The 144179-nt window shown below is 47.1% G+C and overlaps 4 protein-coding genes and 1 long non-coding RNA gene across 9 annotated transcripts; 2 read left to right on the top strand and 3 right to left on the bottom strand.

The window, feature by feature from the left end:
• Positions 1-20336: 20336 nt before the first annotated feature.
• LOC133114508 (ADP-ribosylation factor-like protein 4D) lies at positions 20337-23038 on the bottom strand. The gene is made up of 2 exons (XM_061223977.1): positions 22898-23038; positions 20337-21658 (listed from the first exon to the last, which is right to left on the bottom strand). The coding sequence occupies exon 2, from the start codon at positions 21545-21547 to the stop codon at positions 20945-20947; it is 603 nt and encodes a 200-aa protein (XP_061079961.1). The 5' UTR covers positions 21548-21658; positions 22898-23038; the 3' UTR covers positions 20337-20944.
• Positions 23039-30688: 7650 nt separating this feature from the next.
• On the bottom strand, positions 30689-45603 carry LOC133114642 (transmembrane protein 106B-like). Of its 2 annotated transcripts, none has more exons than XM_061224191.1 (8): positions 45417-45603; positions 43097-43244; positions 41741-41804; positions 41004-41157; positions 40565-40705; positions 39843-39886; positions 32941-32994; positions 30689-32410 (listed from the first exon to the last, which is right to left on the bottom strand). In XM_061224191.1, the coding sequence occupies exons 2-8, from the start codon at positions 43227-43229 to the stop codon at positions 32305-32307; spliced, it is 696 nt and encodes a 231-aa protein (XP_061080175.1). In that variant the 5' UTR covers positions 43230-43244; positions 45417-45603; the 3' UTR covers positions 30689-32304. The 2 variants fall into 2 exon arrangements, with proteins under 2 accessions (XP_061080175.1, XP_061080174.1); XM_061224190.1 differs by having other exon boundaries at positions 43097-43241; positions 45417-45601.
• Positions 45604-46683: 1080 nt separating this feature from the next.
• Positions 46684-71056, bottom strand: LOC133114688 (next to BRCA1 gene 1 protein-like). Of its 3 annotated transcripts, none has more exons than XM_061224255.1 (21): positions 70815-71056; positions 67714-67776; positions 67294-67312; positions 67143-67165; positions 66510-66698; positions 64812-64889; positions 64377-64576; positions 63392-63517; positions 61815-62018; positions 60921-61080; positions 59481-59747; positions 58846-58989; positions 58303-58378; positions 57783-57893; positions 57447-57629; positions 56650-56793; positions 55087-55447; positions 53154-53239; positions 50932-51004; positions 49806-49905; positions 46684-49438 (listed from the first exon to the last, which is right to left on the bottom strand). In XM_061224255.1, exons 1-21 carry the CDS (start codon positions 70911-70913, stop codon positions 49265-49267), a joined length of 2880 nt encoding a protein of 959 aa, XP_061080239.1. In that variant the 5' UTR covers positions 70914-71056; the 3' UTR covers positions 46684-49264. The 3 variants fall into 3 exon arrangements, with proteins under 3 accessions (XP_061080239.1, XP_061080240.1, XP_061080241.1); XM_061224256.1 differs by having other exon boundaries at positions 53154-53236; XM_061224257.1 differs by lacking the exons at positions 67714-67776; positions 70815-71056 and having other exon boundaries at positions 66510-66789.
• A 968-nt stretch (positions 71057-72024) lies between these two features.
• On the top strand, positions 72025-104521 carry top2a (DNA topoisomerase II alpha). The gene is made up of 35 exons (XM_061224635.1): positions 72025-72251; positions 73938-74078; positions 74383-74473; positions 75299-75362; positions 75951-76096; positions 76656-76753; positions 77941-78153; positions 78466-78639; positions 79203-79304; positions 80306-80443; positions 80565-80703; positions 80842-80999; positions 81165-81290; positions 81377-81487; positions 83320-83425; positions 83992-84101; positions 84479-84571; positions 85871-85985; positions 87132-87253; positions 88223-88371; positions 89339-89570; positions 89940-90074; positions 91231-91431; positions 91748-91943; positions 92319-92410; positions 92706-92855; positions 95740-95823; positions 96418-96642; positions 97430-97556; positions 97908-98054; positions 98310-98442; positions 98961-99028; positions 101145-101264; positions 102508-102791; positions 104223-104521. Exons 1-35 carry the CDS (start codon positions 72222-72224, stop codon positions 104355-104357), a joined length of 4755 nt encoding a protein of 1584 aa, XP_061080619.1. The 5' UTR covers positions 72025-72221; the 3' UTR covers positions 104358-104521.
• Positions 104522-106577: 2056 nt separating this feature from the next.
• LOC133115306 (uncharacterized) lies at positions 106578-111151 on the top strand. 2 transcript variants are annotated; one of them, XR_009705623.1, is made up of 5 exons: positions 106578-106692; positions 109945-110107; positions 110210-110351; positions 110679-110867; positions 110996-111151. It is a non-coding gene; the product is annotated as an uncharacterized LOC133115306 (long non-coding RNA). The 2 variants fall into 2 exon arrangements; XR_009705622.1 differs by having other exon boundaries at positions 110679-111151.
• The last annotated feature ends 33028 nt before the right edge of the window (positions 111152-144179 follow it).

Below are 144179 nucleotides of genomic sequence, written 5' to 3'. Positions count from 1 at the left end.
CTGGCTTAAACGCACCACACACCACACGGTCTACACGCACCAAACACCACGCGGTCTACACACACCACACACCACACGGTCTACACGCAACACACACCACACGGTCTACACGCAACACACACCACACGGTCTACTCGCACGGTCTACACGCACCACACACCACGCGGTCTACACACACCACACACCACACGGTCTACACGCAACACACACCACACGGTCTACACGCAACACACACCACACGGTCTACTCGCACGGTCTACACGCACCACACACCACACGGTCTACACGCACCACACACCACGCGGTCTACACACACCAAACACCACGCGGTCTACACACACCACACACCACACGGTCTACACGCACCACACACCACACGGTCTACACACACCACACACCACGCGGTCTACACACACCAAACACCACGCGGTCTACACACACCACACACCACACGGTCTACACGCACCACACACCACACGGTCTACACACACCACACACCACACGGTCTACACGCACCGCACACCACACACCACACCCCGCCCGGTCTACACAGCGTTGCCCTGCAGAGGATCATGGGATCAGAAGTGACTGTAAAGCAGCTTGGGGGGGGTGTTAATCACAGAAACGAGAGCCTGTCTCTACAGGCCTACACTGGGCTCTTTGAAGGGAAGGATTATACACGCAGCTACAATGGCTGGTGCTGCCTTTTAATTACTTGTGTTTGAAGGAGACAACTGTACCTTTTATGGCCACTCCAGGCTGAAATCACCACTCCTGGCCTTGTTGCAGTCAGGATGGTCTATTTTTGAAGGGGGGGTATCAGCATGACCCAGGAGGGGTATCAGCATGACCCAGTTCACGTCCACATCTGATGTGCCTGATAGAGGCCTGTCCTGGAGCCTCTGCCCACATGTGATCACAACATGCTCTTGGGATGGCCTCTCCATTTGTGCCTACAGTAGTAGGTATTTAGATGGCCTCTCCATTTGTGCCTACAGTGGTAGGTATTTAGATGGCTTTTTTAGGTAAATGATAAAATATTATTTTTTTTATTTTATGCATTCTATAATTATGATTATAACTATGAACCCAGTGATATGTAGATTAAAACATATGGATCACTATATTGAAACGTGCAAAAAGGGGGTGCCAGGGGCAGTAGCACTATGGTGCATTAATGGACATACTCCTGTACATCCTGGCTCTGAGGGGGAGAGCGGACAGAAGCACAGACACACACACACACACACACACAGACACACACACACACACACACACTCACATACACACACACACACACACACACACACACTCACATACACAGACACACACACACACACACACACACACACACACACACGTATCAGTGCATCACCTTGTTCACTTGGTATCACTGGGCTTCACTGAGCAGACATGCCTGTTAAGCACTGCCACACGTATTGCAGCTCTCTCCTCGTCAGGATGAATATAGAATGCTGAGGTAACAGAACTCTGCTAAAGTAACATAACTGAGTACCACACCTACAAAACTACTCTCCCTCTTCTTGTGTAAGAGTGTGTGGGGCAATCTTTCACACTCTTACCTTCTTTGCCAAAGGTTGTGCTGGGAACGCTGCCAGACTCGCTCTGAATGTACTGTGAGCATTTTACAAACCTGCAGAAAACAATGATTTTGCAATGCTGAGAATTCCCTGAATGTCAGCCATCCGAGACATGGTTCAGCTGTGCAGAGCAGCCATTTTACCACAAGTTCTGCCTTCTCTGAGGCTGTTGGTCTGATGATAGAAAGGATTTTTATTTTAGCTATGACAGGCACCGTCAGAGGAAGCGGCTGAGTCCTATTTGGTATTCCTGGAAGTTTCACCGCTCTGCTTTCTCTCCAGGCTCACCTAGCAGACGCTCTACAGTTTTACTGTGAAAAACCAGCTGAATTCAATTTCACCCTTCCTGCAAATCACTGCAAATCTAATTTATTTCGGGGACTGTTGTTTTTCAGCTGTTTTTCTTTTTCTTTGCTTCAAATTTTGTCGTGGTAAAAAACAAACAAACATGTTAGACAATACAAGATTAATAGTCTAGTATTGTTAGCATTGCTTTACTACCACTGTTGGCATGATTGCTACACTAATGTAATTCAAATTTTGTAATGACGGGTTTTCTTCTTGGCCAGCATGATTGATGAGTATTTAATTATTTCATGTTCCTAGATTTTAAAGAGGCACGTGTCTGATTAATCTCTTGAAGTGGTGACTCTGGAAGTGACCAGCCCAGATGGAATCCTGGGTCTTAGATAACAGGCTTGAAGGAAGGGGACTAATTAAATTGATTTAATATCATTGTAAAATCCACACCCCCAACCCAAAAACACCAGCTGGTGTCCAAATATCTCTCATCCATGTATTTATTTTTTTCTGGCCTGGGAAGAGGATAATGAATTCTACAGTCTGCACACATTACACTTGAGCCTGTTCTGATTGAAGCATTATTCAGACCTAAATACGTCCTAAAAATGGCCTAAATACAATTATATTTAATTACAACAACTGATTAGCGCAAATGTTGGCTAAATCCATGTCATTGTCTACCCTATCACATTATCACTTCATGCTTTGCTCTTTCTCTTGGTGAGGCTCTAAGCATGTGGTGATGTAGTAACCTAACCCTTACCCTAACTGTCTACCCAGAATCCACTTGGAGCAATCCCTGGTACCACTGCACATGTCACCAATCTGTTTAGACAGCTATAGAAATTACATGGAAGGGTTGTGGCAGAGCCAAAACCCATTCTGGCAAACTTTATTAATCTGGTAAAGACATCATTATTCCCAGTGTTCAGTGTCTAACCCATACCAAAGCAATTGTCAGACTTGCTAATTATTTATAGTCTATATAAAATGTAATAAGGTCTAAATTAAAACAGAAAAATAACTCTGAACACGATATCTTTGCAGCTGCACTTTATGCACAAGGTTGAGATTTTGCTCTTGCGAAGCAAGCTCTCTCAAGGGTATGAGCACGCTTTTGTGTTTATTTATAGCCATGTCAGCTGCAGGTTTCAGACCCGGCATCCAAAGAGAATATGAAATGCAGTTAATGTATTCTCCTAACTGATTGAATTTAATTGAATTTATATAAAAATACCACTTCATATTTATTTTTATTCTTTCAATTTTCACAGAAAATCTGCTGACATTATTTTTTACTGCCTACCCCATGCCGAAGTGTTGCAGCATTCCGTTCTGCTGTGAAAATGTGTCGGAGAATGAAATGCTGTAAGACAATAATCAACATGCCCCTCTCTTTCAGTGGACCCCCCAGACCTGCCTGCCCATAACCCCTAACCCCATACCTCCCAAAGCCAGCAACGTCTGCCGATTATCTCAGCGCCTTATGGGATTTATCCACCCTCTGACTCTAGAGGGGATGGCTGAATTTCCTAATTCCAGAACCCCCCCCCCCCCCAGGGCTTCAAATTAAACCTTTCTCAGCAATGAGAGGTACATTGATTGAGATCCCACTCCATGAAAAGAACATGATTACCTGCCTTAAATATTGTACAAGTGGAAGGAAAAATGGATTTCCCCCAATATCAAATTCTAGAGGCTAATGTACAAAGGTCAGTCCAGACATTGAAGTTGAAGAGAAGTTGGGTATTCCAGGAAGACAATGATGCAAAACATTCTTAAAAATCAACCATGAAGTACCTCCCGGAAAGGTGGATGAAGGTTTTGGAAAGGCCATCACAGTCCCCAGACTTGAATATTATTGAAAATCTGTGGAGAAATCTCAAACATGCCGACATGCAAGGAGACTGAAGAATATTCCTGAGCTAGAGATGTTCTGCCAAGAAGAATGGAAATGTTTGCAGCTGTTCTACTTCCCTGAGGGGTTACAAAGTGATCCCAAACTTTTATACAGAGCCTTTTTTTATTATTTTGAAAATTAAAATAAAAAGTTATCTTGCTTTAAAATGTAAAGAAATATGTCATGTTTAACGTTATACCATTTAGAGGTCAGGTTCGCTTCTGTTCACTTAGATATTATATAAAACGCTTACTTTCTTTTACCAGAGGTGCCCAAATTTTTGCACACTACTGTAGACAGGTTGATTGACTGATGACCTGACTGTTGCTTAGGACAGTGTGGTTGAATATGTATGACCACGTTTCGATGGGACAGGAATGCATTGTGATATTAGAGGGAGCCATGAAAGGCTGGAGGCATTTATATCCCAGCAAGTACCACTGCAGAGTGACTGGTCAGTGCTGACCAGGTCAAAGGTCAACAGCAATGAGGCCGAAAGCACAATGCAGTCTTGGGGACCAAGGTCTGTGACCACTACAGTCACACCCCTTACCTGTCACCCCACAGCCCACAGTGAAATATGGCCCCAGACACAAAGGCGGCCATTTTAATTTATCTTTATTGTAGCTACTAGAGGTCACCCGTGGGAATTGGCCACAGCTGTTGTCATAGTGATGTAACATGGCTATTTCTTGCCATTCACAGTGGGTCTTCCTCAATTGTATTTGAGTCCTTAAATGAAATGAGAATAAAGACCAATGCATTCCACAGGAGCAGTCACCCCTGACTGCCCCTAACTGCCCCTAACTGCCCCTCTCTTTCAGTGGACCCCCCAGACCTGCCCATACCTCCCAAAGCCAGGGACGTGTTTCCTGTGCTGAGAGCGGGTCTGCTGCAGATACGGTAGTTGTGCTTTACATTCTCATCAGTACACCACAAAGATAAATGTGTGTGCATACACTCATTTGTCAAAATGCATAAAATGTTTTCATTAATAAAATGATTGGAGATGTAGTCAGTTGGGGGAGGGGGACATCCCAGTTTGAACATGTTAAATATGCCAAAGTAGATTTCAAACAACGCAACATAACATAATGATGAGAGCAGGTAATTCAGCCCAGCAATGCTCGCCTTTTCCTGCCACTAAACTGCTACCTAAAAGCTAGATAGTATCTAACACTGTATCAAACCAGGGGATTTCGCATTTGCATTGTAGCGTAGTGGTTAAGTTACATGCAAGGTCACAAGGGGACCTGCAAGGTCGGTGGTTCGATCCCCAGTGTAGCCACAGCAAGATCCGCACAGCCGTTGGGCCCTTGAGCAAGGCCCTTAACCATGCATTGCTCCAGGGGAGGATTGTCTCCTGCTTTGTCTAATGAACTGTACATCGCTCTGGATAAGAGCGTCTGCCAAATGCCATTAATGTAATGGAATGAGTGGCAGGACAATTGGCTTGACTAGCATCAGAATACATTTCACTGAATTTGACTTCATGCACAGCAAAGATTGTACTGGCAAGCCAAGATTGGTGGAATAGCATTTTTTATCATTCATATACATTCACCGAGCACTTTATTTGGAACATTTTTACTTTAGATAATCGCACGAATAAGAACAGGTAATAATCAGCCAATCATGTGGCAGCAGTGCATTGCATACAATCATGTAAATACGCATCAAGGGCTTCAGGTAATGTTCACATAAACCATCAGGTGATGTTCACATAAACCATCAGGTGATGTTCACATAAACCATCAGGTGATGTTTACATAAACCATCAGGTGATGTTCACTTAAACCATCAGGTGATGTTCACTTAAACCATCAGAATGGGGAAACAATGTGAGGTAAGTGACAACAACCCCACACGCACAGCGATACAACAGCCCTGCAGAGCTGATGGCTCCAATGGGTCTAACCTGAGGTAGCACAAACACACCAGCTCCTTAAACCAGGGGTAGCACTAACACACCAGCTCCTTAAACCAGGGGTAGCACTAACATACCAGCTCCTTAAACCAGGGGTAGCACTAACACACCAGCTCCTTAAACCAGGGGTAGCACAAACACACCAGCTCCTTAAACCAGGGGTAGCACTAACACACCAGCTCCTTAAACCAGGGGTAGCACTAACACACCAGCTCCTTAAACCAGGGGTAGCACAAACACACCAGCTCCTTAAACCAGGGGTAGCACTAACACACCAGCTCCTTAAACCAGGGGTAGCACTAACACACCAGCTCCTTAAACCAGGGGTAGCACTAATACACCAGCTCCTTAAACCAGGGGTAGCACAAACACACCAGCTCCTTAAACCAGGGGTAGCATTAACATGCCAGCTCCTTAAACCAGGGGTAGCACTAACACACCAGCTCCTTAAACCAGGGGTAGCACTAACACACCAGCTCCTTAAACCAGGGGTAGCACAAACACACCAGCTCCTTAAACCAGGGGTAGCACAAACACACCAGCTCCTTAAACCAGGGGTAGCACAAACACACCAGCTCCTTAAACGGATTCTACTGATCAAGGTTCTTAGAAAAGACTAGTGGGTGATTAGTAGAGTCAGGTGTGGGTGATTAGTACAGTCAGGTGTAGCTGATTGGTCGGAACAAAAGCCTGCACCCACGCCAGCCCTTTCTGGGTAAGATGGAGGACCCCTGCCTAAAACCATGAAACCCCCTGAATGGGTCAGTCCATTCTGACTCTGCGTAGGACTGGCCTGTCACTGAATTATCAGACTGTTTATTGGATTTTTCTGCTTTCTCATAAAGTCTTCTGTGTTGCCTCTATTAAAGGGGTTCTGGCTCTGGTTCTGGCTCTGGTTCTGGTTTGATTGATCGGCCCGGCAGTGCTGGAGTACGGTAAGCCCGGCTGACCCACTAAATTGCCTGGATTCGGATCAGAAGAGAAAGCTAGGCTCTACATGGCCAATCAGAGCGCTGCTCACTGTGAAAGCAGGGGCTTTACATGGCCAATCACAGCGCTGCTCACTGTGAAAGCAGGGGCTTTACATGGCCAATCAGAGCGCTGCTCACTGTGAAAGCAGGGGCTTTACATGGCCAATCAGAGCGCTGCTCACTGTGAAAGCAGGGGCTCTACATGGCCAATCAGAGCGCTGCTCACTGTGAAAGCAGGGGCTCTACATGGCCAATCAGAGCGCTGCTCACTGTGAAAGCAGGGGCTCTACATGGCCAATCAGAGCGCTGCTCACTGTGAAAGCAGGGGCTCTACATGGCCAATCAGAGCGCTGCTCACTGTGAAAGCAGGGGCTCTACATGGCCAATCAGAGCGCTGCTCACTGTGAAAGCAGGGGCTTTACATGGCCAATCACAGCGCTGCTCACTGTGAAAGCAGGGGCTTATATCTCACAAACACGGAGGAGGTGGAGGCTGGAGACCTTCTCTTAATCCCCACTGCGTATCCCAGCATGCACGTCTCTGGCTGCCTGTCAGATATATGTCTGACCACCCTGCTGAGAATGCAGGCTGAGACCAGATGGGAGCATAAGGTGGTTTTTAATGATTTAGCCTGCTTTTCACACTTATGACTGGTCACAGCTGGTTCATAGCTGGTCATGGCTGGTCATAGCTGGTTCATAGCTGGTCATGGCTGGTCATAGCTGGTTCATAGCTGGTTATGGCTGGTCATAGCTGGTTCATAGCTGGTCATGGCTGGTCATAGCTGATTCATAGCTGGTTCATGGCAGGTGAAGATGGAGGAGTAAGCTGGTGGTGAAACTGGTGGACTAGCTGACTATTTGCACCCTGAGACACCAACAGCCGCACACCCACCGCGATACAACAGCCCTGCAGAACTGAAAGCTCAGTAATTGTGAAAGTAATTCATTGTGAAAGCAGAAAGGCCTCGTGTTTAACTTGGTTAATGGTTTGCTTTCAATCACATACGGATTTATTGTAACGGACATTTCATTTAAATCTGATTCAAATCTTCGCACCCCACTGCAGGCTGGTCAGCTGATTGACGCGTTAACCCTAACTCTAACTCTAACCCTAACCCTAACCCTAAACATGTTACATTACATTATTGGCATTTAGCAGACGCTCTTATCCAGAGCGACGTACAGTTGATTAGACTAAGCAGGAGACAATCCTCCCCTGGAGCAATGCAGGGTTAAGGGCCTTGCTCAAGGGCCCAACAGCTGTGCGGATCTTATTGTGGCTACAACCAGGGATTAAACCCAGTCATTTACCTTAACCACTACGCTACAGGCCGCTACTGTGTTGAAAGCACAGCTTTAACCAGTTCATCAGCAGGGCAGTAATGTAGTTCAGTCATTTACTGCCTGAAGCCACATACAGTATTAGCTGGTAAACAGAAATACAATTATTTGTGTTGAGTAGAATGTGTTCTTTTTAATGTTTATTGTTGGAGATACTGAACCTGGAAATTACTTTGCTGTTGGTCTGATATCAGACTCCTAACCAAAAGATTATATAATAATCATAATGATGATGATAATGGGTGTGGGTTTGTGCTTCAGCCACAACAGAACAGCCTGTTCAACCATGAAGACAAAACATTCAGACAGCTTTCCTGCGGCCAGGGGAAGCAGATTATTCCAAGGTTGTGAGGCGCAGGGAGAGGGGAGAGGGGCAGGGAGAGGGACAGGGAGAGGGAAGAAGGGCAGGGAGAGGGGAGAGGGGAGAGGGGCAGGGAGAGGGGCAGGGAGAAGGGAGAGGGGAGCGGGGCAGGGAGAGGGGAGAGGGGAGAGGGGAGAGGGGCAGGGAGAGGGGAGAGGGGAGAAGGGCAGGGAGAGGGGAGAGGGGCAGGGAGAGGGGCAGGGAGAAGGGAGAGGGGAGAGGGGCAGGGAGAGGGGAGAGGGGCAGGGAGAGGGGCAGGGAGAGGGGAGAGGGGCAGGGAGAGGGGCAGGGAGAGGGGAGAGGGGAGAGGCAAATTACTGATAGCTGCATCCTCTGGCACAATCTAGGGCAGTGGAGCAGACTTTAATGAGTAACAGGTCATCTGAGCAGCAGCTGTAAAATATGGCAGAAGTTCACAGGTATGGGTCTGTCTGTAACCTGCTGGAAAATAACAATGACCTTGAAAAAAGTAGAATCACAAACTAAAATATAATTCAAGGACAGCCAGTTGATTGGCTGCCATGCAAGGTCAGGAGAATGGAGAATTTGGGCGTTAGGTGTCTTGCTCAGGGATACTTTGACGCACCCAGGGCACCCAGGGCTGGATCAAACCCTCTGGATCAAACCCTAACCCTAACCCGACCCGACCCTAACGACCCCTCTTTCCTCTTCAGCAAATGTTGCCCCCACAGTCACCCCCACAGTCACCCCCATAGTCACCCCCATAGTCACCCTCATAGTCACCCTCACAGTCACCCCCATAGTCACCCCCATAGTCACCCCCATAGTCACCCCCATAGTCACCCTCATAGTCACCCCCATAGTCACCCTCATAGTCACCCTCACAGTCACCCTCACAGTCACCCCCATAGTCACCCCCATAGTCACCCTCACAGTCACCCTCATAGTCACCCCCATAGTCACCCCCATAGTCACCCCCATAGTCACCCCCATAGTCACCCTCACAGTCACCCCCACAGTCACCCCCATAGTCACCCTCACAGTCACCCCCATAGTCACCCTCACAGTCACCCCCATAGTCACCCTCACAGTCACCCCCATAGTCACCCTCACAGTCACCCCCATAGTCACCCCCATAGTCACCCTCATAGTCACCCTCATAGTCACCCTCACAGTCACCCCCATAGTCACCCCCATAGTCACCCTCATAGTCACCCCCATAGTCACCCTCACAGTCACCCTCACAGTCACCGCCATAGTCACCCTCATAGTCACCCCCATAGTCACCCTCATAGTCACCCTCATAGTCACCCTCATAGTCACCCTCACAGTCACCCCCATAGTCACCCTCATAGTCACCCTCATAGTCACCCTCATAGTCACCCCCATAGTCACCCTCATAGTCACCCTCATAGTCACCCCCATAGTCACCCTCATAGTCACCCTCATAGTCACCCCCATAGTCACCCTCATAGTCACCCTCACAGTCACCCTCATAGTCACCCTCATAGTCACCCTCATAGTCACCCCCATAGTCACCCTCATAGTCACCCTCACTAGTACTGGAGACATGTTTTTAAAGTAGGTCACAGATCACAGTCATGAGTTGCGATTCATTTGCTCGTTTGCTATTTTATCAGGTAGCATTCTTTTGGAGAGGTGACATTCCGCTGAGAGAATTTTTTTTTTGGGAAGCCTTTATGTAACTTATGAACACAGTGAAATGTGAACCATTTCCTGCCTGAATGTGTTTGCTACATGTTTTCCAAACCACCTCTCAGAAAGAGGGTGAGAATTTGAATGGCACCATCGCTGGAAACGGTGATGCTGCTGGTGGAGGGGAACACCCTGTATTCTATATGCAAAACCCAAAAACATATTGTCCCAGAATGTTCTGACCCTGATGGGAGATATAATATCAGGCACAGCTGAATAATTCTTCAATGAGACCCACTTGCAAAAACAAAAGTAAAGCAGGGCCTTCTGACTGTTTAAAGTCAATGAGAGTGGCCTTTTGTGAGAAAGAAAGAGAGTATGAGCTTTTTTGTATTCTATGGTCTACACGGAATTCCTCAGAATCCAAAACGCTTTCTGTGCTTCAAGAATAGCAGGAACCAGCGTGAATTAAACCGATATTGGCACATGACTTTCACTTAAATGTAATGAACATTTTAATTTTAAGTTTTAGGTCACAGTTCAGGATAAAGGTCAGGCGGCAGACAGTGAACCCATACACCACCTTCTCTTCACAGGCTGGCATCAGAATACTGTCTGTTCATGAGCAACTTTACTTTTACGGTTTCATTATTTTCTAAAGTAATAATGTCTTTATTTGTCCGGTGCCTCTGCATTGACAATGGAGCTACAGTAACCCAGGCCCTGGGTAACCATGACCCTATGTCTCCTACAGTAACCCTATGTCTCCTACAGTAACCCTATGCCTCCTACAGTAACCCTATGCCTTCCACAGTAACCCTATGTCTCCTACAGTAACCCCTCCTACAGTAACCCTATGTCTCCTACAGTAACCCCTCCTACAGTAACCCTATGTCTCCTACAGTAACCCTATGTCTCCTACAGTAACCCCATGCCTCCTACAGTAACCCCATGCCTCCTACAGTAACCCTGTCTCCTATAGTAACCCTATGCCTCCTACAGTATCCCTATGTCTCCTACAGTAACCCTATGCCTCCTAGAGTATCCCTATGTCTCCTACATTAACCCTATGCCTCCTACAGTAACCCTATGTCTCCTACAGTAACCCCATGCCTCCTACAGTAACCCTATGTCTCCTACAGTAACCCTATGCCTCCTACAGTATCCCTATGTCTCCTACAGTAACCCTATGTCTCCTACAGTAACCCTATGTCTCCTACAGTAACCCTATGCCTCCTACAGTATCCCTATGTCTCCTACAGTAATCCTATGTCTCCTACAGTAACCCTATGTCTCCTACAGTAACCTTATGATTTCAGATTTCAGAACAAGGAGCCTGAGCTTCTTAAGGCATCTGTGTCCTGGGTGTCCTGAATGGTGGCAATTAAGACAATTAGCAACTGCTGTGCCGAATTATCCATTGGAATGGGCCTGAAAGTGTACAAAGCCTGGGATTTTAATGATCACATTCCTGAAGATAATGGTTTACGGAAAAGCCTGGGAACTCGCAGCCTGCCTGGTATCAGCCAAGCTAGATTACCCAGAAGACATTTCACCCGCAAAGACAGAGTTAAGGGTTGTGTTCCAGCAGCGCAGCCAGTGGGTTATAAGCTTGGTCTCTTAATGAGTCAGTTTGCTCACTTCCTCAGCTGTTAAAGCCAATGAGACATAAACACATGCAGTTCTACGTGCTCAGGTTTCACCTGCTCCCACAGAGAGAGCCTGGGGAGGACACCCCCCCCTCCACACCCCATGTGATGTTCTTTCTCTCCCTTCACAAGCACTATTCAGTATCTGCTTTTGTTTGTTTGTCCAGGGCTTTGTGACTACCAATCCCGTGGCCTGATGTGTTCATGTGCATGTCTGTCTCACTCAGGGCTTGAACTCCAGAGGAAGCGACTGTGTGCAGAACAGGGGCTGTGTGCAGAACAGAGACTGTGTGCAGAACAGGGGCTGTGTGCAGAACAGAGACTGTGTGCAGAACAGAGGCTGTGTGCAGAACAGAGACTGTGTGCAGAACAGAGACTGTGTGCAGAACAGAGACTGTGTGCAGAACAGAGACTGTGTGCAGAACAGAGGCTGTGTGCAGAACAGAGACTGTGTGCAGAACAGAGGCTGTGTGCAGAACAGAGGCTGTGTGCAGAACAGAGACTGTGTGCAGAACAGAGACTGTGTGCAGAACAGAGACTGTGTGCAGAACAGGGGCTGTGTGCAGAACAGAGACTGTGTGCAGAACAGAGACTGTGTGCAGAACAGAGGCTGTGTGCAGAACAGAGACTGTGTGCAGAACAGAGACTGTGTGCAGAACAGGGGCTGTGTGCAGAACAGAGGCTGTGTGCAGAACAGAGGCTGTGTGCAGAACAGAGACTGTGTGCAGAACAGAGACTGTGTGCAGAACAGGGGCTGTGTGCAGAACAGAGACTGTGTGCAGAACAGAGACTGTGTGCAGAACAGGGGCTGTGTGCAGAACAGAGGCTGTGTGCAGAACAGAGGCTGTGTGCAGAACAGAGGCTGTGTGCAGAACAGAGGCTGTGTGCAGAACAGAGACTGTGTGCAGAACAGAGACTGTGTGCAGAACAGAGACTGTGTGCAGAACAGGGGCTGTGTGTTCCTGGAATAGCAAAGTATGCAAATCACCACGTCTCCTTGTATAAGGGGGGGGGGGGGGGCTGTAGTTATCCACAGGCCTTTCATAATTTCCCTTGATTTACTCTAATTTGTTTGTGCTCTTCATAATTTAATTGGTCACAAATAAGCAGTAATTTTGAGATTTTCACAAGCTTTCAGAAATGGATCATTCACCCTGAAATTAATCCCATCCAAGCAGAAAATGTAATTACCTTTTTTGCCAATAATTACAAGCTACAATACAAGCAAAGAGTAATGCATGTAAAGCCCTCCATGCGTGAAGTCTGAAGTCTGCCCTGTCCGTTTACCACAGAGCAGAACTAGGATCTTAAGTAACCCATCGCTGGGAATGCACTCCTGTTTCACATTTTGAATGGGGATAATTCCTTCAGAGCTGAATCTGGCTGAAATTCAACTCTGACTGTGGCAGATTCAGCTCAATGGCTGTGGAAAGCATGACTATAGAACCTACCCATGATCATATGCATCCTGTGTCCCATAATGACAAACTTGACCTGGACAAAACCTGTATGACATTAGAATCCATGGGGTCCACACATACAGACTTCTGTACTCTGACACTAATTTACTTTAGTGGATGTATTCCAGAAATATAATTATATAGTCAATGCAATCCAGTCACTGCCTGTGTGAAAGGTATCTGAAGGTTGTGTCTGTGATAATCAGCGTTCTCTCAGATTCCAAGGCTGATATTGGATAGGACAGGAGCCTGCAGTAGGCAGCTCAGCCAAAGTCAGTTATGGGAGCACAACCTTGATTCCCTCTCAGGTGTCTACACTCCATTTGAGTCCCGATACAGGCTGCTGTATCAGTTCACCCGGCCAGCATTGAATGCAGCCATAAAAGTTGAGTTACTTGGCCGATGACACAGATTGGTGTAAAAGACAGATTGGTGTAAAAGACTCAAATATCACCTCAGATTCTGCTGATGGGTGTAAACTGCATATCAGCACACCTCACATGACAAAATGTATTCTCCTGAAGTGCCATTCCATCACCACCTCCTAGTATAGTGCTTAGTTATATAATGTCGTAGTGTCTTATGTCACTTTTCTGACCTGTTCTAACCTGTCTCCCTTTTCATTGTCACTGAAGTAATATGTTTGTTTTATCTTCTTGCGCCATGTAAATTTGTTTGGCTTGTGTTTACTAATTCATGGTAGCCTTATTGAATTTGCTGTGCTGCAAAGAGCTTTGAATTTAACCTTTAAGCATTATTTTTTGTATGTTATACCTAATAGTTTCATCACCTGTCAACACGGGTGCATTGGAACCAGGGGACCAGGGGAAATGTGCTGTCTTACAGCTGAACTAAAACAGGTCTAATGCTACAAGATGGAGTAGAAGTGGTGACTTGGAAACATCACTGCAGTCATTATACTTCCCCATATCTTCAGCTGGGGCGGGGCGGGCTGTCAGAATAGCAGTGAGGAAGCAGGAGGTTCAAACACGTGAATGGACTGTGATAGGCCAGCTGAGCCATCTGTTAGCCTCAGCCAGCCTGCCTGAACTGCGCCATGCTCCATTTAGTATATGGCATCTAAATAACTAACCATGGCACAGTATTATTCCTTAATGGCTACCTTGTTGCTCGGGTGGTAATCCAAATTGCTGACTACTCCCTACAGCTTAAATAGCAGTTATTAAATTGATTATAACACACCAACTGTCACTGGCAAATATGTGTTTCTAATTGCAGTTCCACATTACTAGCTAGCTATTACAGAGGGACCATGGAGCTTAAAGTATTTAGTACCTAACGCAATGAGAGTAGGCATGCTGAAGCGCTTACATTTAAAGAAAACAATTAATTATGGTGCCAGAACCTTTTACATCAGAATATTTACATCTCCCTTACACATAATCACCAATGCAGGTCATTGGAGTCACACAAACACAGTGAATATGATTGAGCTATGAGTGGCTGTAAAGTGGGTCTGGGTCCAGCTGTTTTCACATAAACAACATGGATGCCACCCCTCCTATGCTCTGAGCACTGAGCACTGAGTACTGAGCATCACTCTGAGCACAGAGCATCACTCTAAGCACTGAGCACTGAACATCACTCTAAGCACTGAGTACTGAACATCACTCTAAGCACTGAGTACTGAACATCACTCTGAGCACAGAGTATCACTCTAAACACTGAGTACTGAGCATCACTCTAAACACTGAGTACTGAACATCACTCTGAGCACAGAGCATCACTCTAAACACTGAGTTCTGAGCATCACTCTAAACACTGAGTACTGAGCATCACTCTAAACACTGAGTACTGAGCATCACTCTGAGCACTGAGTACTGAGCATCACTCTAAACACTGAGCACTGAACATCACTCTGAGCACAGAGCATCACTCTAAACACTGAGTACTGAGCATCACTCTAAGCACTGAGTACTGAGCATCACTCTAAACACTGAGTACTGAGCATCACTCTAAACACTGAGTACTGAACATCACTCTAAGCACTGAGCATCACTCTAAACACTGAGTACTGAGCATCACTCTAAACACTGAGTACTGAGCATCACTCTAAACACTGAGTACTGAGCATCACTCTAAACACTGAGTACTGAGCATCACTCTGAGCACTGAGTACTGAGCATCACTCTAAACACTGAGTACTGAGCATCACTCTAAGCACTGAGCATGCTCACACCGCTCTGAGCATGGCTTTGATTGGACACTGCAGTTGTTATAAAAGAGCAACACATGCAAGACTGATGTTTTATCTTTTACATCAGTTACACCATTATAAATCAGTACTTGCTAATTTATTGAATAATTCATCTGCTATTGATGCAACTTTAAACAGCTTCCCCAGGTCACTTGATGCAAGTTGTCATAAAATGTTTAGTTATGTTAAAAATCTAAAAGCTGTTTTAAGAGCTGTTTTAAAAACAGATCAGTCTCAATGGCTGTTTATAAAGTAAAAAACATTTACAAGTGAAAGCAACATTTGTCATGCTCCAAGTAACTGAGCTGCTACATTCCAATGAAACATTCTAATGAAAATGTAGCAGCTGTTCAATGGACCGAGGCTCATTTAGCAAAACAAAGCCTCAAAAATAAGAAGGTATAGCACTCTACTGTGCTGCATTATCCCGCATTGCTGAAGGTAATCTGCAACATGCTTAGGTTTGTTTGTAGATGATACAGTGAGCTGAAAGCCTTCATACTTAAAGTCTGAAAATACATGAAAAAAGTCCTTAACAGAGAGTCACTTCTGTCCCAGAATGTCACTCCCAGCTCCTCACACAGAGGTATCTTCCCATGCCAGCGAGCTGCTCCTCCAAGGCTAGGCGTGGATCCTAACAGTTGAGTCCTGAGTAGGAGATTTACGTCATTGAGTCTCTCTGCGTATGCTCTTCAGCTGCTGGCGACAGTTTAGTGGGAGTGGCAGAACATTCTTTTCAGTTACACCTTGTTTACATTTACATTCATACATGCATAATAACTTTGCATGCAAAATGGGCCCCTCACATTCTGCTGAAACACTCCTGGGGCCTGTTCAGGCCCTTACCCCACACACACCTCACTGTGACAGACCTTACCCCACACACACCTCACTGTGAGAGCCCTTACCCCACACACACCTCACTATGAGAGAGCCCTTACCCCACACACCTCACTGTGAGAGAGCCCTTACCCCACACACCTCACTGTGAGAGCCCTTACCCCACACACACCTCACTGTGAGAGCCCTTACCCCACACACACCTCACTGTGAGAGCCCTTACCCCACACACACCTCACTGTGAGAGAGCCCTTACCCCACACACACCTCACTGTGACAGACCTTACCCCACACACACCTCACTGTGACAGACCTTACCCCACACACACCTCACTGTGAGAGAGCCCTTACCCCACACACACCTCACTGTGACAGACCTTACCCCACACACCTCACTGTGAGAGAGCCCTTACCCCACACACACCTCACTGTGAGAGAGCCCTTACCCCACACACACCTCACTGTGAGAGCCCTTACCCCACACACACCTCACTGTGACAGACCTTACCCCACACACACCTCACTGTGACAGACCTTACCCCACACACACCTCACTGTGAGAGAGCCCTTACCCCACACACACCTCACTGTGACAGACCTTACCCCACACACACCTCACTGTGAGAGAGCCCTTACCCCACACACACCTCACTGTGACAGACCTTACCCCACACACACCTCACTGTGAGAGAGCCCTTACCCCACACACACCTCACTGTGACAGACCTTACCCCACACACCTCACTGTGACAGAGCCCTTACCCCACACACCTCACTGTGAGAGCCCTTACCCCACACACACCTCACTGTGACAGACCTTACCCCACACACACCTCACTGTGAGAGAGCCCTTACCCCACACACCTCACTGTGAGAGAGCCCTTACCCCACACACACCTCACTGTGACAGACCTTACCCCACACACCTCACTGTGAGAGAGCCCTTACCCCACACACACCTCACTGTGACAGACCTTACCCCACACACACCTCACTGTGACAGACCTTACCCCACACACACCTCACTGTGAGAGAGCCCTTACCCCACACACACCTCACTGTGAGAGAGCCCTTACCCCACACACACCTCACTGTGACAGACCTTACCCCACACACCTCACTGTGAGAGAGCCCTTACCCCACACACCTCACTGTGAGAGAGCCCTTACCCCACACACCTCACTGTGACAGACCTTACCCCACACACCTCACTGTGAGAGAGCCCTTGCCCCACACACACCTCACTGTGACAGACCTTACCCCACACACACCTCACTGTGACAGACCTTACCCCACACACACCTCACTGTGAGAGAGCCCTTACCCCACACACACCAATAAGTGGATGGCAGTGGCTTTATTTATTTTATTTTATTTTTTAGCTCAAGGACATATTGGCTCCTTGTTGATATTAGCGATATTAGCAATATTAGCAATATTAGTGATACTAGCCTTTCAGGGGCACTCCATAATCTCCCTGATAACATATATAGAAAAGCAAGTTTCCACATCCTTGATGCTGCAAATACTCTAGCACACTCAGGGGTAGGTTTTCACATTGCTTTAACATATTTTTGGAAATAAATTATTTTCACATTGTTTCTGTATATATGCTAAGCATACATGCAATTCATTTAGCATAGAACCTACTAAAATATCCCTCAATCTATCCATAATCTAACCCACTTATTCCTGGTCAGGATCGTGAGTAGTGTTGAAGCCTATCCCAGCATGCACTGGGAGGCAGGAATATACCCTGTACAGGTTCCTATTAAGTAACGGAGAAATACCCTATGAACGAGTCAGTTATGAGGAAATAATTGCCCGACTGGGTGGTGCTATGTACAAGTTAACTTGCCAAAGTAATGTATCTATTGCCATTTATTTTTAGTTTAGAAATGTATTCTTTGAAACGCAATGGGAACGGGATAAAAGAGTCCCTGTTGTTAAGAAAAAATATTCAAGCAACATAAAATTGCCTGCTGCAACTAAAAACCAACAGCATCATTGCCAAAGAAAAGTTCGCTATCTCACCATAAAACGTTAGGCTCTTAACTAATGTTAGTTAGTAATAATAGCAATTTATAGAAATTTGACGCTGTATTCCAGACATGTGATAATTATCTCCTCGTGTGTTGTAAGCAAGGCTCATCACTGTCGGTTTTAACCGAAAATTATCATTTGGATTAAATCGCTACAAAGTCATAGTGATACAGGCACTAATTCCCTACAAAATGTAACAGGAAAGGGGTTTATGTTAGGCTTATTTATTGTGGCCTATATGTCACTGCGAACGTCATTAAATGTGCAGTTGAAATTGTTTATCCAATCTCCCGGAGTGCGCACTATCAATGTTCCATGAACAAAGCCTACGGTTAAACGAAAGGACAATGTTTTAAATTAAAGATTTATCCTGGAAATTTTCATTATTATAATCAGATTTTCAGCCGTTATTTGAATTTCATATTTTTCATCCGATATTTTTTATTTTTATGAAAAATAAAACCTGAAAAATTCTCAGATTTTTTAATGAAAAATAAACTCCAAAAACGATGAGCCTTAGTTGTAAGTTGTGTTATTCAGGTAAACTCGCCATGTTCTCAACGCAAAGAAACTCACTATGTTCCGAACGCAAAGTCAGCTCACTATGTTCCGAACGCAAAGTCAGCTCACTATGTTCCGAACGCAAACACACTGCGGAGCTCAGCTGGGTCTTGTGACACAGAGACTGCGCAGCTGTGGGCAGGCTGTAGGTATCCTGCAGCAGTGTGAGAGGAGGCTGAATGTTTTATCGGCTTGCTGTAATGAGAGAGTACAGGCCTACTGCACGTGACCAGTCCAAATAAACAGCTGAAAGAAAATTACACATAAAATGACTTACAAAAACTCATTACCCATTTCTTGAAAAAATCTGTGATATCATATTTAACATCCCAGTACCTTTTTGGTTTTATAATAATATCTATAATAGTATATCATTGTATTATCATCTCAAAATAAAAGATCAATTTATCCTGATTTGAAATCCAGGCTAACTGAATAATTTCAAACCAACTGTATCTATTACTATAGCAAAGACATTTTAGAAAACCCATAAAAGGCCAGTTGAGTGCATTTATACTGTGAACGGGGCACTCCTGGTCCAGATGTAAAAGTAAACAGCTGCACTCTGTCAGCCACAGCCAGAGCCCACTACAGAGCCTGCAGGTCCAGAGTTATGATGCTGTCTCAGGACACAGCCCTATACTGAAGACAGCACAGGGTTATGATGCTGTCTCAGGACACAGCCCTATACTGAAGACAGCACAGGGTTATCATGCTGTCTCAGGACACAGCCCTATACTGAAGACAGCACAGGGTTATGATGCTGTCTCAGGACACAGCCCTATACTGAAGACAGCACAGGGTTATGATGCTGTCCCAGGACACAGCCCCATACTGAAGACAGCACAGGGTTATCATGCTGTCTCAGGACACTATACTGAAGACAGCAGTCTACAGATTTTTGTGGAATTTATAATTTATATATCAGTGTAAGTGTTTCATGTGTGGGGGGAAGCAGGTAAACAGCACCTTGTTTAGTCCACTGAGACTTGTCAGTTTGTTCTAAGCTGTTTACCTTAGGAAGGTATTTGGAAGAACCTGTTTCAGGTGTATGAACCTGTTCAGATGGCTTTGGAGGCAAAAGCCATGCTAAACACTGCTCGAGGGTTGTCTCCAGAATTCCACATTTCAATGGCACATCTAGTCAAATTTTGGACAAGTTACACAGTGCCATTCACAGTGACCATATTTTAACAATTGTTATGCTGAACCTGGACACACTAACTTTAGAAAAGTGTCATTTTTACTACATGGAGTGAGCCCATCCATTCCTATCTCTCACAGGCGTGCCAGTGAATAGGTGTAAATGTTTGGCCTTCTTTTAAGCTATTCCTTTATCACACTTTCTTATCAGACTATTGTGATGTAAGCAAATTAGCCCGCCCTCTGACTCATGTGACAGCTGTGGTTGTTCTCCTGCATTGAATGTCATTTGCTAATTTGATTGTAAGTTGTTCAACCACATTTTCATCACCCTTGCAATGTATAGAACTTGCCTGAGGGGTGACCAGGGAAGAAAAGAACACGCCTTCCGTACGATACTCGTATCAGTCGCCAATAATTTATTCATTTATAAGCATTACAAAAAAGAATTATGTACAATTATTATGTATTTAAAAACGGTTCTATTATTATGGCTACAACTTTAACTCTGCAGTGTGACAAGTTTTGACCGCAGAAATTAAGGAAACGACTAAACTACGGTGGTTCGCATAGCAAGTGTGGCCTCAGTCTTAGAACAATAGGACAGTCTTGTGCCATCCGCACTATAGCAAACCTGGACAGATTTTCTGTGTAATTCGGCAAAAAATCCTCAACTTTGCCAAATTACGAACTTCAATTAGGCCGTTTGTAAAAAAAACAACATGGAATAGAATCCTTCAGATTTCCTGGGCAATGCTGCCAGCGCTGCAGCTTGCGTGCAGTCACACGTTCCCGGGCCGACAGGGGACCGCTGCTCGGCAACTGTGTGCCTGGAGATCTCCCAGTCCTGCCCCTGCAACCTCAGTAAGTGTCCTTTTGGGGAATCCTTCCTTCCAAAGGAACGTGGGCCGCAGCAGAAAAGCGTCTCTTCGGCGGTCCGTTCCCGGCGGGAATGGAGCTGCGCGGCTCATCTCCTCCTCTCCTCCTCTCCTCCACTCCTCGTCTCCTCATCTCCGCTTCTTGCTGTGTCGGAGCATCTTCTTGCGCTTGAGGATCATCTCGTGGAGCTTCTCCAGGCCGGGCTGGAGGCCCTGCCCGTCCAGCGCGCTGCAGCCCTGGGCATGGTGCAGGGTGGAGGGGCAGAGTTCGTGCAGCGCCAGGGCCTTCTCCACCTCCGGCACCGACAGGGCCGAGGGCAGGTCCTGCTTGTTGGCCAGCACCAGCACCGGCACGCCCTGGTTCTCGGAGGTGCGGGTGATCCTGTGGAGCTCCACCTTGGCCTCCTCCATCCGCTCCGTCTCGGAGGAGTCCACCACGAACACCATGCCATCCGTCCGGCGCGTGTAAGACTTCCACAGCGGGCGCAGCTTGTCCTGCCCTCCCACGTCCCACACCTGGAAGGATGTGGCCCGTGAGCTGCCCACCGCCACCTTGATCTTCTCCATGTTGAAGCCCTTGGTGGGGATGGTGTGGACAAACTCCCGCAGCTGCAGTCTGTAGAGCAGGGAGGTCTTCCCCGCGCAGTCCAGCCCGATGACCACCACATGCAGGGATTGAAAGTTGGGCAGGAAGGGAGTGTTGGGGGCCATCTCTGTCAGCTGGTTCCCCATGGCTGGAGGACTCTCTGGAGAGTTTGACCAGGCAAATTCCACAGAGGTCAGAGCTCTTTATATGTGTCCCCCTTGCAACTGCTCAAAATGGAGGCCGGGGAGTCTGTGCACCTAAGCAAAACAAAAACACAAGCACAACTGGTCACTATCTGTCACAGGCATCTAACACGAGGGAGAGAGAGTCTGTCACTAACTTGGGTAAGGTGTTAACCGTAAATAACCACTTTATCGGAACAATGGGTTACACAACAGATAATGCAATTAAGAGCTAAAAGAACAGAGCAAACATTATTAAGGCCTGTGGTTTTAGGCAGGGGGTAATTCACTTTGGCAGTTATCTATGCATTAGAAATTAAAGTGTGATTGCTGTTCAATGTGCCTTTTGTTTAAGCCAAGGTCCTTCCACAATTCCATTGTTTTAGTTAAACCGGCTCTCTGTGCATTGACTCTCCTTGAATGCTACCAGCTCTGCGAGTGTTTACTGCAACGTCTATATTGTTCACCCATCCAGAAAGCCCGCAGCAAAAGTCTGACAGACTGCGCTGGAATAACAATAGCCCGGGTTAGAAATCAGAGATAATTAGACTTTCAACCTCCACCCGCCCCCAATAAAAACTTCACATGGATTTATGTTTCACGATTAACCCTACACTCCACGAGAATAACAGGCTTTTTTTAAAGCCAATTCGCTGTAGCCTTCTATAATAGGCTATATCGCACCCCCTTCTTTTTAATCAAAGAATTGAAGCGTCCAAAATAAACGCACAGGGACTGAAATACTCCTTTACTCTCGTACTGCGAACTCAGACAGTAACAACAACCTCACAGCTTCTGGATTTCGCAAAGCAGAGATCCTAAACGTAATCAACCCCGAACTGTAAACACATTTCACTGAAATCAGGCTAATTCTGGAAGAGCAGACTGCAGTCTTTAGTCCCATCCGGTATGATAAAAGCACGCATAGCTGTAACACAGTGAATCCGTCAATTGCACATAATTTATTCGTATTACTCAGCCTCCACATAATTACTACACAAGCTACATAAATACTGTTTAGCGAGTGGCCGCTGTTCCGAGATGCATTACCTGTTCGCTCTGTATCTAGGAAACGTAAACAAAAAATACTTTCCTCAAGACGACACACTGCGAGGCATAAATCTGTCGATAGCATCACAATCACAACTGTACTATTTGTACGAAACGAATCAGCCTTCAGTAAATACTCCTGGTTGTAATAATACTGCCCTTGTAGTCATGTTTTGTGCCCCGATTTAGGGACCAGCCTAATGTGAACCTAATTTAAGTTGCAAAAAGGTAAAAATGAATATTTCTCATATCAATTAAATTTACCTTTTATTGTTGCGCTTCTGTTGACGAATACTGTGGTCTTTGTGCAACGATGATACAATTCCACAAATGTATCCTTGACACCGGTAATCCACAAATCCGAAAAAGGCAGCGCACGTATATTCCGTCCCTCGCACCAGCAACTCCTAGTAAAGACTGAACTGGCTGCGGTGCGCACCAGCGATAGAAAGCGACCCCCCTGTGACGTCACCAAAACACCCTGCGGCACGCATTCTGCTCTTTAGTTCCCCCTGGCGGAGTTCTGAAGGAATGACTCAACTACGCCTCTGGGGAAAAAGAACTGTTTCAAACATTCTGCCAAACATTACATGACCAAAGATTACGGCCATTTAGCAACCATATGTTTTGAACAGAGTCGTCGTGTTTATAGAATTCATTTCACTTTGGATAAAGGTATATAAATGCCAACCACGTGGTGATTCTAATCATATAACCGTTAATATGATTGTTCAGACATGGAGAAGTTAGGTTCAACATTTTCTTCCAAATGTTATGGCCTACATCTTAGAATGCAAATGTTTAGGCTATATTTAATCATGTTAAAGCACTTAGTCTTGCAGGTTTTAATTAAGCGCAGTAGGCCCCTGAACGTGTTTTAATGTAGATGTGTGAAATTACTACATGAAACTTAACACCCCTATCCCATACAAACTCAGATCCAACGCTGAATACTGCATTTATACAGGGAAAAAAACTGTTCAACGCTTCAAGAGATCTGAGGGGAAAGACCTTTAATAAACCCCCAAATTACACCGAGCAATACCATAGCCTACAAAATCATAGCACACGACGTCGAAAGAGTTGCTGCGCCCCCATGGGGTTTTCCTGTGCCAATGCAACTACTCACTTCTGCTAACTCGCAGCGTTACCATTGTGGCGATTTTCTCACCAAATTTTGGTTATGTTAAAGATGTTAAGCTGGCATTGAGTGCGTTCTGACCCTCTCCCATTTATTGATCTCCAGTGGGATGTACGTGTCCTGTTACATGTAGCCTACGTGAAAGGACAATAACATATATATGCCAACCATTTGGCACATGATTGCCATTCGTCTAGATTGCAGGCTAATATTCAAATTCTAGACCTTCCCGTTCCAATAATACCAAATGACCAGTATAAATAGCAATAAACACGTTTTCCCGTCATGCACATTTATGGCTAACATACAGCCACTATTCTAATTCGCGCATACTCCCGCCAGTCTTCGGAAACACACACCGTGCGTGAGGTATCGGGCTTGGTGACTTTCACACGCTTCACACGACTTCAGTGACCCCACCGGTCCAATTGGCTGGTGTTGCTTGGTAACCTTCAGCCGGGTACTTGTCGGAAATGTATGGGTCCCTAATACCGCTGGTCTTAAGCTTAGCTTTTGACCTCGGTGAAGTTCAGTCATCAAGCGTCCAATTATTTGTGGCAGTGAATCATCGATTTTGAGTTCTCCAGGATTTGTAGTGAGTAGCAATCAATTGTTTATATTCGGTTTTCCCCTCTTATTTCCTTTGTTGTTGTTGTTGTTTTTTACGTTTATTAATTCGACCGAAGCTGTAGGCTAGGCTTCATCTATTTGTCGCGAGTTCTATAATTCATCAAGAAAGAAACTATAAAACCGTTATAGCGGCATTGTATATTTACAAACAGGTGTGCTAATTATCGTAGCTTAGTGCTCTAAATAATATAACTAACGGGAATTAATTGTCAAGGCAAGACTAGTATTACTATTACTGTCAAATTAACTGAACCTCAATTATGTTCGCTTAAAGGTTATTTAGGCTACATATTCATAGTTTTACGTGGTTTAGTAATTTTATATGATGGTCAGCATCAACAGCGTAATCAATGTAATAACATTTATGATAATAACATCAAATGACTTCAAAACATTCGGACAGTGTGACATTGAATCGTCTATGTATGTTAAGTACCTAATAGACTATCATGAACGATTCTGACACGTGATTTCTGACAGATATTAGATTGTCAAGCTGCAAAGAAGAGGCAGATTCCGATATAGTGTAGTGTATACTATAGTGTAGTTTCCAGAAACATAACTCGTACCAAAAGCAAATGTTGCATTAGTCTGTCAGTGCAACACAGTCACAGCAAACACACACACACACAAATCACTGCTTAAATCCATAGCCTACTATTTATTTATGTACTACAACAAAGAGGATGTTATTAATCTGATATGGTGAATACAGCGAACAGAAGCCTGTCGACTCTCCGGTTACTTGGAGAGAATCTGATGTAGTGTGTTGATGATGAGCGCTACTCTGTCCGGTAGACGGTGGTGTAGGATGTCGGCTATGCACTGGGAAGCGCGACGGCGACAGGCCTTTTTGGACCGCAGATCCAGGACGAAACAGGTAGGCCTTATGTGGTTGGTCTAAGCCCAGTTTGCATAATTTATCATCATCCGTAAGTAACCTGAGCCGGATAGGCGATACCATCACGTGATCTCAGGGCTTCTTGCTTAATTCATATGCCTGTCTGTCACACCTCCTTATATTTACATTTTAGTCATTTGGCAGAGGCTTTTAATCCAAAATGACTTACAACTGCATAGGTTCTTCCACAAGTTAAAGCATCAAGTTAAAGCTCCTCTGCATAGTTTGTTTCACACACGTTTCCATCATATTAAAAATCCCACCAGTCACAGATAATGAGCCCAGTGATACATGTACAATGTGCATAAACTTGACAAAACTTTTGTAATTAATGTTTTGTTATTCAGCAAACACAACCCCATTGAGGCCTAAGATTACATTATTGCCATTTGTCAGACACTCTTATCCAGAGCGATGTACAGTTGATTAGACTAAGCAGGAGACAATCCTCCCCCGGAGCAATGCAGGGTTGAGGGCCTTGCCCACAGGCCTGGCGGCTGTGCGGATCTTATTGCAGCTACACCGGGGATCAAACTACTTGCGGGTCCCAGTCATGTACCTTAACCACAACCACAACCACTACAGGCCACCCCACGAGATCAGAGAGGGCAGCCATTTCTTTGTACACTTTGATAGCCTGTGTTCTGTCACTGTGAGGGTTTGTGAGAAACCGCAGCTGAGCACCGGGATTAGAACCACCGACCTTGCGTGTCTTTTTACCTTAACCACTATGCTACAGGCCACCCTATGGACGGATGGGGTCCTTAGATTGGCAAAGCTGATTTTTTGTTTACCTTGCTATCTCCATTCTCAATTCCAATGCCTCAGCATGATTGTGCTTAGTAAACACTGACTTTCACAGACCCGGCATGCTAATGCCTCCAATGCTTAGCACAATGTCGTCCACCATTAGCATGGGAAAAGAAGCCAATGTTTGGTGCCTGTTGTCAGTCTGAAAGGGGGGGGCTTTGTGCCAGTAATTGTTCTGGTGACCCCTCCCTCGAAGGCCACACTGTGGAATTTCACACAGAGGTCAGGAATGTGGGGAATGCGCCAGCGAGCATTCGGCCAATGCACACAAACAAAAACCAGGCTGTGAAATGGCCCTCAGTGCTGCGAGTTCTCACCTCTGAGGTGTGAACGTCGCTGTTCACGAGTCTTGGAGGGGCCGTGCCCAGCACATCTCCAGCACCGTGAACACCACCTCTTCCTCCTGCCACATCTCCAACACCGTGAACACCACCTCTTCCTCCTGCCACATCTCCAACACCGTGAACACCACCTCTTCCTCCTGCCACATCTCCAACACCGTGAACACCACCTCTTCCTCCTGCCACATCTCCAACACCGTGAACACCACCTCTTCCTCCTGCCTGTCCTGCTCAGCGTGTCCTCACTGTGGACTATAACAGTCTATAACAGTCATATTATGTTCCACTTTGAGTCTAATTTAATATTTTGTGTATTTAATGAGGTCACCAGCATAAGTTCCTGTACCACTGGGGACACAATACCCCACTGCAAGCTTAAACATGCAGGGGAACCATCCTCTCCCTTAAATCTGCCCCTGTTACGGCTCTTTCCACTGCAGGTCAAGGAGGACCCACCGCAGCCCCTCCCAAAAGAACAGAGTGGCCCAGACAAGCCCACTCAGCCAGGAGGTGGGTAATCTCCTGTAACCAGCAGGGGGCAGCACTGCTCACTCATCCATAGCTAATCCTCACAGCTCCCAAGGTCACATTTGTGATGAAGAAATGAAACCCAAAATAAACGACTAAAGTACATAAAATAACGAAAAATATTATATTACATTTAACATGGCATGCGGCAGCAGCAGAGAAGGGTTCCCAGGTAAACACAGTGCTGTCGGTTTTATTTCTGGAGACTCAGATCTGACTTTCACTGCCTTCTATCTGATACAGTGGGTTTGTGGTGGACACAAGGCTTAGCTTAGTTTAGTTAGTTTATTAGTCCGGGAGTCAATTGGCCTTGTGCCATTTGTCATTAACTCCTCATTTCCCACACTCCCAGCTTCTGCTCTGATTCACCTGGTAGGCTGTAACACGCTCAATGAGCTCTTTCTACAGTAAAGTGCCCCATAGCATTATATGTGCCATGGAGTGCACTAACTAAAGCACGGTTAACTAAGAACTGATGAGACGGCTGTGGTTTTAAGAAGGCATAACATCCTAGAATGCACATTTAAAGTGCCTAATTAAGAACAGCTCATTATAAATCCGGAGTTAGTATTTTGGAATGAAAAGCACCATATGTGAGAAAGTGTTCTGGTTTATTTTCTCAAGTCCATCTTGCAGTCTAGTTATGTGATTCCACACACAGGTGAATCTACAGTCCTTAAATTCACATTCAAATACTTTTCTGCGCTTTACTGAGCTTGTCTGTATGCACCTTGTCTTCTGGTCCTTTTGGATGGCTTAACTGCACCAGGCCACGTCAATTTGAACACAGAAAAGTATTAGAATCTAAAACATAATTGACCCAGGTCTGCACTGCACTTATCTGAGCTCCTCCTTTCTTCTCTCCTCCAGAGGAGAGAGACTGTGCCCACTGCAACAGCGCCCCCCACGGGAGCAGCAGGGCGGGCAGCAGATACAGTGTGAGTGTGAGCCCCTGGAGGGTATATTCAGGCCCCAGGCCCACCCGTCCTGTCCTGTAACCACTGCACTGATCTGGGGTCAGCCACAGAACTGATCTTGGGTCGGCAGCAACATGTGGCTAATGGAGGGGTTAAAGAGGATTGTGCCCAGGCCACCTGAGTCAATATGGTCCTCAGATCAGTACCCCTCTAGACCACAGACACTCAGATATGGTCCTGAGATCTGTAGCCCTCTAGACCACAGACACTCAGATATGGTCCTCAGATCAGTAGCCCTCAAGACCACAGACACTCAGATATGGTCCTCAGATCTGTAGCCCTCTAGACCACAGACACTCAGATATGGTCCTCAGATCTGTAGCCCTCTAGACCACAGAAATTCAGATATGGTCCTCAAGGACAGTAGCACTGTTGGTTTTCTTTTCCACCTGATGGTTCATTTATGCCTCTGGTTGGCCAGTGGTGTAATTCACCTCCTGTCCCAGGTTTAAAGCAGCCCTGGTTAGAGGGGAAGAGGGAAGAGATACTGGCCTCCTTGTCTCAGTATCTGGTAAATTCAGTTTTAGAAATAACAGATTTAACTAAATGTTCCATGGAAGTGTTGATCAGTCTGACATTAACCCTAAACCAGGAGGCACTCTGAGGCACTGAAGCTTACAGAATTATTTAAAGACTTTCTTTGATACAGAGCTGTCCTTTCCATCCATCTCAGCAGTCTTTTAACAATAAGAGCTTGAGCTCCAGTCTGCTCTTGTACAGTGTGCTTTCCACACAGCCTGAACTCAAGAGAGAGATGTGCATGATCCACAGCACTGCTAAAGTAGCCCTCGGCAGCATGAAACTCAGCGGCAGGACAGTCATCATTTTGGCTGTTTTGATGATTCAGGACCGCACATTGAGTCAGTCAGTGAATGATGCAGCTGATCGGTAACACTGGCCCATCTGTCAGTCTTTACAGTACACCCAGCAGTGGTGAGGCTTGCCCCAGAGACTGAACAGCGCCACCATCAGGATACGAGGCCTAGAGACTCCCATCATGCATCAGTGGAGTGATATCATCAGCCATGCTCCTGGCCGCTGTAAGCACGGAGGCAGAAATGAAGAGATCCTGAGGACCAGCCACGTCCACTGAATCCTCTAAAGTTTCAGACATTTCAGTTCCTCTTTCCAGCCATATGTATGCTGCACCAAAATAAACTATTTTAAACTGGAAACCTTTTATAAAGTCTGCAGTGGAAAAAGAGCATGATCATTTCAGTGTTGTTGGCTTCAGGTCCTGGATTGAGTTGTGTGTTTGAATCCATGTAAATTAAAGTACAGGACCACTTGAAATTGGTTCATATATGCAGATGATTTGCAGTTGATACAAAACTAGGAGGTTTAGCTAACTAAATCTACTAATCTACTCAAGTAATCCAGGAAGATTTAAACAGAATCCAGAAGTGGGTGGAAACCTGGCAAATTAAATTCAATATAACTAAATAATGTAATGTTCTGCATGTTGGAAATAAAAATATAAGGCAGGATTTACTTGGGGGGTACAAAATTGGATAGTGCTTAAGTTGAAAAAGACTTGGGGGTAACGGTTGACCAAAGCCTTTCAGGTTCTAGTCAATGTGCGGTAGCAATAAAAAAGGCCAACTGGATGCTAGGATACATAGACAAGGTTATTGAGTATAAGTCTAAGGTAGTTATACTCACCTTATACTGTACTCTTTTTAAACCACACTTGGGAGTACTTTGTGCAGTTTTGGGGACCACACAATAAGAAAGATATAGAGGTGCTTGAAAAGGGTCAGAGAAGAACAACGAGATTGATTCCATGTATAAGAGATAATGAGGATAGACTTAAGAGGCTTCAAGTTCAGTAAAAGGAGACTTAAGGGGGATTTGATTGAAGTTTTTTAATTCATTGAAGGTATTAACAAAGTGAACTACAGGCCTGTGGTTCAGTCCTGGAGTACCCCTGTGTATGCTAGTTTTTGTTCCCCAACTGCCATTAAATCATTTGAACAAGCTTTTCATCTTAAGATGTATTTACCTTCAACCATATTATGCCAGAAATAGCTTTGCAATGGCATGTAGAATAAAATGACCATGTTTATGTTGTGCTTATTGCACCCTCTTGCAAACAATTACATAAGAGGTAACAAGTAAAAGACTTGAGGTTAACTAATAGGTTCATAATTAGGTAGTTAAACATGCATTTCATTTTTTCCTTAAAAGTATCAACACAATGCAGGGTTGTCTTGCTCTCATTGCTTTGCCTTTGAATTCTTCATTATCTTCTAAATGGCCAGGTGCCACCACACGCACCAGGTAGACGCCTACTGATTCACATCAGTCTGCAAACTGTGCATGTTTGCAATATAGCAAGATAAGCACAGTATGAACAGTGGGATTTCATTCTTTATGGTATGCATAGCTATCTGACAAAAAGTGGTTTTAGGGGGCAGTCCCCCTAAACATAAAAAGCACCTATTAAAATTAAAATGAACAGCTTGTTAAAATTTCTGTATTGCAATTGTGGTTGGAACAAAAACCAGGACTGCAGGACGGAGTCTGGGAACAACTGCGGTAATTCTTCAGAGTGAGTTGTTAGCACAACGAGAGGGCAGAAATGGAAATTGGCAAAGGATGAATTCCGCACAGATATTAGGGAGTATTTTTTCACACAGAGGGGTCACTGTGTGGAATAGCTTGCCAGGACATGTAGTGGAGGCAGAAACACTGGGGGTTTTAGAGACCAGGCTTTGTGGAACTGGGTGAAAATCTCTGATGAAGGGATTTATTTTACCAAAGACACAACACACAATACACAAATATGACAGTATCCATTAATAAAATTCTTACATTCTCATTCTTACCACTATTTATGATGTACCTTTTCATTAATTATTTTAAATATTATATTTTATCTAGCGCTTTGATTGTTCGATTGTTCATTCAATGAAAAGTGCATGATAAATGTGATATTGTTGAAAACATGAAACCGCTCCTCATTTTGAAGGAAAAGCCTCAAATGTATCAGCTTAACAGGAAACACTTCTCATCAATTAACTGAGGGCAGCCACTGCTCTCAACAGCGTTTAAGGAATTCTGGACTCAGACACCACAAATAAAAAAGACACACACTGGGCTTAAAACACACAGTACATTATATGATTACAGCCATTTCAAAACAATTCGATTGTGGCAATTTGGCATAAATGAGAAAACACGAAGAGTACCATACAAAACAAATGAAGGATTAAATAATCGTACTTGATCACAGTATTTAGATTTGCGAATGAAAGGATCATAAGTTGAAAGAAAGGTTGTAAAAAAAAACAGAAAGAATACAACACATTATTTCCCAACAGCATTACTGCAAACTGAAAACAGCCCTTCACATTCACCCAATCACAAACTGTTTTTCATCCATATTTCAGACACAACAATGAGCTCTGTCTCCACCTAGTGGCTGAAAAAGGTCCTTCAGCAAACTGCCAGCAGGAAGCAGAGAACAATCAGTGAAACTGGTTCTTCAACCACTGTTCTCTGCCAAAAACGCCTGCGCCAAATGTTTTACTGCACGGAAGTGAGCAATATAATGCATCCTCATACCAAACTATAAACGATTAAGATCAGGAAACACAAGGAAATTAACCCAACAGATCAAAAACAGAATTTCCGTTTCTTATCACGACTCAGTGGTAAAAAGGTGCATGGGCAAAGCACTTAAAATGCACAGTGCTTTCTATGGAAAGGTGGTTTAATGCAACAAACATAGGGATACCAGTGCTCGGAACTGAGAAGTGTTTGTGGATTATAATGACAAATGATCCTTCTGTTACCACTGAAGTTAGTTTGTACAAGTTAAAAGTTTAGTTTGTGGAATGCAGTTGTGTTGATGTAAATCAATACCAATTGGTACAACAGGGTAAAATGAACTTCTCCTTTAATCATGGCCACGTTTTCAGAATTAGTCACTAATGACACCATAGACTATTGGCACTATGGACTAGTGGTTTAATATATTGAATATTGAATTTCCTAAAAACATGCTGTAATAAATGAGAGATGTTATTTGGCAGCAAAAAGAAGCAGTTAGCAGACACTTCATATGCTGGAGTTCTTGGTCTCAGTAGGGTAGTTCCACATCGCTTTAGAAAGCGACACCGAGATCAGATGTGGTTTCAGTCTAATCTGTGACCTTGGATTCAGCCCAGGGTTAGACCTCAACCGCCGTACTACTATAAACCCCCCAGCAGTGAGGGGAGGAGTGAGGCTCACTGGCCCACTGCATTCTGGGAGCAAGGGAAGGAGGGGGGGGGCTATAGGGCACCATTCAGGTCTATTTTCCAGGGCCACAGCTGGACCCCCTCCAGACCCCCGGAGGCTCAGAAGAAGTGAGGCACGGTGGTGTTGGTGCCGCAGTCGATGTACTCAAACGTGTCCAGAGACAGCTGCTCCGAGTGGGACAGGTAGAATACCTTCATCGTCATCCTGCGGAGGACAGACAGGCAGAGACACAGACAGGCAGACAGACAGAGAGAGACAGACAGAGAGACACAAACAAACAGAAATAGAGAAACAGATAGAGAGAAAGAGAGAGACTGAATCAAAACCTTCAAAGACCATGCCAGAATACCTGTGCTTCTCTACCAAAGTGTTACTGCTAAATGATTCTGCTCATAGCCCTTCAGATACTACATGCCATAAAGTTTTTTTTAATCTGATGGCAATACCCATGATACCAAATTCACACTTTGGGGAGAATCAGAGCTGAGCGAAAGTGTTTCAGGTTACCTGGGCAGGTCTAAGACACCTAGGGAACCAATCATGTGACACACAAGGGGCCAAGGGCAGTGTTAAAGGAGCAGTACTGTAACTACGGTTCCCATGGTTACAATGTGGCTTTTATAACTATAAGGCCACAGGGCCACATATTCGTCACTAGTAATTTAATCAGCCAATAACGACGATCCAACCGCTTGAAAGAGGAGGGGTCACCGTGGTCCAAGGATAGAACTCACTGTAGATGCAGGAACAGGGTGTGGATCCGTATAGCGGTGGACTTGCAGTAAGAGCTGAAAGACAGGCAAATGCTCTCAGAAATGACAAATGTATAGCAAGGGTTACTTGCTGTGGTCACATAAACTTCTCTCATTTTCCATCCTTCCCTGGTCCAGTGTCACAGTTGCCTGACAGAAATAAATACAATAAAATATTCCATCCATCCATCCATTATCTGAACCCGCTTATCCTGAACAGGGTCGCAGGGGGGCTGGAGCCTATCCCAGCATACATTGGGCGAAAGGCAGGAATACACCCTGGACAGGTCGCCAGTCCATCGCAGGGCACACACACCATTCATTCACACACTCATACCTACCTGCATGTCTTTGGACTGTGGGAGGAAACCGGAGTACCCGGAGGAAACCCACGCAGACACGGGGAGAACATGCAAACTCCGCACAGAGAGGCCCCGGCCGACGGGGATCCGAACCCAGGACCTCCTTGCTGTGAGGCGGCAGTGCTACCCACTGCACCATCCGTGCTGCCATCAATAAAATATTGCCAGACAGAAATAAAAAGAGCCCAGTCCAGCTGCCCTGCTAAACTGCACAGAACCCAGTCCAGCAGGGGCGACTGGTAGGATTGCAGGGCATCTTAGATCCTGTGATAGCTTCATGGAGACAGAAGTGTGTGTGCCTTACTGCAGCCAGTCATGCGATTCTGCAATACAACAATTTCCTTTTAGAAATTTTCTTTAGAAGAATTTTCCTTCCTTTTTTTCCCCTGTGTGTTCAGAGATGCTCTTCTGCATACCACTGTTGTAATGTGGGTTATTTGCGTTACTGTCACCTTCCTGTCAACTTTGACTAGTCTGGCCCTTCTCCTCTGACCTCTTTCATTGACAACGCGTTTCTGCCCGCAGAACTGCTTCTGACTGGATGCTTTTTTTCACACCATTCTCTGCAAACTCTAGAGACTGTTGTACATGAATATCCCAGGACATCAGCAGTTTCTGAGATACTCAAACCACCCTGTCTGGCACCAACAATCATTCCAAGATTCTGGATCTTTTAATAAAGCAATATATGGAGGCAAAATGTAATGTAAATGAGCCATAGCAACGAAGCCCAACCTATCACTTCTATGCCCTATTTATAGCAAACATCAGCTACCTGTTTTATGGAATTTAAATTCAACTCCAAAAAGCATTAATGAATGAGGATTACACCATGAAGCAACACCCGTTTTAATGTTTAATCCAGCTGTGATGTTTTATACAACAATATGAACAATAATAATAGTTCAATTGGCTTAGTAATTAAAATTTTGCCGCTCTTTTTAAAATTAAAATAAAATATGAATGAGTGCAATAATAAAGCACAAAAGAAGCTTTACAACATTTACACCCAGGATACACACAGATTTACACACAGATTTACACACAGGATACGCACAGATTTACACACAGGACACACACAGATTTATGCACAGATTTACGCACAGGATATCAGATCAGATCATGATATGAGCAGATCAGAGCATGATGCGCACAGATTTACACACGATACAAACAGATGAGAGCACGATATGGGCAGATGAGAGCACGATATGGGCAGATGAGAGCACGATACGGGCAGATCAGAGCACGATATGGGCAGATCAGAGCACGATACGGGCAGATCAGAGCACGATACGGGCAGATGAGAGCACGATATGGGCAGATCAGAGCACGATACGGGCAGATGAGAGCACGATATGGGCAGATGAGAGCACGATACGGGCAGATCAGAGCACGATACGGGCAGATGAGAGCACGATATGGGCAGATGAGAGCACGATATGGGCAGATGAGAGCACGATACGGGCAGATGAGAGCACGATATGGGCAGATCAGAGCACGATATGGGCAGATGAGAGCACGATACGGGCAGATGAGAGCACGATACGGGCAGATGAGAGCACGATACGGGCAGATGAGAGCACGATATGGGCAGATCAGAGCACGATATGGGCAGATCAGAGCACGATACGGGCAGATGAGAGCACGATACGGGCAGATGAGAGCACGATATGGGCAGATCAGAGCACGATACGGGCAGATGAGAGCACGATATGGGCAGATGAGAGCACGATACGGGCAGATCAGAGCACGATACGGGCAGATGAGAGCACGATATGGGCAGATGAGAGCACGATATGGGCAGATGAGAGCACGATATGGGCAGATGAGAGCACGATACGGGCAGATGAGAGCACGATACGGGCAGATGAGAGCACGATATGGGCAGATCAGAGCACGATATGGGCAGATGAGAGCACGATACGGGCAGATGAGAGCACGATACGGGCAGATGAGAGCACGATACGGGCAGATCAGAGCACGATATGGGCAGATGAGAGCACGATACGGGCAGATCAGAGCACGATACGGGCAGATCAGAGCACGATATGGGCAGATGAGAGCACGATACGGGCAGATCAGAGCACGATACGGGCAGATCAGAGCACTCGTGCAATTTGTTCGGGTCCCACTAACAAATGAACATACAAAAGTTTGATGAATCCCACATTGTTTGTGTAAATGCGTTTCTGAATGATATACAGTCTATATACAGTACTATATACAGTACAGTCTATATACAGTACTATATACGCTAGATATACAGTCAGATTCATCGGCTCACTATTGATAAATGAGGGCCAGTGAGTGCACACGTCTGAAATCTGACCAACAAACCTAATTCTGCCTTTTGTTAGAGATATTAGTGAGGTTCCTAACAGTTACATACCCACACTGCATAGTGAAGATTACCCAAGACTTTAAATTAATTAAAAATTGTAAGTTGGGGGAGAACCAGATATGAACTAAAGTTTTCAAAACAGGCAGATGGAAGAAATGTTTTACTTTCACATCATATAGAACACAATCGCAAGAAAAACAGAGCTCTATGTACAGTTGCGTTCAAATAAATGCAAATATTTTTTAATAGCTTTTAGTTCAATATTTCAAATGCAGTGGAAACCTTTCACACATTCAATTCCAAATGAAAGCATTAGCAAATTCTATCAAGTCTGCGTTATTCTTTTACAGGAAGCACAGAAAAGGAATATTAATCTGTTAAAAAAAATGGCACTGGTCGACATGGTCGACATTTTTCTCTTCAAAAATATAAACTGGAGAATTTTTACAAGATTTAACTTCACTATTAAATTACTGAAATAATATTTAGTTGTATAGCCATTGTTTAACTGTATAGCCATCTGTGTTGCATCGAGTCAACCAACTTCTGGCACCTAGAAACAGGTACTTCAGGATGAACAAACTACATTCCACAGTTCCTGTGAATTTTTGGGTTTTGCTTCAGAAATTTTTAATGTCAAGTTTTCAATGAGGTTGAGGTCGGGAGATTGAGCTGGCCACTCCATTACCTCAATCCTTTTTGTATGTAACCAAGATGTTGCTCGCTTACTTGTGTGTTTGCGGTCGTTGTCTTGTTGAAACACCCATTTCAGGGGCATTTCCTCTTTGGGATATATGGCAACATAATCTCAAACTGATCCATGATCCCTGGTATACAAACCCAACACCGTAGTATGAAAAACATCCCCATACCATGACTTTTGCGCCACCATGCTTCACTGTCTTCACAGTGTACTGTGGCTTGAATTCAGTACCCGGGGGTCGTCTGACGTACTGTTGACAATCACTAGACCCGAAAAGAACAATTTTACTCTCATCAGTCCACAGAATGTTACACCATTTCTCTACACATGCCATTTTTTCAACAATGGTGCTTCTTGCTGATAGCTTAGCATTGGTCAAACATCTTCTGACAGTAACAGCACTTACAGGTAATTGTAGATCATCTTTGATCTTTCTGGAGCTGATGAATGGCTGAATCTTTGCAATTCTGACTATTCTTCAATCCGTTTAACGGTAGTTGCCCATTTTCTTCTGCTTGTTTCGGGTTTTTGTTGCCATTTTAAAGCATTTGAGATCATTTTAGCTGAGCATCCTATAATTTGCTGCCCTTCTTTATACTTTTTTTTTGTTTTTCTATTACACTACTAGATCTACAAGTAAATTATTTGCCATGCAGAAATATCAGTACTACTAATCACTGGTTCATCAGGTTACTGATGTTGTACAGCTATTTTCTTGAACACAACTGTACATGGTTACCAGCAATAATTCCCAACACATTCATATGACACAATGTGACATTAACTTTGAAACACTCATCACCAGCATGAGAAGCATAGTGTCTGATTGGCTCACTGCTCAGCATAGTGTCTGATTGGCTCACTGCTCAGAGCCACAGTCTGGGAAAGGGATTTGTCCCCTAGTCTTTTTGGATCTAGACATCACATGATCACACCCATGGAATGTGCTCACAAATGTTATTCCCAGTGACTTGTGAGTCACATCTTTACCCAAACACAAATCCGGTCTCATGACTCACAAAGACACTGCAGCAACATTATCCAAATCTATCTTTTCAAAGGGCTCCACTGCGTTTTATCCCGCGTTGTAGCCCAATGCTACATTGCTTGACTGGTAACTGTTGTAGGAACTACAACTTCCACATTCCCACAGGACAATTCCGCGACGTCCACCCCGCATGACATCGAGCTTGGTTCAGCCAATCCCGTAATGGCGGGAGCAAAAAACTTTCCCGTATAAGAGCAAGACCCGTTCTTGAGATCTCTCTTCTGCCTCTTCTGCATCTTTTCTTCTCTTCACTCTCTTCGCCCACTTCTTCGACGCACCCTTTTTGGCCATTCGCTTCAGCTCATCTGCTCCGAGACTCGGACAGAGGCTGAATGCTGCACAGCGCACTACCAGGCCTACGGACACACCCAGTTACCTCGCGGTAACTTCGTGGCCTATAGCGAGTGGAAACTGGTGTATGCGGAACGCTACATCAGTTTACCCCTGCAAAGCTCACCAAAGAACAACAGCAACAAACTTTTCCACCCAGAAAAGGGACCAACGAACATCCTTCCAGCAACCGAGTGGACCAGACAACAACGCGTGGCTAAGACGGGAACGCCCCAGCTTTGCGCACCTCTCCAGGACACGCATTCACAGCACCATCGCGGCTCCTATAAGGACAGCACGTCTTTTGGATCCAGCAATGCGTATGGACTCAGTAAGAGAACAAACATTCAGGCAGAGCCAGTGTTTAGTTTAGTCTAACTGTTTTTGTAAATCTGTGTTTCCATATTTGCCATCTTATCATTGGAATGTATTTTGTTAGCTATATATGTACGTGAATTGATTTGCCGTCTTTTGCGCATGTATAGAGTAAACTACGCAAGTAGTCTTCTCACAGCTAACAATAACTAACACACCCACTTTACTTTCCTTTGTTCAAGTGATACACGCGCTTGGCGCGCCCACACACACGCACACGCTCACATACCCAACTAAATTTCCTTACTAACTTCCCGTTAGTTTATCTGTTCTGTGTTTTACTTTTGTTTCATAAATATATTTTATTAAACCCCGGTGTCCGTTTTGGAATCACACAGACATGAGAGCCGAGTTAAAGCAGTCTTTCGAAGAACTTCCAACCTTCAGGTTATCGGTATGTTTAATCATTAATATTGGTTATTTTAATTATTAATTGAAATACTAAATTTGTGGTTAGATATTTCTGATAACAGTAATTTTATGAGACTGATAACTTCTTGCAGTTATACTGCTACATAACATTATAAAAGATTAAAATCCCTACATTATTTGGCGGCCCGTGCAAGGACCCCACATAATTTGGAGCCCCGTGCGAGGACCCCTACACTGTAGTGTTGCTGGTTTGAGCCCCCAATGGGCACACAGGGATGCTGACTCGCATTTGTAGTAATTAAATCAGGTCCCTAAAACAAAAAAATAACAGGTCTGTTGGGCCCTTGAGCAAGGCCCTTAACCCCAAAAACTGCTCCAGGGGCTTTACCCCTGTTCTCTCTCTCTCTCTCTCTCTCTCTCGCCCTGCTTATAACTGTTCTCTCTGGCATTTCTGCAGGGCATCCTCGCAAAAGAGAAACGTTCTCATGGATCTCCCGGTTAAATAAGATACAACATAACCAAACAAAGAGCAGCCCAGCTGGAACTCTGACCTACAAGCTCAGTTTCAGCTCCCTCACCACTACACTGCTGCCGGCCCAGATCACGGAGTTCACCAGGGGCCAGCTGCAATGGCCCACGTCACAGAGTTCACCAGGGGCCAGCTGCAATGGCCAACGTCACAGAGTTCACCAGGGGCCAGCTGCAATGGCCAACGTCACAGAGTTCACCAGGGGCCAGCTGCAATGGCCAACGTCACGGAGTTCACCAGGGGCCAGCTGCAATGGCCAACGTCACAGAGTTCACCAGGGGCCAGCTGCAATGGCCAACGTCACAGAGTTCACCAGGGGCCAGCTGCAATGGCCAACGTCATGGAGTTCACCAGGGGCCAGCTGCAATGGCCAAGGGCAGACTTCTGTCCGCGGATGACTTTTAGACTTACCAAGATCAACAGACAACAGCAGCTGCATAATGCCAGGCATCTATTGTTTTTTGTAACCTATATTTAAGGTTAATCAATTTTATTCATTAGCCGGCCTGTAGTGTAGTGGTTAAGGTCGGTGGTTCTAATCCTGGTGTAGCCACAATAAGATCCGCACAGCCATTGGGCCCTTGAGCAAGGCCCTTAACCCTGCATTGCTCCAGGGGAGGATTGTCTCCTACTTAGTCTAATCACATGTACGTCGCTCTGGATAAGAGCGTCTGCCAAATGCCAATAATGTAAAAAATAATGTAATTAATTTAATTCATTTAGTAAAAAGTATATAATGAAAACAATTAGTTTCCCTGATGCCAAGGCTGGTTACTCACCTCAGACTGCTACTTTATGAGAGGGAAAAGGGAAGTACTTACTTTAGACCTTCGTCCGTCATCTGAATGGGAATGGCATAAGTGTACTACCAGAGAGAGAGAAACACCAGGGTGAACGGAGGCTTGAGAACAATCCACGTTATTATACAGCAATACGGCTGTTTTAAAATACAAAATTTTAAAAGAACTGAAGGATGTGCAGGATACAGTCAGTGCTTTACTGGAAAAGGAGCTTTCAGTTATGCAGGCCAGAGCATCAATCACAGAAACTATGATTGCCCTGTGAAAAATGACATGCCAATCATTAGGCTTGTCAGAGTGTTACTGTTTTGAGTTCTTCAGTAACAGGTTTGCCAACAATCTGAATAATATACTGACAGGTAAACACACAGCTTCTTTCTTCACATCAGGGAGATTAAACAATAAATTCAGTTTTAATAGGTTAAACCCTAAAGTATCACCCACTTTTCTTAACAGTTTGTTAAGGAGTTTGTTTTCTGAGAGTCAGAATTACTCAGAATATTACAGAAGCTCAAACAAAGTGGAAGCTTTTTTTTTTTAATCACTTCATTTTTTTATTTTGTTTTGTATTTCAGATACAGGCAACAGAGCCACAGCCACAACACTGGACAAATACCCTTTCAAATATGAAGACAGTATCACCTAAAAAGGTTTTATCTGTTTTTTTTATCTGTATAGAACCCATGATGTGTGCTTTTCGTTATGTGTGCACCTGCTTGTAGAGAGCAGGATGAGACACTCACTGCTTCCACGCTGCGTGGCTGGATGGTGGTGACGTTGGAGATTGAGGCCGTTCCCAAAACCGTGTCATAGAAGAGCACCTGGATGCTCAGGTCGGTTGCCTGGACAACAGCGAAGTTGTTGTTGGTGATGTTGATGACGTTCTGCAGGGGACCCCAGCAATGTGGTGTCAGTTCACCATAAGAACTTTGCTGAGCACTCGCAAATTCACACAACCTTCCTCATGGTGAATATAACCAACCTCACGCTGAAATTTGGGCTGTATTGTTTTAGTGATACTGGAGTTACTGCACTATGACCATCTGCAGTTTGTGTGTCAGCCTGAATGAACAGGGTGCTTATAAACACACCACGGGTCTAGGTTGAAAATAAAAAATCTCCAAGAGAACATGATGACAGTGAATAATAGGCTTTACCCCCTGTACCCTACGGGACACTCACAGTGATGGTCATCTCCACCGTGGACGGGGTGAAGAACACGTAGACAGACTTCACAGCAACAGGAGAGAGCAGCACGCTCCGTGGGAAGAGGAAGAAGAGGATGAGCGCACACACGAGGATGCAGAGCACCACCGACAGGCTGACGTACAGCTTCCTGTAATACACACAGCACCACCGACAGGCTGACGTACAGCTTCCTGTAACACACACAGCACCACCGACAGGCTGACGTAGCTTCCTGTAACACACACAGCACCACCGACAGGCTGACGTACAGCTTCCTGTAACACACACAGCACCACCGACAGGCTGACGTACAGCTTCCTGTAACGAGACACACGCACGCACACACACACGCGCACACACACACACACACACACACGCACACAAACACACACACACACACGCACACAAACACACACACACGCCAACACACACACACACACACACACACGCACGCACACACACACGCACACACACACACACACGCACACACACGAGGGATGTGTCAGTATGGAACTTCCTCAGACGATATACACATCTGAACCACTAACGCACAATGCACACACATGCACATACACGGCATCTGAAACACACACGCACACACAGGCACATTGGCACCACACACACACACACACACACGTGTGACAGGAAGTGTGTAATGCTCCGCCGCAGGGCTTGGCATGAGACCACAGCTGAGCCACCTATCATTGGCTAATTCTCATCATGTGACTCACGTGCGGCGTGGCTTCAGTCTCTGGTCCGTACAAGGAATAACTGCCACCAGCTGGCTCTCCTGACCTGGAGACGAGACAGGGAGCCCCCCAGGGCAGACACTGACAGTGAGCCCCCAGGGCAGACACTGACAGTGAGCCCCCAGGGCAGACACTGACAGTGAGCCCCCAGGGCAGACACTGACAGTGAGCCCCCCGCTTGTATAATTGTAGCTTGTATAATTTATATTAACTTATTTTGATGAATACAGTACAGTACGTATTTGGACAGTGGTATAATTTCTGTATAATGAGGTTAAAGTGCAGACTGTCCCTTTAATTTTAATAATCGCTTTTATTTACATCCATATCGGGCGATCCCTTCGCTGTTTTTGATTAGTCAGGTTTATTCAGTGTGTGTACTTCCTTAGTACAGGTGTAAGAGCTTTAAGTATCTGAGTGTGCTTTAAGGTGACGCCCTCCACAAGCAGGGTTTCCAACCCATTACAGTTATTTAGCTGATGCTTTTATCCAAAGCAACTGACACTTGATTAGACTAAGCAGGAGCCAATCTACCCTGGAGCAATGTGGGGTTAAGGGCCTTGCTCAAGGGCCCAAAAGCTGCACTGATCTTATTGTGGCTACATTGGGGTTTGAACCACCAACCTTCTGGGTCCCAGTCAAGCAACTTATCCACTAGGCTACAGGCATCTTAGCCTCTAGGCTACAGGCAACTTAGCCTCTAGGCTACAGGCATCTTAGCCTCTAGGCTACAGGCATCTTAGCCTCTAGGCTACATGCATTTTAGCCTCTAGGCTACAGGCAACTTAGCCTCTAGGCTACAGGCATCTTAGCCTCTAGGCTACAGGCATCTTAGCCTCTAGGCTACAGGCAACTTAGCCTCTAGGCTACAGGCATCTTAGCCTCTAGGCTACAGGCATCTTAGCCTCTAGGCTACATGCATCTTAGCCTCTAGGCTACAGGCATCTTAGCCTCTAGGCTACAGGCAACTTAGCCTCTAGGCTACAGGCATCTTAGCCTCTAGGCTACATGCATTTTAGCCTCTAGGCTACAGGCAACTTAGCCTCTAGGCTACAGGCATCTTAGCCTCTAGGCTACAGGCATCTTAGCCTCTAGGCTACAGGCAACTTAGCCTCTAGGCTACAGGCATCTTAGCCTCTAGGCTACAGGCATCTTAGCCTCTAGGCTACAGGCATCATAGCCTCTAAGCTACAGGCAACTTAGCCTCTAGGCTACAGGCATCTTAGCCTCTAAGCTACAGGCAACTTAGCCTCTAGGCTACAGGTATCTTAGCCACTAGGCTACAGGCTGCCCCTAAACAGAAGCTGTACAGGACCTGGCTCTGGGGATGCGACCTACCTCTGGGGATGCGACCCGTCCCTCTACAGGTGGGGCAGTCCAGCGTGTCCCCTCCCACACGCGAGGCTGCCTTCCTCTCCTCCGGTATGATTTCCTCCTCATCCTCGCTGTGGCGGCCAAAAAACACCCCCATGTGCACTCAGCCCTGCTGGGCAACAGGGACAGACAGCCCATGAGCCACCACTGTTCCGTTACCATAGGGATGTGGAACAGGGCCATGGCAAGGTGCTTACAAGGTGGAAAATTCCAGTCATGCTCCCAGCATCTGGCCTTTCACATTTTTACCTTACAGCAGTAATCTTTTTAATTTTATTAAAGATAGCGCATCCTGCTGAACACCATGCTGAAAAAAACAGGTTTTGAAACTGCTGGTAGACAAGCTTCCAGCATTAGCTGCTTGACCAGCTCATACCCAGCTTGACAAGCTTATATCCAGCTTAACCAACCTAGCTGGTTGATGTTGGCTCAGGTAGTAAGAGCAGTCGTCTGGCAGTCAGAGGGTTGCCGGTTCGATCCCACCTTGGGTGTGTCGAAGTGTCCCTGAGCAAGACATCTAACCCCCAAATGCTCCTGATGAGCCGACTGGTGCCTTGCATGGCAGTCAATTGCCGTTGGTGTGTGAGTGTGTGTATGAATGGGTGAATGAGAAGCATCAATTGTATAGCGCTGTGGATAAAGGTGCTATATACATGCCAACTCTTTACCATACCCAGCTTGACCAGCTCATACCTGTGCGCAATTTTATAGCCGGGCTTCTATTCTTTAACCCTTTCCACTGTGGCCCCCAAGAAGGCAAGTTCAGCCTATTTTGTACTAGTCCTTTAAAAGTGTGAATATCTCAAAATATTTTTACTACACATACACATGGTGGAAGACTTAAAGAAGAGGCTTGTACCATTCATAAATTGGAGACAGAACAAATGTATGTCAGAGCATGTACATACAGTGTACACAACAGACAAATACAAATTACAACACTCCTTATGTTTTTATTGACTGAAAGGACCTGGGTTAGATAACCCTGTATGGGACTTGGGTTCGCGGTATTGAATCCTGTCCCGTCGAGCAAATCATGCGCACAGTGAACAATAATGCAGCCTTAGAAATATGCGCTGCATAACACGTCAAATGTAAAGCTAAGTCGCCTCGAGCGTGTCGTAGACAAATGCCTCACACGTGTCCTCTCTTCAACTCTTTTTAGCAATATAAGAGCACTCTCACATAAACCTGTTGCATAAAAAGTTTCACAATTAAGAGCACTCTCACGCACACCGGTCACCCAGTCAGCGTTCTACGAGAGTACAATCTCATTTTAAAGCACCAAGCCAGATTAAAAAGAGAGAACGCAAGGCAGTAGCGGGCTATCTCCATGTAATTTACATGTCAGTTGTCGACAAGCTCCAGTTGCTATAAGTGGAATAACCAGCTTCACGGCTTGGTACATTGCCCCTCTACTCTGTGACTAACAATTGTTCATTCTTTCAAAGTTTTGCATCTGTTCCTTAAAGGTTCCTCAACCCTGGCCCTCGGCGTCAAGTGCCGAAACAAAACAGTTGTTTTGAGGTGGTGGAAGTTTGCACAATTCAGGCGATTCACGGCGTGACTGGTCGATGTTTGTAATGTGGATTTGGTTGATAACATTAGCAGTGGTTATTTTTATCGCGCTGAAAATAGGTAAGGGAATATGCACTGAGGCATTCATACAGTAATACTACGAATGTAACTATAAACTGAATATACGGTTATAGACCTATTATCTAAACTTTCTGGTTATTTGTCATTTTTGGAGTTTGCATAGCTAAATTATTTTCAGATGCCACAAAGCAGCCACTTTTGAGAATAGCCTAAATGTGCAACAGCGTTATGGATCAAAGGTGTACGTGCGCAGTCCCACTGAAATGAAAAAACAATTCAACCGCTCCCATAAGATGGTGCGCAGGACCCGTCCCGTCTCTGAGCCCAGTGGTCCAGGGCAAAATGTCGAATAGGTATCCTACCAACAAACGTCATGAGTGCTACATTCGGGGTTGATACCCTCCCCTTTCAGACGAGTGCCACAGAGCGTTTCAATACATTGAGAAGTCTTACTTTCAACCTCAAAACCAAAATGCCTAATGTGACCAACAATATGCTGGACTGAAATTAAGAATTTAGGCTATGCTTCCAATACTCTCAACACATTAAATCGGATTGTTACAAATTGCGTCATAGGTCAAGTAGTCCAAATATAATTTCGTATGTAAGCCGCACATGCACTTCGCACTCGCGCGCGCATACACAAATACTTGTTGAAATCTCGAAGCTTTGTTTTTGCACTTACCCTTTTCTTTGAATTCACACAACTTTATGACGTCATCTCCTAAATAATAAAATCCACGACTGGAACATAAAAAAATCTACGAATTCCGCTTCTCCTCACAACCTAAGTCGTTTTCCTAGCAGGCTGATCGCGCAGAAGTGTCGTCGGTGCTGAATAAATATTTGCGCCGTCACTGCTGTTCCTTTCCTGTGTTTGGTCAGCTGACGCCCGGCGGGCTTGGTCTGCACCGACGCGTCTGTGCTGCCGCTTTGTGGAGAGAAAATGCACATCAAGAGTACGAGCGAGCCATTATCCGCCCGTAATGAATGAAACGTAGAAATTGAGAACACAACGTGCTGCACTAGTGATGTGCAGAAAAGACAGTAAAAGGCTCACAACTTCTAAGGCGTCAGCCACAAGCACCTTGACAAAAAAAAGCAAAGATAACAAACGGTCTGTACAAAGTGATTACGTCTCCCTTTCTGAAGATTGTAATGAGGACACTAGGCTACTGGGCAACATGACACGAACCTAACCTAAGCAAATGGATGTACGACTGTGACTGTGATGTATCCATGACTAACCAAAGTTGCACGGGGTGGCCGTATTCTATCGTCTACACTTAACAAAACACAACCAGTCCCTGTACCGGAAATAAATCAATGCATCCGCTGCAAATACACATCTCTCAAGATAATCACATATCATTTATTTTAGCAAAACATAAACGTTGGGTATTGCTTTTTCCGTTCTCATCTTGGGACCCAGGAGTTAATCGATCCTCATATCGATCGGGGCAGGCGATGGCTAAGTGGCTGAGGTGCTTGACTGGGAGCCAAAGGTTGGTGGCTCAAGCCCCAGTGAAGCCACAGAGAGATCAGTATCAGTTGTTAGCCCCACATTGCTCCAGGGGGTATTGGCCCCTGCTTAGTCTAATAAACTGCAAGCCGCTTTGGATAAAAGTGTCAGCTAAACTTAACACTTACAATGACTATTGTCTTTCTGTTTAGAACAGCTCTTCATGCGTGTTTTGCACGTTATGGAGTTGGTGATTTAACTTGTGGAAGAACCTGTGGACTTTTAAATCACTTTGGATTAAAAGCGTCAGTCAAATGACAAAAATGTAAAAGTAAATATCTTATTAAACACGAAACGGACTGACCCGGTCAGAACCACAATGGAAACATTTTATTGTACATATGAGCAAAAACTCAAGTATAAAGAGCAAAAACACTGACCATTGGAGATATGGAATGCACATCACTCAGAAACGACAGCAGACCTCATACAGCATACTGTAATTACTTTTTATTAAATCACTTTGTTTTTACATTTTATCTGGATGTCTGTAAAGTGCTCGTTCTCCTCAACACAGTTAGAGCTGGAATGCTATTCACCTACGTCCTCCTGTTAGCCCATGCTAACACCGAGCGGTCAGCATGATCCTTACACGCCCACAACACCGCACGCCTTTAGTGTTAATTGACCTTTCCTTCATCAAACCTTTGACCTTATAATAGTGCAAACCTTCTCACAGAGCAAACACCATGTTATTCAAACTGAAATGGGTACTGCGTAGTTACAGCATATTTCCATCAGCGTCAAAAAGCCATGGCTAACCATAAACGCATTAATGCTTGGGAACGTTTAATATAATCATAACTTTTTTTCTGCAAGGATTCAGCGGTGAGCTACAGTATATGCTCCTCGTCAACATAGGCCTTTATGCAGGTTATTCTTAAGACCCCTTTCTGAAAATAAAATATATACACATTGCACAGTAATCACAAGCAGTGACTAATGTAGAATAGGAACTCAGAAGTGTTGGCAGTATGGCCCAGAAGCTTGAGGAGGGGTTGGCTGAGGGTTCTGTCTCTACAGTCCATCCATTTTTCAGAAAAAAATCAAAATACACCTATAGCTTAGATCTTATTTGAACTGATTTTGTGAAAAAGCAGATATATTTCCAATACTAATGTAAGAGTTTACCCTGTAGTCTGTACACAGATACATTCTCCTGTTTGCTGCTGATGGTGTGTGGGTTCATTATTGGGATAAGGACAGTGTGTGTTGGTGGCTCTATCTGCTGCCAGTCACTCCTCAATCTGAAAACAGACTCCAGCAGAGAATGGCTCCTTCAGGAGCGAACCACTAATGAGAGTTAGCTGCTGCTGTCTGTCTGTCTGTACACCCAACCACAGACAGCCTGCAGAAAGCTATATCCACATAAGTCCTCCTGCACTCCTGAACAGGACCTGGGCCTGCACTTTATAATCACACCACTGTGACTGATCAAACACACACTGCGTAAGAATGAAGATCTGCACACATGGCCTGTGACACACACGCCCCTCTGAACACACATCCTCTGCTTTGGTCTTTCCTTAGTCTTGATTGGTCAGAGTCAGTGCACTGTGAGGCCAACAGCATGACTGTAATCCACAGGAAATGGAGCTGAACTATAAAACTATAACTATAAACTCCTTTCCCTCGCAGTTCTCCAACACGCAGTCCTGAAATATACCAGTACATGCTTCACTAAGAAATAAGGAAATGACCACACCCACTCTGTCATATTCTGCAATTCACTGGGTGCAGTTTGGTCGTCAGGTCGGTTGTCATGTGAACTGCAGAACTACACAGCTACTAAAAGGTGACAGTGCCACTTACACATTTACATTTGTAACTAAACACACAGCAACACCAAAGTGTGTGCGTTAACTCAGATAAGAGACACACTCGGAGAAGGGAGCAGAAACCAGGTATGATATTTAACTGTCGCCACAGGAAGTCCCTCCTACAGCTTCCTGTCCTTGCAGTTCCCATTACGTTGAAAACCAACTTTCTTAGTGTGAAATATTAATATTGCACAGTTGCAGAAAAGGAAATATAAAAGTTTCACATTTGCAATCTAGAAAACAAAAAATCATATTCTTGACTTCATAAACATTCCACTAACAAAAACTTCAGACCCAAAGTGTCCAGTTTCTGAAACAATGAAGTTTTTTTAAATCTCAGCCAGCAAATGAGATAAAATAAAATGTATTCAAATATTTGACTGACCATAAATTAGTACAATTTTAAAACATCAGTTATTACATTACAACAACGACGTGAGATGACTTATGATTCTAGGATCGTGTGTTTCACAGACAAATATGGGAATGTTTACTTTTTCCGATCAAACAACAATCACGATGAGCTGAAGTGGAACTCAGACCCTTTGTGGATGAGAAGTGGGTGGCCAGGATGGCCAGGATGGCCTTTAGCACACAGCGCAATACCTGTACACAATGCCTGTGGGTCTGATGTACTGGTATCACACATGGAAAAAAGCTGGTCCCAGTTCCCACACTGACAATCATGCATATGTTTTAAACAGTATTGACACGGTCACTTCTAAATACCATCGTGTATTAGGTGAGTAGCGATGGCATCTGCTAGCTGTTGCCAATGTCTACAAACTAGGCTGCCTAGGAAGTCTAGCCTTCCATGGTCTGGCAGAAGGTTCAAAGATATCCAGTACATCACACACTCAATGTTTTTAAACCAAACCTTTTCATATGTTACCATCACTAGTAAAAGGAAATAGTAATAACCGCTTTTCTGAAGTGCATTTTTACAGGAATGGAACTGGAGATGACACTGCTGCTACATATACAGGTATGCGTCTATGTACAAAGCGTTTCATTGGATGCTTCTTAGTGATGTCATCATGCTCAGCATTCTCCCTTTTTTTAAAGCACTGAGCCCCCAACACCCCCCCTCCCCTCCACAATATACACTGATACACCGCACCCATAACAGAGTTCCTGTGGACTGGGCCGGCCCCTGGCCAATCAGGAGGAGGAGGCGGCCATCTTGGCTCCTCAGTAGCGCGTGGCGTACCAGTCGTTGTCGGCCATCTGCACCAGCTCGTTGACCACGTCCAGCAGGTTGTAGTCGTGCTTCTTGAGCAGCCGCTGGTTTAGCGGACGGTCGCCGAAGCCCATCTCCAGGAGCACCGACATCAGCGCGTCCTGACTGGCCGAATCCGCCGGGGGCTGGGCCAATGAGACCACATGCCGCTGGCCGTTAGCACACTACACTGCCATGCCTCGTCTGGGGCACGAACGGCGGCCATTTTGTGCTACACTAGCGCGCTAAAATGCTAATAGCCATTTTTAAAACAAGGAAATTCTTAGTACCCTGCGATTTACACAGGAAACAAGTCATGTGCACTATAGTACAGTGTATGTGTGTGTGTGTGTTCCTTCTTTTATTTCAACACTATTATTACTAACATTATTTTGTACAATTTTGTACAAAAAATAGACAAAAACTACTCTTTTCTCTAGTCTTTCTGACTAATAAATCATGGAATAAGGGTCTGCCATTGGCTGACTGGGCTGTCACTCAGCGGGGACTGACCTGTGAGGTGCCGGGTTGGCCGGTGAAAAGGGCTTTGTAGGCGGAGGCTGCAACAGAGAGGGCTCCCTTCACAAGCCCGTCGGTCAGGCCTCCTGGCGGCCTGCAGGGCAGAGAAACGGGACACTCAGACGGCCATTTTCTACAGAGGGGGACCCCACTAACCACACTGCACAGAGAGAAACGGGACACTCAGACGGCCATTTTCTACAGAGGGGGACCCCACTAACCACACTACACAGAGAGAAACGGGACACTCAGACGGCCATTTTCTACAGAGGGGGACCCCACTAACCACACTACACAGAGAGAAACGGGACACTCAGACGGCCATTTTCTACAGAGGGGGACCCCACTAACCACACTGCACAGAGAGAAATGGGACGCTCAGATAGCCATTTTCTACAGAGGGGGACCCCACTAACCACACTGCGCAGAGAGAAATGGGAGCTCAGATAGCCATTTTCTAGAGGGGGACCCCACAAACCACACTGCACAGAGAGAAATGGGACGCTCAAACAGCCATTTTCTACAGAGGGGGACCCCACTAACCACACTGCACAGAGAGAAATGGGACGCTCAGGTGGCCATATTATACAGAGGGGGCTCCTGCTAACCACATAATGAAGGAACACTTCTGACACTTGCCCAATGTTAAAAAGTAGCATAACATCTTCAAATGTTGCATACTTATACTTTTACTAACTTTTACTGCACTTAATCTTACTACTTTTACAGTTATTGTGTATGTCTTATGTGTTCACTGTGTAAGATGGCTGCCATCTTTCAGCCAGGTCTCCCTAGGAAAAGATTTTAAATCTCAATGGGACTTAACTAAATAAGATTCAGTTCCTGAAGGGGAGGGGTGACTTCCTGTTCTCTATGTTATACTGAACACAACTCTACTTCCTCTGTCAGACCTATCCCTGCTTTTCGGAAAAGCTTTGCCAGTCCAGAAACCTTAATTCAGCATTTTTCAGAGTTCAATTATGTAGCATTTCTGAGTGTTCTGTAATTTATCATGTATCACTGTTCCTGCAGGGCTCCCAGTGACCAATGCAGGCTGTTAAGAGTCTGATAGCCTCTGAAATCCCCCCCCCCCCCCCGTGAGGTGCACGGCCGGCCTCACTTCTGGTCCTGGGGGGTCTCTGGGTCACTCTTCTCTGAGGGGCTGGCTGGTTCAGACTGGTCTGAACCGGAACCTGTCAGACAGAGGCAGATTCAGCCACAGCACATGGCGATGATACGGAAGATGGAACAGGCAGGGCTGGCACTGGAGCTATGTTAGATTACCTGCACACCATCTCAGCAATTTAAACACACAATCACAGGATTATAGCACCTCCATTTTACACACATTCACAGGATTATAGCACCTCCATTTTACACACATTCACAGGATTATACCACCTCCATTTTACAGAAAAAGCTCAGGTCACTTTTCTCAAGGTGGTACCTCTGTGCTGCAAGCCCAGCTTCTGATTGGCTACAGTGTGACACCACCATTTTCATTAGGACTGCATTCATACTGTGTCAAGTTTATTTTGTACAGCACATTTTCATACACAAGGCAACTCAAAGCACTTTACATAAGACATAGAAAGACATTCCATAAAAGTGTTATTAAAGTAAATTAGAATTAAAAAAGTATCTTCATAAGTTAAAGGGAAAGGAACAAGTAAAACAGCCTGTAGAGATTTAAGTATATATAGCACAGGACATGAATGTTTCTGGCTTAGTTTTAAAAGTGGTTCGAGTTTGGGCATCAGCTGGGAGTTTAGGGCTGTGGGGGGTTCGTATGGCAAGAGTAGATCAGAGATATATGAAGGCCTTGCCCATTTAGTGACATGTACACAAGCAGCATGCACATTTTTTAATAGATTTTATCTACAGTACGAGTACATGATGTGAGCTAACTGCAAAAAATAGTTTGGAACACATGTACCAATTGAGATGAATTAGTGTGCCCCTAAAGTTCTCTACTTAGAACCACATGCCACACAATAATGCGTATAGAGCCTTTTCCATAAGCGTGAGTGGATCGGTGGTTTTCTTGCATGTCTGCTGACACACACTTCCGTTTCGTGCCAAAAACGCACAAACAGGCCTCACAGCTTGCAAAATATCTTGTGGTTTTAAGGCACGGTTCAGAACTGACCAAGCAATCTTGTCCCTATCCCAAATATAGCACAGAAGCTGAGAATGTTAATCAGTGTCTACCGTCACTTAATAAGATATACTTTATTCAACCCCATGGGGTAGTTTGTCCTCTGCATTTGACCCATCCCGGTTACTCAGGAGCACCAGCCTTCCCAGTCATGTACCTCAGCCACTAGGCTCCAGGCTGCCCCAGCAGTGTGTAATCAGTGTGTAATCAGAGTGCAGTCAGTGTGTAATCGTTTGTAATCAGTGTAATCAGTGTAATCAGAGTGTAGTCAGTGTGTAATAGTGTGTAATCAGAGTGTAGTCAGTGTGTAATAGTGTGTAATCAGAGTGTAGTCAGTGTGTAATAGTGTGTAATCAGAGTGTAATCAGTGTGTAATCGTTTGTAATCAGTGTGTAATCAGAGTGTAATCAGAGTGTAATCAGAGTGTAATCAGTGTGTAATCAGTGTGCAATCGTTTGTAATCGTTTGTAATCAGTGTAATCAGTGTGTAATCAGAGTGTAGTCAGTGTGTAATCAGAGAGTAATCAGTGTGTAATCAGCGTGTAATCAGCGTGTAATCAGCGTGTAATCAGCGTGTAATAGTGTGTAATAGTGTGTAATAGTGTGTAATCAGCGTGTAATAGTGTGTAATCAGCGTGTAATAGTGTGTAATCAGTGTGTAAGTGTGAAATAGTGTGTAATAGTGTGTAATGAGAGTGTAATCGTGTGTAATCAGAGTGTAATCAGAGTGTAATCAGAGTGTAATCAGAGTGTAATCAGTGTGTAATCAGTGTGTAATCAGTGTGTAATCGTGTGTAATCAGTGTGTAATGTTTGTAATCAGTGTGTAATCAGAGTGTAATCAGAGTGTAGTCAGTGTGTAGTCAGTGTGTAATCAGTGCAATCAGTGTGTAGTCAGTGTGTAATCAGTGTGTAATCAGTGTGTAATCAGAGTGTAATCAGTGTGTAATCAGTGTGTAATCAGTGTGTAATCAGAGTGTAATCGTGTGTAATCAGTGTGTAATCAGTGTAATCAGTGTGTAATCAGTGTGTAATCAGTGTGTAATCAGTGTGTAATCAGCGAGTAATAGTGCATAATCAGAGTGTAATCAGTGTGTAATCAGTGTGTAATCAGTGTGTAATCAGTGTGTAATCAGTGTGTAGTAGCAGACTCAAGGCGATGCCGTGATGTCACAGCACACTCACAGTCGGGTGTGTCTGCAGGCTGGTACAGTTCACTGGTGTCGAGCGTCTCCACGTTCAGATCCTTCTGTCCCAGCCTCTCCGGTCTACTGTGAGAGAACCACTGGGTCAGAGTCAGACACCTCTCCCCTCATAGCACCACATATTACCAACAGTCTCAGTATAAATATACATGTGATAACACTTTCTTACTTGTGAGAGTTGGGTCATACATTATGGTTTTGGATTCAAATATTTTCTAGGCTTTACTGAACTTGTTTGGTGTATTGGAACCTATGAAATACTCTCAAAAAGTACAAACCCCGCCTTCTGGTCCTCTTGGTTGGCTCAATTGCACCAGGCAAGATCAACAGAGCACAAAAAAGTATTTGAAAGTAATACAAGTATTAGATGCACAGAAAAGTATTTAAATCCAAATTCATATATGACCCAAGTCTGTTGGGAAGGCATTTTGAAGTCAACTTCAGTTCTATTCAAGTTTTATTTCTCATGAGCAAAGTGCAAAGACTCCTTACAGCAGTGTTTATACATGCAAATAAATTCCAGGCCACCATAATGTTTGGGACACATGGCTTCAAAGGTGTGTTTAATTGCCTCCTTAATGCAGGTTTAAGATAGCTCTCAGCACCTAGTCTTTCCTCTAGTCTTTAGATTGGAACACATTTGGGGACAATTATTGCCGTTTATCAACATGAGGACCAAGTTGTGCCAATGAAAGTCAAAGAAGCCATTATGAGACTGAGAAACAAGAATAAAACGCTAAGAAACATCGGCCTAACCTTAGGCTGACCAAAATAAACTGAACACAAGTAAGAAGACAGAGCACTGGTGAGTTTACTAATCACGAAGGGACTGGCAGGGCAAGGAATAATTCTCTCCATAATAAAGAAAAATCCCCAAACATCTGTCCGATAGATCAGAAATATTATTCAGGAGTCAGGTGTGGATTTGTCAATGACCACTGTCCGTAGAAGACAGAAATACAGAGCCTGCACTGCAAGATGCAAACCATTGGTTAGCCACACAAACAGGATGGCCAGGTTACAGTTTGCCAAGAAGTAATTAAAAGAGCAAGTTCCAGAAAAAGATCTTGTGGACAGATGAGACGAAGATGAACATATCAAAGCACACCGCCTCATCTGCAGAACGCCTCATCTGCAGAACGCCTCATCTGCAGAATACCTCATCTGCAGAACACGGTGGTGGGAGTTCAATGGCCTGGCCATGCATGTACCAGCTCATCTGTGAAACAGGGTGGGGAGGGTGTTATGGCCTGGCCATGCATGTCCCAGGTTTACAGGGAGGTAGGGAGGGACAGGGAGACATGCTGCAGAGGTGCGTCTTCATTTTGCGATTGAAGATGGGAAGAGATTTTCATGTCATTTTCAGAACATTGCTGTCCAAAACATTATGGCGCCCTGCAATGAGGGGACTATGTATAAACACTGGTGAAAACAAAATATATTTAAAAAGTATTAAAATCTAGCAATGAGCACTTGAGCCAATTATTTTCTTGTTGTTGCAAATATCAAATTGTGGGGAACAGAGGAAGATGAATGCATGGGCACAGACTGGATTTAATTAATCAGGCTTAATGAGCACCAGAGTGCATGTGCCGGAGGCAATCAGCGTTTCACCATCCTGAATATCCAGCCTCAGACTCTTCGCATCGTTAACCGCTTGTGATCGAGCTCAGATGGAACAAGAAACAGAAACCTCACGAGCATTCCTGGACCAGGGTTGCCTACCCCTGTGCTAAATCTTGGTCTCAGTGGCTCCCTCGGATGTTTTACCACTAGATAAGAATGTTCTCATATTGATGGCTGTGTGTTTTTTTTCCCCTCAACAGCACTCTGGTGGCAGATGGCCCTGTTTCGCTCTTTTACTACTGAAGCGAGCAGCTCCCCTGGGGCAGCGACCCGTGTGAATGGCTGACCTGTGTGGAGCAGCAGCGGGCAGCAGCAGCACGTTGGCGGGCAGCACCAGGGGGGTGAGGGGCACCGCGTCCAGCGTCTGGGAGGCACAGAGCATGTCGCTGACGCTGCTGCAGCCAGAGGGGGCGCTGTGGGGCCCGGCCTGCGACAGGGCCGAGCTGTACATGGACTCTCCCAGCGGACGGCTGGTGTCGAAGCAGTCGGGCAGGATGATGATGTAATCCTCTGAGGACGCGGATGAGGCCTGGCTCCGGACCTCGTCCTGTTCGTCGGGGGTGGTCGCCATAGCTACCGGCCCCGCTCCCTGGCCTGGCCCCGCCCCCTCGGCGCTGGGGTTCGCACACACACTCTGGATGTCCACCTCTGAGGAACATACAGGCCTGTCCTCAGCCCCAGCATAGCATAGCATAGCACATAACAACACCTAACGTAACAGGCCATTCAGTCCAGCAACGCTCACTTGTCCTACCGCAAGAGTGTACCTACTGCTTAGTTTGCCTAACAGCTAAAGAGTATCTAGCAGTATCAAGCCTGGTCTTGAAATCCTCCAGCCTCCACTCAGTGTTGCCAGGTCCATGATTTTCACGCCAAATTTGAAATTCAGTTGCGTTTTTTTTGGGCTGGTTAGAAAACACATTGCGGCCTTGAAAATGTATAGATTAGACAAATATATATTATTATTATACACAAATTAAACTTGACAAATTTGGTAATATTGCTGAGAAGGGGGTGCGTATGGGGCGGGCCTCTCCCTGCTCTGCTCTGCCAGTCAAACTAGAAAGTGCAGAAATAATTGAGCATAGTTTATTTTTAAATAACGTAGCAGCATTCAAAACATTGCCTCAATAGCCTACATTTTGCTGTTAACAAACAAAAACCTAAAAAAAGATTAAGAAAATTAAGAAAGCATGTTGTCTTTACCCAGCATGCACTGCTTCACTCTTTCAGTCACAGCTCTCCTGTCCAGTGTGAGTGTTTTACACTGGCTGTCCATGATGTCATTCATTTAATTTAGATTAGCAATCTAATGGTTCAAAACATCCATCCATCCATCCATTATCTGAACCCGCTTATCCTGAACAGGGTCGCAGGGGGGCTGGAGCCTATCCCAGCATACATTGGGCGAAAGGCAGGAATACACCCTGGACAGGTCGGCAGTCCATCGCAGGGCACACACACCATTCACTCACTCACACACTCATACACTCACACACTCACACACTCACACACTCATACCTATGGGCAATTTAGACTCTCCAATCAGCCTAACGTGCATGTCTTTGGACTGTGGGAGGAAACCGGAGTACCCAGAGGAAACCCACGCAGACACGGGGAGAACATGCAAACTCTGCACAGAGAGGCCCCGGCCGACGGGGATTCGAACCCAGGACCTCCTTGCTGTGAGGCGGCAGTGCTACCCACTGCACCATCCGTGCCGCATGGTTCAAAACATGATAGATTTTTTTGTTTGTTTTTTCAATTAAAAAAATAAAAATTTTAAAATTTTAAAATTAATTAAAAACATCACACCCAACAGCACTCTCTGCTGCGATTAGGCCATTTACCTGGAGCGGCCAGCTCCTCCTGTATGACCTGTGGTGTAGCAGGAGGTGGAGCCTCTATCGTCCTAAGCCCCGCCTCCAGACCAGGCCCCGCCCTCTTCATCGGTTTCCCACCAGAGCTGGAGTCCAGTACAGCGGACGGGCACACTGCCAGAACCACAGAATTTAATTTCATTTGAGAACAGGCAATTCAGTCCAGCAATGCTCGCCTTTTCCTACCCCTAAGTGTATTTACTGCCTAGTTTTCCTAAAAGCTAAATAGACACATCAAGCTAATAGCACATCAAGTGTGGTCTTGAAAACCCAGTGTTTCTGCCTCCACTACATGCACTGGCAAGCTAAAAATCCCCCTAAGCCTCTTTTTTTTAAAGAGATAAAGCATGCTAAGTCTAATCCACTCGTATCTTTTATACATGGAATCAATCTTGTTGCCCTTCTCTGAAACTTTTCCAGTGCCTCTATATCTTTCTTATATTGCAGACTCCAGAACTGCACACAGTACTGAAAGTGCGGTCTAACAAGAGTATAGTAACTAAATTACTTTCAATGCCCATGTCAAGGTCATTTGTGTAAATGAGTAAGAGGAGTAGGCCCAGCACAGATCCCTGTGGGACTCCACTTCCCACAATATCCTGCTCATAGCAGCTAACTACTCATATTGGCTAACTGCTTGTAGCGGCAAACTATTCATATTGGCTAACTGCTCGTGTTGGCTAACTGCTCGTGTTGGCTAACTGCTCGTGTTCGCTAACCGCTCGTAGTGGCTAACTCTGCTCTCCCAGATGGATCAAGCCTCTCACCTTTGCGGGGGGTGGGTCGGGGGCGTGGTCTGCGCAGGGGCACTCGGTCTGGCTCCTCCTCCAAGGTGAGGGAGCGAATCACGGTCTCACACACGAACTGTGTCCCGCTGATGTCCTCCTCACCCTCCTCCTGGGCCGGAACACTGCCAAGATCCGGATCCTTTCGCATGGCCCTCCTGGTGGCTGTCAATCACACACACACACACACACACACACACAAAATCATAAACACCCAAACCCGCATAATCAGAAACACCCAATCTCATGAGTGAGCACACACCTAGCGTAGTGCAGCTAGCACACTCTAGTTAGTTGGTAAAACAGACGGGCTCTTACCCGGCAGGCTCTTTGCCCCAGAGGCCTCAGTCTCCTCCAGGATCTGCCCCAGGGCCGGCCTCTCCACCAGGGGGGCATCGTGGGGCAGTGGGGACATGCAGGGCGTCATGTCTGCCCAAAGAGACGAGACACGCTAAACCCCAGCAGATACAGGGACATCCCTGTACTCATCCCTTTAGAGCTGAGAGTCACACAGCTAACACAAGCACCATTCATCACAGCTACACTAACACTACCAACAAGTAATTTCCTTTGTAAACTACATAAAATGAATATATATTTCTGGAATAACTGACACTTTTTCAGTTGGCTGTTTATGACACCACAGTATAGCATAGGTCTGAAAAGAAAACTCTCTGCTTTGTTTTGACACATGCAACATGTTCATGATGAGGCACTGTTGTATTTTTATTATCCAGTTGCTCTGGATGCAGGTCTTTGCTGAACTGCAATGGTTGTAATGATGTTAAAAGTGGCATACAGGACTGGTAAAGTTCTGCTGCTCTCGCGTGGTGGTTACCCGCAGGCGTGTTGTTGGGGACGTTCTCCAGCTCCTGCACAATGTTTATGTCCAGCAGCTCGAAGGACAGCAGGTCCTGCAGGGTAGCACCACAGGAATCAGCAGGAAAGCACCGGAGAGCAGGAATCAGCAGGAAAGCACAACGTTAACACAGGTGCTACAGACCAACCAGCTCCGTATAGCACTGAACACCCCCCTCACCAGACTGAGGCACCTTATGTGTGTTCACAAAGCTGCGACCAAGAACGAAGATGTTGACCTACTTTCTATGGACATTCATTGAGTTATTGTCTGCAGTAATGTAGTGGCAGGAACTCCTTTGACCACCCAGAGTGAGCAGAGTAAACACCCACACAGCTGGGTTGGGGTTAGCAGTATATCTGTATGTACCTGTGCAATAAGCAGGTCCACAGAGGGGATGAAGTAGGATTAGAGGTTAGGGGTTAGGGGTTAGGGGATAGAGGTTAGGGGTTAGGGGTTAGGGGTTAGAGGTTAGGGGTTAGGGTGAGCGGATTGAGATGTTAGCGGCATAGCGGTATTTACCTGTGCAGTAAGCAGGTCCACAGAGGGGATGTAGTAGTCATGCTCACAGTCCAGCCCCATGGACATCAGGGCACAGTCTCTAGGAACAGCACAGCTAACTCCCTCCTTCTCCCGCCGAGAGCCATCCTTCTGCTGCAGCGCCACCTGCAGGCCAGGAAGAACGTGCTTCACAGACAGCGCTAGGCTTATGTACTTACACACTGCCTCACGCATCCTATTACATATTGCCTAACTGAGACACCCTTTCATCTTATAAATGCAAAGCGCATTCCAGATGACGGGAGGAACTGACCGTTGTCATCTTTGCCATTGTACCATATCTTCATCTTTTGCCCATTGTAAGCCATTAGCATTTTATTAGCAACTGAAATGACATTACAGTTATTTAGCTGACACTGTTATCCGAAGAGACTTACAGTTGATCAGACTAAGCAGGGCACAGGACTTGCTCCGGGGGCCCAACAGCTACACCTTTCTTATCATAGCTACACTGGTGCTTGAACTGCCAACCTTCTGCATCTCCGTCATTAGTGCCCGAGTGACCAAGTGACCGGGAGTGATCAACAGTACAGGGCTGTGACCTGGGGACAGGGCTGTGACCTGGGGAGTTCTTCGGGGGGGTGTTGTGAACTTGCCTGGGGAGTCCCGGGTGGGGACAGCAGCTCCCCCTCAGCGGCGTGGGGCGGGGCCAGGGGGTCGACGACGATGCTGCACCAGACTCGCGGGCCGAACTGCTCGCCGCGATGCGCCAAACGCCAGTGAGACGTGTAGGTGCCCTCGGCCATGGCAGCCGTGAAGCCCACACTGACCACGCCCACCTGCTCTGGCTGCAAGAACGGCACGCCCACCTCCTTCTGCTTCTCACTGGAGGCCAGCGTCAGGTTCCCCCACATAAACTTCAGCTACAGGAACACACAACAATGTCAGCTACAGGAACACACATAAACTTCAGCTACAGGAACACACAACAATGTCAGCTACAGGAACACACATAAACTTCAGCTACAGGAACACACAACAATGTCAGCTACAGGAACACACATAAACTTCAGCTACAGGAACACACAACAATGTCAGCTACAGGAACACACATAAACTTCAGCTACAGGAACACACAACAATGTCAGCTACAGGAACACACATAAACTTCAGCTACAGGAACACACATAAACTTCAGCTACAGGAACACACAACAATACCAGCTACAGGAACACACATAAACTTCAGCTACAGGAACACACAACAATGTCAGCTACAGGAACACACATAAACTTCAGCTACAGGAACACACATAAACTTCAGCTACAGGAACTCACAACAATACCAGCTACAGGAACACACATAAACTTTAGCTACAGGAACACACATAAACTTCAGCTACAGGAACACACATAAACTTCAGCTACAGGAACACACAACAATACCAGCTACAGGAACACACATAAACTTCAGCTACAGGAACACACAACAATGTCAGCTACAGGAACACACATAAACTTCAGCTACAGGAACACACATAAACTTCAGCTACAGGAACTCACAACAATACCAGCTACAGGAACACACATAAACTTTAGCTACAGGAACACACATAAACTTCAGCTACAGGAACACACAGAGATGAGAACAGGCCATTCAGCCCATCGAGGCAGGCTGTTTACCTCCAATACAGAGCATGCAGTACAATATCACTTCTGCACTTAAAAACCAAACAGGGTTCACTATTGGGCCACGGGCAACAGAAGCTTCAGCTTCAGACGGTTCAGCTGGCTACTGCAGGAGCAGTGACTAAAGTGACATCTGCATTTACATCTGTAGGACGTCAGTAAATGGGGTCAGAAATTATGGTCGAAAGATGCATTTGTGTGAGAACAGCAAACAGGTGACAATGCAGTTTGGCCACTTTTTTTTACAGGTCATTACAAATGTATTTCTGCTATGTTACTATGAGTTGGTTTATTCCGGTGTGTGGAGGGTCTGATCTTGGCTGACTCGTATAGCCTAACCTTTCACCTCCATGGTGTCAGCGATGTCACAAAGCTGCACTCAGGAGTGGACGTGTCCCGCTGCGTTACCTTGGTTTCGGGGCCCCAGGGCATGCTGCCGGTGTTCCTCATCTTCCAGTACTTCACAAACCGGGTCCCGGGCTGCAGGCGGGTCCCGTCCGGAAGGTTCTCATCGAGGAACAGCGCGGTCATGGCCGGGCCCACGGGGGCGCAGGGGCGGTGGGGACTCCTGGAGAAACCACACGAGCAACATAACTACAGGCACCTGCAAATATATCATTTTACAAATCCTTCTGAAGGGTCCACACCACAACTGTAACGACAGCGACGTACGATGAACGATATCATCGGGATAACCGATTTCCAGCTGCAAAATTCTAAATCCATAAAAATTTACAGGGTGTCACATTGAATGTAGAATGTTATGGTTGATCAGTGTAGATGCTGACATGGTCATAGTTATGGTTGATCAGTGTAGATGCTGACATGGTCATAGTTATGGTTGATCAGTGTAGATGCTGACATGGTCATAGTTATGGTTGATCAGTGTAGATGCTGACATGGTCATAGTTATGGTTGATCAGTGTAGATGCTGACATGGTCATAGTTATGGTTGATCAGTGTAGATGCTGACATGGTCATAGTTATGGTTGATCAGTGTAGATGCTCACATGGTCACAGTTATGGTTGATCAGTGTAGATGCTCACATGGTCATAGTTATGGTTGATCAGTGTAGATGCTCACATGGTCATAGTTATGGTTGATCAGTGTAGATGCTCACATGGTCATAGTTATGGTTGATCAGTGTAGATGCTCACATGGTCATAGTTATGGTTGATCAGTGTAGATGCTCACATGGTCATAGTTATGGTTGATCAGTGTAGATGCTCACATGGTCATAGTTATGGTTGATCAGTGTAGATGCTCACATGGTCACAGTTATGGTTTAGAGAAACTCTTACTCCAGGCAGCAGGTCTGGGAGCTCCGGGGCTGGAGCAGGATGGGATCGGCATTCCCGTCTGCGACGGTGTTCCACTGCAGGCCCCGGCGTTCCATCCGGAGCTGCTTCCGGATCTCTTTCACTTCCGCCTTCAGCTGCCGCTTCTCCGCCTTCAGCCGCTGCTTCTCCGCCTTCCGGAAGCTTCTGTCCCCCCGCCGCTGGAACCTGAGGAACAGCGTGGAAGGGCAGGGTGTCAACGTTGTGTTCAGAAAAAAAGGGGCAGGGTGTTGCGCAGTTGTGTAGTGTTGTGTTGTGTGTTGTGTTGTTGTGTGCTGTGTTGTGCTGTTTTGTTGTGTGGTGCTGTGCTATGTTGTGTTCTGTTGTGTTGTGTTGTGCTGTGTTCTGTTGTGTTGTGCGTTGTTGTGTTGTGTTGTGCTGTGTTGTGTATTGTTGTGTTGGTTTGCTGTGTGGTGCCGTGTTGTGTGTTGTTGTGTTGTTGCGCAGTGTTGTTGTGCTGTGTGGTGTTGTGTAGTGTTGTGCTGTGCTGTAGTGTTGCACTGTGTTGTTCTGTGTTGCCCTGTGTTGTTCTGTGTTGTAGTGTTGCCCTGTGTTGTTCTGTGTTATAGCATTGCCCTGTGTTGCCCTGTGTTGTTCTGTGTTGTAGCATTGCCCTGTGTTGCCCTGCGTTGTTCTGTGTTGTAGTGTTGCCCTGTGTTGTTCTGTGTTGTAGCATTGCCCTGTGTTACCCTGTGTTGTTCTGTGTTGTAGTGTTGCCCTGTGTTATTCTGTGACGTAGTGTTGCCCTGTGTTGTTCTGTGTTGTACTGTTGCCCTGTGTTTCCCTGTGTTGCTCTGTGTTGCCCTGTGTTGCCCCGTGTTGCCCTGTGTTGCCCTGTGTTGTAGTGTTGCCCTGTGTTGTTCTGTGTTGTTCTGTGTTGTTCTGTGTTGTAGTGTTGCCCTGTGTTACCCTGTGTTATTCTATGTTATTCTGTGTTGTAGTGTTGCCCTGTGTTGCCCTGTGTTGCTCTGTGTTGCCCTGTGTTAGTCTGTGTTATTCTGTGTTGTAGTGTTGCCCTGTGTTATTCTGTGTTGTAGTGTTGCCCTGTGTTGCCCTGTGTTAGTCTGTGTTATTCTGTGTTGTAGTGTTGCCCTGTGTTATTCTGTGTTGTAGTGTTGCCCTGTGTTGCCCTGTGTTAGTCTGTGTTATTCTGTGTTGTAGTGTTGCCCTGTGTTATTCTGTGTTGCCCTGTGTTGCCCTGTGTTAGTCTGTGTTAGTCTGTGTTGTAGTGTTGTAGCATTGCCCTGTGTTGCCCTGTGTTGTTCTGTGTTGTAGTGTTGCCCTGTGATGCCCTGTGTTAGTCTGTGTTATTTTGTGTTGTAGTGTTGCCCTGTGTTAGTCTGTGTTATTCTGTGTTGTAGTGTTGCCCTGTGTTATTCTGTGTTGTAGTGTTGCCCTGTGTTGCCCTGTGTTGCCCTGTGTTAGTCTGTGTTATTCTGTGTTGTAGTGTTGCCCTGTGTTGCCCTGTGTTGCCCTGTGTTAGTCTGTGTTATTCTGTGTTGTAGTGTTGCCCTGTGTTGCCCTGTGATGTGCAGTCATACCTCACATGCTCAGGGCCAGGCGAGCCGTGCTCAGGGATGGACAGTGGGGTGCGGGCCCTGACCAGGCTGTGTGTGGGGTCGTGGGCCAGGCTGCAGGGCTCACACAGGGTGCAGGACGTGCACACACTGCAGGGGGGGAGGGGGGAGCAGTGAGAGGAGCCTCCACATCCCGCTAACCCCAGGGAGCCAACAGTATGCAGGGTTTCATTGCAGCCCATCACGACACTAATTAGCTCCCTCCTCTCTGGCTGAGTGAAATCGGCTGGTGTAGTGATTGAAGTGAAAACCTGCATACTCTTGGCCCTCCATGGCACATGACTAGGCCCGTCCAGGAATAAAACAACCCTGGTCCTACAGAACTCTCAGCCAAGTAGTCAGATAGGCCTTTCACACTGGCAAGGCTCCATGCCGGTTCTGGTTCCCAAACCTCATTTTGAACTGGCCGGTGCGTTCAGACCGAAAATAAATTGGTTTGGAACCTGAAAAGTTGGTTCTCAGCTGGAACCAAAAAATAGTTTTTCCTTGCGAACTGTGACGTCATCAGTGGGCGTGTCATATTCCGCCTGCCTAGTGCATTGAGCAACGCCCTCCGTTGAACGTTCTGCTTAAACTGGTATGGATGTGGGCTGGTTCGCCAGAAAGCACCATGGTTCTGAGACTCCAGAAGGGAACCAGAGCCAGAACCAGAACCGTGTCTGAAAGCGGTAAGTGTTGAAGGGTAGGAAACTGGACCAGAAGGCCCAAGTGTCACAGTATAATGTACAATCACCGAAACGTAATCTTCCCTGGTGATCTTCCTTAGTTTGACATGCCATACTGACTGACATGACTATATTTACCATGTGAACAAGGCTCCCCCTCCCCCGCACTGGTACCTGCACTGTTACCTGCCCCTCCACCTCCCCCCCACACCCCCTCACCTGCACTGCTACCTGCACTGTTACCTGCCCCTCCACCTCCCCCCCACACCCCCACACCCCCTCACCTGCACTGGTACCCGCCCCCGGAGGTCTGTCCCTGGCAGCTGCTGCAGGTGGGCGTGGCGCTGGTCACCCCTGCAGAGGAGGGGGAGGAGCTGACCTCTGCGACCTGCCCATCCCCTCCGGAGGGCTTATGGATGCAGCACTGTCCGGAAAACTCCCGACAGATCTTCTCCACTGCCTCCTTCACCACCTGCTCCTTAAACTGGGGAGTCAGGAAGAGGTATCATGCAGATAAACACCTTCTCCTGTTCCTCACACACACAATCCCACACCCTGGGCAAAAGCACCAGGGACAGGGCCCTACTGTCACCATGCATCTGTCACACAATACTGAATCACCATCAGCCCAGAGATGAGATGAGCACATCATTTACCCCCCAACCCTTGGGGTTTGATGGGCATCAAGAGAAATTTCAGTGTGTATGTCTTTACGGCACCTTCTCCATGTACGATGTAAACCAGGCTGGGGGGGTCTTGTCTTCATCTTTGGTCCCTTTCATCTCCTTGATGACCCCCTGGAGAAAAAAATGGAAATAATCTTTACAGCATTGCCTCAGACAAAGCCTGTCTCTGTGTGACTGCTGTCTCTCTGTGTGACTGCTGTCTCTGTGTGACTGCTGTCCCTCTGTGTCTCTCTGTGAGACTGCTGTCCCTCGGTGTCTCTCTGTGTGACTGCTGTCCCTCTGCGTGACTGCTGTCCCTCTGCGTGATCGCTGTCCCTCTGTGTGACTGCTGTCCCTCTGTGTGACTGCTGTCCCTCTGTTTGACTGCTGTCTCTCTGTGTCTCTCTGTGTGACTGCTGTCCCTCTGTGTCCCTCTGCGTGACTGCTGTCCCTCTGCGTGACTGCTGTCTCTCATTTACATTTACATTACATTACATTATTGGCATTTGGCAGACGCTCTTATCCAGAGCGACGTACAACAAAGTGCATACCCATAACCAGGGATAAGTTCGCTGAAAGACCCTAGAGGTAAGTACAATTTCAACTGCTACCTGTACAACAAAGATAAGGACATGGGCCATTTTTTATTTTTTTTATTTTTTTTGAACAAACAAACAAACAAACAGAGCAAAAGTCACCAAAGTTAACTATCCAAACACTGCTTACCTAGCCAACTAAAAATACCGATACACAAAGCAAGTCACAGAGACAACAATTAAGGTTCACAGGGAGGTAGGGAGGGATGGGGAGAAGTGCTGCTTGAAGAGGTGTGTCTTCAGCTTGCGCTTGAAGGTGGGGAGAGATTCTATAGTTCTGACCGTTCTATAGTTCTATAGAACAGACAGTAGTCGTGAGCGTGAGGTGGAGGTTCTGAGAGGGGGAGGTGCCAAGCGGCCTGTGGAGGCTGAACGAAGAGGTCTGGCAGGGGTGTAGGGTCTGATGATTTTTTGCAGATTTTTTGCTCTCTGTGTGATCGCTGTCCCTCTGTGTAACTGCTGTCCCTCTGTTTGACTGCTGTCCCTCTGTTTGACTGCTGTCTCTCTGTGTGACTGCCGTCCCTCTGTGTCCCTCTGTGTGACTGCTGTCTCTCTGTGTGATTGCTGTCCCTCTGTGTGACTGCTGTCTCTCTGTGTGACTGCTGTCCCTCTGTACCTCTGTGTGACTGCTGTCCCTCTGTCTCTCTGTGTGATCGCTGTCTCTCTGTGTGACTGCTGTCCCTCTGTGTCTCTCTGTGTGACTGCTGTCCTTCCGTGTCTCTCTGTGTGATCGCTGTCTCTCTGTGTGATCGCTGTCCCTCTGTGTGACTGCTGTCCCTCTGTGTCTCTCCGTGTGATCGCTGTCTCTCTGTGTGACCGCTGTCTCTCTGTGTGATCGCTGTCTCTCTGTGTGACCGCTGTCTCTCTGTGTGATCGCTGTCCCTCTGTGTGACTGCTGTCCCTCTGTGTCTCTCTGTGTGACTGCTGTCTCTCTGTGTGACTGCTGTCTCTCTGTGTGATCGCTGTCTCTCTGTGTGACTGCTGTCTCTGTGTGACCGCTGTCTCTCTGTGTGACCGCTGTCCCTCTGTGTGACTGCTGTCTCTCTGTGTGACTGCTGTCTCTCTGTGTGATCGTTGTCTCTCTGTGTGACCGCTGTCTGTAGAGTGACTGCACTTGCTGGGTGAGGCTGCAGTGTCAGGTATGTGGGTCTCTCACCAGGGCCTGCTGCTCGTGCGTGGCCACCTGTATCCTCTGGCTGACGGTCTTGGTGAGTGTGGGGCAGTGCTGGGGGGGGCGGGCCTCTGTCTTCGGCTCCCCGCTGCGTGGTTTGGCGGGACCCCTGCCCGCCGGACCCTTCGTCTCGAACACGTTCATGTGGAGCCGCCCCCCCTGCTTCTGCGCACTCTGTGGAGGAAAGGTTACTGGATTCCACCAGCCTGCCATTCCACTTTCATTCTCCTCTGTTCTCCTCACAAACATCTAAACCCATCAAAGACTACATCCACATAGTTTCATTATTTAAAATTGTATTGTTCATCTACAGTTTTAATATTTCATTGTATTGTGTTTGTATGACTGCTATTTCTTGCTACATATTGCCTTGCAAAAATTCATTTCTTATATATTCAATTGCATATGACCTCATACTGAAGCAGATCAAACAGTTCTAAAATATGCTTAATACAGATTGTGGTGATTGACACGTCCTCTCAACTTTTTCCCCAGTTAACCACCTGCTCCACCATCAGCCAATCAGCAGAAAGACCAGAAGGCCAGATGGAGGCAAAGCCAGTGAAACAAAATGGTAATTATTAATATTTAATACACTCAATTTAAGCAATTAAATACCTTTAAAGCCTCTTCATATTCCTCTGCAAATAAAAAAAAACATAAAATATTACCTTTTCAATTGTTACCAAAATTATCCTGTCATTTTTATTTGCATTTTTACCCCGCCCAAAAGATAATTTGTCATGGTAACAGCTTGACATGGACTTACCTTGACTGTTAATGGATACCTGAAATATGAGGAGAAGGTTTTTAAGATATTAGACACCACAACACACAGTTGTGCCAGCATGACTTCTAGGAATATAGAAGCAAGACAGTCAACACAAAACGTCAGGCAGAGAATAAAATGAAGTAGAAAAATCAGCCGTCACAGGTGACTGCATTTTTCAGAGGAATAGGAGTGCACCTGAAATAAGATAAGTGTAAATAAGATAAGCTAATGGCGAAAACAGGCCGTTCAGCCGCGCAATGCTGGCCTATCAAGGTGATCAGGTGATCAAGGTCACTGCACAGGAAATCACTGGGGGATCATGATGCATTTATATCCATCAAAACTAGGCAAACTGTTAACTTTATTATTATTATTATTATTTTAATTTGAAGTTGTTTAGAGATCAGCTGACCCCACCTCTTCATTGTCCTCATCGAAGTACGTCAACTGCAGACTGGACAAGCCAAAGGACCTCTTAATCTGCAAGCCAAAGAAAACCGTCAGCTGCGTGGATGCCGTGTGTGTGTGTGTGTGTGTGTGTGTGTGTGTGTGTGTGTGTGTGTGTGTGTGTGCGTGCGTGCGTGCGTGCGTGCGTGCGTGCGTGCGTGCGTGCGTGCGTGCGTGTGTGTGTTTATATGTGTGTGTGTGCGTGTGTGTGCGTGTTTGTGTGTGTGTGTGTGTGCGTGCGTGCGTGTGCGTATGTGGGCATGGATCATTAGTGCAAGCTGAAAGGGTTTATAGCCCAAATTAGCAGAAGGTAATGAATTAGCCATGACATAAATAAACACATCTCACAGCAGCCACTCTGATCTCACAAAGACAAGAGACAAAAATAATTTCAAAGACAGTGAGCTCAATCTCTGATAAATAAAATAAATAATAATAACCGCTCAATCTCTGATAAATAATAATAACCGCACAGCAACCAGAGATAGGGTTAGGGTTAGGGCTTGGGGGGGAAGAGAGAGTGAGAGAGAGAGGGAGGGAGGGAGAGAGAGAGGGAGGGAGAGAGAGAGAGGCAGGGAGAGAGAGAGAGGGAGAGAGAGAGGGAGGCAGGGAGAGAGGGAGGGACAGAGAGAGACGCAGCGAGAGAGGGAGGGAGAGAGGGAGAGGGAGAGAGAGAGGGAGAGAGAGGCAGGGAGAGAGACTCCCATCTTAATGTTCTTGGGACCTGAAGGGACCTCACTGGCAGCAGTAGCGGTGGCTAACGCAAGTCACGCAGTGATGAGCAGAATGTCTGGAGCAGAATGTAGCTCATGTCTGGAGCAGAATGTAGATCATGTCTGGAGCAGAATGTAGCTCATGTCTGGAGCAGAATGTAGCTCATGTCTGGAGCAGAATGTAGCTCATGTCTGGAGCAGAATGTAGCAGAATGTAGCTCATGTCTGGAGCAGAATGTAGCTCATGTCTGGAGCAGAATGTAGCTCATGTCTGGAGCAGAATGTAGATCATGTCTGGAGCAGAATGTAGATCATGTCTGGAGCAGAATGTAGTTCATGTCTGGAGCAGAATGTAGTTCTTGTCTGGAGCAGAATGTAGTTCATGTCTGGAGCAGAATGTAGATCATGTCTGGAGCAGAATGTAGCTCATGTCTGGAGCAGAATGTAGATCATGTCTGGGTTATGTCTGCTGTATATGTGGGCTGTATTGTCCTTTGTGAATATGGCTGTATCTGTTAGGACAGCTGTGCAGATGCACCCCCCAAGCACTGACCCCAGACCAGTTTAAAGCTTGGACCCGTTCAGGGAAAGACCTGGATTCCTGCTGAGGCAGGTGATCCTGGATGTTAATGTAGTGGGCAGGAGGCATCTGCATCTTGAGTGTTAGCCAATGGTTTCAGAGTGAGATTTCTTCACAGAACCAACTGGTTTTTGTTGTTTGTTTGGTTTTGTTAACTTGCCAAAACAGCAGGTGTGTCAGTCCTGAAATCATCAATGACCGCTGCTTAAACACCTCACTGACACTGGGGAAAACAAGGACATACAGACTCAGGACATAGCCTGGTAATAGTTCCCCCTTGTGGACAATCGTGAGTGGTTGGCAATCATACAGAGAGACTGCAATCACAAATATGAGTGTGTGCGTGTGATTGTGCATGAGAGAGAGCTATATTCCACAAAAAACTGAATGAGTGGCACTATCATAGGCACATTGGTATGATCGGTGTATTCATTACCTTTGTAACCAGCTGGTGCTCCTATGAATGTGCATGTTATTTTAATTCCCAAGGACACAGGGGAAGCCTCGTGCTCCATAGGTCTGCCCAAAGGTACTTTCCTTGGAGGGCATTAAATCTAGTAACAATGATGTCATAATCCTGTCATTGCAGTCAGCTCAGTTTTATGTACTCGGTTTTAAGTAACTGCCAACATTTCAAATCTAGCTTTGTTATTGAAACCAGCTTGCATGAACGTGTATAGAAACTGAATGTCATCCTGCCCATTGCCTCTGACCCATGACTCATACAGAGCTATCATGGCGGCCTTCTGCTCTTCTTAAACAGATTGTTTCGCCATATCGGTCGATTTCGAATTATATGACGTCTTGAGAAACAGCTGTACCTTCGTGTTACTAGCAAAAGGGTAATAGATTCACAAAATTACATGGGATAAAAAAGAAGATATCTCTAATAATCCAAAATTCACAATGCACATTTGTCTTTAGACTAATAACTAATCCTGCTAATGTTACTAATAACGTTAACCGATCGATTTTCTTTCTTGTAGTAACATGACGTGTTCATAAAATATAAAAATATATAGTTTTAATTAAGTAATAATTCCATTAAATAGCATGAACAGTGTTTAGATATTACACATTAATGTGTTAATGGTGACAATATTAAAAGCTTTCTAGTCATTTCCTAAATAACGTTACTTCAAGAATATACTGGATCATGTCACGTTTAAGGTAGCTACACCTATGGCCGTTTCAAACAATTTCCTAGTCAATAACCATTCAAGCAAGGAAAGATAAAACTATGAAGTATTATAACACACTACGTTAAATTGATGGGTGTAATAATTGAATCGTAGTAATTGCTTGACAAGCTAACCTACCAGGCAGGCAAGTTAGCTAACGTCAACTTGCACAGCGAACTAGCGTCCTTAAAGAGCTCATTAACGTACAGTATTGCATGTATAGTCATGGATACTGTACTTTTGTTTGGCTGTTGCTAGTACACAATTTACGTTATCTAAAGGACTTGCCAGCAGCTAGCAAATGAGCACTAGATGTACGTTTGCAACCAAGCGCTGTTCGTTTTTTTGTGCGTACGCAAGGTCTTTTGCTTTTGCTAGCCAGGTGACTAGGCTAGCAGTACGAAATCAATAGCTGGCTAGCTAGCTGAACAGGTAAACAACATAGCTAATGGATTTACGGGAAATGTATGTTGGATCGATTCAGTACTGATTTTACATGTAGCAAGGAGGCTAATAAGACCTTGGCAACACCAGAGACACATGCAATAATGTTAGCAAGCGAACGTTCGCAGTAGCTATGTTATCATAGCTGCTTACCATGGCTTCCATTGACTCCCAGCTCGTTTCCGACTCTGAAACTAGGAAACTCTTCGCGTTCCCCCGAAAATTCACCCTCAAATTCACAGGGATGTCCATGGTTGTAGGCGATGAAAAGATATCATTAAGACAATATGCACTGTTATTTATATATTCTACCCTGTTCTCCGTCTTTTTCGCTTTGCCAGCTTAAAATATGAGGTTATTCGATGTGTTTACATTAACCGTGTATACACTCCCACTTCACGTGACAGGAAAGAGTATTGACGTTATCTGACAACCCGGCGGTGTGACGTCATTCTGTTAATCGTTACAAGCCAGAGGAGGGGTTTTGGTTGTCTTGGCAGTTTTTCCGAACAAAATATTTATCACATTGTTCAAATTAAGTGTTTTAGCTTCAGTTTTACTAAGTCTTCCTTCAAAAGTTATCTCAGAAACCAAAGTTATCTAAATTGTTTTGAACAGCCCCCTCATGCGTATTTTACTAGTTATGGATTTGATGCTTTAACCTGTGGAAGAACCTATGCTTTGGATTAAAAAAGCATCCAAAAATCTCCAAAGCCCCAGACGTTCTGAGATCTGCCCCAGCCTTTTTCTGTTAGCTCTAGGTAATATTTATTGATAAACTGGACCTTTCTTAAGAAATTATGCAGTCGTTAAATGCGTCCTGCACTAACTGTCGTCTGCTTCCTCACTGTATGCTTCTGGGTTCTGACATGTTTTTTCCTGACATGATGAAGTTTACAGGTAGATGTGTCACTTCTGTAATACTGCAACAGAGGACCGGACCAGTTTTTTGCAGGAGGAGTCATGGATTAGAAAATGAAAATTACTTTCATCACAGAATTCTACTGTAATTCTACACTAACTTTGTGATTGGTCGATGACTCAAAATGGGTGCGATCATATAGACCAGACCGGCGAGTACACTGACGTTAATAAAGCTCTCGTTCTCAAAAACTACTCATCGTAAAAATGCAAACTTCGTATGGAAAGTCGGGAATATAATTTTAAAAATATCGGATATTATTCTCAAAAGATATAGCTAAAGCTGTAGAGTAATAGTTCAAATACCCTTTCCCGAGAAGGGGCGTGGTTATGTCGGCGACGCGTTGCGGTCTGGTCTATTTGCAGAAATGTCTATTGGCTGCTTTTAGGCACCTCCTTCACCGGTATGCAAATTGTTTCAGTTGAGGGAAATTTGAAAATGTTTGAAAATCCGCGCAATCTGCTTCGGTCAGGCGTATGTGTCGGTTGTGATAGAGGGCTCGGGTGGTCAGGAGTTCATTATTCATTATTCACACAACTATTATTGGTTCCCACTTTGCTATTTGAAAGGTGGTGACTTTTTGTTTCAATATTCAATATAGTATTTGGGTCGTACCTGCTAACGTTAAGTTATAGAAAATGGCGGCTAAAGCCGAAGCACCATTAAAGGTAAACATTTTCTGAAATTAACATTACCTATGTTAACTCGAATAAGTTGGAGAGCCAATGTTAGATAACTTAGCTGGCTAGCTAACATCAACGTTTTAGATGAACCCGTTCATCAAAATCAGATAGCTAGCTCGCTAACTTGCTATATGTTCGTTACGATATTGGTCTCGTTGGTCATTTTTATGATGGCTAGCTAACTTACAAGCCGATATCTAATATAACGTTAGTGCAATCTGGTTATGCTAGCCAATAGAGTATATAGAAATATATTTTCATTGACAAGGTAACGTTAACCTAAAAGGATGCTGCATACCATGTGTTTTTTCTTTAGCTAACATAAGGCAGAATAATTTGACGGTTACCGAGCTATTACTTATCCATCTTACTTCACTAGAAATCGCCCATGTTTGTTGGCACGCTCTATCCACAAATGGTAACTGAGTTAGTTAGCTGACTGGATAAGCTGTTGAAATATGTTTAGGGTTATGGTTAATCATCAGGAAGTGGTTGCTGACTAACATAATGGCTGCCGCGTTTTGGAGGGAGTGGTGAACAATGGACCTTACGTTGCGCTTCTAAGTTGCCTAAAGTTGCATTGAATAGAGGAATAGCCTTAACTAAACTGTTTAACTGGAAATGCGTAACTTATGACGTGATGTTATAGAGGTCTTTGCCCTGTATATATTTTTATGTTCGTGCTTGCCGCACCCACTAGCTCTAACATCTGCTAGTGGACAGTAGGTGTTATCGAATATAGTTGCAACACTTTTTGCATTGCCACAAAAATTGTTTGGTATATCTACATCAGATGTGTCTTACTTGCATTTGCCTGCCAACCTATTTTCACAATATGTGTACAATGACAAGGAGTGCTTTTGTTACCATTGTCATGCCAGGGGCAACTGTAAACTGTAGGTAGCTGGCTACTCAAACTAGCCTTGCTCCATCCTTCAGTTCAACTAATCCTGTGAAAATTGCACCTTAACGTACATTGGCAGGCTGTGAAAGGTTTAACATGTTATAATTTTCAAACACTGGAATAAACCAGATTTGAAGTTTAGCACTACAGGACTTGTTATATTCTACTGCATTTCTCAACCAACCTGATTTGTCTGGCTGTGAGTGCAGTTGTACCACTGTTACCTCTGTATCCAACTAAGCAACTTGCACATTCTTGCCTTCACAAAAAGGTTAAAGGTTGTGATGCAAATGAGATGTATCTTGTTTGAACTTTACGCATTCTCCCCTAGAATTAATGAAGTTTGACCAAAAATGCATTTGCTCTTAAGTGAACCCCACCTCCAAAAAGAAAATGAACCCCAAAATGGCTGGTAAATATTTTGATTGGTTAAATGCAGGGGGGAATGATTCCAGTATTATCGAGGTAATGGCAAAATATTGATGTATTCTCCTGGTGTTTGTAAAGCAGCTGTTCATAAGCATCTGGAGAACTGTACATATGCATAAATGGAAAGCTATATTAGTGTTATAGTTATATTAGTGTTTAATATTGATTGGCCTGCTGGGCTGGAGACTAACGTTTTGTTCACTGGCCACAGCTGCTGGTGCAGCTCCATGCGGCTCGATATTTACAATAGAACAAAGAGGCTGGTGGAGCAGGCGGCTGCAGATGAGATTTAGGGGCGGGTGGCTGGTGCTAATTGTGCCTCCTGGGCTGGGATTCAGGCGCTGTTTGAGAACAAGGTGGTGAGCAAGGGCCAGGATGAGCGCATGTCGGTGGAGAGGATCTACCAGAAGAAGACACAGCTGGAGCACATCCTGCTCCGGCCCGACACCTACATCGGCTCCGTGGAGCCCCTCACGCAGGTGGGCCTGCACTGCACACAGGGGGGCTGTGCCCCTCGGCCACAGGCCTCACGTGCTTCACATCTACCCTGCTGCTCAATTCACAGCCATCACACATCACTAAGCAATTGCCCTTGAGTAAGCATACTGATGTCTCAGGTTGCGCGTGTGTGTTTCTGCGGCTTGCAGTTTACCCTGGCCGCTACGCCCATCCATCACCCAATAAGCTCTGAGGAGATCACACCGTGGCTTGCGTCCTGGAGGAACCCCTTACATTTAAAATGTTTTATTATTATAAGGTGGATCACTGTTTTTCCTTTTACAGCAAATGTGGGTTTTTGATGAGGAACTGGGGATGAACTGCCGAGACGTGACGTTCGTCCCAGGGCTCTATAAGATCTTTGATGAGATCCTTGGTGAGTGCTGCGTGCTCACTGTGGCGCTGTTCTCCTGCACAGGCAACCCTTTCAACAGCAGCTTCTCTGGAATATGTTTTCAAGAAAGTGTTGTGGGACTCAACTCAACTTGTCACATCAGCATTTAGCCTGATTTTTACTCGTCACACAACCCTTGCAAAGTCTCACCATAATTCACATTTATTCTTTGGCTAAGGTCTGTGATGATGATTCTGTCAATTTGCCAAACAGCTGATGTTGACTTTTTTGAAAACATGACTTTTCTGGCCGTCCAATCAACACTGCAGCCCAGTATGACTGTGTCTGTGACATAGCGAAATTGTACAGGTGTCGTACTAGACTTTTTTCAGTTAAAAATGTGTTTTTGTCATATGTCCTTTGTAGCAAGGGGTTTAAATCAGTCATTTAGACCAGTTTATAGTCCAGCATATATCACTTGACTGAAATTGCAATGTTCATGAATATTCATTTGTGTGCCTGACATAGACTGATAATACTGAAAGTATAAACGCAATATAAGCCACATAACCTAGAACTTCTATTGCACGTCACCGGCCGCAGCTACACTGCTGGCCTGTGATCGGGGCTGTAAAAAGAAGCATAGTTAGGTGTAGTGTTGTGAAAGAGCGTTGCTTTGGACAGCTCTGCGCACTGCTCCACAGTTGCGGTTCATCTGGAACATGCTGAAGTGGTTTAGCATCCATAGCTCCCGTTGAGCTGATCCCTCCTATGGCTGCGGAGCTGCATCAGTAGGTTTCAGTCTGAGGAGGGGGAGTTTGGGAAGGCATTGGTATACTAAATCCTGCTGAATTTGTGTGTCTCCAGTGAACGCTGCAGATAACAAGCAGAGGGACACGACCATGTCCTGCATCCGGGTGAACATCGACTCGTGAGTGTCTGGGCGGGGGGGGAGGGGGGCGGTTGTGGGCTGTGTGAGGGTCTGTGCTGGGGGGTCCCCCAGTGAGCGTCTGACAGGATGTGATGTAAGGTAACAGAATTCAGTTGGTGCTGCTCGGAGCTCAGACAGGATGTGATGCAAGGTAACAGAATTCAGTTGGTGCTGCTCGGAGCTCAGACAGGATGTGATGCAAGGTAACAGAATTCAGTTGGTGCTGCTCGGAGCTCAGACAGGATGTGATGCAAGGTAACAGAATTGAGTTGGTGCTGCTCGGAGCTCCTACAGGATGTGATGCAAGGTAACAGAATTGAGTTGGTGCTGCTCGGAGCTCAGACAGGATGTGATGTAAGGTAACAGAATTGAGTTGGTGCTGCTCGGAGCTCAGACAGGATGTGATGTAAGGTAACAGAATTGAGTTGGTGCTGCTCGGAGCTCAGACAGGATGTGATGTAAGGTAACAGAATTGAGTTGGTGCTGCTCGGAGCTCAGACAGGATGTGATGTAAGGTAACAGAATTGAGTTGGTACTGCTCGGAGCTCTGACAGGATGTGATGTAAAGCTTGCTCTTGCTCTGCACAGGGAGAACAACACCATCAGTGTGTGGAACAATGGGAAGGGCATCCCCGTGGTGGAGCACAAGGTGGAGAAGGTGTTTGTGCCCGCCCTCATTTTTGGCCAGCTCCTCACCTCCAGTAACTATGACGACGACGAGAAGAAGGTCACCGGTGAGACAGACGAGACCCAGCCTTACACCCCAGAGCCCAGGGCGCCCAGAGCCTGTTCTGGCACTGACTGACAAAGCCTGCTTTTAGCATTTCTGCTTACTTAATGCTAAGTCATATTTTATGTGCTCCCTGTTTATAATTGGATCTCCTGGTGTACAAGTCTGTACTGGCTGTTAATGTCCCGATCTAAATGTTTGTTTATTTATTTATTTATTTCAAATTTTCTGGGACGCTAATCACCTTTTAGATCTCTCGTTGTCTTTGATGGGATTGGGATTGTCTCTGTTAGGTGTGAGTGGGGTTGTCTCTGATGGGATTGTCTCTGTTAGGTGTGAGTGGGATTGTCTCTGATGGGATTTGGATTGTCTCTGTTAGGTGTGAGTGGGGTTGTCTCTGATGGGATTGGGATCGTCTCTGTTAGGTGTGAGTGGGGTTGTCTTTGATGGGATTGGGATTGTCTCTGTTAGGTGTGAGTGGGGTTGTCTCTGATGGGATTGGGATCGTCTCTGTTAGGTGTGAGTGGGGTTGTCTTTGATGGGATTGGGATTGTCTCTGTTAGGTGGGCGCAACGGCTTTGGAGCCAAATTGTGCAATATCTTCAGCACCAAGTTCACTGTGGAAACGGCCTGCAAGGAATCCAGGAAGTCCTTCAAGCAGGTAGGTGGGCTGCATTTCTCTTAGCTATTGACTACATTTACATTTTACATTTTAGTCATTTGGCAGACGCTTTTAATCCAAAGCGATTTACAAGTGCATAGGTTCTACCATAAGTCAGAGCATCACATCCAGAAACTAGCAAAATACACAGGAAATGCTGTTCTAAACATAGTTGTCATCGGAAGTGCTTTTTTATTTTTTTATTTTTTTTGGGGGGGGGGGGGGTTAGACAAGGATAGGGATATCAGAAAGGAGGGGCAGGGGAAATCAGGAGGGAGGACTAAGGTAGAGTTTGAAAAGGTGGGTTTTGAGTGCGTCGAAATAGTGGGAGGGATTCTGCTGTTCTGACAGTGGTAGGCAAGTCATTCCACCACTGAGGAACCAGAACGGAAAACAGGCGTGAACGTGCAGCTCGACCGCCAGGTGCACGTAGAGAGGGAACCGTAAGGCGACCAGAGCTGGCAGACCGGAGTGGTCTAGCTGGGGAGTAGGGAGTGATCAGGGATTGTATGTAAGGTGGGGCAGTCCCCTTAGCAGCCTGAAATGCCAACACTAGGGCCTTGAAACGGACTAATGTGTTTGGTCTGAAATCTGATTGTAGGTTTACACCTATGAACAAATTGTGAGATGGCATAGGCTTATACTAGTGGACCAGAAATGTGCTGTTTATGTGGCACATAGTCTGGGGACCTGCTGTGGTGGTAGGCATAGCAACAACACATCCCACACATAATGACCTGGAACTAAATGCAGCTGCTACTTCCAACGTCATTCCTCTCCAGTTCATTTGTCCCACTGAAGAGACCTTCCATTTGTCATTTTAACTATAGGTGCGCGCAGTCATATCAAAACTACAGCCACAAGAGCCTGTTTTTCTGTTTCCTAAAGTGCTGTGTAATGCATGCACGGATGCATATGGATAACCGATAAGATGTAGATGTCTACTCGTCTGCTGTGGGCAGCTCGCAAATCATGCATTGATAACGGCCAGTTGAACTATGCCTATGTTGATTGGTCGATGTACTTCCAGGTGTCTTGTGGGTATCCACCACTTGCCATCACGGTGTGCAGTATTGCCAGCTCCTTTTATGATTGGTGGAGCTGCTCTCTGCTTTCTAGCAGAAGGGGTGTGTGTGTTACGGGCCCCTGGTGTTGTGAGCGCTCACGGCCCCCTCCTGTTCCTGCAGACCTGGTACGACAACATGGGGCGCGCGGGCGAGGCCAAGATCAAGCCCTTCAGCGGGGAGGAGTTCACCTGCATCACCTTCCAGCCCGACCTGTCCAAGTTCAAGATGCAGAGCCTGGACTCCGACACGGTGGCGCTCATGGCCCGCCGCGCCTACGACATCGCCGGGTCCTCCAAGGGCGTCAGGGTCTTCCTCAACGGCAAGAGGCTGCCGGTGGGTACAGGGGGAGGACTGCTCAGATTAGTGAAAATGCTCTGTGAACAGAGGCAGCATGGGGGGCGGGGAACAGCTCAGATTAATTAATTCAGTTTGCTCACGTTCTAACTGGTCACTCATCATAAGATTCATCTGAATTCATTTTCTTTTTTTCAAAGGCTTTTAACTTGAACTAACACGCATATTAGTTTAAAAAAGCAATGAAGAAATGGTTAGAAACTTGAAATCTTTGGCCAAACTGAATGATCTTGCATTGAATTGAATTGTGGAAATTGTGCCCAAGCGTCCGCCGTGCTGTCCCCCGCCCAGGTGTCGGACTTCCGCAGCTATGTGGAACTGTACCTGAAGGACCGTGTGGATGAGCTGGGGGCTCCTCTGACCGTGGTCCATGATATTGTGAACCCCCGCTGGGAGGTCTGCCTCACCATGAGCGAAAAGGGCTTCCAGCAAGTCAGCTTTGTCAACAGCATCGCCACCACCAAGGTAGCCAATCACACTGCTCTCATCCACCAAGGTAGACAATCACACGGCTCGCCACCACCAAGGTAGCCAATCACACGGCTCGCCACCACCAAGGTAGCCAATCACACGGCTCGCCACCACCAAGGTAGCCAATCACACGGCTCGCCACCACCAAGGTAGCCAATCACACGGCTCGCCACCACCAAGGTAGCCAATCACACGGCTCGCCACCACCAAGGTAGCCAATCACACGGCTCGCATCCACCAAGGTAGCCAATCACACGGCTCGCATCCACCAAGGTAGCCAATCACACGGCTCGCATCCACCAAGGTAGCCAATCACACGGCTCGCATCCACCAAGGTAGCCAATCACACGGCTCGCATCCACCAAGGTAGCCAATCACACGACTCGCATCCAGCTGTGCTTGCTTCAGCTATGCGTAAACATCGCATCTGGTGTAAAGCAGTGTACATCATGTCTCTCTCATCTCTCTCTCTCTCTCTCTCTCTCTCTCTCTCTCTCTCTCTCTCTCTCTCTCTCTCTCTCTCTCTCTCTCTCTCTCTCTCTCTCTCTCTCTCTCAGGGTGGACGGCACATGGACTATGTGGTGGACCAGGTGGTGTCGAAGTTGATCGATGTGGTAAAGAAGAAGAACAAGGCTGGGATGGTTGTGAAGCCCTTTCAGGTCTGAACCCCTGCCTCATACCACAGCATGGAAAACTAACCCTCCACCTAGGCAAATACGCCATTCTGATTGGCCGAGACGTGTCTCATGGGTGGCGATTAATTTTGTATAACTGTAATCTTGTTCATGAGAACAAATCTTTTTGTGGGACTGGCTGCAAGGAGACGTGCCAGCCGATTTTGACAGCTACAGTACGGAATGCTGCGTCTTTCTGTGCTTCATTTAAACGGTACGGAATGCTGCGGTCTTTCTGTGCTTCATTTAAACAGTACGGAATGCTGCGGTCTTTCTGTGCTTCATTTAAACAGTACGGAATGCTGTGGTCTTTCTGTGCTTCATTTAAACAGTACGGAATGCTGTGGTCTTTCTGTGCTTCATTTAAACAGTACGGAATGCTGTGGTCTTTCTGTGCTTCATTTAAACAGTACGGAATGCTGTGGTCTTTCTGTGCTTCATTTAAACAGTACGGAATGCTGCGGTCTTTCTGTGCTTCATTTAAACAGTACGGAATGCTGCGGTCTTTCTGTGCTTCATTTAAACAGTACGGAATGCTGCGGTCTTTCTGTGCTTCATTTAAACAGTACGGAATGCTGCGGTCTTTCTGTGCTTCATTTAAACAGTACGGAATGCTGTGGTCTTTCTGTGCTTCATTTAAACAGTACGGAATGCTGTGGTCTTTCTGTGCTTCATTAAAAGATGGGAAGGGCCAAGCTCTGGAATGCAGCGTCACATTGCTATAAATTCACATTATTTTGTCAGCTAACTTTAGGTAATAGCCTACGCTAGCCGGCTGTGATGGATCAATACTACACAGAACACTGCCAGCTCATGACTGGTCAGAGTGCTATGCAAATGAAACGGACACCTACTCTACCCCCCTTCAGGGAATTTATTTGATTTGCACCAAAATGACGTTGCAAATCAAATAAATTCATACCATGTTGTTCAGATGTGCCATTTTAGTATAAAATGTAATTAAGTATTTATACCCTCCTTCACAGGTGAAGAGCCACCTGTGGGTATTTGTGAACTGCCTGATTGAGAACCCTACCTTTGACTCCCAGACCAAGGAAAACATGACCCTGCAGCACAAGAACTTCGGTTCCAGCTGCCTGCTTGGTGAAAAGTTCATCAAGAGTGTGAGTGCCCCCCCCCCCCCCCCCCCACAACCACTGCTGCACCTAATAAAACTTATGATCACAAAAAATCCACAGTCCCCCCCCCCCCCCCCCCCCCTCACTGATGTCTCGCCCCCTCTAGGCTATGAAATGTGGGGTGGTGGAGAGCATCTTGAACTGGGTCAAGTTCAAGACCCAGAACCAGCTCAACAAAAAGTGCTCTGCAGTCAAACACACCAAGATCAAGGGCGTGCCCAAACTGGACGATGCCAACGACGCAGGTAAGCCCCGCCCACGGAGGAACAGCCAATCAGGAGTTGCGTGTCACAGGACACGGCTGGGGAAAGCTCAGCTGTGTGTTTCAGGCTCCTTCAGGTGGGCCGTTGTGTTCTGTCCTGATGCCCCCTCTCCACCCACAGGGGGTAAAAACTCCAGCTCCTGCACCCTCATTCTCACTGAGGGGGACTCGGCCAAAACGCTGGCTGTGTCGGGGCTGGGCGTGGTGGGCCGAGACCGCTACGGAGTGTTCCCCCTGCGTGGGAAAATGCTCAACGTCCGGGAGGCCTCTCACAAACAGGTCAACCCCTCCTGCCCCACGCGTCATCTTACTACTCATTCACACTGAAAAAGAAGTACAGCCTTTACAATGTTAAATGTGTATAGCATTCAGTATACCTTGTGCTGCACCCTGAGGTTTCCCCTCATGCTGTATGAGGACACTCACTGGCTTCCTGCTCTGCAGATCATGGAGAACGCGGAGATCAACAACATCATCAAGATCCTGGGCTTGCAGTACAAGAAGAACTACAGCGACCCAGAGTCCCTCAGGAGCCTGCGCTATGGCAAGCTCATGATCATGACTGACCAGGTCTGTGATCTACGATGGCCATCAGCGTGCAGCAGCCTGCTGAGAGCCAGCCATGGCTGATGTGTTTGTCTCCCTCTTGTGGACAGGATCAAGATGGCTCCCACATCAAAGGGCTGCTCATCAACTTCATCCACCACAACTGGCCCTCCCTGCTGCGGCACCACTTTCTGGAGGAGTTCATCACTCCCATCATCAAGGTGTGTGTGTGTGTGTGTGTGTGTGTGTGTGTGTGTGTGTGTGTGTGTGTGTGTGTGTGTGTGTGTGTGTGTGTGTGTGTGTGTGTGTGTGTGTGTGACAACCTCACCTATGGGCCGCATTTGCTCTGGGGGGCCCCTGGGAGAGAGCCAGGTCCCAGGCTAAGCCCTCTGCGTGTCTGGCCTAGGCCCGCGCTGACAACAGCCGCAGGCCCTGGATAAATGCACAGGAGGGCAAGGAGACCTGGCGCTCTGTCTGTGTGTGTGGGGGATTCTCAGCGCAGACAGACTGGAGCAGGCGGGTGTTCAGTTAGGGGTGCAGGTGTGTGTGTGTGTGTTCAGTTAGGGGTGCAGGTGTGTGTGTGTTCAGTTAGGGGTGCAGGTGTGTGTGTTCAGTTAGGGGTGCAGGTGTGTGTGTTCAGTTAGGGGTGCAGGTGTGTGTGTGTGTGTTCAGTTAGGGGTGCAGGTGTGTGTGTGTGTTCAGTTAGGGGTGCAGGTGTGTGTGTGTGTGTGTTCAGTTAGAGGTGCAGGTGTGTGTGTGTGTGTGTTCAGTTAGGGGTGCAGGTATGTGTGTGTGTTCAGTTAGGGGTGCAGGTGTGTGTGTGTTCAGTTAGGGGTGCAGGTGTTGTCGTGTCTAGGAAACGACAGAGTCCAAATCTTCAATTTGTCGAAAAACATCTTCGTGAGGGAAAAGACGACACCAGGCAGCAAGATCTTCAGGAAAATCAGACTTTATTAGCACACGTGCATAAAGCCGGATCAGCTTTCCAGAACTGAACCCCGACTGGCATTTGTACACCCATTTTATACACAGTTACTCCACCTACAACTCCTCCTCAAACCTCATTCTGGCAAATCACCCACACTTTTCTTATCGTAACTCCTCCCAACGCTCCTCCCACAACGTCATTGTGGCAAATTGCCAACGGTCCTTATGCTCTGCCAACTCTGTACAAAGTTCAGGGCATTCTGCCAACTACGTGTCCTCACTTCACCCCGCACCTGCTCTTGGCAAACTACCAGACCTCATAAAGTTCTGGATGCCCTCCCTCTAACACGTCATCCATACACGTCACTCTGTATCTTTCGCTTTTATAAGACAAACTAAGCAGCAGTAATCATTGAAAATATACAGACAAACGAAACATTTCATTAATATTCACTTCTAATATACTTTTCTAATATACAGACATACTAAACATTTGATTAATTATTCTCTTCTAAGGGAATAAATGTAAGTAGCATTCTTTGCTCTCATTTCAACAGTTTTCACTGTGGTTTCTTGCGTTTTCATAAGCTCAGCTATAATTAATGTTCTAGGTCAAATAGATACACTTCTGGCATAAAACTTCGAGAGTCCCGGAGAAATCAGCTATACAGTCATATCTTGCTCTGCCCGTGTCCTTGACAGTTTGGTCTACACAGTTCAAGACAGCCCCCCCCCCTGCCAGCTGGCTGGGCTCACTGTGTAATCCTAGCACAATTTAGCAGTTAATCAGTTTGAAACTATACAGGGTACATATCATACTTTAATACAGATATATTGATAAACTTTTAGCACACATCGTCGAGAGTTTTGGAGGAACCAGCCTGCTCACTAAGGCGGAGTCTGATTTTGACTTGTGATTGGTTATCATGCTTTTAGGAGGGAGATCTTTCGTTCTGTGAATTTTCCCCTACAGTGTGTGTGTGTGTGTGTGTGTGTTCAGTTAGGGGTGCAGGTGTGTGTGTGTGTTCAGTTAGAGGTGCAGGTGTGTGTGTGTGTGTGTGTGTGTTCAGTTAGGGGTGCAGGTGTGTGGATCCTCCAGTCAGATTCCCCTGCCCTGTCTCCTCAGGTCTCTCACAAGAAGCAGGAGCAGGCCTTCTACAGCATCCCGGAGTTCAACCAGTGGAGAGACAACCAGCCCAACTACAAATCATGGAAGATCAAGTACTACAAAGGTTTGTCCCAGAACCCTGTGGTAGTGCCGTCGGCCAAGTAAGCAGTCTCCCTGTCGTGTTCCTCACACACCCAAACGCTTTACGTGAAGTTATCTTAGTGATGCTGCCTCTATAATGGTGGCTATAGCAACCGCCCACATGACTCTGTCTGCCCGAAAGGCTCGTTTAAGGTGTGATAGTCTAACCGTATATGGGCCTTCATGTGCGTACTGCCCTTGTTAATGCATCTGTAAGCATTCTGTGCGTACTGCCCTTATTAAGCCTTCAAGGTGTACTTCGAGGATTGTGTTGTGTAGTGTTGACACAGCACCAATATTATGTTTTAATCTGTCTTGGATAATGTATCGAGGCAGTTGTTTGAGTTTTTGGCCAATGTTACTGTTTGAATTTTCTAAACTGTACTTTCCCCCTTTGCAATGCGCTGTACTGTATTGAGCAAACTGCCATGCTTAAATAACCGGGCTGAGATGTCCTGTGCCTCGGTGCATTAGTGCGTGGGTGAGGATGGCCCGGCTCTCAGGCCTGCGTACAGCTGTGCTTACCCACCACTCCCTCTCCCTGGGCAGGTCTGGGCACCAGCACATCGAAGGAGGCCAAGGAGTACTTCTCCGATATGCCACGTCATCGCATCCCCTTCAAATACGGCGGGGCAGAGGATGACGAGGCCATTACCCTGGTGAGCTGGTGTCTCTGCCCCAAAACATTACACAAATTAGTCTTCTAAGGAGGTCGCCAACATTTTGGGAAATATGTTTTTTTTTTTTTTTACCCAGGTGGTCCATTTAATTTTCATTTTTGTGCATTCACCGTTTCAATTTCCATGTTAGCATAACGTGTTAGACCTGTAAGGTGTATTTCTTCCCTTTTGAAGGAGGTAGGCTACTGAATCCTGTAGGCTTTAAGCTAAGCTAGCACATTATGGTAACATGGTAACCCAGCCAGTGAATGCTCAAAAATGTCTGAGGAAGTTGCAGAAAAAAGGTGTACATTTTCCTTTAACGGGGTAACAAACCTTTTAACAGCTTTTTTGGTGTGACTGTGTTCACCCTGCAGGCCTTCAGTAAGAAGAAGATTGAGGAGAGGAAGGAGTGGCTGACTAACTTCATGGTCAATCGCCGCCAGCGGAGAGAGCACAACCTGCCGGAGGTGAGGCGACCTTCGACCCTGCCCTCTGACCCCTGCCCGCTGGCCTCACCCACACTTAAGCCTGATTTATACTTCGGGGAGGATCGGCCTGAGTTTAACTGTCTCCAGGGCTGCGGCACAGCGAGGGCCCATCCACTTCAGGGTTTCGCCTAGATAAAGTTTTGATCAGACATTTGTATATGCCTGGTCTATTTGTGCTACATGTTGCAGCGTAAAATTAAGTGTTTAAGCATACAAATTGACTTTAAGAGGCTGTATACATAGGCTCTGGTTTATTTATCATGGTGTTCCGTAGATTCTGCCAATGTTTTTTTTTTTTTTTCTTCTGGTAGTAAATGAACATGAAAATGTGAACTTTGACAATGTACATTTCCAGAAACTGTAGAGACAGGAGTGAACCTTAAACCTAACCCTAACCCCAACCCCAACCCCAACCGAGCCTCAGTGCACTGGAAATGTTGAAGCCTGAACTAAGATATGAACCATTGCCCTTCAGCTTGTTTGATTTCATGAAGCAGAATGTTTATCGTTTACATTATTTGACTTAGTTAATTTGTGCACATTAGGCTATTCTTATTGTCAGTGAGAAATGTAATGTCTGACTGGAAGCTCAGCTCCGTGGCAGGATTCTGAGCCCTGGCCGGTACAGCTGCTGTAACACTGCTGTTACAATCCACAGCCTACAAAATCATTTTTAAGTGTTTGGCGTTATTGTTCATTGTCTATTCTGTTAAAAAAATGTACAAGGAAAAGCTGATTGTCCTGGTGGAGAAACTCGGCCTATATATGACCCACATAACCGGCTTAAAACAACGTTAAACGTACAACAACGTTAACATTAAAAAACATGCTATGTGGAGTGCCGTTGTCATTACTATTTGCCATTAAGTTCTTGAAATTGTGCCAACCTAACATCAAAACATAGTTGCTACAGTAATTACTTTGGTTTATGTAGCCTTCACAAACCATTTGGGGTGTCCTGTAGTGTAATGCTTAAGGTACATGACTGGGAGACGCAAGGTCGGTGGTTCGATCCCACGTCAAGCCACAATTACATCCGCACTGGGTTGGGCCCTTGAGCAAGGCCCTTAACCCTGCATTGATCCAGGGGAGGATTGTCTCCTGCTTAGTCTAATCGACTGTACGTCACTCTGGATAAGAGCGTCTGCCAAATGCCAATAATGTCATGTAATCTAAATTTGCTACATAGTACTGTCATAAAAATAAAGGAAATCCAACATGCTGCAAACGCACTGCAGCTGTTCCCCATGTGGACTAACACCCTCTCCTCCACTGCAGGATTACCTCTACGGCCCGTCCACCAGGTTCCTCTCTTACAACGACTTTGTCAACAAAGAGCTGGTGCAGTACTCCAACTCTGACAACGAGCGGTCCCTTCCCTGCCTGGTGGACGGTGAGCATCTGGCCGTTACTGTGGAGGGAGGATTGTGTTTATAATGCATGCAGTCGGGAGGTTGTTATTGTGCTGTGAGGATTGTGTTTATAATGCATACAGTCGGGAGGTTGTTATTGTGCTGTGAGGATTGTGTTTATAATGCATACAGTCGGGAGGTTGTCATTGTGCAGTGAGGATTGTGTTTATAATGCGTACAGTCGGGAGGTTGTTATTGTGCTGTGAGGATTGTGTTTATAATGCATGCAGTCGGGAGGTTGTTATTGTGCTGTGAGGATTGTGTTTATAATGCATGCAGTCGGGAGGTTGTTATTGTGCTGTGAGGATTGTGTTTATAATGCATGCGGTCGGGAGGTTGCCATTGTGCAGTGAGGGTTGTGTTTATAATGCATACAGTCGGGAGGTTGTCATTGTGCAGTGAGGATTGTGTTTATAATGCATGCAGTCGGGAGGTTGTTATTGTGCTGTGAGGATTGTGTTTATAATGCATGCAGTCGGGAGGTTGTCATTGTGCAGTGAGGATTGTGTTTATAATGCATGCAGTCGGGAGGTTGTTATTGGGATGAAGATTTTATTTATGCGTGTTGTGGTGGGCGAAATGGCCATCGTGGTATAACATTGTTTTCTTGTAAGTGCAGTAACAACTATCTCCTGCATGAGGTGTTAGATTTCTTAATGATGCAGGAGCACCTGTTTACTGAGCCTAAGTGAAATATTTCCAGGGAAAAAAATGTCACTTGTATCTTTTCAATGTTGAGAAGGGCCATACTGTTTCCATGTAGTAGATAACATGACTACAAGGATAAAGAGCGAACATGTAAGTGATACAAGTGATGTTTTTTCTCCCCTGGAAGCATTTGACTGAAGTTTGGAGATGTTACTGTATCTAGTCTGATTAAAGAAGAGACGAAACCTGCCAGAGGTGGTTCCTATTACGCTAAAGAAACTATTCGATGTACCACAATGGCTATATCGCACAGCCCTAATGTGTATAGTCAGGAACTTGTTATTGTAGAAAGAGGATTGTATTTGTGTGTAGAAAGCTACTCTTGTCCATTGTTCCGCTTTGATTTTGGTTATTATTATTATTATTATTATTACAGTGGGTCCAATGGGTTAATGTGTGAAATGGTGGCCTCTCCTCAGGACTGAAGCCTGGCCAGAGGAAGGTGCTGTTCTGCTGCTTCAAGAGGAACGATAAGAGGGAGGTGAAGGTGGCCCAGCTGGCTGGCTCTGTTGCAGAGATGTCTGCCTATCACCATGGAGAGGTGAGCTTTCCTCCTATCGCCATGGAGTGGTGAGCTGCCCCTTTCTTCACAGTACAGATGCACATGCAGCTGTACTCCGGGATACAGAGTGGAATACACTCTGACAGAATTATGCCCCCCTCATCTAACTATTAATTGCTGAAATGTGAATTGCGAATTCTAATTGTATATGATCAAATATTGTAGAAATGTGTAGGTGGCTACTGGTGGGGCTCAGAAGACCCATCAGGCCCCTGTCCAAATTATACTCCGGACCCCCCTCCCCTTCAATAACAGTACCCACATTCACGCACACAGTGCACATGTAATAGCCATTCAGAGCCTCAGACAAAGCGCAGGGATAAGTGCTAGCCAGTCCTCCAAATAGATGCCAGTAATGTTACTAACAGATAGACTCTTTCTGACTAACAATGGCAATGGTGAAAGCATAAACGCTGCTCATTTAAAAGGACATCCAGCACCACTTGCACTCTGCAAATTATCCACAAAACTCTAGAGGTCCAAACTCATAACTATATATTGAAAGTACTGATAACCCACAAAGTCTTTGGTCCCATTCTGTTCTTTAAGTTTTTTCAAAGTACAGTTACAAACAGATAAATATGCAGGTAATAGAAGCATTTTTCTTTTTAGCATGAGCAAATATCGTCTCCCTCTTCGTCAATACGACTCTGCAGTCTTGTCCCCGACACGCGGCTCCTGTGCGACCGCGATGCCCCTTCCACGTGATCTTCTAGATTGAGGCGGTGGCAGCGGGGCCGGTCGGTGGCTGGCTGGCCGTTAGCTGGCCTGTGGGCTCGCTGCTGGCTGCTGATGCTGGGAGAGCGTGTCACATGCCAGGCCTCGCCCTGCTGTCTCTCACACCCAGAGCATGGATGGATGTAGAGTATGCAGTTCAGAGAGGATGGGGATGAATCTGTGACTACAGGATGTTCACCCTGAACCCTGTTGTGTCTCTCTCTCCCTCAGATTTCTCTCATGATGACCATCGTCGGCCTGGCGCAGAACTTCGTGGGCAGCAATAACCTGAACCTGCTGCAGCCACAGGGGCAGTTCGGCACCCGGCTCCACGGCGGGAAGGACTCGGCCAGCCCGAGATACATCTTCACCATGCTCAGGTCAGCTCTCTCAAACCGCCCAACCGCTAACCTGCCCCGTACCATGCTCTCTCAAACCGCCCAACCGCTAACCTGCCCCGTACCATGCTCTCTCAAACCGCCCAACAGCTAACCTGCCCCGTACCATGCTCTCTCAAACCGCCCAACCGCTAACCTGCCCCGTACCATGCTCTCTCAAACCGCCCAACCGCTAACCTGCCCCGTACCATGCTCAGATCAGCAGAGTGTGTGAGAGTGTGTGTGAGAGTGTGTGTGAGAGTGTGTGTGAGAGTGTGTGTGAGAGTGTGTGTGAGAGTGTGTGTGAGAGTGTGTGTGAGAGTGTGTGTGAGAGTGTGTGTGAGAGTGTGTGTGAGAGTGTGTGTGAGAGTGTGTGTGAGAGTGTGTGTGAGAGTGTGTGTGAGAGTGTGTGTGAGAGTGTGTGAGAGAGTGTGTGAGAGAGTGTGTGAGAGAGAGTGTGAGAGAGTGTGTGAGAGAGTGTGTGAGAGAGTGTGTGAGAGAGTGTGTGAGAGAGTGTGTGAGAGAGTGTGTGAGAGAGCGTGTGAGAGAGCGTGTGAGAGAGCGTGTGAGAGAGCGTGTGAGAGAGCGTGTGAGAGAGCGTGTGAGAGAGCGTGTGAGAGAGCGTGTGAGAGAGCGTGTGAGAGAGCGTGTGAGAGAGCGTGTGAGAGAGCGTGTGAGAGAGCGTGTGAGAGAGCGTGTGTGAGAGCGTGTGTGAGAGAGTGTGTGAGAGCGTGTGTGTGAGAGAGTGTGTGAGAGAGCGTGTGAGAGAGCGTGTGAGAGAGCGTGTGAGAGAGCGTGTGAGAGAGCGTGTGAGAGAGCGTGTGAGAGAGCGTGTGAGAGAGCGTGTGTGAGAGCGTGTGTGTGAGAGCGTGTGTGTGAGTTAGTGTGTGAGAGAGCGTAGAATGGTAAATGGACCATTTATGTTGCGCTTTTATCCAAAGCGCTTTACAGTTTGTGCCCCTCCCCCCAGCTCTCTCACCAGATTGTTGTTCCCGCCCGTGGATGATAACCTGCTGCGGTATAACTATGACGATAACCTGCGCGTGGAGCCCGAGTGGTACATCCCCATCCTGCCCATGGTGCTGGTCAACGGCGCCGATGGCATCGGCACGGGCTGGGCCAGCCGCCTCCCCAACTTCGACGTGCGTGAGATCGTCCACAACCTGCTGCGGATGCTGGACGGAGAGGAGCCCCTGCCCATGGTGAGGACTCCAGTGTCACAGCCGTAAAGGCCAAGGGCCTTATACCTTTCAGCCAGTCAAAATAGCTGCTACAGTATTGTTTTGATCCCCTATTGAAACCTTACTAAATTCTCTCCATTTGTCCAACCAAGGCCAAAACCCCTGGGAATTGTGATTGAGCCACTTCACATTGGGCTGGGAACAGGCTAGACACCTGGGTTCAAATAGCATTTATTTATAAAATGATTATTGTTTGCTTCTATTTTGGGCCCTTCAGCCATTTCCTTATATTTTGCTGTAATTTCTGAACACCTAGAACACCTGTGCTAAAATAGGAAAATAAAGTTAAATCACTTTAGGAAGCTGTAACTCCTGCCTTTCATCCAATAGCTTCCAAACTACAAGAACTTCAAGGGAACCATCGAGCAGGTGCTGAACAACCAATACCTGGTCAGTGGAGAGGTGGCCATCATCAACTCCACCACCATTGAGATCTCCGAGCTGCCCGTTAAAACCTGGACACAGGTCTGCCACCGCCAAGCAGCCACTATGCTTCAGTCTCTCTCTGTCCTTCTCTCTGTCCTTCTCTCTCTGTCCGTCTCTCTGCCTCTCTCTCTGTCCGTCTCTCTCTGTCCGTCTCTCTCTGCCTCTCTCTCTCTCTCTGTCCGTCTCTCTCTCTCTCTCTCTCTGCCTCTCTCCCTCTCTTGCTCTGTCAGTCTCTCTCTCCCTCTCTCTCTCTCTCTCTCTCTCTCTCTGTCCGTCTCTCTCTCTCTGCCTCTCTCCCTCTCTCTCTCTCTCTGTCCGTCTCTCTCTCTCTGCCTCTCTCCCTCTCTCTCTGTCCGTCTATCTCCCTCTCTGTCCGTCTATCTCCCTCTCTCTGTCCGTCTATCTCCCTCTCTCTGTCCGTCTATCTCCCTCTCTCTGTCCGTCTCTCTCCCTCTCTCTGTCCGTCTCTCTCTCTCTCTCTCTGTCCGTCTCTCTCTCTCTCTCTGTCCGTCTCTCTCTCTCTCTGTCCGTCTCTCTCTCTCTCTCTCTGTCCGTCTCTCTCTCTCTCTCTCTCTGTCCGTCTCTCTCTCTCTCTCTCTGTCCGTCTCTCTCTCTCTCTCTCTGTCCGTCTCTCTCTGTCCTCTCTCTGTCCTCTCTCTCTCTCTCTCTCTCCCTCTCTGTCCGTCTCTGTCCTTCTCTCTCCCTCTCTCTGTCCTTCTCTCTCCATCTCTCTTTCTCTGTCCGTCTGTTGGATAAAAAGTTATTGCATTATGTATGTAATAACTTTTTATCGATACAGGCGCCACTATCATGCGTGGATTGTCAAAGTGAATTCCAAAATATTGCTATATGGATATTTTGAGCTCAGCCCGAGTAGTTACTGTGATTATCTCCTGTGATTATTACTGTGATTATCTCCCATGCAGGAGGCTCACCTGTTCCTTTTCCTCTTTGCTTCGCTCAGTTAAAGAATAAAACAATAAAAATGATACAATAACAAATTTTATTGTTCACCTCAGTCCAGGGGGTTTGGGGGAAAGCATTCTTAATAGTTAATTGGAGCAACTCTCGGTTTAGAGGGGGGAACGGAGTTCGCCCCCGTAGTAACATCAAGCAAAACGGGGCTGTCTGCCCTCCGGGTGCATCAAGCCCCAGACACTCACGCTGCCCCTCCTGCCCTTCCTCGTCTCTGCAGTCCTATAAGGAGAACGTTCTGGAAGTGATGCTGAACGGCACAGAGAAGGTTCCGGCGCTCATCACCGACTATAAGGAGTACCACACGGACGCCACGGTGCGCTTCGTGGTGACGATGACCGAGGAGCGTCTGTGCGAGGCCGAGGCGGCCGGCCTGCACAAGGTGTTCAAGCTGCAGAACACGCTCACCTGCAACTCCATGGTAACGCATCCGCCCGTCAAAACTGCTCATACTCTACGCAATGAACACAAACGCAGACCCACCACATGTCGCTAGCTTTGTTCATCAACCATACGTATTCATTTGGAGCAGTATTTATTCATTTGGAGCTGTTTGTTGAACAGTATTTAGTGCCTGAAATGGAAACGGCTCTTGCGTTGCTCCTTGCATCGTTGGTGGCCTCGCAGCTCCTTGCGTTCCTTGCATAGAGTAGGTAACTGGCCTGCTCACACTAGTGGGGACAGGAACGCTGCAATGCGAGTGCTCCGTAAGGGATGATGGCGCTTGCTGTCTGCAGGTGCTGTTTGACCACGCGGGCGGACTGAAGAAGTATGAGCTGGTGCAGGACATCCTGAAGGACTTCTTTGCGCTGAGGATGAAGTACTACGTCCTGCGCAAGGAGTGGCTGGTGGGCATGCTGGGGGCCGAGAGCGCTAAACTCAGCAACCAGGCCCGCTTCATCCTGGAGAAGATCGAGGGCACCCTGGTGATCGGTGAGTCCCCCTACTGCCCCGGGCGACGCCCCTACTGTCCCAAGCATTCAAAAGTTTAGGGTTAGGGTTTTTTAATTAAAATGGAGATCTTGTAAGCTCATTGGGATAGGGGGGGTCCATAGTTTTTTTTCTTTTTTTCATTTAAATAGCTTGGTACTACCTGCCATATTTAAAAATGCATGGGATCTATTCCTACGTAAGTTTCACCGCATGCAGTACCATGTAGTTCCAATGGAGGGAAGAAGGGTGAAACTGATGTGGGATTAAATTCCATGCATTTTTAAACATGGCGGGTTTCCAGTATGCCTGAGGAGGTGATATAGTTTCCTGGATGGTAACTGGACATCTCGTTTGGCGATTTCTTCCTCCACACAGAAAACAAGCCCAAGAAGGAGCTGATCCGCATGCTGCAGGACATGGGATTCGATTCGGACCCTGTGAAGGCCTGGAAGAAGGCGCAGGAGAAGGTGAGGCCTTCTCGTAGTCCCCCTCATCTCCCCTTCCCTGACACAAGGGAAGACACAAGGGAAGAGCTTAAGTCTCCTTACTTCAGTCTGTGTTCTGCTGACCTGGGGATGGACATTACAGTAGTTTTTAATGTAATGGAACAACAGCTGCATGGATCTTATCATGGCTACACCAGGGTTTGAACCAAAAACCTTCAGGTCCCTGTGCAGCGCCATAGCCACCGGTCTACAGGCTGCCCGGGTTTGCGTCTACACGTGAGGGTGGGAAATCAAGTGTCGGGCCTCTCTGTTCCAGGCGGAGGAGATGGACAATGCAACGGAGGGAGAGGAGGGAGAGGAAGAGGGAGACAACACGGGCCCGGACTACAACTACCTGCTGAGCATGCCCATGTGGTACCTGACCAAGGAGAAGAAGGACGAGCTGTGCAAGCAGAGAGATGCCAAGGTCAGAGCGCCGCTCTTTTGTAGTCAGAACAGGACATTGTTTATTTGACAGACGCTCTTATCCAGAGTTCTTATCCAATGAGTTGAAGCAGTCTGGCGGCAGACACCGGAAGTTGCAGCAGTAGGGACAGTTCCATTGCATGGATCAGGAGCTGGGTGGTGTACATGAAAAATACATGCCCGGGTCACCGCTGCAATGTTCTCAGACAGCCTGTTGTCCGTCACCACACCGTAGTTAATGGCCCTGGGGGATGTGGTCACTGTGGATCCCATAGCGAAATCGAAAAATCATTGACGTGAGAGGTTGGAGCTGGGATGAAGATCAGCTCCATTTTACCTGGGTTGAGCCTAAGGTTGTCTCAGGCAGGTGGAGATACGGGTGCCTCAGGCAGGTGGAGATACGGGTGTCTCAGGCAGGTGGAGATACGGGTGCCTCAGGCAGGTGGAGATACGGGTGTCTCAGGCAGGCGGAGATACGGGTGTCTCAGGCAGGCGGAGATACGGGTGTCTCAGGCAGGCGGAGATACGGGGGCCTCAGGCAGGTGGAGATACGGGTGTCTCAGGCAGGTGGAGATACGGGTGTCTCAGGCAGGTGGAGATACGGGTGCCTCAGGCAGGTGGAGATACGGGTGTCTCAGGCAGGTGGAGATACGGGTGTCTCAGGCAGGTGGAGATACGGGTGTCTCAGGCAGGTGGAGATACGGGTGTCTCAGGCAGGTGGAGATACGGGTGCCTCAGGCAGGTGGAGATACGGGTGTCTCAGGCAGGTGGAGATACGGGTGTCTCAGGCAGGTGGAGATACGGGTGTCTCAGGCAGGTGGAGATACGGGTGCCTCAGGCAGGTGGAGATACGGGTTGAGACCTGTGTGTCAGATGGGGGGGAAAGGCGAGTTGGGTGTCATCAGCATAACAGTGGTATGACATGCCATGATAAGAGAACACAGCCGAGGGATCTGATGTAGATGGATAAGAGGAGGGGACCGAGGACTGAGCCCTGGGGAACTCCTGTAACAAGGGGCTGGGAGGAGCGAGAGGACAGGGCGGACTTATTCCAGTGTACGGCTGTGCCACAGATCCCTGTGGCTGCCAGGGAGGATAGGAGGATGGAGTGGTTGACAGTGCTGAAGGCTGCTGAGAGGTCAAGTAGGATCAGGACAGGAGAGGAACGTTATCCTTGCCCTGCCCTGGACCTTATGCCACCTCAGGCTCCTGTAAACGTTTGTGACGCAACAAAATTTGGTTTCGTGTTTGTGCTTTTGCATGTTTGATATTGCTGCTGTATAGGAGTAGCGGGCGGTAGGAGTAGCGTAATGGCATAGGATCCACTCAGTTCCATGGAACATGAGCAGTTTGACCTTGGAGGACTGGACTTTATATAGACTGAGTGGCTGATCCTGCTTTATAGAGACTGAGTGGCTGTTCCTGCTTTATAGAGTCTGAGAGGCTGATCCTGCTTTATAGAGTCTGAATGGCCGATCCTGCTTTATAGAGTCTGAGTGGCCGATCCTGCTTTATAGAGTCTGAGTGGCCGATCCTGCTTTATAGAGTCTGAGTGGCCGATCCTGCTTTATAGAGTCTGAGTGGCCGATCCTGCTTTATAGAGTCTGAGTGGCCGATCCTGCTTCATAGAGTCTGAGTGGCCGATCCTGCTTCATAGAGTCTGAGTGGCCGATCCTGCTTCATAGAGTCTGAGTGGCCGATCCTGCTTCATAGAGTCTGAGTGGCCGATCCTGCTTCATAGAGTCTGAGTGGCTGATCCTGCTTCATAGAGTCTGAGTGGCTGATCCTGCTTCATAGAGTCTGAGTGGCTGATCCTGCTTCATAGAGTCTGAGTGGCTGATCCTGCTTCATAGAGTCTGAGTGGCTGATCCTGCTTCATAGAGTCTGAGTGGCTGATCCTGCTTCATAGAGTCTGAGTGGCTGATCCTGCTTCATAGAGTCTGAGTGGCTGATCCTGCTTCATAGAGTCTGAGTGGCTGATCCTGCTTCATAGAGTCTGAGTGGCTGATCCTGCTTCATAGAGTCTGAGTGGCTGATCCTGCTTCATAGAGTCTGAGTGGCTGATCCTGCTTCATAGAGTCTGAGTGGCTGATCCTGCTTCATAGAGTCTGAGTGGCTGATCCTGCTTCATAGAGTCTGAGTGGCTGATCCTGCTTCATAGAGTCTGAGTGGCTGATCCTGCTTCATAGAGACTGAGTGGCTGATCCTGCTTCATAGAGACTGAGTGGCTGATCCTGCTTCATAGAGTCTGAGTGGCTGATCCTGCTTCATAGAGACTGAGTGGCTGATCCTGCTTCATAGAGTCTGAGTGGCTGATCCTGCTTCATAGAGTCTGAGTGGCTGATCCTGCTTCATAGAGACTGAGTGGCTGATCCTGCTTCATAGAGACTGAGTGGCTGATCCTGCTTCATAGAGTCTGAGTGGCTGATCCTGCTTCATAGAGACTGAGTGGCTGATCCTGCTTCATAGAGTCTGAGTGGCTGATCCTGCTTCATAGAGACTGAGTGGCTGATCCTGCTTCATAGAGTCTGAGTGGCTGATCCTGCTTCATAGAGACTGAGTGGCTGATCCTGCTTCATAGAGACTGAGTGGCTGATCCTGCTTCATAGAGACTGAGTGGCTGATCCTGCTTCATAGAGTCTGAGTGGCTGATCCTGCTTCATAGAGACTGAGTGGCTGATCCCGCTTCATAGAGACTGAGTGGCTGATCTTTATAGACTGCACTGGGTTATGCACCGTTTACACTTACCAAGCACTTTATTAGCCTCATTACTTATTATTTTTTATTATTACACCTACTTATTAATGCCATTATCCAATCAGCCAATTCTGAGTGTATTGTATACAGACAATATGTTAATCCCTCCATGCTTGCATCTCTGCAGCTGACCGAGCTGAATACCCTGAAGATCAGATTGCCTGCCGACTTGTGGAAGGAGGATCTGGCCGCATTCACCACGGAACTAGAGGTGAGCCAGGGACTGTAATGGTAAACCCACTGTTTTTAGAATTGCCTCATTCACACACTCATTCACTCACTCACTCACTCACTCACTCACTCACTCACCAACAGTGACTGTCTTGCTTGTTGGCAGCGGTTGGGGGTTGGGTGTCTTGCTCAGGGACACTTTAGCACAACCTAGTAGCACAACAGAGCAGGCGGCCTCATCTCCTTAGCTAATGTGGGCAGAGTGTAAGCGGTTAAGCGGCACAGCTCCCCAGAGTGTCGCGGCTGTGCTCTGGCCCCGGCTGTGCTCTGGCCCCGGCTGTGCTCTGGCCCCGGCTGTGCTCTGGCCCCGGCTGTGCTCTGGCCCCGGCTGTGCTCTGGCCCCGGCTGTGCTCTGGCCCCGGCTGTGCTCTGGCCCCGGCTGTGCTCTGGCCCCGGCTGTGCTCTGGCCCCGGCTGTGCTCTGGCCCCGGCTGTGCTCTGGCCCCGGCTGTGCCCTGGCCCCGGCTGTGCTCTGGCCCCGGCTGTGCTCTGGCCCCGGCTGTGCTCTGGCCCCGGCTGTGCTCTGGCCCCGGCCCTGGCTGTGTGTGACGTGGCTGTGCTCTGGCCCTGGCTAGCGCGTGGAGCAGCAGGAGCGGGAGGACGTGTCGGCGCCAGTGGTGGTGAAGGGGGTGAAGGGCAAGGCGGGGCGTGGCCGGGTGGTGAAGATGAAGGAGGAGACCATGCCCACGCCCCAGGGCCGCCGCGTCGTCCCCCGTGTCACCAGCGCCATGAAGGCTGAGGCCAACCGCAAGGCTGGCAACGCAGGAGGGAAAGCCCCCGGCAGGGCCAAGAGAGTCAAGGTGGGTCCCCCGCACCGCATGTCATTTTATACTTTCCATTTAGTCTTCTAATGTAATGTCTCTTCATATCCCTCAATTAAAATAATGTATGTATACTTTTTTAGGTTCTAACATAAGCCAAACCTTAGGTTTCCAAACCTCTCCCGCACAATGATTAAATATTTATTCTGTATAGCTGTCCTCAATTGTACATTTGTACTTAAAAACATATACTGTATCCGGGAGCACTGCTCCTGGGTCAGTTCTAGCATCACAAGCTACTTGGGGAATTTTAAGCTAATCCTTCTCCATTGAATGAGTCGTACATACATCTTATGTAAATGGTAAATGGCTGCCATTATATAGCGCCTTTATCTAAAGCAATTGATGCTTCTCATTCTCACACACACACTCACACACCAACAGTAATTGGCTGCCATGCAAGGCACCAACCAGCCTGTCAGGAGCATTTTTGGGGTTAGGTGTCTTACTCAGGGACACTTCGACACAGCCCGGGCAAGGGATCGAACCGGCAACCCTCCGATTGCCAGACAACTGCTCTTACCACCTGAGCCAATGTCACCCCACATTACATTACATTACATTACATTAATGGCATTTGGCACACGCTCTTATCCAGAGCGACGTACAGTTTATTCAGACTAAGCAGGTGACGATCCTCCCCTGGAGCAATGCAGGGTTAAGGCTGGCTGTGCAGATCTTATTCTGGGTACACTGGGCACAGAACCACCAACCTTGCTGCTCCCAGTCATGTACCTTAACCACTACACTCTGTGTTTGTGTTCAGAGTGAGGAGGATGTTGTGGCCATGAAGATCTCCTTCGATGAGGACAGTGGGTCGAATGAAAACGTGCCGGAGAAGAGCCTGGCTGTCCGGCTGGCTAAGGGCAAAAAGGTCCAAAGCAAAGAGAAAGGTACCACACTAAGCATACCGCTAAACACTCGACCCCACGTACCGCTAAAGACACGACCCCACGCCCCGCTAGGGACAGGACCCCACGCCCCGCTAGGGACAGGACCCCACGCCCCGCTAGGGACAGGACCCCACGCCCCGCTAGAGACGCGACCCCACGCCCCGCTAGAGACGCGACCCCACGCCCCGCTAGGGACGCGACCCCACGCCCCGCTAGGGACGCGACCCCACGCCCCGCTAGGGACGCGACCCCACGCCCCGCTAAGTGAGCAGTGAGCTGCAGTTACTCAGCCGTTTTTTAATGTAATTTAACTGCCCTGCTGGAATCACAATTTAGCACATTCTTGCGCAGCGGCGAGGAGCGGGAAGCAGACCACCCTGCAGTTCCAGCCGCTGAAGAAGACGAGCCCGTGGTCTGATGGCGACTCTGACAGCGATGATGTTGTGGATTTGAACGTCAAAGTGCCTCCCAGAGAGAAGCCGCAACGCAGCACCAGAGGTGAGAGTCCAACACTCTTTACAGTTCTGCCACACACAGTGGAGACAGGATGAAGTGTGGGGTTTACAGTTCTGCCACACACAGTGGAGACAGGATGAAGTGTGGGGTTTACAGTTCTGCCACACACAGTGGAGACAGGATGAAGTGTGGGGTTTACAGTTCTGCCACACACAGTGGAGACAGGATGAAGTGTGGGGTTTACAGTTCTGCCACACAGTGGACACGGGATGTAGTGTGGGGTTTCTCTTCTTAAAGGGTTGGAGGTGAAGTACAGCTTGTCGAGCAGTGAGGACGAGTTCCAGGACAGTGAGCCCAAGAAGAAGATGTATGTAGAAAGTGATGAGTCCTTTCTCAGCGAGGAAGTGCACATGGCCCCCGCCTCACCCAAGTACGTCCCGCCTCTGTCTGTCTTCGTTTGTTAGTCATCCTCATTCAATGAGCTTTAGTCATTTACATTTTATTAGTTTTTGTCTAGTCAACAAATATTGAAGTACTTTTAGTTTTAGGACGAACAATCCTCATATAATTCTATTTCACTGGAGTGTCCATACTTATTATTAAATGCCGCCAATCTCTATACACTGATCGAGATATATCACAGTCATAATATAGCTTTGCCATAGGTGCTGGGAATAATAGCCTATAGGCCTAATAGTAGAGTATAGAAATGTGTAGGTTACTATTGTAACCACTTCATTCATATCCATAGGAAATGTACAGAGTAGACGTTGACTTACCTCAGGCTACTGTATGAAACTTGGCCAGCCGTTAATAATTCATAACACTGCCAATATCCCCTGTATCGCTCCCTGACGTGATCAGCATTACGATGCATGATGCAGTGCTGCCCCGGGGTTTTGGCTGGGAGAAAATTTAAACTGAAATGCTGCCTGTGACTTTTCACAGGACAAAACCTGTGAAGGCCAAACCCAGTAAAACCGCTCAGAAGAAGGAGGCGAAAAGCAGCCCAGACTGTGAGTGTTTCCCCTGAGGGTCGTCTAGCCCTGTGTCCTGGGCCCCAGACATATCCACATTTACAAATCCCTTTTTTTGCTATCAAATTGATCAAATTTGTCTCGGTATTTTCAGTATTTTCATTTCAACACTTCATTAAGGCAAACATTTTTCCAAACATCTTGCAAAATGAGTAATTAAGTTTGCATATTAGTCCTATTCGTCTGCAGTAGAACACAATACATCAACATAAGTCTCAATGTCTTAAAAACTAATACAAATAATTTCAAAACACAACTGTCCTGAGAGCATAATGTTTTTACTTATCAGTCGACCATAGTTAAAATAATGGTTCACTACAGTGTCCATCTGGTCCATCTGGATTAGGGCATAGCATTTCAAATAACATCCCAAAGCATTGACACATTTTTAAGGCTTGCAGTTTTCTTTTAAACCTCTTTGTTTTGTGGGGTTCTTCTTGAAAATATGTTATTGTCTGTTTAGAATAGATATTGTTTTGAAAGGGTTTGTGTTAATGTGCAATCACTGGATAACAATTTATTAAAGATGTGCCACATGTCACTCCCCTCCTCAAAAAACCTACTCTCGATCCCTCTGCCCTGAACAACTACCGGCCTGTCTCTCTTCTTCCCTTTCTCGCTAAAACCCTGGAACGAGCGGTCTGCTCCCAACTGTCCACCTATCTTCTCCACAACAATCTCCATGACCCCAACCAGTCTGGCTTCAAGAGTGGCCACTCCACTGAAACCGCCCTGCTCGCGGTCACTGAGGCACTCCACTCTGCTAAAGCAAAATCCCTCTCCTCTGTCCTCATCTTCCTCGACCTGTCGGCCGCCTTCGATACAGTCAACCATGAGATTCTGCTCTCATCGCTGGCTGGGATGGGTGTCACAGGTTCTGCACTCGCTTGGTTTTCCTCCTACCTCTCTGGTCGCTCCTACCAGGTTACTTGGAGGGGCGCACTCTCCGACCCTCAACCCCTACGAACTGGAGTCCCGCAGGGCTCGGTTCTTGGGCCTCTCCTCTTCTCGCTATACACCATGTCTCTTGGTTCTGTTATCTCTTCCCACGGCTTCTCTTATCACTCCTACGCTGATGACACCCAACTCTTCATTTCCTTCCCCCCTGACACCCAAATCACCACACAGATCTCTGCCTGCTTGGCTGATATCTCTGCATGGATGACTTCCCATCACCTGAAGCTCAACCTTGCCAAAACTGAGCTTCTCTACATCCCTGCTAAGTCCTCTCCGTCAATCGACCTCTCACTGACTGTGGAGGACTTTGTAGTTTCCTCCTCCCGTACGGCAAAGAATCTTGGGGTGACTCTTGATAACTGCCTCTCCCTGGCTCCACAAGTATCCTCCACTGCCAGAACCTGCAGGTTCTTTCTGTTTAATATACGCCGCATCCGTCATCTCCTGACGGAGAAAGCCACCCAGCTCCTAGTCCAGGCGCTCGTCATTTCCCGCCTGGATTACTGCAACTCCCTCCTAGCCGGTCTCCCAGCGTGCGCCATCAAGCCCCTCCAGCTGGTCCAGAATGCTGCAGCCCGCTTGATCACCAGTCAGCCCAGGTCGGCTCATGTCACCCCGCTTCTCATTGGCCTCCACTGGCTTCCTATTGCCGCACGCATCCGATTCAAGGCCCTAGTGTTGGCATTTCAGGCTGCTAAGGGGACTGCCCCACATTACATACAATCCCTGATCACTCCCTACTCCCCAGCTAGACCACTCCGGTCTGCCAGCTCTGGTCGCCTTACGATTCCCTCTCTACGGGCACCTGGCGGTCGAGCTGCACGTTCACGCCTGTTTTCCGTTCTGGTTCCTCAGTGGTGGAATGACTTGCCTACCACTGTCAGGACAGCAGAATCCCTCCCCCTATTTCGACGCAGACTCAAAACACACCTGTTCAAACTCTACCTTAGTCCCCCCTCCTGATTTACCCCGCCCCCCCCTTCTGATACCCCTATCCCTGTCTAACCCCCCCCCCAAAAAAAATTATTTGGACTTATGATGACGACTATGTTTAGTACAGCATTTCATGTGTATTTGCTAAATGCCATGTAATGTAATGTGATCTAGCCCTGTGTCCTGGGACTCTCACCCCATACAGCCCAGTCCAGTGGGGACAACATGGCCATGGCCATGACTTCAGACACTTCAGCCAAGCCCTGTGCTAAAAGAAGCACCGCCATGAAGAAGCCTGCGCCTGCCCGGAAGCAGAAACCTGCAGGTAACGGTCAGGTCAAAACGGGAGAATGCCAATATTTATGTTTTGTTTGCTTGTTCTACTTTACAGAGTTCAGCGGATGTATAGTATAAGTAAGGCTCATCATTTTCATAGTTTATTTTTTATTTGAAAAGATCCAGGAATGAAAAAAATATATATAAAAATGGATGGAAATCCGCTTGATTACAGCTTACAGCTCGTGAAAATCAAAAATCCAGTATCTCAAAATATTACATAAGACCAATCAAAAAAGATGTTTTATAATACAGAAATGTCGACCATCTGAAAACTATGTTCATTTATGCACTCAATACTTGGTCGGGGCTCCTTTTGCACGTATTACTGCATCAATGCGGCGTGGCCTGGTGTTATGGAAGCCCTGGTTGCTTTGATAGCGGCCTTCAGCTCGTCTGTATTTTTGGGTCTGGTGTCTCATTTTCCTTTTGACAAGATTTTCTCTGTGGGGTTCAGGTCAGGCGAGTTGGCTGGCTCAAGCACAGTAATACCATGGTCAGCAAACCAGATACTAGTAGTTTTGGCACTGTGGGCAGGTGCCAAGTCCTGCTGGAAAAGGAAATCAGTATCTCCATAAAGCTTGTCATCAGGCAGAAGCATGAGGTGCTCTAAAATCTGCTGGTAGACGGCTCTTTGACTCTGGACTTGATAAAAACACAGTGGACCAACCATGGTTGGAATGGCCCATTTTACTTAGCAATTCAGTAGGAAATATATTTTATAACAATGTGTGAAACAAAAAATTGCTTCCCTTCTTTAAGGGCAATTAATGACAGAATTAATGAATTTTCTAAACTCCACACTGCTATTATTTTGAACACGCCCCTTTCAATTAATGAGTCAATAACTCAGAACAAGCAGCATGCATGTGATGACAGTTGGGTCTGTTGTTTATTACTTGTAGATGTAGTGTATTTGCCATGCAGAAATATCACTACTTCTAATCAGGTTACTGATGTTGTACTGCTATTTTCTTGAACACAACTGTATGTATGTAATATTCAAATATTTTGAGATACTGGATTTTTGATTTTCGTGAGCTGTAAGCCTTAATAATCAAGATTCAAACAAAAACGATTCCACGATATTCAGATTTTTTGAGATGCACCTGTGTATGCATTTTAGAACTTGAATGAATCAGGCTAGTTCTCTGAACTGTAGTAGGAAGGGTAGTTCCTTATAATGCTGAACTTGGACCCTAACCCTAACCCCCCCCCCCCCCCACAAAAAGACAGCAAACAGGTGTCCATCCTGGACGCCCTTACCAAGCCCAAACCCGGTATGAAAGGCTCCAAGGCATCTTCTAAAGCTGTTCCTAAAGATCTGTCATCAGAAGACCCGCAGAAGGCGGCCTGGGTGTTCACCAGCGACGATGAGGGGTCCCAGCCGGCCCCGCCCGCTAAGGAGAAGGCGGGCCCCAAGATCAGCCGTAAGAGGAAGCCGGCGCTGGACAGCGAAGATTCAGACAGCAGTGTTGGCGACCTCATGAGCCGTATCAAGGGCAAGGCAGGCAAGGTGAGCCCTAACCCTATCCCCAGACAGAGCATTGATGTGCGATGGATGTAGCTGGTTGTTGTGACATTTGGTTTATTCTCTGGCCAAATGGAGGCCAAGGACAGTCTGTCAGGCGACAGTAGGATGTTCATGAGTGTTACATACAGGGCACATGCTCAGACCTGTCCCAGCCCATTTGGCGTCGAACCAAACCCTGTAAAAAATTTTTTGAGAGCAAGTCCCTTGATAGTGTGCTTTACTCATTACAGTAAATCCTCAAATTGTGTCCGGGATTCTATTTGAAGCCAGGCCTTGGATAATAGCCGGGGGCGTGGTCGATTCGGACAAATAAAGGCCGGCCCCCAAATACAAGCCGGGGTAATATTGCCTACCAGTAGGGCTATCAGTCCATGAGCACTAGAAGACATTGTTTCGATTTAACTCAATGAAATAAAAGGGCTCTTCTTAATATTTTATATTGTTGGTTGGTTTAATACTGTTGCCTATTAAAAAAAAAAAAATAAAAAAAAAAAGTCGTCATCCTACACCATGGGTCTCCAACACGTCGCTCTCAAGCTACTCAGTCGCTTGCCGCCCCCTTCTGAGTAGCTTGCCAAAAGCTGAAGCAGTATACATTTAAACACTATTGTTGGCGCGAGGCATTCCAGCTGACGAATTTAATAAAAAGTAAATCAGGCAAAATTAAAAATTAACTCAATTTAGGCTACTTGGCTACGCAATAAGGTTTCCGTGTATTAACAGCACAGCGCACGTTCAATGAATGAATGAAAGCGGCTGCCTTGACTCGCAATAAACAGACGGGTGGAAATCCCGACACTCTTTCAACTACATAACTTAACCGTGAACCATCAAATACCCCCCCAGATTTCAGTGCCCATCAGTCCCAACAGTCCAAAAGTAAATTAAATCCCAAACCGAAGCGAAAATCTTTTGATAGCCTACCGGTATGCTGCTCCAAACGAAACGCATGTCTCACAATAAAACGCACTTTAGGAAAAAAAAATCCTTAACTTGCTGTTATCGACGATACTTTGTTATTGTTTATGAAGGCGTGTCTGGCAAGTTGGTATTTTATGAAGACGCATCTCTTTTGGCTTTTCATTAATGGTTTAGCTAGTCAAGTTGCGTTTCTGAACGGTTACAGGAAGTGTTGAACAGTGTTGGCCCACTTTAAGTGTAGCCTTTTACTTTATTTCTAAGAATAAAATTCTACAACAGAAGCCTAATAAGAAATAAAGGCCTGCCTCGAATACAAGCCTGCCCCAAATAAAGGCCTGTGCTTTGTGCAGCCTAAGTAAATAAAAGACCCCGGCCACAATTTGAGGATTTACGGTATTCTAATAAAAACGATTGGTAGAATGGGAGGTTTGGCCCCAGCCACAGGACTAACAGGGCAGTGTCTGTTGCGCTCTATCTGGCTCTATCTGGCAGAAACCCAAGAATCTGGATGAGGATGAGAGCTTCCAGTTTGAGACCGAAGCGGTGGCCCCCAGGACCACGGCGGGGCGGGCCAAGAAACCGGTGTCGTACCACTTCGACTCGGACTCGGACTCGGAGGAAGAGTGAGGTGCTCCCCACAGCGCTTCCCACCTGCCACCGTTTGGGGATTCATACGCTATGCATCATGTTCTTGTATTTGGCTAATCGTTTTCAGTGTTCTCTTGTCTTGTAAATGTTCCTGTCACCTTTTTATGTGTGTGTTTGTTTTAAATAAACTGAGTATATTTGTGTTTCAGCGTTTTCCTTCAGTACAGCAGCTCCCTTATTAACCTTTTTAACTTTTGCAGCAATTTTACCACATTACAGCATACATACAGCATGTGCTAAATAAAGCCGTTCCGTTCTGTTCACCGTGAAGGTGTCATATCCCACCAGCAGTTCTCCAAAAAGCAGGAAAGCCTGAAAAAGAAATAAGTGGTGAATCATTTTGTCTGCCATTTCTAACCAACATGTATCACCACACTCGGAATTGAGTCTCTCCAACAGGTTCAGCAGTCTCATCAACAAAATGACAAAGTATTGGTTCTGGCAAGGATGCCTATTCCATGCAATGCTGGATACTTCATAATAGTAATTTGGTGTTAATAATTGTATTATTCAACAAAAACTCATGTTCAATAATGTTGAAAGTTTGGGGGGAAACAAATCATCATCTGATGCCTACTTCCTGATTGATTAAGGCTACACCCCTAACACCCACCAAATGGGAGCAAACCTATCTCAAAGCCTGTTGCAAACTCGGGAAACACAGACACCTTTGCAAAATGTTTTCCGATGTGTCCCAGGCTGTCCGTAGGAATGAACAACAGGCTGTCAGTAGGAATCTCTTTCTTTAGAAGCTTCCTACCTTACCATCTACTTGGTTGAACATCTAACACTTTTTGATCATTTTCTTTATAAAAATATTTTTTTCAAAAATACAATTTCACTTAATTTTCCTTGTGACTGTTCTTTATTTAACAGTTACGGTCCCCTCCAAGGCAGCACGGATGGTGCAGTGGGTAGCACTGCCGCCTCACAGCAAGGAGGTCCTGGGTTTGAATCCCCATCGGCCGGGGCCTCTGTGCGGAGTTTGCATGTTCTCCCCGTGTCTGCGTGGGTTTCCTCCGGGTACTCCGGTTTCCTCCCACAGTCCAAAGACATGCAGGTTAGGCTGATTGGAGAGTCTAAATTGCCCATAGGTATGAGTGTGTGAGTGAATGGTGTGTGTGCCCTGCGATGGACTGGCGACCTGTCCAGGGTGTATTCCTGCCTTTTGCCCAATGTATGCTGGGATAGGCTCCAGCCCCCCTGTGACCCTGTTCAGGATAAGCGGGTTCAGATAATGGATGGATGGATGGGTCCCCTCCAAAAGTATTGGAACAGCAAGGCTTTTGTTGTTGCTATCCACTGAATACATTTGGTATTGAGATAAAAAGATGAACACGAGACAAGTTCAGAATTTCAGCTTTTATTTCCTGGTTTTTACACCAAGGTGTGTTAGACTACTTAGAACGTAGCACCTTTGGTATCAGACTGCCCAATTTTTAGGTTAACAAAAGTATTGGACACAGTATTTAAGTAAATGAAAGGAAACGGCACTTAATATTTTGTAGTATATCCCTTGCTTAAAATAACTGCATCAAGCCTGTGACCCATTTACATCACCAAACTGTTGCTTTCTTCTTTTGTGATGCTTTCCCAAGCTTTTACTGCAGCCTCTTTTACTTTTACTTTTACCTCTTTTTAGGGGTTTTCCCTTCAATCTCCTCTCCAGGAGGTGAAATGGATGCTCATGCTGGTGATTGACTTGCCAGTCTAAAACCTAGCCCCAGCCATGACACTTCCTCCACTGTGCTTGACTGATGAGCTTGTATGTTTTGGATCATGAGCAGATCCCTTCTTTCACTATGCTTTGGCCTTTCTATCACTTTGGTAGAGGTTAAACTTGGTCTCTTCAGTCAATAAAACTTGAGGTTAGGGTTTGGATTAGGTCTAGAGAAGCGTGATGAGCTTTTCAACCCCCCAGGGGAAAACAAAGCACTTCACTGGCACTCGCTTCTCTCCAGCCATCCAAAACCAGCAAAATCAGGAGGGCGGGCTAAGGTATTGTCTAAAAAGGTGTGTTTTTAGTCTGCATCAAAATAGGGGGAGGGATTCTGCTGTCCTGACAGTGGTAGACAAGTCATTCCACCACTGAGGAACCAGAATGGAAAACAGACGTGAACATGCAGCTCGGCCGCCAGGTGCTCGTAGTGAGGGAACCACAAGGCAATCAGAGCTGGCAGCTGGGGAGTAGGGAGTGATTAAGGATTGTATGTAAAGTGGGGCAGTCCCCTTAGCAGCCTGAAATGCCAACACTAGGGCCTTGAATCGGATGCGTGCGGCAATAAGAAGCCAGTGGAGGCCAATGAGGAGTGGGGTGAGCTGAGCCGACCTGGGCTGACTGGTGATCAGGCAGGCTGCAGCATTCTGGACCAGCTGGAGGGGCTTGATGGCACAAGCTGGGAGACGGGCTAGGAGGGAGTTGCAGTAATCCAGGCGGGAAATGATGAGCGCCTGGACTAGGAGCTGGGTGGCTTCCTCCGTCAGGAGATGATGGATACGGCATATATTGTAGAGGAAGAACCTGCAGGTTCTGGCAGTGGAGGATACGGGTTGGGGTTGAGAGTGTGAAAAGAGCTGTAGGCTAATTGATTGTGTACCGTATTCTTATCAGTTCATAGGGTGATCAGGTAAATTGGGACATTAGGTAAAATGGGACATACGTTTTGAGGCACTGTGCCCTTTAAATATTAGCAGGTAATCACTGAACATCTTCATTGCTACAGCCCTTTAACACGAAGCAATCGTTTGAAGTTTGAACCACTGTCCCGTTTTACCAAAAGGTGTTTGGTAAAACGGGACAAGAATTTAAGGTGAATTGGGACACTAAGTATTAATAGGTTCAATATGATCGCAATTTCATAAATTATGCATATTTTATTGTAATTTGTATTTACGCAACACCTGATTCCCTATTTACTCTGTTCAGACCAATAAGCTATAATTTACAATGTTCAATTGTACAATGTTCCAAAAAACTGAAAATGATTGTCCCAATTTACCTTAGAAGTCTCATCAACCTGAAGTGGCCTTGGTTAGTTTCTAAACGAGTATACTTTACAACATCATTTCAAAACAGAAATGGAAATATTTCTGCGTTAGTAGTAGACGCAGAGGCTTCCTCCCTGCACGCGCGGTCTGACTGGAGCGCTTCGGAGCACTTTGTTCTCGATTTTGAGCATTATTTTGTAGAGTTTTCTTTATTCTTGGAAATTATTTTAATTCGCTTTAATTGGTTTGGCGGGTGATTGCCTCTTGACGCATCGTTCTCAACCAATGCATTTTACATTGTGAATTAAATTTTCCGGAAGTATTGCGGTTTCCACAGATTTTACATAACATTAAAAATGTTTGACAGACCATTTAATTGCTGTACTGTGAATTGTTACCTGTGCAGGGACCACCGATTAAATTTAACCAACTATTAACCAGATTAGTTGGTTTTATGTTTCTGGGACAGCCAAATGACTGATGTCCCTCCATTAATTTAATAAATAATTGTAATCTGAAACACTACAATATCTGCACATTGCAAGATTTTATACCTTGTCATGGTTAAATTACGTATTTGCTCATTTGCATTTTGACCGTTGTCTGCTTAATGGGCTGGCAGTTGAGTCGACTTGGGGTGAATAGCTATGCCTTTTTAGTCCTGTCTCGCATTAGAAATGTATATAAAAGTGAGAAATTCTGTTCATAAATTCAGAAAATGTAGGTTAGCCTATACGTATTTGTCTTGTGGCCGGATGCTTTGAATATAAGGATATTGGACAGGGTCTTCATTGTAGGCCTGCAGTGTACAGTACTACTATCCATTATTAGAAGTAACCAAGTATTTCATCCTTCGATCTGAATTTATTTTTTGAAAAATGTGCAAAGGAAAACAAAATACAGGTTGGGTGAGTTTAGTGTCCTATTCAGTAGGCATGTTTTTTGTGTCCATGATTCTAACTTTTGTAGTAGTTTTTAGGAGGCTCTAGTGATGTATAGCGTCTTGGTAGGATAGGTTGCCCTGAGTTTTGTGTCTTGAGCTTTGACCCTTATGATTACTGAGTCCCATGTGGGAGATAATGGTGCTTGTTTGAGTGAGTAATCTTAGCTGGAATAGCTGACGGGTAAAATCTAGTTTTGGTTGACGTTGGTTGACGTTGTTGTCACTGAGTGTAGCTGTAGGCTACTTTTTAGTATGGACACTTGGATTTGTGCAGTACTTCCCCTTTAAGTAGGCACACCTGTGCTAGTGATGTGGCCATTCTCCCTTGATTGCAACTGGCATCATTTAGTTTTTTAGGTGCTAAAGTTTGGGGCACTCTGCTAGATAAGGTCAGTCGGGTCCTTTGCATGTTTCCTGATTTTTTTTGTATTGTGTGTTGTGTTTAGGTTTAAGTTCCCCTCTAAAATGGCAACTATTGAGATAGTATGCCAAGGGGTGTTGGCATACTTTGCTGTATTGGCTGAGTTTGACTCACAGGCTTATAGACGAGCAAGAATCTAGAAGGACAACATCCTGGCTGGTGCCTTGTCTAGGTTGTGTTGCTTTTAAAATGTGTATTTTTGTAAAGATTTGGTTTTGTTTTGTTTGGGTTGTTGTGAACAACCATGTTAAGGGGGTATGGGGGTATGTGTGGTTCTAGTCTTGCCCTGCAGGTAGCGCTGGAGGTGTACCCTGCACTGATGACTAACCTGCCACACCTGACATAGGCTGCAGTATATAAACTCCTCCCCTTCCTCTGCATGCTCTGTCTTGGCACCCAGCTCTGCAGCAGCAGGGCCTTCAACCTCCACCATTTTTTGAGCAGTTGATAGTTCTTGTTACAATAAATTGTTATTTTCAAACACTAACTGTCTGTTTCCAATGTGTTATATTCCCTGAGCCAGGGTTATGACGCATATGAATTGTTTGATTACTAACAGTGGAAATTAAACTATCAAAAAAAGCCAAGAAAAGGTGTTTAGTTTTGAGTGGTTCTATAGGTCATTAACTTCCAAGAAGGTCCACTTGAAAATTTGTTTAGCCCCTCTACCAATGCTTTATTAAATGAAACTTTAATGTCTAATGTGTTTATATTTACTGGAACATTCTTGAGCCATTCTGCCATCAACAATGTCCTGACATGGTTCTACAGAAATTGTGGCCAATGTTCCATCTTTAACATGTCATGTTCCATAAATGTTCCCGAACCATTTTGTAACCTGCCACATGAAATGGTTAATGATTTTGTTAATGGTTTTATCGGCACAATAGCTTTTGAGGGTAACTGATGCTTTACTCCATAATTAGATGGGCAATTGTGAATATACAGTGCCTACAGTCACCCCCTGAGAATTGACATGGTTACAGTTCAGTAACTGGGTTGTGATGCATTTAATTCATTTACCTGCTTTTTGCGGTTTCATGGTTGTGCTAAGTGACCAAGAACTGTTGAAGGTAGAAATGGTAGAAATGTGAAGAGGTTTGTTGTGATTTGTGATGTTTACCCACAAATGCTGCAGACAACTGCCATTTCATAATTGAAAGGTTCTCCCTTTTTGTGCTTATAATATTCTCTGCTTGTGTCCCCTGATATAGATGGATCACCATGGTGTCAGCAGCAAGGAAGGCTTGCGCTCAAAGGAAGTGGTCTGCAACCAATGCCTTTTTCCCTCCCCAAAGTACCCACTGATATTCCTGTCCATTGGTTCCACTGTTGATGCAAGGGCTTTGTACACCAGTGGGGGCTAAAGGAGCATGGGTTTGACCATGTGCTGAGGGCACCAGGCCTTTTCACAGGGGCACCAGCCTTCTCCATCTGGTCATCTATAGTCTCTTGTCCTCTTCACATATTGTATCACAGGGTGACCAGTCTTACCACCTCCTCTGGCTTCTGTTGAGCTGGGATCTGCTCCTGCTGCTTTAAACCAAGTGCTGTCACCCACCTTACTCTCTTCAGTGCCAGCCTCCCTGACCTGCTGGGCTGGAAGGTCATTCTTGCTCAGGTAATGGTTCTGTCCAGGGCCTCAAGCATCCATCTCTCCTGTCATTGACTGTAGGAATGGTCATGCTGTCCATGTAAGTTCATGCTGGTGATTGCTGCACCTTGGAGTTGTTGGTCCTCTGCTTGGTCTTTCTGCAGAGTCCGCAGGGATGTAGGTGCAGCTGTGATGGACACTGCAGCCCATAAATGTCTACCCCTAACCTCTGCTGTTTGGTAGGGTTAGGGTTAGGGTTACAGGGTGACAGGGTGAAGTATGCACTTAGACTGATAGGGTATAAGTGCACTGGTAGATTGCCCTCAGGACTGACACATGAATCTGTCTCTCCAGCTGAGATGATTGACGAGCTGACCCTGCAGCTGAACCGCACACGCCAGGCAGCCATCACCAAGGAGGTCATCGAGATCATCTCCGGCACTGCTGTGAGATCACACTGTGGGAGCGTGACATCACACTGTGGGAGCGTGACATCACACTGTGGGAGCGTGACATCACACTGTGGGAGCGTGACATCACACTGTGGGAGCGTGACATCACTCTAGGCATGACATCACACTGTAACACTCTGTAATTACTCTGCATCGCTCAGCTCAGTCAGGTGGTCTTAGGTGGGCGTCTCTGACGGAATGTTTTTGTCTCTTTTATAGATAAACGTGGAAAAGCACTTCCGCCCTCCCTTTGCTGTGGGATGCACATGCAGAATATATGCTGTCCATCTGCCAACAGTTTATGCACTTTCCTACTTCCTAGTCCTACTTTTTTAAAGCACCTTTGAAAGAAAATTAAACCTTTTCTGAATTTTGTGGATGTCTTTAATTTAATTTAACTGGTTCATAATTTTCTGTAAAATGTTGAATTCAGCATTTTCCATGTGATTCTTTTTGTAATGTTAGGATTTCCATGTTTGGGGCTTGCACAAATCAATACTGTAGAGTTCAAAGACAAAAACTGTAGTTTTCTGAAAAACAGGAACCTTGCAAAAGGCTCTGGTCCCAGTTTAAATTTATTTAACATTAGCATTGTGGCTTGGAGTTCATGTTCTTGTCCCTCAACAAAAGGTTCAAACCCCTGCTGTGCTCATTTGGAGTGAAAGCTGTTTTTATGTAGCGTTCAATACTGCGCCTGAGATTGCAAGTACATGAGTGCAGGGTTGAATCTTTACCTGGAGCGGTGTGTAGTGGAGGATTTGGCTCCCTCTGCTGGAAGCCACCTGTATGTACATTACCGTTTCCTCTTCTCCAGTATCAAATCAGAATTTGCTCTGATAAGTAAATGTGTTATTGTTGAAACCCTCAAGTCACCCTCACTGATCTTTCCCTTCATTACCACGATTAAACCACAAACACACATGCTCCTCTGGCCTTATTTTTATTTTTTTTCTAGTTATGCATGCAAAGCTGAACATAAACTACATCTCCTCAGTCTGGGCCTGGGGCTCCTCAGTCTAGGGGATGGGTGGCAGGTGCCGTGCTGCTGCTTTAAATCTGAATATTTTAATATACTTCCCTATTATGCAGGGCACATCACATCTTATTGATGTTTTTGTAATTAATATTGTTACTGTTGTCATAGAAGAAGGTGCCATGTTGGTTGAACCATAGGGTGTTGCGAGCTGGCCGCCATATGTTTTACATGTCACCTGTTCCGAATTCTGGAGAATTAAGGGAATCTAAGGAGAAAATAATTAGAATGACGTCAGAGTGTAATTACAGGGGGGCTCATTAAGTGCCAATGGCTGTGTCGCAAATTGCAGACTTGTGGAAGTTAACGGTCATGTGATCAAGTGCGTCACAAACTCAAGCACAAAAACTGGCAAGTACACATGGAATTCACCGGTCCTTATGTTGTACTTGGGAGTACCGACACACTTTCCGCTCCCATTGCGTTTTCAGAGCCCACAGCAAAGACATGCAATCAACTGTAAAGGCATGTAAGCCTTTTAACTGATGAATGGAAATATACCAGCATATGGTCACCACAAATTTGTATCACAAATATTTATTTTATTGAGTTTCACTTACTTTCACTTTTACATTTCATTTACATTTACTTACATTTACTTACATTTACTTACATCACACATATTTACATTACAGACGTCAGACAGTAACAAAAAGAGTTACATTTAAACATGACCACAGACAATACCACAATACATTAAGACATTACTGAGTTTCACTTACTTTCACTTTTGCATTTCATTTACATTTACTTACATTTACCTACATAACACATATTTACATTACAGACGTCAGACAGTAACAGAGTTACATTTAAACATGACCGCAGACAATACCACAATACATTAAGACAATACAGTACACAGTAAACATTACATACATTACCCAAGGGAAGGCTTCGGGAGGGTTAAGGTGGCAGGGGAGTATAGGTGTCCGGCTGTAGGTGTATTGTCCAGGGTGTCCGTGTCATATGTATATTTCTGTGCTGTTGTGAATTTTCCATTTTGTGTTTGTAGTGCTCTTTCCGGCTTTGTGACAGTCCAGGTGATAGTAGTCCTTGATGTGGTTGGTGATCTGGCGGGTGATGATGATGTTGTGAAGTTCCTGTTTTTGAAAAAACATGATGTTGCGTGTGTCCCATAAAGTGTGCTTGGTGATGTTGATCACCCTCCAGGCAATCTCCTCCTCAGCAGATGTGATCCCGTTGCGGGGGCCGAGGAGGATATCCCAGAGGGTCAGTGACTGTGTGTCTGTGTATGTGTCCAGGAAAGTGAATATGGATTGCCAGATAGATTTGGCCTTTCTGCAGTGCCACAGGAGGTGATCTCCAGTTTCCTTTTCATTACAGCGAGGGTACGGGCATGTCTCCGCCAGGGCCAAGCTCCTCCTGAACATGAACACCCTGGTGGGGAGAGCTTTCAGCACAGCTAGCCACGCCAGGTCTTTCTGTGTGTTCGGAAGGCATGGGTGATTGATGTTTTTCCAAACTGTAGTGGCTGTGCTGTGGGTCGTGTTGTCGGGTCTGTGTAAATGTTCCTGTGCATTTGTGGTGTTTTTGATTTCCTGAAATGTCCAGTGAGTGAGCTGTGCAGTGTGCAGACGTGCTGTGTAGATGTACCGGCGGAGTGACCTGTAGGGCTGGGGGGGGTCCCAGGAGTAGGGGTGCCTGTGATCCAGGATGCAGAGCCCCAGGGGTCTTAAGCTGGTGGTGAAGTAAAAACGGGTCATGTATCCGGTTTTGTTACTGCAGTTTTTTATGGAGTTGATGTGGTAGGCGAGGCTCTGCATCCTGATCAGTTCTGCGACGTTTGGCACGCCTCTACCCCCGTTCCTAGGGTCCTTCCACATGATCAGCCTCTTTACCCTCTCCTGCCTACTCCCCCAGACAAAACCAAAGACAATTTTGTTAATTTGTTTCTCAATATGCTTGTCTGGGGGAAAGATCTTTCCAACATAGGCGAGGATCGGGTAAAGGATAGTCTGTACTATGAGGATTCTCCCCGTCATTGACAGTGCCCTGGAACTCCAACTGCAGGTCTTAGCTCGAGCCCGGCCGAGGGCCCCGGCCCAGCTCCAGCCCCCGGAGTTGGTCCTGTCGAACGTGACGCCAAGGATATTCACGGATGTACGGATGGGAAATGTGTCCGACAGGACCTGGTCGACCGCCCAGGCCCTGGACACAAACACCTCGCTCTTGGTCTTGTTTATTATTGCGGAAGTGGCTGTGCAGAAGTGGTCCAGAGTCCTAATGATGTGCTGTACAGAGGTTTGTTCAGTGCAGAAAAGTGTGATGTCGTCCATGTATGCAAGTGCCTTGAGTTGTTCTGTGCACCCTGGGAGTGTGTAGCCGGTGATGTCTGTGTTTGTCCTGATTTTGTGTAAGAGTGGTTCCAGGCAGTGTATGTACAGTAGTGCAGAAAGTGGGCAACCCTGTCTAACCCCTGAGTGTATGGGAAAGTGTTCTGTAGTGTGTCCATTAACCAGCATTTTTGCTGTGTTGTTTTGATAGATGATGTGAATCCATTTTCTAAGACCAAGAGGGAGGTTCATTGCCTCCAGGAACTTAAACATGTAGTTATGGCCCACTCTGTCGAAGGCCTTCTCCTGATCTAGATTAAACATATAAAAAGGTTTCGACCGTTCGACAGAGTGGGCCAAGATGTCCCGAATGAGCACCAGGTTATCGGCGGTCGACCTCTCCAGGACCCCGCAAGCCTGGTCCGGACCCACGACCTGAGGGGTAGTCTCCTGGAGCCTGTACATGAGGGCCTTCGCCAAGAGCTTGTAGTCGGCCCCCAAGAGGTTAATAGGCCTCCAGTTTGTCAGGCTACGCTCATCACCCTTGCCCTTGTAAATAAGGGTGATGACGCTCTCTGTCATCGAGGGGGCCAACCGGCCCTCACTGTACACCGCGGAGAGCACCGATGTTAAATCTACCTTGAGGTGTTCCCAAAAGGTTTGGTAGTACTCGGCCGGGAGCCCGTCGGGACCCGGGGTTTTGCCGGTGTTCAGGCTTTTCACCACGTGGGTGAGCTCCTCCACGGACAGACTCTCCTCCTCCTCTCCTTCTCCTGCCCGGGGTGCTATGGCTGGGATGTCCTGTAGGTATGTGTCCACCATGTGCTCATCCATGTGCTTTGTGCTATACAGATCAGTGTAGAATGCCCTGATGTGGTTGTGTATATTCTGTTCACCCGTGATGATGTTGTCCAGTAATGTCTGTATGTGATTCTTTTTGTTCTTGATCTTCCTAAAAAAGTAACGGGTGCATTTTTCATTTTGTTCTAGGTGTTGAACTCTGCTTTGATGTCTAATTTTTTCCTGTTCCTGTCTATGGAGTGCTGAGAGGTTGTGTTTGGCCTGTGTGATTTCCTGTGCGACCTGGAATCCCTGTGCCTGTAGTGCTGCTAATCGTGTGTGCTGTGCAATTTTTTTGTTTGTTCCCTCCTTTTCTGTGCCTGCCTGCGTCCTGTCGTGATGAAGTAACCCTTAGTGCGTGTCTTGACCATTTCCCACCATTCTACGGGTGACGTGAAGAGTTCCTTGAGTGATGCCCATTCTTGTAGTCTATTGATGTATGCCTGTTTTATTGCTTTGTCCTCTAGTAGTGATGTGTTTAGTTTCCAGATTCCTCTCCCCCTGTGTGTTTGTGCTGGTGTTGTAATCTGGATGGTGAGTGCTTTGTGATCTGAAAAGAAGACTGTTTGTGCTGTGATGTTCTGTGATTGTATCTGATGGCTCAGAAGGAGGAGGTCTATCAGGGAAAAGGATTTGCCACAGGAACTCACCCACGTGTAGCGCGGCACCAGGTCCCGACCGGCGTCAGTGAGGGAGTAGTCCGCTATGACTGACGCCAGCTCCCGACTCGAGCGGTCCCTCCACGGCCGGCTCCGATCCTCATCCCTCAGGGCACAGTTGAAGTCCCCTGCCATCACGACGGGGAGGTTTCCCCAAAAGGATTGGACGCAGCTTGGGGAAAAAGCCTGTGCGCTCATTTTGGTTTGCGGGTGCATAAACATTAATAACCTTGAAGTGAAAATTGTTATAAACAAGTTCAACTGCTAAAATCCTTCCTGCCTCCACCGCTTTTTTCCGGGTTGTCTTGATTCATTCTTGATTAATATTGCCACCCCATCTGCACGTGCCACACTCGAACCCGACCACACCGAATCCCCTATGGCCCATTCGTTCTGATAATCTATGTAATCTGTTTAAAAGGGGATTCTACACTCTTGTAAACATAAAATGTCTGTGTTTTGTGTTGTGAGGAATGCCATGACGTCTGCCCTTTTCTTATTGTTGTGAATACTGCGTACGTTTAATGTGAGGATGTTTAATGTGCTCATGATTGTTGTTGTAGTGATAACTAGTGCAATGACAGTGGTGTATGTATGGTACTGCGTCCAATCCATAGCTGATCATGGGAGGTGATATTTACTTCTGCCCTTTCCCTGTTCTAGATTCTGGAGGACCCCCCCGGGTGGTTTGGAGGAGGACCTGGCGGGCAGAGTGGTGAGGGGTGTGGCTGGCTTACCGGCTCTCGACGCACCCAGGGCTGCCTGCGAAGCGTGCACTGGTCCAGCTGTGTCCGGGCGGGTGTCAATGTAAAGTTTGGTGAGTCGGAGTGTTTCCCTAGATACGCGTGTCTGTGGGGGTGGTCGTGTCTGTGGGTGTTGTAATTTGACCGTCCTGTCTATAACTTCTCCCCATATGTAGTCCAGTTCAGGTGCGTCGTCTTTGTCAGGTGTGCTGTGTGAAGTTCTGGGTCTGGTGGGTTTTGCTGGTGCTGGTTGTGCTGGTTCTGTCATCGTTTTCCCAGAGGAGCGGTGTGTCCTTGGGGTGACTACGGGTTTGGGGGGTATTTGGGTAGTGGTCGGGCTGTCCGTCTGTGCGTGTTTTACTGGCTGTGCTGGTTTGTCAGGTTGTGTCGGCGGTTCCACTGTCTGTGGAGGTGGCGCTGGTGGCTGTTTTTCTGGTGGTGGTGGTGGTGGTGGTAGTGGTGGTGCTGGGGGTTGTTTTTCTGCTTGTGTGGGTTCTGGTTCTGTGTCCTGATTGGTGGAGGTGGTGATAGTTATATTCCTTTCCCGTGGTCGGGGGTCTCTTTTTCTTTTTCCAAAGATGTCTGGTGACAGTGTGTCTGTTGTGTTGTCTGTGTCTGTGGGCAGAGTGGAGGGTGTGCTGTCTGTGATCTCAATCTCTTCGTCCTCGCTCTTGACTTCTATCTGTTCAGTGTCTGTAGTGGTGGAAGGGGAGTTGGTGCTAGTACTGTCTTGTGTCGTGCACTGTCCAGGATTTCCACACGGGAGTGAGTCTGTTTGTATTGGTTGTGTTTTGTGGGGGTGGTGCTGTGTTCTGTGGAGGGGGTGCTGTGTCCTGTGGAGGGTGGTCTGTGCCCTGTTGTGCGTTGCTGTCTGTGCGTGCTCGTGTTTTGTTGGCATATGAGGATGGACAGTCCCTGAAAACATGCTCCTGGCTCCCACATAGATTACACCTCCGTGCCTCTGTGCATTTGTTTGTCTGGTGCTCCCCTCCACAATTTTCACATTTAATCACCGTGCATGCTGCTGCAAGGTGCCCCAGGTTCCCACAGGTGCGGCAAAGTTTTGGCATCCCATTATAAAAACTTTGTCCCCTGTTCTGTCCCAAAGTGATGGTGCTGGGTAAATGCCTGACCCCCCCGATGGATGTGTCGTCTGGGTGCAGACGGACTAACCATTTTCTGGCGCCTGTCCACACCCCGTCCTCGTCGTATACCCGTCTCACGTCCGATACCAATGTGCCGTGTCTGCTTAACCAAAGTGAAATGTCATAGTCTGAAACTGATTCATTATAAAATAAAACTGTGATAACCTTAACCTCCCTGTCAGTGAGTGCTTCTACTGTGAATTTGTTCAGTGTTGTTTGTGTGGCTTTCTGTCTGTACTGATTCCAAAACATCTCTAGTGTCTGTGCATTCTTAAAACTGGTTTCAAATATGTCCCTAGGACCAGGCAGATTGAACAGGCAGTTCAAGTCAGACGGAGCCCAAACTCCAGGCGTGTCAGTGATGGTTCCGGGTCAGTGTGGTTGTGGATGAATCTGACTGCGTTGTGCCTTCTCGTGCCGGGTTCTCCGTGATGTTTCGGGTGTGCAGGTAGGTGGAATGAGAAGGTGGTGGGGGGGGGAATGGGGAGAAGGGGGAAGGGTGGGGAAAGGAAAAGGGGTAGGGAAACACTCACAATAGAAATAAAATTAAAATAGAGGTTCAAAATCAAAATAAGGGTGAAAGAAAAAGGGGAACAGGAAGAAACTAAAACTGGAAAGGGAGAAGGCTGCAATGCAACTTCCTCCAATATTACTCCCCTAAGAATCTGGGTTCTGGCGCATAGACACTCAGCTGATTGCAGGTCTCCTTTGGCTCCCTCTGTGGGGTCAGGCTCCAGGCTCTGGTTCCAGGCTCCTCTAGGCAGCAGTCCCTGGCTCCGGGCTCCTCCAGGCAGCAGGTCCTGGCTGCGGCCTCCTCCAGGCAGCAGGCCCTGGCTCCGGGCTCCTCCAGGCAGCAGGTCCTGGCTGCAGCCTCCTCCAGGCAGCAGGCCCTGGCTCCAGGCTCCTGCAGGCAGCAGGCCGCAGTCCCTGGCTCCGGGCTCCTGCAGGCAGCAGGCCGCAGTCCCTGGCTCCGGGCTCCTCCAGGCAGCAGGCTCTGGCTCCAGGCTCCTCCAGGCAGCAGGCTCTGGTTGCAGGCTCCTCCAGGCAGCAGGCCTTGGCTCCGGGCTCCTCCAGGCTGCAGGCCTCGGCTCCGGGCTCCTCTAGGCAGCAGGCCGCAGGCCTCGGCTCCGGGCTCCTCCAGGCAGCAGGCCGCAGGCCTTGGCTCCGGGCTCCTCCAGGCAGCAGGCCCTGGCTGCGGGCTCCTCCAGGCAGCAGGCCCTGGCTCCGGGCTCCTCCAGGCAGCAGGCCGCAGGCCTTGGCTCCGGGCTCCTCCAGGCAGCAGGCCGCAGGCCTCGGCTCTGGGCTCCTCCAGGCAGCAGGCCCTGGCTCCGGGCTCCTGCAGGCAGCAGGCCGCAGTCCCTGGCTCCGGGCTCCTGCAGGCAGCAGGCCGCAGGCCTCGGCTCCGGGCTCCTCCAGGCAGCAGGCCCTGGCTGCGGGCTCCTCCAGGCAGCAGGCTCTGGTTGCAGGCTCCTCCAGGCCGCAGGCCTCGGCTCCGGGCTCCTCCAGGCAGCAGGCTCTGGCTCCAGGCTCCTCCAGGCAGCAGGCTCTGGTTGCGGGCTCCTCCAGGCCGCAGGCCTCGGCTCCGGGCTCCTCCAGGCAGCAGGCCTCGGCTCCGGGCTCCTCCAGGCAGAAGGCCCTGGCTGTGGGCTCCTCCAGGCAGCAGGCTCTGGCTCCTGATCAGTGCAGCTATGTGCAACTGATCTGGGTTTCCGGGGTGTTCCGCTGGGCTACAAGGTCGAGCCAGCCGCGGTCAAGCCACGTACTGAACCCAAGCCTTGCAGCCCGTCCAGAAAGAAGGAGGAAAACGGGGAGGGGAGGAGAATGGACTAAGAAAAAGAACAGAAAATAACAAAAGAACAAAATGCTCTTAGAAAGCAACTAAACAGCTCAGTGGCCCCCTGTCCACCACTGAGCCAGTGGTGGGCAACAGGACTAACTGAGCTGAAAAGAAACCAGAGCAAAATGCACAGCAAGAAAGAAACACATGATCACGGTATCTCACGGTATCTCCCCTGCCAGGTAAGTATCACAAATACGCGACGTGTTTCTGCAATAAAACAGCTAGCTCTAACTGTCACATCAGATGTCAGTCGCTGCTGCTGCTGGTTGAATGCGTGTCACATTACGGTCATGGCGTGATAGTACAAGTGCGTCTCAGATGAACGGTTTTCGCATTCTAACTGGGTGACTTGTTGGCGCACTTGTACGTTAAGCATGTAAGAACACCAATGCACAGGTAGCTACACGAGTGTGCAATTTGACACACAGCCAATGTTCAAGTTTCTCACGTGAAATGTGACCGGACACAGCGCAATCAACTCAGCAACCAACCCAACAACCAATCGCGTTAGAAATAGCTGACCCAGAGAACTGTTATAGCCCTTATTATAGAACTATTATATTATATATATCATCAACGGTGTTCGCACAAGGGATATTTGGTTAGAGTTAACAGAGTCCTGGGCTTCACACCAAATTATGCTACTTTTTTGACTTGTAGATGGGGAAATTACTTGCTTTTACTTGGTTTTTTTGGGCTCTTTAGCAAATGCCTGTTCAGGAAGAAGGCGCGCTAAGCCCTCGGAATGCCAGTGAAACCGCACAGTTAAGGTAGGCTTGTGAATACTTGTCTTTCCCCCGGTATGCCAAAGTAATGGGCTCATCACAGCAAGCGCCATTTGCTAATATAATGGCGTAATTTATTATTGTCGTTGATTAACTGTGTGGCGATGAGAGGAACACGTGTAGCCTATGCCTAGATCTCCAGCTGTAGGCTAATTGACTGCGTACCGTATTATCGGTTCATAGGGTGATGTCAGGACATTATGTAAAATGGGACATAAGTTTTGAGGCACTGTGCCCTGTAAATATTAGCAGCCAATCACTGAATGTCTTAATCGCTACAACACCAACATGAAGCAATCCTTCTCATTGGTATGTGGTAACCAGAAAGTGTGGAAAAACGTTGAAGGACGCTTGGTGCTGTGACCTATCTAATTTCACTTTTGCATAATCAGGGTCCATCCATCTTAACCCGCTTATCCCGAACAGGGTCGCAGGGGGGCTGGAGCCTATAATGTTGTAAAGTATACTAGTTTAGGAACTAACCAAGGCCACTTCTGTCAGGCTAAAATGGGACAACTTCTAAGGTAAATTGGGACATTCATTTTCGGTTTAATTTTTTAAAAATATAGTACAATTGTTCAATATGTTCAATTGTGCTATGCATACATTGGGCAAAAGGCAGGAATACACCCTGGACAGGTCGCCAGTCCATCCCAGCACAGACACACTCATACCCACGGGCAATACTGGTGTGGGAGGAAACCCACACAAACACGAGGAGAACATGCAGAAACTCCACTCAGAGAGGTCCCGGCTGACGGGGATTCGAACCCAGGACCTGCCGCCGCGAACTTTTCCCAGTCATTCTCAACGGAAGTTCTTATCACTTCGGATCGATATATTCTTGGCCGCACGTTGATATCGCGGCGCTGTTCCGAGATAAACGAATGACGTCCTTACAGCGCGGATTCCTTAACTATTCGAAATCGCCTGGCGCGAATCATTTCCATGGGCTCCTTTTGGTAAGTCTTATCTAGATAATTATTTTACTATTAACGGGTCCTCGAATGATATTTATGTTGTTGAGGTATTCCCGATGTATTATTGTTATTTTGAATGTTCCAATTGTTCGTTTTCTTATGTGGGAAAATTACAGGTAAACGGGATAATGTCTCTGCATGTCTGTTTCTCAACGTCGTAGCCAGCTACATTAACATGCTATCACAGTACGGTTTTAAAATATCACCGTCATTAATAGTATTGACAATTTGTATACACGTTTGATTCGTGAAGGTTTAGACATAAAATGTATTATTGTTGCTCTTATTTCACTGCCAATTGTTTATTGACATAGGCCTAACTTACTGTCATTCAGACATCTTGGTATATGTTCCTTTATTTTCCATTAATATATTATTATTGTTGTTGTTGTTGTTGTTGTCAACTTGCCCATATTATGTAGTTGCCCAGCTAAGTACTTCAATAATAGAGCAGTCTCCAGAATAATTATATTATACAATATTTACACCCATGTTACCTTCAATTATATGAATGTACAGTAAATACATATACTTATTGTTCTGTTTTTTCTTTGTTTAGTACAATAATGACTGTAATGCCAGGCATTACAGTATAATTAGGCACACAGTATAATTAGTACAGGTCTCTTGGTTACTTTCATACATTTCATAACTAATGTTACTTTGATATCTCCAGGTGATCAGCATGTGGAGGCGTGTATATTTTCTCCCAGGTAGGCTGCAGATGTACTTCCAAAGAGGTCTGTGAAGTCCTCGGCAAAATCGGAACAATACCAGTACTTCAGGAGACCCAGCCTTCACCTTCCCTCCTGCCCTGGCTATTCCAACTGCCCCAGTCCCAAGCCCAGTCTCCTTTAATACCTATGCATATCCACCATGCTAATATTGTTACAAACAATATATAGTTATTCATTGATATTTTTGTTGCTGTTGTTGTGTTTATATGTTCATAAGAATTGTAATATGCAATGCCCTCTGTAATGCTTGGGAAAAAAACATTAATTTAGCTCAGTGCACCACAATTTTATATTCATAAACAAACGATTCAAAGTGCAAGTTCTCATATTTTATTAAAGGGTATTTTTATTCATTCTGGTTTCACCATGTAGACAGCACTTTTTATACATAATCCCCCATTTCAGGGACATATTTATGTGATGTAAATTACAGTCATGTTTACTGCATATTTTCTGTATGCATGACTGGTTGAAGTCTGTGACCCACTGAGACATGACTGTGGTCTTTTGTGGACAGTAGTCTCTGACACATCCACGCCTGCCTCCTGAAGGGTGTTTCTGATCGGTTGGACACATGTTTGGGGATTTTTCTTCATTATGATGAGAATTCTTCAGCTATCAGCTGTAGAGGTCTTACTTGGCTTGCCATGCCCTATGCCCCATTACATGTTCTCTCTCCTTAATGCTGTTCCAAACAGTTGATTTTGTTACACCTAAGGTTTGGCATAACAAAACAGACATTACAGACTTTTTATTTAAATTTTTCACTCTCATAATGGCTTCCTTGACATTCATTGGAACAACTCTGGCCCTCATGTTTAATGACAATAATACAAACCAAAGGCAAGAAAAAGTCTCGGAAAATATGTTTGTTACTATATATAAAACACACTGTAATTTCAATATGGTGAAACCAAAGTCTGTAAACATGCCCTTCAATATTTGCTGAGAATATGTATTTTTGATTACAAATCTAAAATTGTGGAGAACAGAGCCAAATAAAAAAATGTCTTTGTCCTAAACATTACAGATGGCACTGTATATAACATTGTAATTTTTTTTGTGTATGTAATAAATTGCAATAATTGATCTAATGTCAGTAGTGATGTAATGTCAGTTCTACATCTAAGTAGGTGTACAGGTGTTCCTAATAAAGTTCTCAGTGAGTGGATATTTTGGCAATTGTCTGTATCTGTGTGCATGGATAGTAGACAAGTTGTAAATATTGTTGTTCCTGCTTGATATTATTAATTTGAATGTAAAGTTTGTCAGGATTAGAAGATATTAAATTATGTACTTCATTATCTGGCACGACCTGGCTCATTGGCCGTGACAAAGAGGGAGACGCACACTGACGCATTTAAAAAACAAGGTCAAATTTATTTGAAATAACCAGTTAACAAAAATGTGTAGTGTGAAAGTCAGTTGCATCAGTCGTGTGAGTGAGTGGATGTGTGAAAAGTATGCTGAAGCAATGTTGTCTCATGCAAACCCAAAAAGAACCAACAGGTACGTGGGAAGAGAGTTCCCTCCTTCAGACAAAAGTCAGGCACATTTTAACATCTGGTCACAGGTGCTCCCAATTGCGCAAATGACCTGGTACTCCGCCAACAAGGCACCTGTGAAGTAACGCCAGAATAAGTAGCACAGAGCAGGGGGCCGTAACATATCCCTAATTTTAACAATTTGAAACAATAAAATCAAAAAATTAAAAACATTTACAGTTACAATAACAGCCATTAAAAACAATGTACTTAAAACAAATTGCATATCCCATATTGTTCAGAGTGAACAGTGGGGGACATAGCCAAATACCTTAATTGTATTTGAGATAACTATTAAGTAGAATGATGGCAGAAAGGATTTCCTATCCACAGTGAAATGGAGCTGGGGATCTAATGACACAACAAACATGATTATGGGACAATTCTACAAGGAAATAGTTTCCATTATTTATGTCATGGTTTGCCAAAGTGCGGATTCCAGCCGTAGTGACCATCGTAGGGCTCTACACCTACACACGGCTGCCGCCTTATAATAAGGGTGTTAAACCAAAAAACAATTTGCAGCAATGTTTTGAAGCGTTTTATGAAGTCTTAATTTCTAGACAAATTTGCAGAATACACATGGTTTTTTTGTGAATAAGCGTTTGAAGCACGGTTCCATTTCATCAAAAGGTGTTTGGTAAAACGGCACAAGAATTTAAGGTAAATTGGGATACTAAGTGTTAATAGGTTCCAAAAGATCGCAATTTAATAAATTATGCACATTCTATTGTAATCTTTTGTATTTATACAACCTGATTCCCTATTTTACTCTGTTCAGCCCTATAAGCTATAATTTACTATGTTTAAAATTATTAAACTGAAAATGAAGTTGTCCCATTTTACCTGAACATGCAATCAGCCTGACAGAAGTGGCATTGGTTAGTTAATAAACAAGTATACTTTACAACACATAAATATAGAAATATTTCAGAGATCCGAGAACTTATAAAAATACATTCTCGTATACATAATTGGAGAGTAACTACTTTTTGGTGGTCTCCTGGTAATTCTACCAAAGTGTCGCAAATCACCTGATTCCACTATACATTTTGACAACACGCGTTAAATGTGGGCTATTGAATGTAAGCTTCTTCTTTCGTGTGCTGGCAAAACGCAACTCCGAAACCGTGTCAATATGTAGCCTACAACTACACTAGAAAGCTTGATACACTAATTATTGCGTATCCTATATTTAAGTATCATATTCGATCAGTTTGCACGAAATTGGTTTATACGATTAACGGTTTAAGTCGTTAAACGCAGATGCTTCCTCCTTGCACGCGTGGTCTGACTGGAGCGCTTCGGAGCTCTTTGTTCTCGATTTTGAGCATTATTTTGGAAAGTATTTTAATTCGCTTTAATGGGATTGGCGGGAGATTGCCTCTTGACGCATCGTTCCCAAAACCAAACCAATGTATTTACATTCTAATGTGAATTACATTTTTAGGAAGATGCTGCGTGGTCAAATTACACACTGCTAGCAAGTTGTGCGGTTTCCACAGATTTTACATAATATTAAAAATGTGTTTGACTGGCCAATTAATTGCTGTACTGTGAATTGTTACCTGTGCAGCGACCACAGATTCAATTTAACCAAATATTAACCAGATTAGTTGTATGTTTCTGGGACAGCCAAATGACTGATGTCCCTCTATTAATTAAAAAATTGTAATCTGAAACACTACAATATCTGCACATTGCAAGATTTTATACCCTGTCAAGGTTAAATTATTTGCTTATTTGCATTTTGACCCTTGTCTGCTTAATGGGCTGGCAGTTGAGTCGACTTGGGGGTCTCCCTTTAGAAATGTATATAAGTGAAATCATTTTTTCTGTTCATAAATTCATAAAATGTAGGTTAGCCTATACATATTTGTCTTGTGGCTGGACGCTTTAAATATAAGAGGATATTGGACAGGGTCTTCATTGTATGCCTACAGTGGACAGTACTACTACGCATTATTAGATGTAATCAAGTTTTTCATCCTTCGATCTGAGTTTATTTGAAAAATGTGCAAAGGAAGAAACAAAATACAGCTGGTAGGATATTTAAGGGTTTTGGAACGAGAACCTGTGGTATATTGTGGATATTGGCACAGCTATGCACGACGTGATGCAGAGTGCCTTTACACCCCCTAGCTGCGCCAATATCCCCAATATACCACAGGTTGTCATTCCATAATCTGTTCATACAATGGTGACCATTTCTTAAAAAATAAATGAATAAATTGGGGGGAGAGGGGGATATCATGAACAACAAGGCAAACTTTAAATGAATGCTTTTTTTAATGGAACGGTTTTGCTAAATTTGTGGTAGTATTTTCTTGGTTGCTAAGTAACAGTATTGCTGAGTGGCAGTGTGGCATATATGTCCCAAATTTTATGTTTTGCCCTCTCGGTGTAATTAACTGCAGGATAGCTGTAATAAAATTCTGCAGTCATAATATAGCAGATGTGATCATCACATACACTGTAATAGGGTGCTGGAATTAATTTAGAAGTGCAGGGGTCAAATTCTTCCACCCCCACCCCACACAGCAATATAGCCTAGAAAAGGAATGTAACATAAAGCAATTTGTATCCGGGGGAGGGGGGAGGGGGGAGGAGACAATGTGTGGAGTAGTGTGCCAGTACATGTAGTAGAGGCAGAAACATGTATCCATGGGGGTGGACAATGTGTGGAGTAGTGTGCCAGTACAGGTAGTAGAGGCAGAAACACTGGGGCTTTTCAAGGCCAAGCTTGATGTGGTGGTAGATACTATTTAGCTTTTAGGCAAACTAAACATGGTTTAATAAAAGCTGAGAATCTGTACAGTGGAAATTAAACTATCAAAAAAGCCAGGAAAAGGTATTATGTTTTGAGTGGTGCTATAGGTCATTAACTTCCAAGAAGGTCCACTTGAAAATTTGTTTAGCCCCCCTACCATTGCATTACTGAATGGAAAACTTTAATGTCTAAGGTGTAACTTTACTGGAACATTCTTGAGCCATTCTGCCATCAACAATGTCCTGACATGGTTCTACAGATTGGAGTCATAATATTCCATCTTTGTTAACATGTCATGTTCCAAAAATGTTCTTGAACCATTTTGTAACCTGCCACATGAAATGGTTAATGAGCTTTATTGGCACAATTTCCCAATTGCTTTTATAAGGGTAACAACTGATGCTTTACTCCATTATTAGATAGGCAATTGTGAATATCCAGTGCCTACAGTGACCCCATGAGAATTGACATGGTTAGGGTTCAGTAACTGGTTTGATAAATTGAATTAATTTACCTGCTTTTTGCGGTTTCATGGTTGTGCCAAGTGACCAAGAACTGTTGAAGTCAAGTTTATACTTGTTATAAATGGTACAAATGTGAAGAGGGTTATTGTGATTTGTGATGTTTACCCAGAACCCAGAATGCAACAGGCAACTGCCATTTCATAATTGAAAGGTTCTCCCTTTTTGTGCTTATAATATTCTCTGCTTGTGTCCCCTGATAGATGGATCACCATGGAGTCAGCAGCGAGGAAGGCTTGCACTCAAAGGAAGTGGTCTGCAACCAATGCCTTTTTCACCCCAAAGTATCCACTGATGTTCCTGTCTGTTGGTTCCACTGTTGATGCAAGGGCTTTGTACACCAGTGGGGGTTAAAGGGGTGTGGGTTTGTACACCAGTGGGGGTTAAAGGAGTGTGGGTTTGTACACCAGTGGGGGTTAAAGGAGTGTGTGTTTGTACACCAGTGGGGGTTAAAAGAGTGTGTGTTTGTACACCAGTAGGGGTTAAATGAGTGTGTGTTTGTACACCAGTGGGGGTTAAAAGAGTGTGTGTTTGTACACCAGTGGGGGCTAAAGGAGTGTGTGTTTGTACACCAGTGGGGGTTAAAAGAGTGTGTGTTTGTACACCAGTGAGGGTTAAAAGAGTGTGTGTTTGTACACCAGTGGGGGTTAAAAGAGTGTGTGTTTGTACACCAGTGGGGGCTAAAGGAGTGTGTGTTTGTACACCAGTGGGGGTTAAAAGAGTGTGTGTTTGTACACCAGTGGGGGCTAAAGGAGTGTGTGTTTGTACACCAGTGGGGGTTAAAAGAGTGTGTGTTTGTAACCCTGTTCAGGAATAGGGTTCCATCAGTTAGCAGGGCCTGTAAACCCTTCCGTATCTCTTTGTAGCTATACCTTTTCTCACCACCAGGAGTCAGGAAGGGGGTGTGCTAGAGACAGGAAGGGGAGGTGCTAAGGAGAACAAAGGGAGTAATGTTTGGTGGTGTGAGGGAAAATGGTTGTGGGGCTAAGGCCTAGTTAGGACTGTTGGGGATAATTATTTCCTAGGAAACAAGGAAAAGGATGGCTTTGTTGGACTGATTGTCTTTCCTTTTCCCAATGGTTCAAAGGCCCATTTGGATTATCTTTGGATACCATGGATTATAAGAACTGAAATTATGGACTTCCAAACCAAGCAGGGGTAAGATCTAACCGTTTTCTTTTTACCCTTCGGACTGTGGACTATTGCATCTTTTTGGTTTTTGTATGAACTTTTCGGCGGGGGGCCGGGAATCTTAACTGTCAGGTTTTTTGGCCTTTAACCTGGGGGAGTGATTCTGTCTGCCATTGCCTTGAACTGTATAAATGTATACAGCTACTTTTTGTTTTGCATGAGCACATTCCCTCTCCTTCTCATTGTTATTAATATCATTAATGGTTCTAGTCTCAGGACAAAGCAACCGTTATAGATTGGCGCCCGAACAGGGACATTCGTCATTGTATTTCAGATAGTTGTTGTGCATTCTCATGAAATGGCTACATAGCCCACATATGAGACAGTGAATGGTGATGACCTGCCCCTGGACTTTACTGCCGGTCCTTTTGTAACTCGTAGAGATCCAGTTAGAGAAGTTATGGATAGCCTTGGTTCTCTCTATCTCTCTGTGTCAGTGTGAACAGTCTTACCACCTCCTCTGGCTTCTGTTGAGCTGCGATCTGCTCCTGCTGCTTTAAACCAAGTGCTGTCACCCACCTTACCCTTGGCTCTCTTCAGTGCCAGCCTCCCTGACCTGCTGGGCTGGAAGGTCATTCTTGCTCAGGTAATGGTTCTGTCCAGGTCCTCAAGCATCCATCTCTCCTGTCATTGACTGTAGGAATGGTCATGCTGTCCATGTAAGTTCATGCTGGTGATTGCTGCACCTTGGAGTTGTTGGTCCTCTCCTTGGTCTTTCTGCAGAGTCCGCAGGGGTGTAGGTGCAGCTGTGATGGACACTGTAGCCCATAAATGTTTACCCCTAACCTCTGCTGTTTGGTAGGTCAGTCTCACACTGTACCGCTCATTCTGAATTCATCAAAATTAAATAAAAATAATTATTCTAAAATTATGGAAATTAATTTCTATTAAATTTCAAAATACAAATGGATGTAAATGGAAAAAAATATATGTAAATGGATGTAAATAGAAAAAATGGATGTAAATAGAAAAAAATAGATGTAAATAGAAACAATAAATGGACTTAAATGAATAGAAATAATAGTTCAGGGTGAGGGTTACAGTGCCTAACTGCACTACCAGAGGCTGGGGGTGGACATGTTTCTGGCTGCAGTGTCCATTTTAGCTGCCATCTCCATCCCTGTGGACTCTGCAGAAAGACCAAGCAGAGGACCTACAATTACCTCAAAGGTTTGGCAGCCAGCACCTTGAACCTTCATGGATGGTATTACCTTCACTGCAGTCAGTGACACAGGAGAGATGGATGCTTGAGCACCTGGACAGATCATTACCTGAGCAAGAGTGACCTTCAGGCCCAGCAGGCTGATGATGCTGATCCTGAGAAGCAACAGCAAGGTGCATGACTACATTTGGTATGAGGTGGCTCGAGAGTGCATTCCACTTTGAACTGAAAAGCCAGTCTAGGAAGAGTTGGCTGCTCACTGTTACAATGAGTGTGAAGAGGACAACACATCACACATGATTTGGTACAGAGTGTGGAGAAGGGTGGTGTCCCTGTGAAAGCCAAGGCCTGGTGCTGTTATTACATGGTCCTGCCCGAGCTCCTCTAACCCCTTCCAGTGTACAAACTCCCAATATCTGCCGTGGTACCAGTAGACAAGAACATCAGGGGCTGATCTCCAAAGATGGTAAGGCACTCTCCCCAGCTTCAGTAGAATTAGCTTGCAGCTGAGGAGGAGTAGAGCTGATCAACCCAGCCTGGTCCCTTCAGTAGTTGCAGCTGATGAACCCAGCCTGGTCCCTTCAGTAGCTGCAGCTAGCAGCAGCAGCCCTCACCTGAGGACAGGGCCAGGAGCTGTGCGCTCCACAAAGTAAACCAGCAGTGACTAGACCAGACAGGTTTGTCTTCTGTTCTAATTTGAATGCGTGTATGAAAGTGGCATTTTGTTTGAAGGTGGCAGCACTTCTACATTGTGCTTCTCCCCCTAATTTGGCAAAATGTAACTCCATTATTTTCATATTTATTTTGGCTGAACCTGATTTGTGAAAATGGAATACCAGTGTAATTCTCAATGACCAAATCAACAGTCTTTCAAAACATTGGTTATCTTGTATGCTTTAGCAACTGTCCTTCATCTAATAGCTCTTAGGTTCTTTCATATTAATTGTAAATAACTTACTCATTTTGTTAAAATGCAGAATTATAACCACAAGACAGCCACCCATGATGATTTTTCCTGCTGTTCTGTAATGCTGAACTTGTCTTGGTCTTTCCACCAGAAATCCTCAGCAAGTGCCTAATGAATGAAGACACCATTATCTGGATTGACACTCCTCTTACTTTTGTGAACTAAGACTTGATTGAATGCCAACAGAGTCATGAATCTACAGTGCGACTGAACTCAAACTGTCCCTGAAGGGTTAGGGTTAGTTCCTGAAGGGTTAGGGCTAGTCCATGAAGGCCCGACTCAGCTGGACAGACAGGAATGATACTGGCCCCTCTACAACCTTTTCCATGGTTTAAGAGGAGGGTGTTGTGCCCCAGTGTTTCTGCTTGTGCATTGTGGGACTTTGTGCTGCCCTGCTTGTTTCGGTCTCCCCTGCAGGTGGAGATAACGTTGGACCATCTGAGGGATTGTATAAGAGACTTATAGCCCAAGAACCATTTCCATCTCTAGTTTGATTTGGCCATTGATTACCTGGTGAGACCCTGTAACAAGCATTGAGCTTGTATACATGCTTAGATCTATAAATTAAGCTAAAGTTATTATCCAACTTCCTACTTTATGCATAATCTCTGGCTGTACTGGATCTTATTTCAGGTTTTGGTTATTGAAGTGGTTTTGTGTAACGCAGGTCTAACCCTAACCCAACTACATTACGAAGACAAAACTGCTTATTGATGCACCTGGCACACATCCCATGAATCCACCTGCATCAACAAAGCTCAAATGCTTTCAGTGTCTTGGACTCGCCCTGCACGATATGGTTAATTTTAGGTAGGGTGAGCTGTAGACCCGCCTCACCTCCCTTGTGGTCCTCCAGGCTCACCTTCACCCCTGTGGAGAAAGGGGGTTGACGGGACACCCTTGGCAGTGCTCAAGCATGAAGTTGATCTATGAAAGCCCACAGCACACAGCCAAAAGTAAAAGCTGTCTTGGGATGTGCTGGCTCCTTGAGGTTGACCTGCCTGTAGTGACTGGAGGATGAGTGAGCGACACAGAACCCAGGGGAGTGCTCTTCCACATCAGCATTGCCAGGGATGGTCGGTCTCTGAGGGACCGATCACCTCTGTCATCTCCCAGACCTTAGGCTCCACCTCCTTCCTCTGCTCCAGTAGGCAGGAGCTCCTAGGATCATCACTAGAGCTTCATTTGGAGATGATGGTGAAAAGCAGCTTTTAATATCTCAATTACTCGCGCATGAGAAGCATGACTGGATCAAAGGCAGAGAAGAGCTTGAGTCTGAGAGATGGTTTGTTCTGCTGAAGCTTTGGGGAGGGAGCTCCCAACTCTCCAGAGGTCACTGCTGATGTTCCTGTTGATTAGTTCCACTGTAGATGCAAGGGCTTTGTACACCAGTGGGGGTTACAGGAGCATGGGTTTGTACACCAGTGGGGGTTAAAGGAGTGTGGGTTTGTACACCATTGGGGGTTAAAGGAGTGTGGGTTTGTACACCAGTACACAGGAGCATGGGTTTGACCATGTGCTGATGGCACCAGGCCTTTTCACAGGGGCACCAGCCTTCTCCACCTTGTGCATCTGGTCATCTATAGTCTCTTGTCCTCTTCACACATTGTATCACAGGGTGACCAGTCTTAGCACCTCCTCTGGCTTCTGTTGAGCTGGGATCTGCTCCTGCTGCTTTAAACCAAGTGCTGTCACCCACCTTACCCTTGGCTCTCTTCAGTGCCAGCCTCCCTGACCTGCTGGGCTGGAAGGTAATTCTTGCTCAGGTAATGGTTCTGTCCAGGTCCTCAAGCATCCATCTATCCTGTCATTGACTGTATAGGAATGATCATGCTGTCCATGTAAGTTCATGCTGGTGATTGCTACACCTTGGAGTTGTTGGTCCTCTGCTTGGTCTTTCTGCAGAGTCTGCAGGGATGTAGGTGCAGCTGTGATGGACACTGCAGCCCATAAATGTTTACCCCTAACCTCTGCTGTTTGGTAGGTCAGTCTCACACTGTACCGCTCATTCTGAATTAATCAAAATTAAATTAAATTAATGATTATTCTAAAACTATACAAATTATTCTTTTCATTCAATTTCAAGATAAAATAGAAAGTAAATAGAAAGTAAATAGAAAGTAAATAGAAAGTAAATAGAAGTTCAGGGTGAGGGTTACAGTGCCTAACTGCACTACCAGAGGCTGGGGGTGGACATATTCCTGGCTGCAGTGTCCATTTTAGGTGCAATCTGCATCCTTGTGGACTCTGCAGAAAGACCAAGCAGAGGACCTACATCTACCTCAAAGGTGCGGCAGCCAGCACCTTGAACCTTCATGGATGGTAATACCTTCACTGCAGTCAGTGACAGAGGAGCGATGGATGCTTGAGCACCTGGACAGTTCATTACCTGAGCAAGAGTGACCTTCGGGCCCAGCAGGCAGAGGATGCTGATACTGAGAAGCAACAGCAAGGTACGTGACTACATTTGGTATGAGGTGGTTGGAGAGTGCATTCCACTTTGAACAGAAAAGCAGTCTAGGAAGAGTTGGCTGCTCACTGTTACAATGAGTGTGAAGAGGACAACACATCACACATGATTTGATACAGAGTGTGGAGAAGGGTGGTGTCCCTGTGAAAGCCAAGGCCTGGTGCTGTTATTACATGGTCCTGCCCAAGCTCCTCTAACCCCTTCCAGTGTACAAACTCCCAATATCTGCCATGGTACCAGTAGAAAAGAACATCAGGGGCTGATCTCCAAAGATGGTAAGGAGGTCTCCCCAGCTTCAGTAGAATTAACTTTTACAGCCGAGGAGGAGAAGAGCTGATCAATCCAGCCTGCGCCCCTTCAGAAGCTGCAGCTGATCAACCCAGCCTGGTCCCTTCAGTAGCTGCAGCTGATGAACCCAGCTGGGTCTGTTCAGTAGCTGCAGCTGGTGAACCAAGCCTGGTCCCTTCAGTAGCTGCAGCTCATCAGCCCAGCCTGGTCCCTTCAGTAGCTGCAGCTAGCAGCAGCAGCCCTCACCTGAGGACAGGGCCAGGAGCTGTGCGCTCCACAAAGTAAACCAGCAGTGACTAGACCAGACAGGTTTGTCTTCTGTTCTAATTTGAATGCAGGTATGAAAGTGGCATTTTGTTTGAAGGTGGCAGCACTTCTACATTGTGCTTTCCCCCCTAATTTGGCAAAATGTAACTCCATTATTTTCATATTTATTTATTTTGGCTGAACTTGATTTGTGAAAATGGAATACAGGTATAATTCTCAATGACCAAATCAACAGTCTTTCAAACCATTGCTTATTTTGTATGCTTTAGCAACTGTCCTTCATCTAATAGCTATTAGGTTCTTTCATATTAATTGTAAATAACTTACTCATTTTGTTGAAATGCAGAATTATAACCACAAGACAGCCACCGATGATGATTTTTCCTGCTGTTCTGTAATGCTGAACTTGTCTTGATCTTTCCTCCAGAAATCCTCATCAAGTGCCTAATGAATGAAGACACCATTATCTGGATTGATGCTCCACTTACTTTTTTGAATGGATTCAGACGGGAAGAGCAGTCATCTGGCAGTCGGAGGGTTGCCGGTTCACAGTTCCGCCCTGGGTATGTCGAAGTGTCCCTTAGCAAGACGCCTAGCCCCCAATTGCTCCCGACAAGCTGTTTGGTGCCTTGCATGGCTGCCAATCGCTGTTCGTGTGTGAATGTTTAATGAGAAGCATTAATTGTACAGCACACTTTGGATACAGGCGCTATATAAAATGTGAACCATTTACCATAACCCAAAGGCTATTTCCATCTCTGGTGTGATATTATGTTGCCCACTGATTACCCAGTGAGACCCTGCAACCCATGCTGAGCTTGTATACATGCTTGGATTATAAAACTTAGCATAATTTATAGATCCAACTTCCTGCTTTGCAGTGCATAATTTGTCCGAAATGGGTCTTCGTACGAGTTAATGGTCATCGTGACATGGCTCAATTTTGCATTGTGAGCTCATCTTCAACAGGCTCGGATCTGGGTTTGGAAAAAATCTCTCAATCTTTGTCCTCAATATTTTGTGCACACCTACCTCCTGTTCATAAGAGTATGGACTCGGAGGACCATGAGAAGGCTGTGGTCTGGCTGTTCTGGGCCTCGCCTGATCCTCCGAAGTAAACCGGCAGCGACTAGACCAGGCAGGTATGTCATTCTGTCGTGCAAATTTGAATGCGTGTATGCAAGTGATGTTTTATTTGAGGGTGGCAGCACTTCTACATTGTGCTTCTCCCCCTTGTTTACTTATTTTGCAAAATGTAACTCCATTCTTCATTTTTATTTACACTCGCGAAATCGCGGACTCGCGAACACTCGCGAAATCGCGGACTCGCCTACTCACGCGAAATCGCGGACTCGGGAACACTCGCGAAATCGCGGACTCGGGAACACTCGCGAAATCGCGGACTCGGGAACACTCGCGAAATCGCGGACTCGGGAACACTCGCGAAATCGCGGACTCGCGAACACTCGCGAAATCGCGGACTCGGGAACACTCGTGAAATCGCGGACTCGGGAACACTCGCGAAATCGCGGACTCGCCTACTCAAGCACTCGAGAACACTCGCGAAATCGCGGACTCGAGAACACTCGCGAAATTGCGGACTCGGGAACACTCGCGGACTCGCCTACTCAAGCACTGGCGAAAACTCGCGAAATCGCGGACTCGCGAACACTCGCGAAATCGCGGACTCGGGAACACTCGCGAAATCGCGGACTCACGAACACTCGCGAAATCGCGGACTCGACTACTCACGCACTCGAGAACACTCGCGAAATCGCGGACTCGGGAACACTCGCGAAATCGCGGACTCGGGAACACTCGCGAAATCGCGGACTCGGGAACACTCGCGAAATCGCGGACTCGGGAACACTCGCGAAATCGCGGACTCGCGAACACTCGCGAAATCGCGGACTCGGGAACACTCGTGAAATCGCGGACTCGGGAACACTCGCGAAATCGCGGACTCGCCTACTCAAGCACTCGAGAACACTCGCGAAATCGCGGACTCGAGAACACTCGCGAAATTGCGGACTCGGGAACACTCGCGGACTCGCCTACTCAAGCACTGGCGAAAACTCGCGAAATCGCGGACTCGCGAACACTCGCGAAATCGCGGACTCGGGAACACTCGCGAAATCGCGGACTCACGAACACTCGCGAAATCGCGGACTCGACTACTCACGCACTCGAGAACACTCGCGAAATCGCGGACTCGCGAACACTCGCGAAATCGCGGACTCGCGAACACTCGCGAAATCGCGGACTCGGGAACACTCGCGAAATCGCGGACTTGCGAACGCTCGCGAAATCGCGGACTCGCGAAATCGCGGACTCGGGAACACTCGCGAAATCGCGGACTCGCGATCACTCGCGAAATCGCGGACTCGCCTACTCAAGCACTCGAGAACACTCGCGAAATCGCGGACTCGAGAACACTCGCGAAATTGCGGACTCGGGAACACTCGCGGACTCGCCTACTCAAGCACTGGCGAAAACTCGCGAAATCGCGGACTCGGGAACACTCGTGAAATCGCGGACTCGGGAACACTCGCGAAATCGCGGACTCGCCTACTCAAGCACTCGCGAAAACTCGCGAAATCGCGGACTCGGGAACACTCGTGAAATCGCGGACTCGCGAAATCGCGGACTCGCGGACTCGCGAACGCTCGCGAAATCGCGGACTCGCGAAATCGCGGACTCGGGAAGACTCGCGAAATCGCGGACTCGCGATAACTCGCGAAATCGCGGACTCGCCTACTCAAGCACTCGAGAACACTCGCGAAATTGCGGACTCGAGAACACTCGCGAAATTGCGGACTCGGGAACACTCGCGAAATCGCGGACTCGCCTACTCAAGCACTCGCGAAAATCGCGAAATCGCGGACTCGGGAACACAAGTGAAATCGCGGACTCGGGAACACTCGGGAACACTCGCGAAATCGCGGACTCGGGAACACTCGCGAAATCGCGGACTCGCCTACTCAAGCACTCGCGAAAACTCGCGAAATCGCGGACTCTGGAACACTCGTGAAATCGCGGACTCGCGAAATCGCCGACTCGCGAACACTCGCGGACTCGCGAACACTCGCGAAATCGCGGACTCGCGAAATCGCGGACTCGCGAACACTCGCGAAATCGCGGACTCGCGAAATCGCAGACTCGCGAAAACTAGCGAAATCGCGGAGTCGCGATCACTCGCGAAATCGCGGACTCGCCTACTCACGCACTCGTGAACACTCGCGAAATCGCGGACTCGGGAACACTCGCGAAATCGCGGACTCGACTACTCACGCACTCGAGAACACTCACGAAATCGCGGACTCGCGAACACTCGCGAAATCGCGGACTCGCCTACTCAAGCACTCGCGAAAACTCGCGAAATCGCGGACTCTGGAACACTCGTGAAATCGCGGACTCGCGAAATCGCCGACTCGCGAACACTCGCGGACTCGCGAACACTCGCGAAATCGCGGACTCGCGAAATCGCGGACTCGCGAACACTCGCGAAATCGCGGACTCGCGAAATCGCAGACTCGCGAAAACTAGCGAAATCGCGGAGTCGCGATCACTCGCGAAATGGCGGACTCGCGAACACTCGCGAAATCGCGGACTCGCCTACTCACGCACTCGAGAACACTCGCGAAATCGCGGACTCGCGAACACTCGCCTACCCCCGTGAAATCGCGGACTCACGAACACTCGCGAAATCGCGGACTCACGAACACTCGCGAAATCGCGGACTCGCGAACACTCGCGAAATCGCGGAATCGCGAACACTCGCGGACTCGCGAAATCGCGGACTCGCGAACACTCGCGAAATCGCGGACTCGGCAACAATCGCGGACTGGCGAACACTCGCAAAATCGCGGACTCGCCTACTCACGCACTCGAGAACACTCACGAAATCGCGGACTCGCGAACACTCGCGAAATCGCGGACTCGCCTACTCAAGCACTCGCGAAAACTAGCGAAATCGCGGACTCGGGAACACTCGCGAAATCGCGGACTCGACTACTCACGCACTCGAGAACACTCGCGAAATCGCGGACTCGCGAACACTCGCGAAATCGCGGACTCGCGAACACTCGCGAAATCGCGGACTCGGGAACACTCGCGAAATCGCGGACTTGCGAACGCTCGCGAAATCGCGGACTCGCGAAATCGCGGACTCGGGAACACTCGCGAAATCGCGGACTCGCGATCACTCGCGAAATCGCGGACTCGCCTACTCAAGCACTCGAGAACACTCGCGAAATCGCGGACTAGAGAACACTCGCGAAATTGCGGACTCGGGAACACTCGCGGACTCGCCTACTCAAGCACTGGCGAAAACTCGCGAAATCGCGGACTCGGGAACACTCGTGAAATCGCGGACTCGGGAACACTCGCGAAATCGCGGACTCGCCTACTCAAGCACTCGCGAAAACTCGCGAAATCGCGGACTCGGGAACACTCGTGAAATCGCGGACTCGGGAACACTCGCGAAATCGCGGACTCGCCTACTCAAGCACTCGCGAAAACTCGCGAAATCGCGGACTCGGGAACGCTCGCGAAATCGCGGACTCGCGAAATCGCGGACTCGGGAAGACTCGCGAAATCGCGGACTCGCGATAACTCGCGAAATCGCGGACTCGCCTACTCAAGCACTCGAGAACACTCGCGAAATTGCGGACTCGAGAACACTCGCGAAATTGCGGACTCGGGAACACTCGCGAAATCGCGGACTCGCCTACTCAAGCACTCGCGAAAATCGCGAAATCGCGGACTCGGGAACACAAGTGAAATCGCGGACTCGGGAACACTCGGGAACACTCGCGAAATCGCGGACTCGCCTACTCAAGCACTCGCGAAAACTCGCGAAATCGCGGACTCGGGAACACTCGTGAAATCGCGGACTCGCGAACACTCGCGAAATCGCCGACTCGCGCACACTCGCGGACTCGCGAACACTCGCGAAATCGCGGACTCGCGAAATCGCGGACTCGCGAACGCTCGCGAAATCGCGGACTCGCGAAATCGCAGACTCGGGAACACTCGCGAAATCGCGGACTCGCGATCACTCGCGAAATCGCGGACTCGCCTACTCACGCACTCGTGAACACTCGCGAAATCGCGGACTCGGGAACACTCGCGAAATCGCGGACTCGACTACTCACGCACTCGAGAACACTCACGAAATCGCGGACTCGCGAACACTCGCGAAATCGCGGACTCGCCTACTCAAGCACTCGCGAAAACTAGCGAAATCGCGGACTCGGGAACACTCGCGAAATCGCGGACTCGACTACTCACGCACTCGAGAACACTCGCGAAATGGCGGACTCGCGAACACTCGCGAAATGGCGGACTCGCGAACACTCGCGAAATGGCGGACTCGCGAACACTCGCGAAATGGCGGACTCGCGAACACTCGCGAAATCGCGGACTCGCGAACACTCGCGAAATCGCGGACTCGCGAACACTCGCCTACCCACGTGAAATCGCGGACTCACGAACACTCGCGAAATCGCGGACTCACGAACACTCGCGAAATCGCGGACTCACGAACACTCGCGAAATCGCGGACTCGCGAACACTCGCGAAATCGCGGACTCGCGAACACTCGCGAAATCGCGGAATCGCGAACACTCGCGGACTCGCGAAATCGCGGACTCGCGAACACTCGCGAAATCGCGGACTCGGCAACAATCGCGGACTGGCGAACACTCGCAAAATCGCGGACTCGCCTACTCACGCACTCGAGAACACTCACGAAATCGCGGACTCGCGAACACTCGCGAAATCGCGGACTCGCCTACTCAAGCACTCGCGAAAACTAGCGAAATCGCGGACTCGGGAACACTCGCGAAATCGCGGACTCGACTACTCACGCACTCGAGAACACTCGCGAAATCGCGGACTCGCGAACACTCGCGAAATCGCGGACTCGCGAACACTCGCGAAATCGCGGACTCGGGAACACTCGCGAAATCGCGGACTTGCGAACGCTCGCGAAATCGCGGACTCGCGAAATCGCGGACTCGGGAACACTCGCGAAATCGCGGACTCGCGATCACTCGCGAAATCGCGGACTCGCCTACTCAAGCACTCGAGAACACTCGCGAAATCGCGGACTAGAGAACACTCGCGAAATTGCGGACTCGGGAACACTCGCGGACTCGCCTACTCAAGCACTGGCGAAAACTCGCGAAATCGCGGACTCGGGAACACTCGTGAAATCGCGGACTCGGGAACACTCGCGAAATCGCGGACTCGCCTACTCAAGCACTCGCGAAAACTCGCGAAATCGCGGACTCGGGAACACTCGTGAAATCGCGGACTCGGGAACACTCGCGAAATCGCGGACTCGCCTACTCAAGCACTCGCGAAAACTCGCGAAATCGCGGACTCGGGAACGCTCGCGAAATCGCGGACTCGCGAAATCGCGGACTCGGGAAGACTCGCGAAATCGCGGACTCGCGATAACTCGCGAAATCGCGGACTCGCCTACTCAAGCACTCGAGAACACTCGCGAAATTGCGGACTCGAGAACACTCGCGAAATTGCGGACTCGGGAACACTCGCGAAATCGCGGACTCGCCTACTCAAGCACTCGCGAAAATCGCGAAATCGCGGACTCGGGAACACAAGTGAAATCGCGGACTCGGGAACACTCGGGAACACTCGCGAAATCGCGGACTCGGGAACACTCGCGAAATCGCGGACTCGCCTACTCAAGCACTCGCGAAAACTCGCGAAATCGCGGACTCGGGAACACTCGTGAAATCGCGGACTCACGAAATCGCGGACTCGCGAACACTCGCGAAATCGCGGACTCGCCTACTCAAGCACTCGCGAAAACTCGCGAAATCGCGGACTCTGGAACACTCGTGAAATCGCGGACTCGCGAAATCGCCGACTCGCGAACACTCGCGGACTCGCGAACACTCGCGAAATCGCGGACTCGCGAAATCGCGGACTCGCGAACACTCGCGAAATCGCGGACTCGCGAAATCGCAGACTCGCGAAAACTAGCGAAATCGCGGAGTCGCGATCACTCGCGAAATGGCGGACTCGCGAACACTCGCGAAATCGCGGACTCGCCTACTCACGCACTCGAGAACACTCGCGAAATCGCGGACTCGCGAACACTCGCCTACCCCCGTGAAATCGCGGACTCACGAACACTCGCGAAATCGCGGACTCACGAACACTCGCGAAATCGCGGACTCGCGAACACTCGCGAAATCGCGGAATCGCGAACACTCGCGGACTCGCGAAATCGCGGACTCGCGAACACTCGCGAAATCGCGGACTCGGCAACAATCGCGGACTGGCGAACACTCGCAAAATCGCGGACTCGCCTACTCACGCACTCGAGAACACTCACGAAATCGCGGACTCGCGAACACTCGCGAAATCGCGGACTCGCCTACTCAAGCACTCGCGAAAACTAGCGAAATCGCGGACTCGGGAACACTCGCGAAATCGCGGACTCGACTACTCACGCACTCGAGAACACTCGCGAAATCGCGGACTCGCGAACACTCGCGAAATCGCGGACTCGCGAACACTCGCGAAATCGCGGACTCGGGAACACTCGCGAAATCGCGGACTTGCGAACGCTCGCGAAATCGCGGACTCGCGAAATCGCGGACTCGGGAACACTCGCGAAATCGCGGACTCGCGATCACTCGCGAAATCGCGGACTCGCCTACTCAAGCACTCGAGAACACTCGCGAAATCGCGGACTAGAGAACACTCGCGAAATTGCGGACTCGGGAACACTCGCGGACTCGCCTACTCAAGCACTGGCGAAAACTCGCGAAATCGCGGACTCGGGAACACTCGTGAAATCGCGGACTCGGGAACACTCGCGAAATCGCGGACTCGCCTACTCAAGCACTCGCGAAAACTCGCGAAATCGCGGACTCGGGAACACTCGTGAAATCGCGGACTCGGGAACACTCGCGAAATCGCGGACTCGCCTACTCAAGCACTCGCGAAAACTCGCGAAATCGCGGACTCGGGAACGCTCGCGAAATCGCGGACTCGCGAAATCGCGGACTCGGGAAGACTCGCGAAATCGCGGACTCGCGATAACTCGCGAAATCGCGGACTCGCCTACTCAAGCACTCGAGAACACTCGCGAAATTGCGGACTCGAGAACACTCGCGAAATTGCGGACTCGGGAACACTCGCGAAATCGCGGACTCGCCTACTCAAGCACTCGCGAAAATCGCGAAATCGCGGACTCGGGAACACAAGTGAAATCGCGGACTCGGGAACACTCGGGAACACTCGCGAAATCGCGGACTCGCCTACTCAAGCACTCGCGAAAACTCGCGAAATCGCGGACTCGGGAACACTCGTGAAATCGCGGACTCGCGAACACTCGCGAAATCGCCGACTCGCGCACACTCGCGGACTCGCGAACACTCGCGAAATCGCGGACTCGCGAAATCGCGGACTCGCGAACGCTCGCGAAATCGCGGACTCGCGAAATCGCAGACTCGGGAACACTCGCGAAATCGCAGACTCGGGAACACTCGCGAAATCGCGGACTCGCGATCACTCGCGAAATCGCGGACTCGCCTACTCACGCACTCGTGAACACTCGCGAAATCGCGGACTCGGGAACACTCGCGAAATCGCGGACTCGACTACTCACGCACTCGAGAACACTCACGAAATCGCGGACTCGCGAACACTCGCGAAATCGCGGACTCGCCTACTCAAGCACTCGCGAAAACTAGCGAAATCGCGGACTCGGGAACACTCGCGAAATCGCGGACTCGACTACTCACGCACTCGAGAACACTCGCGAAATGGCGGACTCGCGAACACTCGCGAAATGGCGGACTCGCGAACACTCGCGAAATGGCGGACTCGCGAACACTCGCGAAATGGCGGACTCGCGAACACTCGCGAAATGGCGGACTCGCGAACACTCGCGAAATCGCGGACTCGCGAACACTCGCGAAATCGCGGACTCGCGAACACTCGCCTACCCACGTGAAATCGCGGACTCACGAACACTCGCGAAATCGCGGACTCACGAACACTCGCGAAATCGCGGACTCGCGAACACTCGCGAAATCGCGGACTCGCGAACACTCGCGAAATCGCGGAATCGCGAACACTCGCGGACTCGCGAAATCGCGGACTCGCGAACACTCGCGAAATCGCGGACTCGGCAACAATCGCGGACTGGCGAACACTCGCAAAATCGCGGACTCGCCTACTCACGCACTCGAGAACACTCACGAAATCGCGGACTCGCGAACACTCGCGAAATCGCGGACTCGCCTACTCAAGCACTCGCGAAAACTAGCGAAATCGCGGACTCGGGAACACTCGCGAAATCGCGGACTCGACTACTCACGCACTCGAGAACACTCGCGAAATCGCGGACTCGCGAACACTCGCGAAATCGCGGACTCGCGAACACTCGCGAAATCGCGGACTCGGGAACACTCGCGAAATCGCGGACTTGCGAACGCTCGCGAAATCGCGGACTCGCGAAATCGCGGACTCGGGAACACTCGCGAAATCGCGGACTCGCGATCACTCGCGAAATCGCGGACTCGCCTACTCAAGCACTCGAGAACACTCGCGAAATCGCGGACTAGAGAACACTCGCGAAATTGCGGACTCGGGAACACTCGCGGACTCGCCTACTCAAGCACTGGCGAAAACTCGCGAAATCGCGGACTCGGGAACACTCGTGAAATCGCGGACTCGGGAACACTCGCGAAATCGCGGACTCGCCTACTCAAGCACTCGCGAAAACTCGCGAAATCGCGGACTCGGGAACACTCGTGAAATCGCGGACTCGGGAACACTCGCGAAATCGCGGACTCGCCTACTCAAGCACTCGCGAAAACTCGCGAAATCGCGGACTCGGGAACGCTCGCGAAATCGCGGACTCGCGAAATCGCGGACTCGGGAAGACTCGCGAAATCGCGGACTCGCGATAACTCGCGAAATCGCGGACTCGCCTACTCAAGCACTCGAGAACACTCGCGAAATTGCGGACTCGAGAACACTCGCGAAATTGCGGACTCGGGAACACTCGCGAAATCGCGGACTCGCCTACTCAAGCACTCGCGAAAATCGCGAAATCGCGGACTCGGGAACACAAGTGAAATCGCGGACTCGGGAACACTCGGGAACACTCGCGAAATCGCGGACTCGGGAACACTCGCGAAATCGCGGACTCGCCTACTCAAGCACTCGCGAAAACTCGCGAAATCGCGGACTCGGGAACACTCGTGAAATCGCGGACTCGCGAAATCGCCGACTCGCGAACACTCGCGGACTCGCGAACACTCGCGAAATCGCGGACTCGCGAAATCGCGGACTCGCGAACACTCGCGAAATCGCGGACTCGCGAAATCGCAGACTCGCGAAAACTAGCGAAATCGCGGAGTCGCGATCACTCGCGAAATCGCGGACTCGCCTACTCACGCACTCGTGAACACTCGCGAAATCGCGGACTCGGGAACACTCGCGAAATCGCGGACTCGACTACTCACGCACTCGAGAACACTCACGAAATCGCGGACTCGCGAACACTCGCGAAATCGCGGACTCGCCTACTCAAGCACTCGCGAAAACTAGCGAAATCGCGGACTCGGGAACACTCGCGAAATCGCGGACTCGACTACTCACGCACTCGAGAACACTCGCGAAATCGCGGACTCGCGAACACTCGCGAAATCGCGGACTCGCGAACACTCGCGAAATGGCGGACTCGCGAACACTCGCGAAATGGCGGACTCGCGAACACTCGCGAAATGGCGGACTCGCGAACACTCGCGAAATCGCGGACTCGCGAACACTCGCGAAATCGCGGACTCGCGAACACTCGCCTACCCCCGTGAAATCGCGGACTCACGAACACTCGCGAAATCGCGGACTCACGAACACTCGCGAAATCGCGGACTCGCGAACACTCGCGAAATCGCGGAATCGCGAACACTCGCGGACTCGCGAAATCGCGGACTCGCGAACACTCGCGAAATCGCGGACTCGGCAACAATCGCGGACTGGCGAACACTCGCAAAATCGCGGACTCGCCTACTCACGCACTCGAGAACACTCACGAAATCGCGGACTCGCGAACACTCGCGAAATCGCGGACTCGCCTACTCAAGCACTCGCGAAAACTAGCGAAATCGCG

The sequence above is a fragment of the Conger conger genome, chromosome 16 (genome assembly GCF_963514075.1).
Source record: "Conger conger chromosome 16, fConCon1.1, whole genome shotgun sequence".
Lineage (NCBI taxonomy): Eukaryota > Metazoa > Chordata > Actinopteri > Anguilliformes > Congridae > Conger > Conger conger.
This window is presented reverse-complemented; position numbering and strand designations above follow the sequence as displayed.

Excerpts from the sequence above, each read along its gene's own strand:
- LOC133114508 (XM_061223977.1), bottom strand. The coding sequence starts at position 21,547 with ATGGGGAACCAGCTGACAGAGATGGCCCCCAACACTCCCTTCCTGCCC.
- LOC133114642 (XM_061224191.1), bottom strand. The coding sequence starts at position 43,229 with ATGGGGGTGTTTTTTGGCCGCCACAGCGAGGATGAGGAGGAAATCATA. Across the intron at positions 41,158-41,740 it reads AGACTGAAGCCACGCCGCAC|GAAGCTGTACGTCAGCCTGT; the intron begins GTGAGTCACATG and ends TGTGTATTACAG. Across the intron at positions 32,995-39,842 it reads ATGACGGACGAAGGTCTAAA|CTCTTACTGCAAGTCCACCG; the intron begins GTAAGTACTTCC and ends CCTGTCTTTCAG.
- LOC133114688 (XM_061224255.1), bottom strand. The coding sequence starts at position 70,913 with ATGGACATCCCTGTGAATTTGAGGGTGAATTTTCGGGGGAACGCGAAG. Across the intron at positions 66,699-67,142 it reads AATATGAAGAGGCTTTAAAG|AGTGCGCAGAAGCAGGGGGG; the intron begins GTATTTAATTGC and ends TTTCCTCCACAG. Across the intron at positions 56,794-57,446 it reads CCGACCCACCCCCCGCAAAG|TGTGCCCGTCCGCTGTACTG; the intron begins GTGAGAGGCTTG and ends TGGTTCTGGCAG.
- top2a (XM_061224635.1), top strand. The coding sequence starts at position 72,222 with ATGGCGGCTAAAGCCGAAGCACCATTAAAG. Across the intron at positions 74,474-75,298 it reads GATCTTTGATGAGATCCTTG|TGAACGCTGCAGATAACAAG; the intron begins GTGAGTGCTGCG and ends GTGTGTCTCCAG. Across the intron at positions 81,291-81,376 it reads TCATGATCATGACTGACCAG|GATCAAGATGGCTCCCACAT; the intron begins GTCTGTGATCTA and ends TCTTGTGGACAG.